Source organism: Anthonomus grandis, chromosome 6, assembly GCF_022605725.1.
Source record: "Anthonomus grandis grandis chromosome 6, icAntGran1.3, whole genome shotgun sequence".
Taxonomy (NCBI): domain Eukaryota; kingdom Metazoa; phylum Arthropoda; class Insecta; order Coleoptera; family Curculionidae; genus Anthonomus; species Anthonomus grandis.
In genome coordinates, this window is record NC_065551.1 from 19,480,378 (window position 1) to 19,585,816 (window position 105,439).

The following is a 105,439-nucleotide window of genomic DNA, read 5'->3' on the forward strand; positions in this document are numbered from 1 at the left end:
TTGGGCTATTTTAGTATTCTTATTTAAGTACTCGGAAGTGCTCTGAAATTACCTACTAATAAAAGGTTAATATCCATTTTAATAAAGATTCTCATTCGTATCCATACTTATATAATCTAATGCACAGTTTTGGTTTTCATCAATATATCTTTGAAGTCTTCGAAGCCACTGGACTTGAAAACTGTCTCGATAATGTATTTTCCAACGTTGATCTAGGGGGCCTTAGATTCGAGATTGTTGATCTCGATATATGTGACCATAAGGGTACGGGTCTGGAATGCACCTCAGTGGGAACAGTTTTCTGGGACTCAGAAAGTGACTATTTGCCTATGATGGAGAGAGGAGGAAAGTTGTTCTTCTCTATGATAGAGGACATTTCTTGGGACTTTCTAAATATCATGTACCTAGATGATAGGTTTTCCAATTTTGTTCACCTGATTTCCACTGCATTTCTGGCTTGTTTTCCGGAAAAGACCTATTCTAAGAGAAAAAGTCAGGCGGGTGTAGTGAGTTGGTTAAATGAAGGTTTAAGAGCAATGCGAGATAATATTCAATTTTTTACTGAAGTTAATAAAATAATAATCTTGAGGCTTCGCATCACTTACAAGAATTCATAAAAACTATTAAACAGTGACTAACAAATTTCTCACTTCCAAAACCCGATAAAAATAGTGTGAATATTAATAATGAGTATAGGGGTATCACAAAAACTTAAACTACTCTTAATATAATACTCGATGAATTTATTCGCTAGTTTTTAAGCATTTCTTCCAAGCTACATAGCCGTACTCCTGCATCCCGCAATGACCCGGTTAACTATGTACTACTTTATGCAGACCAGAGGCTTGAATTCCAACCAGTCTATTTAATGAGGCTAGAGATATTGTCAACTTACTTTGAAATAGAAATTAATAAGAAAAATCCATTTGATCTTACTGTAAGATTGATCAATTAAATAAAAAATATTATAATAAGTCCTCTGACAAAGCTTATAAGACTGTGTAAAGTAGAAGGAGTTTTTCCTGATGTTTTGAAAATTGCGGTGGTCATTCCAGTTTTTAAAACATCAGGAAATAGTATCTAATTATAGACCTACTTCTCTATTACCTATAGTTTCAAAGATATTTGAAAAATCTCTGGCTCGAAAAATTGTAGGCTTCAGTGAGTCTTAACGGCTTTTTGAGGAATCTGAGTATGGCTTCGGAAAGGGACTAAATACTATTCAAGGTATTATGAATCTGGTTACTTATATCCAGGATGCTTTTTAAAACGAGGGATCATAAAACATTTGCGAATTAAGTAGTTTCTACCAGACTGCTGCTAGAGGGTGAGATTTGCAGGTCTTGAATCGGAGCGAGGATGCTTGCGCATAGGAGTTCCCCAGGGCTCGGTGTTGTGCTCTTTACAACTATGTAGAACGGCGCAATTCACTCTCTTTGTTGATGACACTACAGTCTCATCCTGCAGTAAAGATTTAATAAGTTTACTGCAGAGGTTACAGCTTCTTGGATCTCAGTATTGGTCACAAACCATTGATTCCATTCAAGAGGTTGCTTCTTAATGCACCCAAAACGCAGGTACACCCGGTGTGAGTGTGACGCCAATGTGACGTCTTAAGCTTTCAGAAATCGGAAAGTCACCTCGGTGTGTACCCTGCTTTCCGTTCAGAAATAAAATTGTGTGCGCACTGTGTGCACACTCAGACATACAGTAATTAGATGGTGTGATTAGTGTGTTGAAATGTCATTAACATTGTTTGTCAAGAAATGTTTATTTATAACTATTATAAATATTTTTAATTTATTTTGGATTGTTTATGGATTGAATTTCTCGCTGTTTCCTTTAAAAGACCTCTTTCCCTTGCACAAACAAATTAATAAAAGTAAAAAGATAATATTGTGCTAATAAAATTAAAACATAAATATGCTACTTAGCTTATTTATTTTTATTTAAAACTATATTATCTCCAATTACGGGTTTCTCATTTTCGTCAGTTACCAATTCATGACTAGTAATAATCTCTGTTTCTTGCTTAATTCTAATTCCAAACTATTCTGTTATGGAAAATTGTGATTTTTATGAAAAAGGAAACAAAGTAGGTAAATTAAACATGAATCTAGGTATGTTGTGTTTTGTTTTGTCCTTTCTTAGGAGGAGATTAAATCGCTACTCCATACTTCCTTCTTCCTTTGGTGCCATACCAATCGTTCAGAAATAGTAACGTTAGACCGTCACTCAAAGAGCACTGGGTGTCGAATTCCTGAACTCTCTCCAGTACTAAATTTTTCGGTGTTCTGCTGGATCCTGGTTCAGTATGGGATCCAGATGGGATAGTAGAAAAGTTCTCAAGCGACACATTTTTGCTTCGTGGACTTTCATCCTGTATTTCTTGTTTGAGGCCATAGTGGAGGAGCAAAGGACGTTCATCAGATTGCACAGAAGGGCCGTTCGTATTGCAGCAGGTTTGCCATATAGAGCAGATTGCAGAGTGATCTTTAGATCTAAGATAATAACATTATCCTGTCAGTATTTTTATGTCAGCCTTGTTTATGTAAAATACAATATGCACAAATTTCAAACTCATGAAGATATTCATGATATCAACTTATGCTTTAGACTACTTAAGAGAGAATTACCAAATCTTCATACATTGGAGAGATATTTCCAGAAGGAATATATTGTCTCCATCACTGTTCATAATTAATAAGCATCATTATTACCATTAAGCTTTTAAATCGTGGTTCCACTTATTTGCGATTTATTTTAAAATAAATTTTTTGTTGGCAAAAAACTGGACAATAAGGCGATTTGGCAACTATAGTGCTAGACAAAAACGACAGTTGTAATAACAAAATGATAAACAAAAACTGTCAATTTCGTTGATCGTCACTCGTTTTGTACTGTGCACTTTAACGATAATGTCAAGTTAGTATTTAAGTTAATGGCTTATAAAAGTGACTATGTACAATCAATATTGACTTAAAAACTTCACAAATAAAAGTTTAAAGCAAATAAAAAGTGTTTGCTTAGGAGCGTCAAGCCTCTGTCACTTGTAAACTGAGTGCCATCCTTGTTGTCATTGCTTAATATTGCGCTGTTGCTGACATTTTCTGTTCTTTTTTCTATTTATATGCAAAGAAAATCCGGATTTTAATATTAAGACTGTACAATCTGGTTACAATCGTGCTATGGTAATTTAACACTTTTATTTTAACATTATCAAGTCAAGTTACTTTTCTGGAATTATTATTAAGTCACAGTCTTTTGCTGACAATTTTTTTTTAAATTTAATTATTTGCAAAAAAAATGCTGATTTTAAAATAAAGGATTTATAATTTGGCAACGATGGTGACATATGCGGTTGCTATTGTCCCTAGAGACAACTAAATAATTTTTGACTTAAAAATTACAGTTATTAATTACATTAATGTGACGACGACGTTATTTCGAAAAAATGTTAACGTCAGCAATATTCTAAGTTACTGTCAATAATTTTATTATATATTGTCTAAATGACTAATTTTTTAAGAGATGGTTTCTATATCTGCTACTACTGTGTCACCTTGGGAATAATATTTTGACGTAACAATGCCAGTTTGATGAAACAAGATAGTGGACAGATGCCATCTTAAAAAACTGTCAATGTCAGCAATGTTTTTAGTTACTGTCAAGAGTTATGCAATGTTTTTAGTGAATTAAAATACCGGTCTTGTGGTACGTCATTTTAAAGATATTATCGAGTACTTTGTTATTCCAAAAGATAAATCTAGTTAAAAGTATAGGTGAACCACCACTGTACCGAACCGTTTATAGTGTGAGAACAACCAACACCGAAATTTCCTTACCGAAGAGGCTAAAAAATCCCCGTCTGATTTATAGCATGCAAACCTCATTCCTATTAATAATTTATTTGGTGTGTATATTGCTACAACCGCGAATACAAGTCGTAAATGAATTTTAACGGTGCACGATTGGTTTCGAGGGAAGGCAATAACCATTTATAATGTTTCTTTAGGACCGTGTAATATTGATACATTATGTGTTTACGTTTTTATAAATACATGATTTTATTTAAAAACTTAAAAAAAGAACAAATAAAATTAAGACTTCTGATGGTAACCTGCAAATTTCGTATAACCTTCACACAAATTGACCAACACTTGATACATCTCCTCAACATCAATGTGCTGCTCAAAATTTCGTTTCATCTTTGAAGGGTAAAGTTTCTCCATAGATTCTTCTTCTTTGTATCCAAAGGCACTATCACCTTTAATGGGCTTCTTTTTCTTTCTTCTTCTTTTGGTTAGTTCCGAGTTTACCATAGCTGCCATCACCTGGGTGATATTAGGGTTCATATTATAGTAATCTTGTTTTTCTCTGATGGCTGCTATGACAAGGAAGAGTAGGTAGCCACCAAAAGCCAAAAAGGCGAGCGTGATAACAGAGAGTTGGAATATTTTGGTAATACTCTTCTTTTTTTCGTGATATTTTTCTTCTTCTTCATATTGGAGGTAGAAGTTGTCACCTTTTTTTTGAAATCCACTTTGAGCGTTATAAGGGAGAGCTTCTGGAGTACCTAGTAATAGGTAAAAAAAATCGTTTTTCATTAATACATTTTTCAGGACAAATCTTACCTTTAAGTAAAGAGTCAGTTGTTTTACTGTCATTTACTCTTGGGGCATCAGTTGTAATGCTTAAGACATTTTTTTTAATATTCAGTAAGGCATCTAAGGGCAAGGTACTTAGAGAAGCTACATCAACAATTGATGAGAAATTCGAATCACATGACACCTGCAGTACCACAGTGAATAACACGATTACTGGTAAAGAGTACATGTTATTTTACCGTAAATAATAAAGATTACTGACACCATTTGTATCAGTGAACATCCACGGTGCGTTTTAATAATTCACGGCTTGATATAGTCTGCACCAACAATTTTTTTATATCATAAAAAATAATAAATTAAAATTTTTGCAGCGATTTTGTTGTGCAATAAGGTTGTACACAGGATAAAGACTTTCAGAAAATCTTACTTATGCTAAAAACTATTTTGCGGCCAATTTTCCAGTTGTTTGAAGTTTTGGAAATCAGCGATTTTATCAATATTCACATGATCAGCGATTTTGCTGCCTCAACCAAGTTACTGCGAATTCAGCCAACGCCCAACGAAACTTCTGAGTATAATTTTCTTGTGCAACATTCTTGCGTAATTTGTAAAGGAGTTACTTAAAGTCAGCTTCTCATAATTAAGTAAATAAATAAATAAAAATTAATGAAACAATAATCTAGAGATAATAAATGACCTATGTAAATGCTGTTGTACATACAGGTTGCACGACACAATCTTTGAGGTGAGAAATACCATCAAAACGAGTTTGAAATTGATTTTGTTTTATTTTTCTGCACCGTTAATTCTCATTTCAAGGTTTATTCACAGTCCAGGGGTATAAGTTAAAAAAGAAGACGTTTTGAGACTAATTCTTTTTTTTTCAGATTTTTACTTGTGGCAACACCGCTTTAGGCTTGAGTTCTCAATGATCCCATATAGGCATCAGGTGCACAACTCATGTCTGACCGTGCTATCGTTGTTGCCACACGGCGCAAAAACTAAAAACAGTCAAGGAAAGTGCAACGAGCTATTACTCAATTTAACTAATTATTAATTTAAATATTGTTTTTTATTATTTGAATTAATTTATTAAAAAGTGCCTGCTTTTGGTAAAAATTATTATTGTCTTGGAAAATCTAAAAAAAAATTGCTTCAACCATTATACCGTATAGAAGACAATTATTATCGTCTACAGGTGTCGTGCAAGGATTAACAGATCACCGAACCGAATAATTCGTCTTTTTCTTTGCGAGTCTCATTATACATCTGGCTTCACTTTACGATAAACTTCCAAACATGTTAAAAATTAAATTTTATTCACTTTTTTTAATTATTATTAGTAGTTTTATAGCAATCAGTGCAAATAAACCAAACATCCAAGAAAATGATTATATGGCAGTAAAAGGTCATATCAGTGGGGTCACAAATTTAGTCACCGAAGCCCTTCAGAATATGGCAACTGGCCATAACAATGGACACAAACCCAAAATCAGCCCTTTGATTACTGGCTTCCTAAAACTATTGGGGTTTGACCCTAATAACATTGTCACTATTGCTTTAAATGGGGTCATATTTTTAGCGCAAATGGTAAGTAAGTGTCTTATATATTCACTTAAATTTCCTAGGCTATAAATATTGTAGATGGGATCTTTAATATTACGTAAACCAAGCGAAAAGCTACGCATGTCTCATGACACGGAAGAGTCCCCGGATATTAGCATGGAAAACCCTTTTGACTGGATTTGGCAAAATCAGGAAATTGCCAATAGGGTTAGCCTACTTACTAGTAAGGACTTATCGGAAAACGTCTTGAATTATATTAAAGAAAACTCCCAGAATGAGGAAACTGCTTGTGTGCAATTGTTAATTTGTAAAATTTCGCCCTTTATCTGGAAAATGCAAGATGCACTGACCAAGGAAAATTCTTTGGGTGAGGGTTATACTTCTGTGCTGTTTCATTTTATTCCTACGAGGGAAGAACTGAAAAAGCAAAGTGAAATTTGCGAAAAAAGATTTCCATTCTGTAACTAAAAGAAGTAGAAAATAAGAATTTTCCCAATATATGGCAACACCACGTTGCGCTTAAGTTATATTTTTTAATACAGTAGCGGCGTTGGTTAAGCTACGGGTGAAGTCGACACGATTCGTAGATGGCCGTTTTAGCGATGTTGCCATATGATGTGAGAAATAATAATGAGCACCCTTAAATTTCTAATAATATTTACGACTTATTTAGTTTAATTTTTTTTTAAAAATATATATATTTTTTTAAAATTAGATTTTTATCATTTTTCATTACCTCCTCATACTTATTCCATTTATCCATTTATAGCAACAGCGTTTTGCGAAACTATTTTTTTCAATACTAAACGGCAGGCGCTGTTTTAATTAATATGATCGCCTATTAAAAAAAATTATAAATTTCCAATATTATTAACGACTTAATTGAAATATTTTTTTTTTTAAAGAAATGAAGTTATTTGAAAAAATTAAAGAATTTTTTTAAAAGAATTGTGTGCAGTCTCATTAAAACAAAGATAATTAAAATTATTTTTTTATTTATTTTCTTTCTCCAACTCATGACAAAGCTGATGTCTACTCTGCGACTTGGCTGACTTTAAATCACATATTATTTGTGCTTTGCACTGCTTATCGCAGATTGGAGCCTCTATAGAGTTTCTATAATAATTTCTAAAAAATAAATATCATTTTAGAGCATGGTTTCCGCACGAGAAGCTTAAGATTTACCTGTAAAAAATACCGAATAAGTCTTCATCAGTTACCATTGCCTCCAGCAACTTATTCCACTCTGCAGGCCTCAGACTAGACATCTGATAAGTATCTTTAGCAGAATACAATTTGTACCATTCTGGTCTGTTACCAGGCCTATTGGCTTTTTCCAGATCGAAAGTCCAGGTTTCATGGTCCAATACCTCCTGGAAATGCCTATTTTGAATCACTACAAAACAGCTTTCAAGATTGCACTTACCCTAGTGCTTCCATCATAGTCTCCATCAATGTAATAAATGCGATAAGCTGGATTATTGAAAGTGTAGCTAGTGACAGATGGTGCTAAATAAGCAACTGCTATAGCTTCACCTGAAATATTTAAAGTTCCTTAGTTTTTGGTTATTACAGAAAGATTCCAAAGGATACTGAGCCATTATGATACGCTGAACTAATTCTACATCTATACTATGCAGCAATGCTAAAGACAGTTAATAATGAAATCAGCCACTAAAGTTCCATCACCTGTAAATTTCAGTTCGGAAATATGTTTATTCAGCCTCCACCTTATGCGTTTTTGAAACGAGTTTCTCTTACTATACTCCTCAGTTTCATAAAATACTTCAAATTCATCGGCGTGACTATGTCCATAAAACAGTCCCACTATTGTGTCCTTATATCGGTTTATTATGTCATAGAAGTTGCTTGACCATGCCTTCATGCAATCTGAGCTTCCAGGTGCTATATGACCTAAAAATCCAATGGTCAAAAAATTGGTTAAGTAAATTTTACATGCTTACCTATAATCTGGACTTTTTCTTCATTTTCTTCCGCTTGGCTCAACTCGTGTATGAGCCATTTTAACTCACTGGCAGGATCGGTACTATTGACAAAAAGCCACCTAGAAAAATTTTCTTTAGTACCTTTTTAACATGAAATTTTCACTTACCAGCTTAGTGAGTGGCAATAGTTGGTATTCACAGATATCAACCTAAATCCAGGTCGAAGCAATACAGAATAAAAAGCTCCATGGTAGACAGTATCAGAAGCACTATCTGGCAACCACCTTTTCCAACTTTCCGCCATTTCATTGTAGAGCCAAGAGGTAGAATGATTAGGATCTTTCATCCACGGAGGAGCAAAACTGTAAAAATAAAAATAAACGTGACGTGCACAAGTTAGGAAAGGGAAAAACGTACTTTCCAGCTGGACTAGACTCATGGTTACCAATAGCTGGAAATATCGGAGTGTTTGGAAATGCAGAAGACACCAGCTCAATAGTGTCATTAATGGTTTTCAAGTTAAAATCTTTGGTTTGGTTCCATATATCGTGCGGAGGTAAATCGCCTGTCCATAATATATAATCAATATTCTAAAATAGACCTAATTAAATTATAATTCTTAATTTATATAAAACTTCCATTACAGGATGCTGTAATGCGATGTGCTCGAGCATATCCTCCAGTAAAGCTTTGGGTGCATCACATTTTTCATACGAACCCCACCTAAAACATGTTCAAAGCTGGTTAAACTTATTCTTAAAACTTTATAAATTGTCCTTACTTTCCGGCTAATGAAGGTTTTTCTAAAGGCCTTGGGGTACTGTAAGCTCGGCAACAAAGTGGCTCTTTACAGTTGGCTGGAGAACCCTCTGCGTAATCTAAATCATAATGAGTATCTGAGATCTGCAATACTTTAAATACTGGTAAGCCACCCTAAAAAAATGAAATTTAAGTGTTAGGTAACGTTGATTTTCATTAAAGAAGTTAATTTCTCTGAACGCCAAGTGACACAATGTGACATTGAAAGGACATTGTGTCACTTGGTTGTCCCCTATAATCCCCTTTAATTTTTGAATATTATAAAATAATTACGGAAGAAACTTAAATAGAACTAGAAATAACAGTTTCTCAATCAAGATTTTCTAATATAAATATGCATAACATTGTAATGCTTGGTCAAATCCTTCCTCCCCCCTCCCCTTTTTAAAGCGTCACATAGTTTACGTATGATCCCCTCCAACTCTTTCTTAACTGGCTGGACGAAATATATAATATTATTGACTAATTCCAGACAGTTTATAGAGTCATTCATTTTAACCCTTTATTATTCTTTATTCTCTCTGAATTTCCAGGGAAACAAAAAAAAGTTTTTTATCTCCTTCTAGACTTAGTTTTCTATCTTTCTATCTCTCTCAACTGCCTCGAAGAAATAAGTAATTATTGACCAATCTTGAGTAATTGATCGACCCATTATTCTAGTTTAATATTGCTACCGTGACACCATCATAATTGAGCAATAGGAAAGTACATAAGAAATAAAATGTCCTACAGAAATATATAAGGTTATTAATTATTTCCAGGAGTCTTTCAGACTTTCCTGGACTTAGTTTCTCTTTAAAATGCCTGTAATTAACAGAAATATATAATTTTTAGTTTAATTGGAAATCTTTTTTGCTCTCTTTTTCTTTCTATAAAATTAAAAAATTTACATTAAGAAATCTTGTTTCATGTTATCAACTAGCTAATATTAAATAAAAGAGAGAGGGAGTGAGATGCTGCTTAACTAATTCCAGGCAATTTAAAATCTATTTATTTATTACTATATGAGCCGCTCAGAGGAAAAGTGGTATATATCAGTATTTTTTAATTTTTGAGTTATACTATTAATTATGTTTCTACTGGTCTAATATATTTAGTCGAAAACTGTCAAAAGTCAAAATTTTAACTTAGCTAAGATAAGAGCTTCCTAACGTTATTCCTCTCAACATAATGGATTCGTTCGCTGGAATAGTGGTATAAGTCAAGGCACCACGCTGTTCCGATGTCGCGCCAGGTCCTATTAAACTCGCTTTTTCTTGTTTAGACAGGTTTTTTTAGTGTTATGGTACGTAGTGTGTACTTTGTGGTTGACTAGATAGCATCAAAGTTTTATTATTTCTTTAGTTTGTTGAAAAACGTGGTTTTGTTTACGGAACAAATGAGTGATTTAAACGATATTCCTGAAAACCGTATAGATAGTGACGAAAATGGTGTACAAAAGAGGAAAAAACGTGTGCGACATGATAACGATCATAAGAAAACCAAGGCAAAAATATTGAGGAACACCGGCAAGCAGTATGTTACTGGTAAAGGCACGATAATTCCTGCAAAGAGTTTTGAAAACAGCACGTGTGGCTGTGTAAAGCGTTGCCATAACTTCTTTAGCGAGGAGGAAAGAAACGGCATGTTTTCTCGTTTTTGGAGTTTGGGCGATTTTTCTCGACAAAATGCTTATGTTTCTGGACTTGTCCAAAGAGTTCCCGTGAAACAACGCCGTCCTAATAAGCTGGCTAATACATCAAAGGGGCCTAAGTGTGTTACTTACAACTACATTTTAAATAATAAAACAGAAAGTATCGTAGTTTGTAAAAAGTACTTATCGGATACGTTTGTTATCTCAAACGGGAGACTTCAAAAACTTCTAAAAAAAGAAGAAATGGGTAATATACCAGGAGAAGATCTTCCTGGGGAAAAGGAATGTGTGCACAAAACATCTGAAGAAGCACTTAATGTTGTGAGGGAACATATTGGGCTTTTCCCGCGATTTTAAAGTCACTATACCAGGGCTCATAACCCAAACAGGAAATTCTTAAGCCCTGATCTCAACATTCGAAAATTATATAATTTGTATATACAATACTGCGATGAAAAAGGTTTACCTCAGGAGCAAATTATTAAAAAACATATCTATAGGGACGTATTCAATAAGGAATTCAACCTGTCGTTCCATAGCCCTAGGAAGAACACTTATGCAAGGTGTGACAAGTACAAAATTAAAACATCCATTTTACCCGACGGACCTCAGAAGAACGAACTAAAGACTGAGCATCAGCTGCATCTGAGAAAAGCCGAACGGGCAAGAAGTGCCTTAAAAGAAGATACAGAAACGTCAAGAGACTTAGACTCTACTGTTGTTTTGACCTTTGATCTTCAGAAAGCGTTAGCTTTCCCCAAACTTTTTACATCAAATGCATACTATAAGCGTAATATGTACGTTTATAACTTGGGTATTCATCACACTTTAACTGGCCAAGCATTTATGTACATCTGGGATGAAACAGTGGCCTCTAGGGGTTCTCAGGAAATCGGGTCATGCCTCATGAAACACATCGAACTTCACTGTGCCAATATTGACCATATCATTGCCTATAGTGATGGATGCACTGGCCAAAACAGAAACCTAAAGTTGTCACTGATTTGCGATAGTTCAGAGTCCTAATAATAACGTTAGTAAGATTGATCACAAGTTTATGGTATCTGGTCACTCCTATTTACCTAACGATGGAGATTTTGGGTACATCGAAAGGGCAGCCAAGCCGGCCTCAATCTACAGTAAAGATGACTGGATTCGAGTAATTCGCAATGCAAGAAAATCCGTTTCGGGTGTACGAAATGCAACAAAATAATTTTTTTTCGACTAAGAATTTGGAGCAGTCAGTCACGAAAAGAAAAACAAACAATAATAAAGTGCCTTTCAAGTGGTTGTAAGTCCAGTGGCTACAGTTTGACAGCATTCCCTACGAACTCTTGTATAAGGAAATATTGAATAATGACAGTGGAGTTTAGTAGTTTGGATCTAAAAAAATCAGCCAAGGGAAGACCCCGTACTTCCTTTTCTTCTGCAAGCTTGCAACCACTTTATGATACTCCTAGATCAGTTACGGATTCCTTACAGAATCGGATTCCTCCGATTCAGCATCAGTTCTTCCTGGACTTACTGACAAAAGAAGATGCTGTTGACAGTGGATCATTGTCCGATTCTGATGAAAATTAATTTGTTTAATAACTTGTTCTTACTCTCCTTACTGCAAGTTTAGTAAGTAAGATAAGTAGTAGTAATGTTTTGCTCTTCAAGCTCTATATTTTTTGAACACTTTTATCAGTAATAGATATCATAGTAAACATACTACAGCTATTATTTTTCTGTGGTTCATCAGTTTTGTGAAATTTGGTTAACTTTTACGGGGAAAAGTGATATCACTCTCCAAGTTATACCACTTTTCCGCTATGTTTTTGAAAAAAACTTACTGGAAGAATGACATTGGGCGGCAAAAATATAATTAATGGGCGCAATCAGTAAAAATGTTTACCATATGAAATTTTAGTACAGGGTTATTATAAATATGTACAAAAAAGTAAAGAATATGTTACTGTGATTTTTTAATTCATCCAGGTGCAAAATATCAATTTTCTAAATTTTTACTTTAAGGGACTTAGACCACTTTTCCGCTGAACGGCTCATATATAAAAGAGTTTTTATGGTTGCTCACAGAATTACTTTTCTGATTTCTGATCCTCTCAGACATTTGTCACAAAAACCATTTTTCCAAGCTCTTCTGTGATCAGATCGGTTTCTATTTTACCTAACTCGAACAGATAGAAATAACACTAGCACACTTCTCTGATCCTCTCTTAAATTTTACAGGATTTTTTTTGGTTTTTCTGTGTGTCTGGAAGAGATATAAATATTTTACTAATTCCAAGCAAATAATATATATGGAGACACGACACACAAAGATACCATGGTGATAGCAAATAGCTTGGAAGCACTGCAAAGATTAATGGCATGCAGTAAACATTCAACAATATGGTCTTAATATCAATGTAAAGAAAATGAAACAAATGATTAACAGCGAAAGAAATATAAATGGAGATCATCTATATGTGGACGGAATTCGAGTTGAACGTGTTTAACAATATTGCTACCGTGACACCATCATAATTGAACAATTGGAAAGTACATAAGAAATAAAATGTCCTACAGAAATATATAAGGTTATTAATTATTTCCAGGAGTCTTTCAGACTTTCCTGGACTTAGTTTCTCTTTAAAATGCCTGTAATTAACAGAAATATTATATAATTTTTAGTTTAATTTGAAATCTTTTTTGCTCTCTTTTTCTTTCTATAAAATTAAAAAATTTACATTAAGAAATCTTGTTTCATGTTATCAACTAGCTAATATTAAATAAAAGAGAGAGGGAGTGAGATGCTGCTTAACTAATTCCAGGCAATTTAAAATCTATTTATTTATTACTATATGAGCCGCTCAGAGGAAAAGTGGTATATATCAGTATTTTTTAATTTTTGAGTTATACTATTAATTATGTTTCTACTGGTCTAATATATTTAGTCGAAAACTGTCAAAAGTCAAAATTTTAACTTAGCTAAGATAAGAGCTTCCTAACGTTATTCCTCTCAACATAATGGATTCGTTCGCTGGAATAGTGGTATAAGTCAAGGCACCACGCTGTTCCGATGTCGCGCCAGGTCGCGTATTTACATACTATACTACAGCACAGAGCACCATAGAACTCGGCGGCTTTGCACTGCAGTATAATATGTAGTTGAGAAATGTACTTACTTATCACTACATACTATACTACGCTACAGAGCATTAAAAAGAAAAATGTTCTTATGTGATTTGTTTGGTGCTGTAAGATTGGTAGTAACACATTTATTGTGTAATTATTTATGTTTTTATTATTATTGAATTTTGTTTTTTTTGCTGGCTATTTCGATATACAAGTTAAAAAGTGTTTAAATATTTAATGAATATCATGCGACTGAAAAAAGAAATTTTAATAGTGGCTTGTGGGCTTTTAAAGGTACGTAATTACAACATTTAAACACGTACGCGTGTAAAAAGTAATTTCTTTAGTTCATTCCTAAATTTAGTATAATTTTAAAATATAGGTTTTCAGAATGTACAGATTTATATTTTTTATTAATAATCTGTTTCTATGGATAATATAGTGGGGTAAACTTTTCTGAAATAGCGAAAAAATGCCCTTATGTTGGTAAAAATATTTAACGTAGCCACACATTGAACCACAAAATAGTAATAGATATAGAATAGATAGCAAAAGTTGATATATATTATTCTGCAAATCATATAAATTAAAAACTCCTTCAGTGGTTAAGCTTGACGTAAAATAAAAATAAAATGTCTCAGTCTACCAATATGTTTATACATACATTTAGTAAATACAACAAGCATTTATTATAATATAGCTTTATATTATTTTGGTAAAAACAAGCAGCCTTAATTTAATTTTAAAGACAATAAATTATATGTTTTTGAAGACATTTAGGCTCCAAGGTTACTAAATATACTTAAGATCGGTACTATTGAATTTAATCTTTTTGTTATGAGTACTAGGTATCATCTCTTTTATTTCTCTAACTATTAAAATATTGAATGATTTCTTGCAGCTTTTTCTTACTGATTAACAGTGGTGTTCGTATAAACTCCTTAACTTTGGTATTATTGTCTATAGATAGGTAACATGTCCAATCTATGGTAGACAATATTAGGTCGATGAGTAAAATAAAAAGACTATAATGCTTGTATATATGCTTGAATATATGCTTCTAATTCTACCATTTCTGATCCGCAAAGTCAGGTTTTGCTTTCATATTTTAAGTAAAAGTAATTGCTTTATTTTTATTCATTAGGCCCTTTAAATTTCAAATCTAAACTAAATAGGTAGCACCTTATTATCTAATAATTTATATGTACTTACTTAGACACATACTTTGTACTCATATACATAAAAATAAAAAAACCTAACTTAGAAACAAAGCACTATCGAAATTCTTAAACCCAAAATACAACACATCTTCACAACATTGTTTTTAAATTTTAAAGTAGCATTGTATTCATTAAATATTTAAACATGCCTCATCATGTATATTAAAAGCAGCAACAAAAATGAAACAAAAACCAATAATAATAATAATAATAATAATAATAATAATAATAATAATAATAATAATAATAATAATATTAATAACATAAATAATTACACATTTATTCACTCTGTTACTACCAATTTTACAGCACCAAATAAATCACATAAAAACATTTTCTTTCTAATGCTCTGTAGCGTAGTATAGTATGTAGTAATAAATAAGCGCATTTCTCAACTACATATTATACAGTGCAGAGCCGCTGAGTTTTATGTAGCTCTGTGCTGTAGTATAGTATGTAAATACGCCGCCAGGTCCTATTAAACTCGCTTTTTCTTGTTTAGTCAGGTTTTTTTAGTGTTATGGTACGTAGTGTGTACTTGGTGGTTGACTAGGTAGCATCAAAGTTTTATTATTTCTTTAGTTTGTTGAAAAACGTGGTTTTGTTTACGGAACAAATGAGTGATTTAAACGATATTCCTAAAAACCGTATAGATAGTGACGAAAATGGTGTACAAAAGAGGAAAAAACGTGTGCGACGTGATAACGATCATAAGAAAACCAAGGCAAAAATATTGAGGAACACCGGCAAGCAGTATGTTACTGGTAAAGGCAAAAAATTTTGAAAACAGCACGTGTGGCTGTGTAAAGCGTTGCCATAACTTCTTTAGCGAGGAGGAAAGAAACGGCATGTTTTCTCGTTTTTGGAGTTTGGGCGATTTTTCTCGACAAAATGCTTATGTTTCTGGACTTGTCCAAAGAGTTCCCGTGAAACAACGCCGTCCTAATGAGCTGGCTGATACATCAAAGGGGCCTAAGTGTGTTACTTACAACTACATTTTAAATAATAAAACAGAAAGTATCGTAGTTTGTAAAAAGTACTTATTGGATACGTTTGTTATCTCAAACGGGAGCCTTCAAAAACTTCTAAAAAAGGAAGAAATGGGTAATATACCAGGAGAAGATCTTCGTGGGAAAAAGGAATGTGTGCACAAAACATCTGAAGAAGCACTTAATGTTGTGAGGGAACATATTGGGCTTTTCCCGCGATTTTAAAGCCACTATACCAGGGCTCATAACTCAAACAGGAAATTCTTAAGCCCTGATCTCAAATCGAAAATTATATAATTTGTATATACAATACTGCGATGAAAAACGTTTACCTCAGGAGCAAATTATTAAAAAATATATCTATAGGGACGTATTTAATAAGGAATTCAACCTGTCGTTCCATAGCCCTAGGAAGGACTCTACTGTTGTTTTGACCTTCGATCTTCAGAAAGCGTTAGCTTTCCCCAAACTTTCTACATCAAATGCATACTATAAGCGTAATATGTACGTTTATAACTTGGGTATTCATCACACTTTAACGGGCCAAGCATTTATGTACATCTGGGATGAAACAGTGGCCTCTAGGGGTTCTCAGGAAATCGGGTCATGCCTCATGAAACACATCGAACTTCACTGTGCCAATATTGACCATATCATTGCCTATAGTGATGGATGCACTGGTCAAAACAGAAACCTAAAGTTGTCACTGATTTGGAAAGCAATAGTTCAGAGTCCTAATAATAACGTTAGTAAGATTGATCACAAGTTTATGGTGTCTGGTCCAAAAATCCAAGTTTCGGGTGTACGAAATGCAACAAAATAATTTTTTTTCGACTAAGAATTTGGAGCAGTCAGTCACGAAAAGAAAAACAAACAATAATAAAGTGCCTTTCAAGTGGTTGTAAGTCCAGTGGCTACAGTTTGACAGCATTCCCTACGAACTCTTGTATAAGGAAATATTGAATAATGACAGTGGAGTTTAGTAGTTTGGATCTAAAAAATCAGACCCCGTACTTCTTTTTCTTCTGCAAGCTTACAACCACTGTATGATACTCCTAGATCAGTTACTGTAGCTAAGAAAAAAGATATGATAGAACTTCTTCAGTGGATTCCTCCGATTCAGCATCAGTTCTTCCTGGACTTACTGACAAAAGAAGATGCTGTTGACAGTGGTTCATTGTCCGATTCTGATGAAAATTAATTTGTTTAATAACTTGTTCTTACTCTCCTTACTGCAAGCTTAGTAAGTAAGATAAGTAGTAGTAGTATTTTGCTCTTCAAGCTCTATATTTCTTGAACACTTTTATCAGTAATAGATATCATAGTAAACATACTACAGCTATTATTTTTCTTTGGTTCATCAGTTTTGTGAAATTTGGTTAACTTTTACGAGGAAAAGTGATATCACTCTCCAAGTTATACCACTTTTCCGCTATGTTTTTGAAAAAAACTTACTGGAAGAATGACATTGGGCGGCAAAAATATAATTAATGGGCGCAATCAGTAAAAATGTTTACCATATGAAATTTTAGTACAGGGTTATTATAAATATGTACAAAAAAGTAAAGAATATGTTACTGTGATTTTTTAATTCATCCAGATGCAAAATATCAATTTTCTAAATTTCTACTTTAAGGGACTTAGACCACTTTTCCGCTGAACGGCTCATATATAAAAAAGTTTTTATGGTTGCTCACAGAATCACTTTTCTAATTTCTGATCCTCTCAGACATTTGTCACAAAAACCATTTTTCCAAGCTCTTCTGTGATCAGATTGGTTTCTATTTTACCTAACTCGAACAGATAGAAATAACACTAGCACACTTCTCTGATCCTCTCTTAAATTTTACAGGTTTTTTTTTGGTTTTTCTGTGTGTCTGGAAGAGATATAAATATTTTACTAATTCCAAGCAAATAATATATATGGAGACACGACACACAAAGATACCATGGTGATAGCAAATAGCTTGGAAGCACTGCAAAGATTAATGTCATGCAGTAAACATTCAACAATATGGTCTTAATATCAATGTAAAGAAAATGAAACAAATGATTAACAGCAAAAGAAATATAAATGGAGATCATCTATATGTGGACGGAATTCGAGTTGAACGTGTTTAACAATATTGCTACCGTGACACCATCATAATTGAACAATCGGAAAGTACATAAGAAATAAAATGTCCTATAGAAAAAGCAAGGATGGTATTTCATAAAATGTCAGTGACATATAAAGTCACAACATATTTCTTTCAACGAAAGTAAAAGACACTCAAGATATATGGCGTAGAACCCTAGACACTCACAGAAAACCTAAAGCATTTGAGATGTAGCTGTTTAGGAGAATGCTCAGAATATCATGAAGAGCTCACATTACAAACGCAGAAGGGCTACTAAACTCGAGCTAATAATTTTCTGAGAAATAAAGATCGGTACTCCGTACTGGAAACCATAATACAAAGAAAGGGATTGGGTAAGAAAGGGCCCGGAAGAAGAAGATGAAATTTGCAAGGTAAGAAAATGTACAAAAAGGGAAAGAAAATCTTGGATGATTACAGAAATTTTCAGTTTAGTAACATGGGATCGAGTATTGTAAAATAACTTACGAATGCTTGGCAACATTAATATTAGTACAATAGTAAAATGTATGTTAATTTAAGATACCTCTTCTTAAAGCCAAAAATCTTAAATATTATTGGATCTATTCTTATGGAATAAAAAAAATTTCTAATTTAAATTTAGTTCAAGATGTCATTATACAAATATCGGCCATTTTATGAAGTAGTCTTCAAGGCATTGATCTTCAAGATGACCATTTAATTCATAGTTCTTAGATAGTCCTAAAGATTCTATTAATTCATTTCATATACACTTTATAAGATATGAGCATTTTCACTTTAACTTACGGCATCAGTCTCATCATTGACCTTTACGTGAGTTCCATATTACATATACAAAATCATTTTCCTGTTTCACGTTTTGTATTATTTAATAATAATGCCCATACCGATGTTTCCGCAAAACAGCAAATTGAAATGTATACATAACAATTAAATTTCAACAGATCCGACGCTACTGATAATTTTGCATAATAATCCCATTGACCTTCTCTTATATTTGTATGTATTTTGTGTTCGCTCGAATAATGTTTATTCAACATTTCTTAAAAGCCACAAATGGAAAAGTTATGTTTACAGTGGAAAATTGCACTTACTTCCGGTAGTGAGGGTCGAGATGCGATCGACCTTTTTTGAGGTGGGAGATCCAATGACCATTCATGACTATGCACGTCCTCACCAAGACATGTCTCGCCCAGCATCAACTTGCATACCTCAGAAGGGCCTTAAATATACATTTTATACTTTTTGTTAATCATTGCCATATAAAGCATTTTGTACCTATTTGAATAACTTTTAATACGGCTTTAACTTCAGGTCCATAAGTATCAAACACGCCAGAGCACACTTCCTCAGTAGCTATTTGAAAAGTAACACAAATAGAGAGGAATTTGGCTTTAATGTCTTGGTCTGGTGTTCCCTGTTTGACTTCATCATATAGCAGTCTTACACCTAAAATTGCGCGAAAATTATTTACAATCTTATATACAGGGGTTAACAGATAGTTAAATTACCAAAGTTGCACATTACACAGGACACTTTTGTTCTAATAATATCACCAGATATCCTAGCTTCTCTGGTTAAAGGCATATACTTATGAGTATCATTATCTAGTCCTTGAACTTTTAAATCCTAAAATATCACTTACTAGAACGTAAAAAAAATAGCAAGATTTAAAAACTTACTTTAACAAATGAGTAAAATGGCTCGAGAAAGAGGTTTGATGATTTATTTAACATCGGTAGCTTATGAGGCTCTCGCTTGTATTCCCAGTCGTCTTTAAAATTATTAAATTGTTCTTTTGGGCTTAAAGGAACTTGCTCTAAAAATACAAATATCAAAAGAATTTTTTTGTTGTAAAATTATTTGATGGGAAAGGTACATATTGAACATATTTGTTACAAGATAATGGAACAAAGTCGAATTACACGAGTGGATGGTCACGGAACAATGGGAATCAGTGGAACAGGAGGAAAGTGTAATTAGGTGGTTTATAGAAAAAGCATGTACATATCAATTACATACCTTTAATGAATGGTTATATACTTTATTGCTATATTGTGTTCGAAACATTAGATTTTTATTATGAAAAACTTTCAAGATGATGTGGGTAAATAGGAAGAAAATTGTTTAAGATCCAAAGATTGTAATATAATATCTCATTGGAATGTAACTAGACTAAACTATATGTTAGTTAATAGTTAAATGAGGTAGAAATAGAGAAATATGAGAATGTTTAGATATTTTTCTTAAATTCAGATATTGTAGTTTCTCGTCCTAAGCTAAATGATTAGTACTACAGCAGTCATGAGGAATATTCTATGGATGTGAAAAGGTTCAACTTCTTAATGAGTAATAAACCATTTCACTCATACCAAATAACTTAATAAATATGTGAAAGTTAATAATAAATTTGTTTTAATAGATACAATAGAATACTATAGAACAAATCATTTTTATTGCAAATATTAACATAATTGGCATTTATAGTATTATATTGAATTGAAAATTTTATTTATAACGTATTATGGAAAGGACATATTAAAATAATATACAGGGTGGGAACTCTAACTGGAATAAATTCATTGCGCTTTTAAAAAAAATATTTAAAAAAAAAACGCAAAAATAAGTCTACTAAGATTATATGCCGCCCTTAAAAATGTTTTAATCCCTTTAAAAGGGTGAAACCTAACCTTCTTAAAAACCTACATAATTTTTTTAAATAGAAAGATGCCACTTGTGGCACCTTGTTGGAAAACTTTCGTTCTTTTTGAAATATTAATCCTTGATTTTTTATTAAAAAACTGTTTAGATATTAAACAATTAGAACCAAAATATCCCGACGTTAAATGCATATTTTTTTTATCTTGAGAAGGTGGTTAATTGCTATAAAAGGATCTAATTGCCCCAAAATCATGTACATGCGAAGGCATGATGCAATTTTGATTAAAAAACACGCACAGATAAACTAAATAGGTTTTTGAGAGCTAAATAGATTTAAAGAATGGCTAGGTATTACTAGAAAAGTGCTCATTGGTAAAGTATCCAATATATTCATTCGTTAGTATTTAATAACCTCCTGAATAGGAACCTAAATGCTGTACTTAAAAAAAATTAAAAATCGAAATTCTAAAGATAATTGAGTTTGGAAACCGGATGCGGACTTAAATTGAAACTGTAGCGCCATTTCAAGAAAATCATCCTGATTTGTCCCTTTGCGCCTAGTGAGTCAAAGTATTGTGAGTAAAGTAGAGGAGCAATTCAGAACGTATGGACTTATAGAGGTATTCCTAGACAAAAACAATCATCGGTGTTATGAAATATCACCTATCACACCAGCAAGACAAGTAGCTCGGAACTACGATGTATCTCACAAAAATGTTTTAAAAATTCAAAAAGTCAGCAAGAAAAAGAGCCTTTAAAATAAAACCAGCCCAGCAGAATTTTAAGAAACTATGTGATGAATTTGGTTGATTATGGTCAAATATATTTTTAGATTGGGTGTTTTTTCAAGCGAAGCCAGTACTATTAATGATAAATAATGATATTTTAAAGGTAAGCCAAAATTTTTTCATGTGGTTTTTGCAAATATCTATCGCACAGATTTGTCTTTTTAGGTAAACCAGCAAAATTGTCATTATTATGCTTAAAGAAATCTAAAGTGAGTGGTCGATTTTTTCGACGAAGTGTTTTTTTTTGAAAAATATACAAAATTAAATAAAATTAAGTTTACTGACAGGACATTGGTCCTATTTGACAGATATTGTTATACCATTAGTGCTTAAAAATGATGTCGGATATATGGGCGCCACGGCTCGCTCGAATGTGGCATAATCGAGAACTCCAATTTTCAGTCACTTTTTTGAACAACTGGGTCCGTATCTCGGCAATACCACGGCGAATATTGGCTTCCGAATGATGCAACGTCTGTGGTTTATCTGCGAAGACCTGTGACTTTGCATATCCCTAAAGAAAGTAATCCATAGATATGAGGTCACACAAACGTGGAGGCTAGTTCACAGGTCCATTGCCTGAAATTATGTGATCATCAAATGTTTCCCGCGATAAATTGATAGTGTCATGCGCTGTGTGCATGCTGCACCATCCTGTTGAAAGCATAACGTTCTTCATTGACGTTAACATTCTGGCCGGTATCATATTTAACACAAAATGCGTCAATAATTCCACCTGACTATAAACCGCACCAAACAGTGACTTTTTGTGGATGTAAAGGCGTCTCAATAAAGGCTGGTGTTCCCCGCTCCAAATTCGGCAATTTTGCATCCAGCTGAATATTGTTTTCGACCCACAAATGATATGATGCATATGCGGTTTCAATTCTTGCACAACATGGATCTTGTAAGCTCGCATGCCAAGGTCTTTTTGCAAAATTTTCCATAGAGTAGATTGGCACAGCTCTAATTCATTTAGGTCATCTTCAACACGATGACAGCAGCAATGGCTTCTTCTGTGCGCACTGTATGACGTCTTTGAGGGTACCTATTATTAAGTACAGTGTGCGAGGTACGAAAACGATATCCATGGTTTTTCAATTAACTTGCTCGGATGAACGATTATGTCCACTATAAAATGGACGTAGTGCATGGTAAGTTTGGTGAACTGAAACATGATTTTCAAAATAAATTTGTACAATTTGTAAGCATTGTTCTGAAGTGGCATAATATGTGGCACAAAACCTTAGAACATTAAAAAAGTAGAATTAGTAAACAACAATTTTCTTTGAGTTCAGCATGTGCTCAAGGGAAAGGGAGTGTTTTGTTTACAAAAAAAAAATCATCGAAGTTTCATCTTGTCAAATGGCTTTGTGTTTACACTCGACATTTATGAAGTTCTCTGTTTTTTGTTTAGTTTTTTGTTAAAAAAGAAAAAAGTCTCATTTTAGTGTTTTTGTAAACTGGTACTAGATAACTAAACTGGTACTAGAACTATGGTAAAAACTTGCCGTTTATGCCGCACCATAGAATAAGGCGATTAAAGCCGATCTTTTACAAGTAAATACCGATATTGTCATAACATCATATCAAGGGAGAACCGTCATCATAAAAGTAAAAATAGGGGATCATAGAAATGAACCTAAGTAAAAACTTAAATCTATAATAATTATAAAATATTGAATTAATATAAAATGACATTTTATTAGATAGATATGTAAAATGCATAAAAGATTCATAAATGGTAATATTGTTTATATTTAAAGCATAATCCATTATTAATAAATATTTATCACGTAAATATTTTTTGAGGACGTCACTGGTAAATATTCCTTATGTTGATACACTCAACAATGCAATCCAGCGGCGTTGCGATATTGTTGCACTTTTCTCTAATATACGTTATCTTCATTAATTTAAATTTAATTGTTGACTTCTTTATAGAGTTTATACCATATTTTATTTAAAAAATTCTTCGTATTTTATTAAAGGGGAACACTAGTGTTGATTTGTGCCTGTCAAAAATAAGTGATAAATTTGTATGATATTATAAAGTGTTTTTTTATCATTCCTATATAAGCATTTGGCATCGTTGCGTCAGAGATGTTGCAAGGAAATAAACTGCCCATAGTTCCACGACAATACTAATTCTAGGCTTTCAATGTTCTAAGGGCAAACCTCATTGAACACAAATATACCGCCAACTATCAAATTGACAATCGCTAGAAACAGCATTACCAATTTATTAAGCAAACATTTTTTACATTTTTAAAGGCTTCAAAAAGTCTTAGTAAATGAGTTTTTGCGGTTTTCTGAATCATTATACATTCACCCTGTATATTTTGAAGAAACTATGAAGTAGAACTCTAAGAACTTTCTGGTCTAAAGCAAGTATTAGCCTCTAATATTTTAACAATATTTTTTTAATAATCATATCGTAAAATAAAAATATGCCGAGAATCTTGATGGGATATGAACCCTTTTCTGTCATCACTGTATAGGCCCATTGAATATTAAAAAATAGTTAAGAAAAATGCCCCAGTTCAATGCCCGAGTTACATTTCAAAACTCCATATTTTCCTATTATCAGATCTAAATACCCGTCTGAGGTCTTATTATGATAAATTATCGCAATCAAATTATGCTTTTCGTAACTAGTAAGCCCCTTTGCATAAGAAAAACTATATTTCAAAATGATTTAAGCCCTAATACAGAAATTAACTAACCTAAAACAGAGTAGAACCATAATCACATTTCTCATGTGTAATGACTTACGTAAGAATATTCTGATTTCAGGATTATTTCGATATTATAATAGGGAAGTAAAATAAAATAGAATCAATATATTTTTTTATATTCAGACATGATTTTTCATTTCATTTCATCAGACGTAAGAGGATCATAAATGATCGTAATGATATGATAGTTCTGCTTTCGGTTTTCAGAGATGATTTAGACCGAAGGATAATAAAAGATCGTCACTTCAGGCTACGGTGTATTCTACAAAAACCTCCAATTACAAACACAGATTTCAGAGCGCTAGCTCCTCTCTAGCGCTGTCAAGGCCTCGCATCCTCCATCACACCCTCGTGGAAGCTTCTTCCAAAAACAGGGTGGGAGTCAGCTGGATCAAGGGGCATAATCACAACAGGAGAAATCGAACTGCTGATTCCCTTGCCAAGAGAGCCGCCACTTTTCATTTAAACCAACTTCGTGGATCTGATCTTGACTAACTTAAAATGATACTCTCACATGCTTTTTAAACAGCGGTGAGATGATACTCAGGGCAGCAATTTGTTAAAACAGCTTCTCAGCTATCCGGACAAATTCGCAAATTGTCATCAAGCAAGCACCCTTATTGGTCACTGTCAATTAAGCAGCCAGATTTTTAAAATGAAACTTAGCAGGAATCTATTATCTAGGGCATGCAACCATGAAGACAATGGATCACATACTTTGCGGTGGTCAAAGGCTCTCTCGTCAATACGCGGCGCCTACCTTTGTGTGCGATGATTCTATGAAAAGTTACTGATACGATTTTTGTTTTTATTTATTAAAATTAATTTATAATTTTATTAATTTTAATGTGGAAATATCATTATACTATAAATAAAAACCCCTGCTCGATTCATAATTAAAATAATTTATTAGAACTCAAATCAAGAATAAACATTTTCTTAAAGGAATTTAATGTACTAAATTAAAAAAAAAACAGGTTTTTAGCAAGAACAAAAAACAAATCAAAGGTCAACCTCCTCGTATCGTTGAACTCTTTTCATGGATCCTTTATAAGCGTTTTCTAATCCTTAATCATATACCAGAAATCTATAAGTTAGCTTTGAAATAATTAACATATACTTTCTGGGTAAAAGTGTATTATGGTGAGACTCCTTGACGGCCAAGGATTTGGTCAGTCCAGGGCTCGCGAAACAGACAATTTAGCCATGCCCTTATATTGTGAAAAACTTTTACCTTAACCTATATAAAAAAAATCTTGCCTTAAAAAAAATTTTACTTAAATTTATAAAACAGCACAAGACAACAGGGAGAAAAGGACAATAATTATGCAAACATCCGATTAATAGATAAATTTTGGGTGTTTCATTGTTGATCATGCTACATTTTTATAGCAACATAGACGAACGATCATTAAAACGCTGCAGTCCTATATCGCGGAATAATAAGACATTAAATACTCCCCATATGGTGAAAGCCTAAATAAATTCTAGATGATTTTCTAAATACAATGAAATTATACATGTATAGTTAGCATCTCTGAAACATATTTAATAATTTAATACTGAATATATTTAATGTTTTTTGTTGATTAAGATGAGGAGTAATGATATTTCTTTAGAGAATTACTAAAGGCAAATCTCATCCAATTATTTTGCATTTTTTAATAGATTTTTTTTGTTAAGTGGGAAAATGAATTGCTATAAACATCAAACAAGTATGTTCGATAGAGAATATTTTTCTTTAGTTTAGATGTGATACATTTTTTTATTCAAATATATTTTGAAGTCTAAGATATAGGCTAACGACAATTTGTTCTTTATGTAAGGCTCAAACGATATGTCAGAATTATTATTATTATTTGGAACGCCAAATAGCTCGTCAAGGTATTCTCTAATTTTTCCTTAATGACATTTAGTCCTATGGTTGGAAGCTCTGGTGTGACGCTCAAATTACGAGACAGTTTTACCACTAACCAAAACTCTTTATTTTTACTCTCGACACGTGTTTCGCTAACGAAGTTAGCATCTTCTTTCGCTTTTTATCTCGTAATTTAATGATAATTGATTTTCAGGTGCTTAAATCAAAATTATTATCTTTTGGATAGGAAAAAATACGTTCTATATCGGAAGTTATTTTTCATTCGCTTCTCTGATGATGTTTGCTTACCGGGAAGATAAGTTGAGATTCATCGATACATAACAGCGAGAAAACAGATTCTTGAGAAATGTCCCTTTTTAATACTTTAAATGCAGATTTTTGCATTTTAGCTATAACACAGCGATAACAAAAAAAACTCTTAGATAAATCTAGCACTTTATGAAAATACGAACGAAACTTGGCCAAAAGCAGGCCGTGATTAATAGTATCAAACGCTTTGATAAAATCGCCTATACCTGCCTATACTATTTTCTGTTCCTTAAAGCTCTCTAAGATCATTTTAAATGCTTACTAATGTATTTGTTAGTCCATCATTTTTCAAATATGATATCCGTCTATTAATAAATGCAAATTACATAAATTATCAGAAAAAAATGTATTTAGAATTTCCAAATTAATATGCTGACTAATATTTTCATAAAAAAACTGGGATCCAATTATTTCGTTGTACGTCATTGCACACGAAACGTTTACTTTGTTGAAGTACTGTAAGAACTTCCAAAATGGGAATCTCAGATGACCAATAAATAACGCATGTTTTGATGAAAAACTACACCAAAGTTTAAGCATTAAAAATTACTTGCGCTTACACTGTGGCATAAAAGTAAAACAAAAAAAAAATTTCAATTTTTCTTTATTTCAGACTCATATATTATGGACAATAGTAATAAAATCTTTAGTATGATCAGAGTGTATTTTTAACAAAAGAATTATAAAAAAAATTGATTTAATTCAATAACAATAACGTTTATAAATAAACGTCTGCGAAAATTGCCCAAGTCTAATCAATTTTTTTATTCCTTACATTAAATTTTTAACATATTGTTGATAATGTTATTACTACATACTATATAGATAGTTGTAACAATTTGCATGCATGCGACGCAAGTAATCTTTTATTGTTCTGGAATTATAAAAATAGAAATTTATTGCAGTACTCAGATATTAAGATGGGTTACGCGTATATAGGAAGAATTCCATCTATATCTACGGCATTTCAAGATATAGAATATTTATTTTGTTATTTTGTATAATGGATTAATAACGATAATAAAACTAATTTATTAAGTACCAATAACTAGGACATGGGGGGGAAGGTAAAATCAGCGTTGGAGTAGATTTGTATATCTTCGTTCTCTAAGGTTGTTCCAAATTTTACAGTTGCGAATTTAGTTTTTCCTTAGATTGTGACCACATCATTTATATAATAACGCTATTATTTTAACTATAAAAATTAGTACAATATTTATTAGATTTCATAAATGATTTTTTTATCAGATTTATTCAGAAACTCATATTGAAAACCAGCAGATAAAGGATGTATCAACTAGTATAAACGGGCCTATTTTCATACAAAAATATTAAATTAGGTCATATTTAATTAATTTAATTATCTTAAGATTATGTAAATATTTTATTGCAAAAAAATCTTACCATATACTTTCACCACCGCAAGAACCACTAAAATCTTATAAAAACTTTGCAGGACGAACATGGCTTAAAAAAAAAGTTTGGAACGAAAATTAAAGAACTTGGGATTGTTATTAAATGACCGTCTTAAGGCTAATTGAAGAGATAACTTTGATGGTATAACGTATATTTAACATCAGTACAAAACTCAAGGCTGTCCGGTGGTACCCATCGGTGTACCTTGATATATCGACACCGCGAGCGCGAATGATTTTATACGAATAATTTTAGGTAAAATATAAACATTGGGGTTTTGATGACTTCATTAATTTAGACGGCGATGGGATAATATAGCTAAATAAACTGTTACTAATTATTTCTATTTTTCAAAATATACGCGCAAAAGTTTTTAATTTACATAATGATAAAGAAAAATGTATATATGCTTTGGTGTCAAATAATATAATTTTTTCTGCTAGTTTTTAAGATAATATAATAAAAATAAGATGATTTGGTGTAAAGTTGTTTTATGTGATGACAGTATGTGGACGATATATACTAGAAATTATATGACGACGTAAGCCCCCCTACTTAATCAATTTCAAATAAAAATAAATGTAATTACTTAAGACAGGTTTTTGACAGCTACAGTTTAAATGGTAATTAAGATAATTACGACAGTAATTCTTAGAATACACTTTTATTTGTAAGTTGATGTTTGCATCATCCTAAATTTTCGAAATAATTCGATTAGAAACTCATTAATTGATTAGTTTTAATTAAGAAAACAACTAAAATTCTTACAAAAAAACGTTAGTACTATATAATTAACAATTTCAGACTTAACAAAGGTACTGGAAGCATTTTTAATACCGTGTTTTGCCACCTCTATCGTAAATACGCCTGTTCATCCTGTCTATGAGATTGCTGTTGAAAAATATTGCGCCATTCTTCCCTAGCAGCATTAACAAGCTTTAGTATAGTCTATTTATAGTCTTGCATAGAAGTGGGTACCTGCGTGCTGCAACTTCCTTAGAAAGCAAGGCCCAAGCGTGTAGCTAGTGCGTATTAGTCTAAACGATTGATGCCTTCCGATTCCAGATACTCATGAGCATCTCAGGCATTAACATCCATAAAAACGAAAGCCTCACCAACAGGTCCTCGTTATAGTCTGACGTAAGGATTTAGAATCTCCCTCATATATCTGTCCCTAGTGATCGTGCCTTGAGTATAAATTAATACTGTTCCACCCTTAGATATGACACTAGCCCAGAATATAGCACTTCCTGCAAAGGATGATGTGTAGAAGGGAGTGTGAAAAAGGAAGCTGGACAGCTCTTATTGGCTCTCCATATACGTATCCGATAACTATTATGCAGTTGTTTCGTCACACATCTTGTTTCGTCAGACAAAAGCACAGTCGATAAACTTTCTGCTCAGGTTGTATTTAATAGTCAGAATACTCCTTATAGTCAACGACCCCTTAAATCTGTTGCCAGTATTCGCCTACGCAATGTAGAGATCAATACTTGAACTCCCAAAGCATCGCGCATGTCTTTGAAGTGCTGGTATTACCATAGTTGAGTTTCTTCGGATGGCTAAGTAAAAATAACGGCTTTGTTGTTGATTAGTTACACTCTTCAACACCATCTTTCTGTCTATCATGAAGAGAATTATTCTAGAGATAACAAAACCAAGCGCGTGATCAATTTGCTAAACCCCACTGTGACTTCAAGTAAAGCTACTATTCTTTCACGGTCAACCCAACTTATGACTTGTCGAGGCATCTTTTCACGTAAACTCGTAAAATGTAACTGTCTTTAATAATCGAGAGAAAATGAAAACACTAAGTCTCGGTCTCAAAATATTTTTATGTCCCGAAGGTTACATGTTTCGCTTAAAATAAAGCATCATCAGACCTTATAAACTAGTAGTATCTCTCACGACATGACCTGCTTTGTGCTTCATATATAGTATTTTTAATTTGTCTCTACTTACGTTAGTCTCTTTGAGATAATAGACGAGTTCTTTTAATTTAATAATCGAACTTAAAATAGAACAACACAAAATTGTTAACCTTTTTATCGAGCAACAAATATATGAAACAACCCCAACTCGCTAGCAGCCACGAATCTTTGAGAGTGGCCTTCTTTAAGTGCGGATCCTAAAGAATTTCATTGTATAAAATCAAGGTAATGTAAGACTTTTTAATCTAGGTGTATGTTAAATGATACAGTTTATTATTGTTATATATTTATGACTATAAACAGGGTGTTTATTTAATATTGCAATAAAATTCATCGTGTTCTTTGGACGACCTTAAGCAAAAAAATTTCTATGATTATATGTCCTAAACCTCTAAGATTTTACACTACAAGGAGGTAAAGCTGAAAGAAAAAAACTTACTTTTTTCGATAAATTTGATACATGTATTTAACTGTTTTACCGGAAAAAACTTTTTAAAAAAATTATGAAAATAGAGTTATAAAAGTAATACTTGATTCAGATAATCAGATGTAGGCATTACGGCTGTTCACAATAATGGTTTTTATGTTTATGCGAAAACCGTGCATCGGGCGACAAATTACCTAAAGACCAGATATGCCTTAAAAGAAATAAAGAATTCAAAAATATTTTTCATTACGAGAAAAACTAGTAGCGTATCCTTTTCTTTTAAATTAAGTTCAAATCACGCACGAACGCCAATGGCGAATAAATAAATTTAAATAGTGTATAGGAAATATGCGATGGATGCATAGAAACTGCGTACCAATTTTCAGAAAAAAATCAGGGGTATCTAATTTATTGAAAAAGGTAAGTTTTTCCTTTCAACTTTACCATCTTGTACACCAGCTGCGCTCACTTGCGCCATAGGAAATGCGCATCATTTAGTTCGCTCACAAAAACAAAATAGCATACTTACAAAATGTCATAGAAGTCTTTTAGATACAGTGCCACAGATTTTTAATATATGACAAAATGAACTAAAAATTGCTCCTTATAAAAAAATAAAAAATAAATTCAACAATTGGCTGATCGTTAATAATATTGTATTTAATATAAACATATTTATTAATAGTATTATAGTATAACTATTGTATTATAATTATCAATGTGATACATTTTGTAAAAAAAAAATAGGTTATTAAAATTTGTTACATTGTAAAAAATAGATATAAACAGATATAGATATATAAAATATAGATATAAAGTAATTAGATACCCTTATGCTGACACAGAGCTATGCTCCATTATGTATAATATATATTTGGTTGAAGATGTATTATTTTAATGGATAAAGAATGAATAAATAAATAAAGAATAAGAACAACATAATCTTGGGAAAGCGTTTTTGTATAATACTGGGTTACATGAGTGCGACAGAGAAATGAACGTGCGATAGAGACAGAGAGTGCAACAAAGTGAGTAATGGAGAAACGTTCCTGTGCCCCAATTTTCGTCTCGCTGTATACAGAGCTCAGCATAAGCGTTGAACGTCCAGAAATTTTAGAATTCATGAGCATAACCTAGAAAAAATTGTACATAATTATTTATTATCCGGTAAATATGAATCCACATATCATAAAACAAATAGGGAGACCCTATCACCCTTTTATTGGGTGATTCTTTGATAATTTTTTGATTGCGCGTCCGCACCGCATTAATAAGTAGAACCTGAGCTTTATAAAATAACAGATTTTTGATAGTGATGGTTGACCGTCTCCTAACATAAACTACAAAATATTATTTCGCTGCACATACTTAGAAGTAAAGAATAAGCTTTTAAATATTTTTAATATTTGCAAATTGTCAAGTATTACAATTTGTTGCAAATTGTAATACTTGACAATTTGCTTATCAAACTATTTTAATAGACGCTACTTCTTGGCAATGCTTAAATAACTGAATCCATAAAAAGTGATGTTTATTGTATAAAACAATTTAATATTATATTAAAAATTTTACTGGCCCAATTATATAACCACGTTAAAATATATTTATTCCGTTACACATCGGTTTTCTCCTGCATATACCAACACGTGAAACTTGAGCATAAGAATATGACCAATATGACAGATTTTTTCTTATGACAGTTGACAGTTCAGTTAAGTATTAATCTACATTTAGTTTATGGCGAATATACATAACTCGTTAATTCGCCCAAATTCTTTGGATCGAAAATCTGTGACGGATGACAAGGGACGGTCGGTAGACAGCAGTTCTCCCGCTCATTCCGAACGCGATGATTATTCGTGTTGTTGTGTAATTTAAGATAGTTTTTAAGTGCGATTTAGTCATTTAAGGATAATAAATTAAGTTCTTAAACAAGTGTGCCTTATTTGCTGCTACAGCCACGAGTTAATAGCATAACTCCGAAAAGAATTGTACATATTATATATTAATAGTTGCATAGAAGTCCATATTTTGTAGGAGAATGCGTATATAAAGATTACAAATAGGGGAAGTCTTTATCTTCAAGAAAAATGCATGTAGGTCACTTAGGTAAATGTATTATGCATTTCGGCTGTGTAAACAGCCAACATCAGTAACTTAAATAAAATACAGGTAATTCAGGACAATTTTAAAAAAGAGCTTATTCGCTATAATAATATAGATTTAGAACTTACCAGAACATTACAAAAAACATATACGTTCACCAAATAAAACAAAAATTACCCGTTATCTGAAAAAACAACAAATAAAAAAATTAAAATTAAAAACATAGTACAATAAGGACATCTACGATTTACAATATAAAATTTATACTTAGGACGATATAGATTTCTACATATTAAAAGAAGGTACTATAAGAAACTATTGTATATTAGCGTTGCGTTAAAGAATAGATTTTAAATTTTGACTAATACAAATGTTATAAGATGAAAGAGTTAAAAACAATAAGGGTAAAAGTTATTTTCTAGGGCTAATTGAATCAACAAAGCGTAAACTGTCACACTTGGTTTGCTCATTAATGCATGTGCAGTCGGGGAGTTTTTTATTCAGTAAACTTTGTTGTTGGTGATAATAAATTAGAAGTATTAATTGTAATAGACAATATTGAAAACAAATGTAATAGAGAAATAATTAACTATTGAAATACGCTAGCCCTTAACAATCTTTATATTAAAAATAAAAGAAATATTTTACAAGTCACACGAATTACGCAAAATACTAATAAAACACATACAAGACCATGTAATAAGTGATCTTAAATGTAAGGAAAAATGTACAGTTATAGTGGAACTGAATAATCTGATCCTGAAGATTAATTTATTGTGGATGAAGATTATTGGAAAAACATATAAACGGGACAGATATTAACTCATCACAACAGCTCATTAACATAATACATTTTAGTAAATAATAAAATTTAGGTAACAGGGGATATTTCAAATGTAATTAAAGAACGAGATCGACTATATAAGGATATGCGTAAAAATTGTAACCACCTGAATATAGAAAATCAATTTCGAAAACTAAAAAATAGAATTACTAACAAAATTAAAAAACCTAAATTTTTAGAAAAAGATGGGATGACGCAGGTTCCGATACACAAAACAGCGGTCAGTGATAAATAATTTATTAAACAGAAAGAAAACCTAAATAGAAATAAGGAGATAAATGTAAACAAAAATATTATCTCGCATTCCCACGAAATTGCAAAACATGCTACAGTAATATTCGTAACACTTTCAATTTTAATGGAATATTGGTTGTGCAAATAGCTTAATATTTAGAAGTAGTTAACAGTAAGGAAATAATAGATATAGTAAATAGTTTAAAACGCACTTTTGCTCCTGAAGATATTTATATTTGCATTTTGAGTCTTAGTTTCATATAATTCTTACCAAAGTGCTTAGCAATATTTTTACTTCTTGAGTTTCTCCTGATAAGTTAACATTCACTAAAATTATGACTCTCCTTAAGTAAAATTTTTAACACTTCAAAGGTATTACCTTTTCAAAAGTAATAGAACGGGTCTCACAAAAGCGAATGCTTATGAATAAATATGTGCACATAAATAAATTTCAGTAAGGGTTATTAAAAAATAATAACCCGCCTAAGTGCTATGATAGATTTTCTTAACGAACCAAGTAATCAATTAGAAATTTAAAAAAATGGTAGTGGCTGTCTTCATTGACTCAAAAAAAAAACATATGACTTCATTATATGGGATTTAGGGAGATTTTTTTATAATATTCTAAAATCTTCTTTATATAATAGACAGACAACCAGCTGTGACTATTAATCCGTTAACTAGTAGCATTCAGGTGAGCGAGTGTGGAGGTCCACATGATTAAGTTCTTATGCCACTATTGTATTCACTTTATGTGCTCAGTCGTAACAGTGGTTTGACTGGCTGTTATTTTGCATTTGCAGAAGACACAGTTTTAGTGTATATTGATAGTGAGCTTGAAAGCTTGGAGCGTGGTGTTTATTCAAATGGTTACTATGGAATGTTAATAAAATTATTATTTTAAAAATACATTTCTTATTTTTCAAACAAAAAAAATTCTGGAGATCCATTCATGAAAATAAATAATATTTTAATTGAAAAAGTAATACACACTAAATATTTGGAGGTTACTACAGATGAAAACTTGAATTGGAAGAAACAGATGACGCATGTAACTAATAAAATTATTCAATGCTAGGCGCTATATATAGAGTTCAAGACTTTAACATTTAAGAGCAAGATGTAGGTTTACACTTCCTTTTTCCTGTAACATTTCAGACACCTTCTTCTTTTCTGGGATTCATATAGTCAGGTAGATTTTAATAAAATTCAGATATTTGAATGGGTAAATGTAGGCTTGAAGTGATAAATAAAATCCGAAAATCTAATATAAGAGTCGTCTTTTCTGAAAATATTCATAACATTATACTAGGACTCAACATGACTGACTAATAAATAATATTATTAGGACATATACGTCGTACATTACGTATACGTAATCCTGCTCAATGCTGCTCACTGCTGCGAAGTCTTATGCTTTTGCATGAGATCTCATGCTTTTAATGCAAATCTTATGTTATCATGTTTTACCTTCTAAATCTCATGCATTTTGAAATTTACATATAGAATAATTTTCCCTTCGTAATAATTACTTCGGGTAATTGACTCCAAGCAAGTCCACAAAACAAGAGAAAACTGCGTATTGTATACAGGAATCTGTATTGAACTTAAATCAAAGGTCCCTACTTAAAAAATGCTTGTCTATGCTGACATATATTATATAAAAGTTGAACTATTGGAAGACATCTTGTCTGTGATTCCCGTGATTTCCCACACAAATCGCTTAACCTTTTATTAGAAAGTTCTTTTTATTTTATGATTAAATTAGACGTTATTCAAATGGAACTTGTAGACGTTATTAAATGGAACGAGTAGTGATAGTGCAACAGATAGAGATGTTCCTGGTCCTACGCAAGTGGAAAATATTCTTTTAGATGCATTTTATGCAAGTGTGATATAGTTATAAGTTCTTAAAAACTACATCTTTCTAAACACTCTGAAAAAGCACACAAAAAATATATCAGTCTTCTAGCAGTTCCAGCAAAATAACAGAACCGCAGGTTTTTTAGCAGACCACAATATTTCCATTAACTTAACAGATCCTTGCTAACTTGCATAACTTAAATGCTGTGTGCAAGCACTCAGGAGTTAAAAAAAAATTAAAGGCAAAAGAACCGAAATTACTAGAGTAATAAAAAAAGTTACAGGAGCAACACAAGAAAGCAATTTAATTCATATATAAAATAATTAAGAAATAATAAGAAATATGAAAAAGAACAAGTTTTGCATTATTGTCGATGAATCCACATTTAGTTTTGAGAATGTGTGTTTGACCTTTTACAAAAGATATTTTTTTAGTCTAAATACCTGTTCCTGTTAAAACTATTGGAACTGCCCTGTATGAAATAATAAGCTTTTTCATGAAACACGAAATGCCATATAAAACAAATATTATTGGCTGCGTCGGATGGGGCTAGTAATATAGTTGGTATAAGAAATTCATTGGTTAGTAGGTTACAAGAAAATATACTAAATATATTTATGATTAAATAAAACAGATAAATAAATTTATTTATAATTTGTGTCCATTTATTATCGTCTAAAAAATTACTAGATGTTTGTTCTGTTTCATAATTAGAGCCTTGAAAAAGACGTAAATAAACGTCAAAACGTCAGAACCTTTTTAAAAAAGGAAGTTTTGGATTTCTTGGTCCTAAACCTGCAAACTCCATTATATTCAAAATTAATATTTTGTAAAAGTACAGTAGTGTAGGCATTAGAGCCTAAAGCAGACATCTATTAATCTATTGCTTATCCAGTTAATCAACACATTTTTATGAGTTGAATAGAAGTCCTTATTTTGTAGGAATGCGTATATAAAGATTACAAATAGGGGAAGTCGTTATCTCCAAGAAAAATGCATGTAGGACACTTAGGTAAATGTATTATGCATTTCGGCTGTGTAAACAGCCATCATCAGATACTAAAATAAAATAAAATACAGGTAATTCAAGACAATTTTAAAAAAAAGCTTATTCGCTGAATTAATGCAGAACCTATAACACTGAGGTTCTGCATGTTTGTGAGAAAGGGTTACAATTGGACTTGTTGGAAGCATTTGAAATAAATACGGCCATAAACTCCGCAGACTGCACATGCATTAATGAGCAAACCAAGTTTGACAGTTTACGCTTTTTTGATTCAATTAGCCCTAGAAAATAACTTTTACCTTTATTGTTTCTAACTCTTTCATCTTATCTTATAATATTTGTATTAGTAAAAATTTAAAATATTTTCTTTAACGCAACGCTAATATACAATAGTTCCTTATAGTACCTTCTTTTAATATGTAGAAATCTGTATCGTCCTTAGTATAAATTTTATATTTTAAATCGTAGATGTCCTTATTGTACTATGTTTTTAATTTTAATTCTTTTATTTATTGTTGTTTTTTCCCGATAACGGGTAATTTTTTGGTTTATTTGTGAACGTATATGTTTTTTGTAATGTTCTGGTAAGTTCTAAATCTATATTGTTATAGCGAATAAGCTCTTTTTTAAAATTGTCCTGAATTACCTGTATTTTATTTTATTTTAGTATCTGATGATGGCTGTTTACACAGCCGAAATGCATAATACATTTACCTAAGTGTCCTACATTCATTTTTCTTGGAGATAACGACTTCCTCTATTTGTAATCTTTACATTTTTATGAACACATTTCATGTTTTTAATTTTCCTGACCTGGCAACACTGATTTAGCTTATCAAGCAGCAGCAGCATATAATAGAATAGGTAGATATTAGTTTTCGTTGCTTGTGTAATTTGTAAATCTCTAAATGTATTTATTTAAATTGTGCGATGTAAATATTTCTTTTACTTTATATATTATAATACGTTTTAATTTGGCTAAGATTACATACTGTGAATTATATATATCGTTGGTACCAGCGAATTTGCACTCTTTTAAGGATTATAACTATTATAAATAAAACGTTATCTATAGATATATTATTGTTATTTCCCTATTAGTTTGTTGGGTCGTCCTTTGATAATTGTTCGTTTGCGCATCCTTACAATTAGTGGAATCCGAGCCTAACAATAAAAAACAGATTTTTGACAATGACAGTTTATAGTTCATTTTGCAACATAACCTACAAAACATTCAAACAAAATATTACTTCTTATAACACATTTATTAAAATTTTTTTAAATAGTTAAACTAAATCCTGTATTTGCACAAGTGTTTTCTCGTTTTTATTGTTACAATGGCTGAAGGTAAGTACAAACCTAAACACTGTCAATCTTACCATAAATTCTGATGACCCATTGTTTTAATAAACTAAAATCAATATTTTTTAGCCCTTCAAGACGTGTCTCCCACCTGCCCCAAATCCGAAGACGAAGACTCCGATGGCTGGGACGAGATGGAACTCGGGGGCGAGCAAACCACTTGTCTCTTTTGTAATTTGCAATTTCATACCATCGCTGTGGCTTTGGATCATTGTCGGACAGCTCACAATTTTGATTTACTAGCACTCAAGAATAAGCATAACATGGACTGTTACTCTTATATAAAAATGATAAATTATATCAGGCTTCAGAAGCCAGAGCCGAAAATGATTCAAGAGGCTTCTGTTGCACTTTGGGATGATGACTGTTATTTAAAACCAGGAGAGATGGAACCATGGTTGATGTATGGTGAGTATCTCCTCTTTTCAATATTTCTTACCTTTGATTTTATAGAATCATGATGTTCTATTAAAACAACATTTATAAGACATTAAAAAAATAGTTTTATTGATTTATTACTTATAACACTTACAGGAAATATCTTAAAACTTGTGTTCTATTCATTTAAACTCACTTTTTATAGTTAGGCTTATTCTTTGGGTACATTAACATTTCCATTGTCCAGCTTATGATCATAATTATAAAAGCTCCAGTTAACATATTTAGAACCCATACATCACTGTTTGTTAAGGATTTTATATAACCTAAAACAACATGAGAATATTAATTAATGAACCAATTTGTTATCAATCTATTATCTTATACTCACTCATAAGAGGCCCAAAAATTAAAGTAATTGCACCATTCACTACCATATAGACACAGTAAGCGGATTCAAAAGTGTCAGGGTAATCATCAGATATTACTATAGATTGTGGTGATTGTATAAAACATCTTAAATATCCCATAGCTGCCATTACTATTATCTTGTACATCAGGTTGTTGTTAAGCAAAAAAGCTAAAAATAATCACATAATTTTGTAAAAAATAAAATGCTTTCAAAAAGGTTACCTATTCTAAAAACTGAACTTAAAATAGAGGAACCAAGAACTAGCATTCTGCTATTAACTGGATAAAAAGCTGACCATACAGAGAGTGTTATCCTGGCAGCAAGGTCAGCCCCAAAAAATGTGCTAATCATTAAAGCAATTTCTGAAGAATTAAATCCCATAGAGGCCATAACTGGGGAAATTATTGGGATAAATGCTACATCAGCAGTGAACGATAATGACAGACCTATAGCCATATTCATGTAACTGGCATTTGTGAAAAGATCCAGGTCTATTGAGTCTAGTAGAGATTTCCTAGAACATTATTATTCAGTGATAAATGATATATTTTTTTGAACATACATTACCAAAATGATTTATTATTTCCCCTGCTTCTTCTTTTTGGCTTTGAAGAGGGAGGTCTGTCTCCAACTACCACTGAACTCTTTCTTCTTCTATATAAAACATCACCCTCATGTAGTTCCATAGTGGATTTTTCTTCACTAAGAAATGGATCATGTGGTGAACTATTCTTTGGTTCTACTGGGACTAAATTAAGTATCAAAATTGTATATATTTTGTACCTTTTAATGCTTACCACAAAACTGTATGTCATCATTTTCAATTTTTTCTTTCTTTAAATACCATTTTACAGGTTGAAAGGTCAAACTGGCAGGAAAGCAAAATCCAGTGAATCCAGCTAGTAGCAATATGGTGCCCCTATATCCATATTGTTCCAAAGTCCAGTTGGCCACATAAGGCATTACAATATATCCCATTACCAGTAAGGTTTGCGAAAGACTCATCATAAATGCCATTTTTTTGTCAAAATAGGTGTTAATTGCTGAGTAAGCGGCGGGAAGTAGGAGCCCAAAACCTACACCTAAAGTGGAATAAGAAAAACGACAAGTTTCAACAACAAAAGTCTAAAAATAATATTATTATTAAGGTTGAGAATAGGTTACATGTGTTTCACCCCCATCATCAGACCTAAATAAAAATAATAGTACTACAAACTATTTAAATTCACATACAGTAGTGGCAGAAAGTAGAGCAACTTCTTTATTTTAAACACATCTATTTTATTTAGTAAGAAAATACAATCATATTGGAAATATAATACCAATAAGATCTAAGCATTATAAATCTATCAACAACTTAACTTAATATTCTTTGTTTATATTTTTTATGTACAAAAATTAATTCTGGGGCGGAAAAAAGTAGAGCAACTTTTTAAGAATTGATGTTTTTCTTTTAGTAAAAACTGAAATACAATTACAATTTTAGTATTTTGTAAAATATCCATCATTTTTGATAACTTCCTCACAACGGTGGCGCATAGATTGCAGTAACCTAGAAATTATTACTGGGTCCATATTAATCCAAGCTTCGTGTAATGCATTGAACAATTCATCCTTATTTTTGTAAGTTCTCCCCCTTATTTTCCTATCCAAAATTTCCCATAGGTTCTCGATGGGATTTAAATCTGGTGATTGACTTGGCCAGTCCATTACTTGAGTATATTGCTGTCTAAACCAAGCCTTTATATATTTAGAAGAATGCTTTGGATCATTGTCAAATGTGCCTAAGGGGCATTTTCTCATCTGCATATGGAACCATTTCATTTTCCAGAATATCTTTGTACATAAATCTGTCCATTATCCCATCAATTTTATGAAGTGGCCCCATTCTGAAACCGGAAAAGCAGCCCCACACCATAACTGATCCACCACTATGTTTTACTGTTGGACAAGTGTATCTGGGATTTAACCTTTGGTTTGCAGGACGTCGAACATATGCTATTTCATCACTTTGAAACAAATTAAACTTTGATTCGTCACTGAATATTATCTTTTTCCAGTCATTAATTGTCCAGTGCAAATGAGATCGAGCAAAAGGAAGACGGGATCGTCTGTTTTTTGCAGATAATAAGGGCTTTTTTGCTGGACGTCTTGCAAATAATTTGGCCTCGCATAATCTACTTCTTATTGTCCTTGAAGATACCTGAACGCCTAATTCTTCTGATAAACGCTGCTTTATTTTACTTGAACCCAAAAATGGATCACTCTGTGAGATATTTTCAAAATTTGTTTATCTTGATATTTATCTTATCTATTAACTTTGGTTTTAATGCAACCGGTAAACAGCTGGAATTAAACTAATATTATTTGATTTGTAAGTTCTAAGAAAAATGTTGCTCTACTGTATGTGATAAAAAGTACCTGATCAACAGATTCCTACAGATAGATTTCAGATACTAAGGCATTCTATCATAATCTAAACAAAAAACCAAACAAGTAAAATAAAAAACAAGAAAGTCAAAATAATTAGCCAGACCCGGGACTGAACCTACAACCTGGAAAATCAGTGCGAATCGGTTGGGAAGTGTACACTCCCTCAAATGGAACATGCTGTAGAAATTAAAACATACATATGGAAAATTTGCCTTATTTAATCATGTAGATTTTATCAATGTAGATTAAATCCACCTCAAAATTGAAAAAGTCTTTTCCATAGACCAAGACAGGGCTGCTGTTTGTCCTAGTGATCTCTAACACCAAAAGAAACAGTTTAACACCTTTTTTACACCAGAGCAATAACGTTGTTAGTAAAAGCAGATTAGGTGTCAGTAATTACGGAGTCTCTAAAATTCCCCACCAAGCTTATATACTCGTATATATATATTATATCTTTTATTTAGTCAAAAAACTAATACAAGTTATACAACAAGGTTAATAATAATTACTATATTATATTTTTAAAAAAGAATTGAATAACTAACAAATACTATACAAACGACACAAACCAGACAATACATGAAAATTTTTTTAGAAATAGGTGGTTTATTATACTAAATTTATGATTAAATGATCAAGCCGTTTTAAAAAACTTTATACTTTCAATTGTTTTGATTTCTATTGGCAACATATTGTATTTGTTTAGACCATTAAAAAATAATGAATTTTGAGCATGTTCTTGAGAAACTCTAGGTATATAAAAATTATTTCTCGATTGCATGTTATGATCATGTATTTTGGCAGAGAATGTGACTTTTCTCAAGGGATACTGTGGAGCATGTTCAATTTTAATCTTATGGACAAATGGACAAATGTCAGCGTATTGAGTAGAAGATGCTCTCTGACTGGTAACCATTCTAAGGCCTGTAACATATCTTTTATTTGGGTCAATCTTGGTTTAGCTAGTATTATAAGCATGGTCTATTGTGTGTACTTTTGCTTTCATAAAAAACATTTTATCAGATTGATCCATATAAAGTTTTGTCCTTTACCCTAAGAATGCTTTTCCTTAGAGTGCTGGTTGTTTTGAAAAAAATTGTTAAATTGATATTTAAAAAAAATGTAGCCTTTGATATACCTTGAAAGAAATACATCTAAAATTCCTAGTCTCTTTTTGTGCCGTGTATTGCATGAGAATCTGTATTTATTGCCAAATTTATTATAAATATTATTTAAGGTAAAACCAATGTATTTAATTGTGTTAAAGTCTTTAAAAAATCTAGTTTCTGATACAGGTAAATTGAACAGCTTGTAAAATAGGGAATTGAAGGCTGAACATTTATGGGAATAGCGGAGGTTGGAAGAGAACTCTATAATATTGACAGTGGCTGAAGACTATGGATTTGAAATTCAAGTTTGTACAAAACTTTTTGCCAACAAAAACTAGTTTTATAAGAAGGTATAAAAATCCAACTGAATACATTGAAAATAATCCTCCAAACAAAATAAATTATTCCGTTGTGCATACTTAGAGGTTTGCGTAGAAACAAACTATTTAAATAGACACTATTTCTTGACAAGAATGCCTATACCATGTTTTCTTCAAAAATCTGACTTAAAGTTTAATGATAATTCTATTTTATTAATGTGTGGTGAATTTAACTGCTCTACTACAAAATTGGTTAAAGTAATAAAATATGTATTTGAATCCTTATAACATAAATCAGGCATATTCCAGTTTGCTTTTAAATTTATCATATCATAATTTGATGCAATTTATTACTGTATTTAATTGCGACAATAAACCTTTTGATCTAGTTTTCTATAACAAATTAAATGTGTCAAATATTTCTCAAGGTCAGTAGATCAGAACTAATGGCATTTAACAAATATTTGACAAAAAGTCATTGACAATCATTTTTTGCCAATAAGAGTTGTTAAAGAAAAAATAAAATTCATAAAAAGTGGAGTACATACAAAAACAAAAATGACTATATGTAAATTATTACAGGCATAGTCAAAAAAATTATTTTGAGTTTGCTTTTAAAATTTATGTTATGTCTGTGAAGGGAGTTTTGCCTCTATCAAATAATGAAGTGTGGATGAAATTGATGAAATTTTTATGAAATCTTTTGAGAGTATAGAGAAAATATAGAGGTGAAAAAGGGGGCTGTTGGCATTTCACTCATATTTTTTTGAAGAACATTGCAAGTTTATTTACTGAACCCTGAACTTCTATCTAAATATAATTATTCTTTACATTTTTAAGAGTTTCTTATACAAAAAATGAAAAATGCTATGGTTGTCTCAATACCCAAGGGGAGAACAAAAAGGGATGTCATTAACTATAGACCAATTAGAATTTTTTTTAAAGTAGCAAAACTTTTTGAAAAGTTTGGGTCTATGAATGTTTTTTTAATTTGTGAAAAAATAACCAATAATAACCAATAAAACAATAAGTTATACACCATATAATACAGTGGTGGCCAAAAGTATGGAAACTTTTTTAATTTATATTTTTTTTTAAGAAACCAGGAACTATAATAAAGTTACCCATATTGTGATAAAGTATATATAATATATTACCTAACTTAACATATTAATTTGAAATTAAACGTATTATAAAAAGAAAATGAAATAAAATTAATATTTTCTTGGCCAAAAGTTTGGAAACTGAAGAAAGTTATTTATATAAATTACATCTAAATCAAAATCTGCTAATATTTTGTGGCATATCGCTCCGAATTTATTACTTATCTACATCTTCGTGGCATAGAATCGACAAGTCTTGCACAGTCTTCACTGGAAATGGCAGCCCACTCAGTTTGCAGTATTTCCCACAGTTGAGCCTTCTTTGAATCTTCCTGTCCAAATGATCCCATAAATTCTCTATGGGATTCATATCTAGGCACTGTGAAGGCCAATCCATTAAAGCAATGCTCTGTTCATTTAACCAGTTTTTCACAAATTGGGACTTGTGTTTAGGGTCGTTGTCTTGCTGAAACAACCATCTCAATGGCATTCCCTCCTCAGCATAAGGCAACGTGTTGTTCTCCAATATGTCTTTGTATAGAAAACGGTCCATTATTCCATCAATTTTAACCAGGGGGCCAACACCTGATCGGTAGAAACAACCCCACACCATTACGCTTCCACCACCATGTTTTACCGTAGGCATTTGGTATTTGTGGCTGTACCTTGTACCTTTTGGTCGCCGGGCATAACGTCTCCCGTCACTCCTAAATAATTGAAACTTACTTTCGTCACTAAACAATACAGTATTCCAATTTTGGTGAGACCAGGTAAGATGATCTCGTGCAAATTTTAAGTGATCCTTTCTATTTTTCTTTGATATTAGTGGTTTTTTTACAGCAACTCTTCCAAAAAGCCCCACTTCATTTAGCCTTCTTCTCACCGTGCGAGCAGACACAGAAATCCTGATTTCACTCATTTCTCCAGAAATATCTATAGAAGTTTTCTTTGGGTCGTTCATCAATATTCTTTTCATTACCTTCATAGCCCTTTTGGACAACTTTCTTGGTCTTCCTTGCTTGTGGGCTACCGAAACATTTCCTCTCTCTTCAAATTTTGTAATTATTTTTGAAACAGTGCCTTTTAATATGTTTAAATTTTTACTTATTTCAATTTGTTTATAACCCTTCTGGTATAGTTCAACTATTTTACTTTTTAAATCACTAGATAAGTATTTACACTTAGGCATGATGCCTGTCTTCACTCAAACAAAATCGTACCGTTAAACAGCTTGTAGTAAATATTATGATTTTATTAAAGGTTTCCATACATTTGGCCACAGAGAAATAACTCCTCTTTCATCAAACAACAACATTAATAATAAACAACAATCCCAATAATACTAATAAACAACATTCTTTTGCTTTATCTCCATTGGAATTTCTTTATTTGCTGATAAGCTGTTTATTTATATTTTTGAGAGTTTTCGCATTGCGATATTTTCTGCATTTTTTGAAAAAGTTTAAAGTTTCCATCCTTTTGGCCACCACTGTAAGTATAAAGCAAGCTTATAGAAACACACCTACCAGATTGACCCACATAAATTGCTGGACAGTCACTACAATTAAGAGAATAAGGTGTATTCCAATTAGTTAAAATATCCTTTTTGTCCTTTAGCCTAACAATGATTTTCTTTAGTGTTGGTTGTCTTGAAAAAAATGGTTAAATCGATATTGAAAAAAAAGTAGACCTTGACATATATCTCCAAAGTAAGAAATACATCTAAAATTTTTAGTCTTTTGGGAGGTGTATAATATTGTATGAGAATTTGTATTTGTTGGTAAATTCATTTTACAATTTAATTGTGTTAAACTCTTTAAAGAAGAAAGTAGTTTCTGATACAGGTTAATTTAACATCCTGTGAAATAAAGAATTGAAGGATGAACATTTATGGGAATGAGGAGAGTAGAAAACCATAATATTGTCAGTGGTTGAAACCTTTCTGTAAGATAAAAATGTTCTTTTTGTCAAATTTAAGTTTGTCATCCTTATGTGTCAATAATAGTTCAAGAAAAGGCAACTTACCAGTATTCTTTCTTTCCAATGTACTTTATGGCAGGGTGTAAAGTGTTACTTAATTTTATTATAAGAAATCAGACAATTGCTCGTCATTCCCTGTTTGTATTATAAACATGTCGTGTACATATTTCTTATTGGTTTGTAAGAAGGTTAGAAAAGCCATTTGACTATTCGTTATTTTAAATTGCTCACTAAAAATTGGTGGCAAACATGAACCCATAATCAACCCAATGTTTTGTCTGTAAATTGAATTATTGAATTATTGGTCTAATGCTAAAGTCATTAGGTTAAAGCAACCAAGTCTAGGGTCTAGGGTTTTTTTCATTCTTGTAAAAAACGAGTTGATAGGGTCCGTGTTGACCATTTGAAAGACATGGGAGTCCAACAAACCATCAACCCTTATTGTAGTCCAATCTCCTAATTATCACAAGGAACCCTTGTCCGCTTTGATAGTGATTAAGTAGTTGTCATTCAGGTTCTTTTTTAAGCATTTCAGATCGATTGGATTTTAATTAGACTTTTTATTTCTCGAAATAAAAACTATTCAAAAACGTTATTGTTTGTGCTTTTAAGATATTTTTATTAGCTATGTCTGTGGTCTCTATAATAGTTAAAGCTTCTCCCCACAATAATTATTGTAGGGAGACTGGCAACCTCGTGTAACCTTTATAGTTCCACCCTTCTGCTAAGTATGGACTTCTACACAACTGTATAATAAAGTTATATTTAATAAAGTTATATTTTAGGTTTAAATTTAGTAACTTTTCTTCTTGTGGCGTTAATGTTAAAAACGGTTAGATTTAAGAAATGTGCCGTGAATTTGACGTTGCACCTGCTCAAAGAACACTGATAGTCGCATTTATTATAGGATCTAAGGGAATTTAACTGTACTGATTTAATTTTAGTCGATTTATCACAGAGTGTCTTAAATTTGGTCTTACCAAATAATACATCTCGTAAGTGTAAGATTAAAAAATTTTAAAGTGGTATATTTTATGAAATAAAATAAAGGTAAAAAGTCTCAATCAAATCTTAACTCTTACCTTGTAATACTCCATAAGTGAATATTAACTGGTTAAGGCTAGTAGCAAATATGGTACCAATGGCACCAATAAAATTAATTACAGAACCCAACATGGAGACAGCCCTTAAGCTATATCTGTTAAGGAGAACACTGGCAATTATTCCTACAAACTTGCATTTAAATTTAGTTTTATCATAAATCAATAATTTATTTACCCATGAAAAAACTGATTGTATTGTAAACACTTGATACAAGAGTAATGCCACTTGTGGCATCTTCCCCAGTTTCTATAAAGAAATTGTTGAAAATGGTGCCAAATACTCCTAGAGGAACAATGGTGGCAATCTGGAAGGAAAATGTGTGAAATTGTAATTAAATAATGTCGCATTATATACTTACTAAAAAAATTATATTTGCCATAAATTATTGAACACACCGGTTATTTAGTATGAACTTACTTGGATGATAGTTGCCGATATTACGATTACATGACCCCACCCTCCATCGGGGGGTGAGTATTTGTAGCATGTTTTAATAGGATTTACGGACATGTTTGATTTTTCATGAGTTTTCTCATCCAATCTTACCTATATTTTCATTATCAGTTCTAAAATGTCAATTGTCCTAATTTAAATATATACCTAAAATAAACCAATTAAGATTAGTCTACATTATATTGCATAACTGATTTTTTTATGTCTCAAGGATTTATTTTCAGTTACAAGTCTTGTTAAGGTCATATTAGGCTGTACAGATAACCATTTTAATATTTTTTAAAGGGATTTTTCCTTAATTATCTTAATTATCTTTTCCTCATGAGTTCCTTTAATTATCTTTTCTCTCATGAGTTCAAATGTTTTAACTGGAGACTGGATAAAACCTATTTTTTAACCTAAAAATAACACATTTTACTTACCTATTTTTTTTTTGAACCCGTATAATGTACATCTAATAATATTTTGCCATAACTTGAAAATGTGAAAGTTAATACTGATTTCTAAGGTAAATTACTAAAAGCCAACTGTGGGGTACTTTAGATAAGATTTTTCTCATATCCGACTAATTATTATTATCCGATATTACAAACTTTTCTTAGCAAATAATTAAGGTGTATAATGATTGGCATTTTATTGAATCATTTTAGGCGCTTATGTTTATGAAATTTTATCAGTATGTCTATAGTAAAAATTGATAAAAAAACATTTCTATTGCCAAACAATTTATAAAATTATAATTTTTGTTTAGATTTCGATGATTTGGGAAGCGCACCGTCGACACCACACTATGCTATTGACGGGAAAACTCCCATTAGTAATCTAAATTTTGGAGAGTTACAAAGACATATACATGATCTTAATTTACAAGTTAGTATTTTGGGTATACGAAACTATAAAGAATACTTTTTTGAGACTCTGGACAACATTATGTATATATTTTTTCGTATCTTTTAGTTAAAACAACGCGACATGTTAATAGAAAGCTTCCAAAAAGACATGGAAAAAATGAAACAAGTGACAAGAACACTCGTTGTTGACTCGGGGGGCGATTCTATAACCAAAATGAGCCCATCAGACTCTTCTTTAGGGGACAGCGATGGTTACTTTGGTTCTTATTCCCATTTTGGAATTCACCATGAAATGTTAAATGTGGGTTTATATATTTCACATAGACACGTCTCAAAACCGATTTTTTTTAGGATAAGGTTAGAACTGAAAGTTATAGGGATGCAATTCTGAATAACTCCGATAGTTTTAAAGATAAATTCGTGTTGGATGTTGGTTGTGGTACCGGGATTCTATCAATGTTTTGTGCCAAAGCTGGTGCTAGAACTGTAATAGGAGTGGATCAGTCTGAAGTTGTGTATAAAGCTATGGATATTGTAAGGTAATAAGGTAGTAATATTGTGATAATTTGTAGGTGATAAATTCGGTTTTAGGGAGAATTCTTTACAAGACACCATTCAATTGATAAAGGGACAGCTGGAAAAGACAAGTTTGCCAGTGGAAAAGGTGGATATAATAGTTTCAGAGTGGATGGGTTATTTTTTACTTTTTGAAGGCATGTTAGACAGTGTGATTTATGCAAGAGATAAATATTTAAATGAAGGTGGGTTACTATTACCCAACAGATGTACCATTAGTCTTGTAGGGGTTTGTGATGAAGGTAAGTAATTTTCTTCTTAATAAACATAAAGCAGTGAAAGTTCTTATTTTAGATAGGTATAAGAACTTAATAGACTTTTGGGATAACGTTTATGGTTTTTCAATGAAATGCATGAAACCAGAAATATTATTAGAAGCAAATGTGGAAACGGTGCCAAATGATAAACTGATCACAGACTCAGTGGTGGTCTCTGAGATCGATATAATGACTTGTACAACAAATGCATGTAATTTTAAGAAAGATTTTACTTTTACCGCTAGAAAAGAGGGTAAACTGACTGCTATTGCCGGATATTTTGACACTTTCTTTGATTTAACTCAGAAAGTTGAATTTTCAACTGGACCTCAAGTTGATAGAACGCACTGGCAACAAACCGTTTTTTATTTGGGAAAGACGGTGGAACTACAAGAAGGTCAGTATTATGTCAATATTGGAAAATATTTGTATTTTGTCGAGTGATCTTTGTCCATATTCTGGGGTTTTGTTTATAAGGCGGAGGTAAAAAAAGGTTTTATTTCTCCATAAAATTCCTATGTTTTTTTGTGACGACCGGTTTCGCGATTACAAAACTTGTCGCATAATCAAGTCTAAAAATCAAAAAGGGCGGGTAAATGCATTAGGTCCTAATAAGCACGCTCACTTATTATTATAAGAGAACTAAGTTATCTACATAAGTTAAAACGAAAATTGTCACATAAGGTAATTGGGGGGAAGATGCCAAAGGGGGAAAGATGCCTAATCTAAGTATTTTGGACAAAACTCAACAGATCGCGCCACATACACGGCCACGTTGTTATTATGCTTATTATTTCCGAACTTCTTGGTTTTCGAATGGTTTCAGTGCACGCAACAGGTGATTTTGTGTTTTTTTATGCCGGTAAGTTTTCTACGATAGAAATTATTTATGTGATATACAGTGTTAAATGTTTTTGATTTGTGCTAATATGTAGGTTTTTGGCATTCATTAGAATACTTCTGTGATATTTTAAAAGAAAAAAAAGGATTTTACTATTGTGATTTGGGGCTTTGGCATCTTACACCTAAGGGTTGGGGTAAAATGCCAAGATCCGTGTGGGGTAAGATGCCTTGTCTACAATGCTCTGTAAATTTTATAAGACTTGTTTTTTCTCATGTTTGTGTCTATTATGGTTATTGATTTCCTTTCAGTAGGTCTAATTAAATAGTTTCTTAGTTTATCTTGTTTATTTTAAGTAAAATGCCACGAACTTACGTCAGAAAATCAACTAGAGGCGAATGGACTGAAGAAGATCTTAGAGCAGCTGCAAATGCTTTACGTCAGCAGCCAACCCAGAGTGCAAATGCGATTGCTAAAGAATATAGAATCCCTCTACGAACCTTGATGAGACGTATAAAGAATAAAAATCTTGAAAAAGGAAGTCTTGGACCAACCGCGTCGTTAGGTATTGAAAATGAACTTAAACTGGTTTCTTATATAAAACGTTTAGAACAAATTGGCTATGCTCCAACTTCAAGAGACGTAAGACACCTTGCTTTTACCTTTGCTCAAAGGAATGGGTTAAAATGTCGATTTAACCAAGAAAAATAATTAGCAGACTACGATTGGTTTAAACTTTTTTAAAACGACACCCAACCCTAACCATGAGAGTAGCTCAAGGTCGTTCAATTGCACGTTCACTTGGTATGTCTGCCGCAGAAGTAGATCTATACTTCCAAATATTAAACGATACATTTACGACGCTCAATTTGTTTGATAAACCGGCACAAATTTTCAATATGGACGAAAGTGGCTTGCAATTATGCAATAAACCTACCAAAGTCGTGGCCACAAAAGGAGCTAGAGATGTACAATAGGTCACAAGCTCAGAAAAAGGAGAAACAGTTAGCGTCATCGCTTGTTGTAACGCAGAAGGTAGCTTTTTGCCTCCCTACGTAATATTTAAAGGCAAAAACAAAAAAAAGGAGTTTGAAGATAACATGCCCCCTGGGTCGGTAGTAGTGAGGTCTCCAGAGTTCGCCTATGTAAAAACCAGTATCTTCTCATCATGGATTAAAGACCATTTTTTGCCTCGTAAGGGACCAGACCCTGCAGTACTGATATTAGATGGCCATGCTTCGCATTGTAATAACGTGGATCTTTTGGACCTTTGGGCTGAAAATTAAATTGCTGTAGTTTGTTTACCAAGTCACACGACTCACTGGCTTCAGCCTCTAGACCGTTCATTTTTCAAACCTTTAAAGACCTACTAGAATAGCGCATGTAATCAGTGGATAAAAAATCATCCAGGACGTCGAATGACCAGGTAATTTGGTTTAAGTAAATAAGTCTGAAAGAGATTTCTTTGTTTCTTGTCCTTTACAGTTATTAGTTTGGAGAACTATTAAACCAAGCGTGGTCTCAAGCCGCAACGGTTCAGAATGGTGTTTCTGGATTTCGGGCTTGTGGAATTTATCCATGCTCCAAAGATGCAATTCCGCACTATGCATATGCTTTAGCTGAACACCAAACTGGAAATCCACAGAAAGAAGTGGTACATGTCGATGCAGAAAACTCTGACGAAGATAGCGGCGTCGTAGCTGTTGTAAATTTTGATGATATTGCTCCAATTCCATCCATAGCTGGTCCTAGTAGATCAAACGTTAGAAAACAACACGCAGAAGTCCTTACTTCTCCTGACTACCGCCAAAAAAAACGCCAAAAAATTGAAGGATGACAAAAGAAGCAACAAGGGAAGGCAAGTAAATTAGAGAAAAAACTTTATAAAAAAGGTAACAAAGAAAAGAAGAAAGTACTACACAACAGCAGTAGTGAAGAAATCAGTGGAGATGAAAATATTGTCTCAGACCATAGCTCTGGTGAACCTGACAGTGACAGCGATGACTTTTGTGCAATTTGCGATGGATTTTACTTTGACATAAAGGGTCCCAAAGTTGATTGGATTTGCTGTGTGCTATGCAACAATTGGCTACATGAAACCTGCGCTTCGGGGCCGAATATGTGCGATCCTTGCGCAAAAATCAGTAAATAAAACAATAAAAACGTTAACCTTGGTGTAAGATGGCATTTTAGCTGGGGTATGATGGCCAATACAATGTATTCTACCTATGGCATCATATCCCCAAATTTGTCATCTTACCCCAAGTCTATCGGCATCTTACCCCTTAGTTAGGGGTAAGTTGCCAAAATGACAGCTGTCAATGTTTTTCTAACTTTTACGTTTACTTTTAAAAAAATAAACACTTTTTGGTGTTTCATCATTTGTTTATTGTATTTGTAATAGAATACTCAGTTTTTGTAACTTTTGAATAAAGTAATTTTTTTTTGTATTTTTAAAAAAATATTACGCGTTTTCCCCCCAATTACCTTATATTGATTTATTTATTTACATCACTCAACAGAGAAACTCCAATAATAGAGTGGAAACGATATGTATAAACATGAAATCATTTTATCAAAATAAAATTAATATTATAGATATGATAAATTATTAATAAATATATATAAAAAAAAAACAAAATTATCTAAACTAAGTGAATTCTTTTAATTTCGGCTAGGCTACAGTTAAATATATCACATTGAGTTTTATGTATTGCGAGCTCTACGTATAGGCGAAAATTTTGTAATGTTGGTTCGAGGTATGGAGAGGTAAAAAGTTTGAGAACTGCGAGCTGATAGCCGAGGAGTGTGTAAATTTAGAAGTTGCAAGATCTCTGGCGAGTCAATTACGCCATTAATTAATTTATGTAAGAACTGTAAATCTGCCGAATCCCTTCTTTCCTGTAAGGATTTTACCTGAAATCTTTCAAGGAAACGATCATGTGAGAAGCCGATTTCGGGGTACACTCTTTTGCATTTAAACCAAAGGAATTTAAGAAATTTTCGCTGTATATTTTCAAGTTCTTGAATATGGTTCTAATAGTATGGCGACCAAACTTGGGAAGAATATTCCAAAATTGAACGAACATAGGTAAAGTACAAGAGTTTAATCCCAGAGATATTCTCAAAGAATGGAGAGTTCCTGACAACTAAACCCAGCAATTTATAACTTTTTTTATGGTAGCTTCGATATGAAAACTAAATGAAAGTGAGCTATCAAAAATGACTCCCAAGTCTTTGAAGTGGGTTCATCTTGGTAGTCTCACATTATCCATTTTGTATTGGTAAGTAACAGCATTTAGAGGCAAGTTGTTATTCTTGCACCATTCCTTCACTGAGTTAATGGCTGCTTGAAGTTTAATACAGTCCTCAATAGTATCAATTCTACAGTATAATCTCTTATCATCACAGTATAATATGCTGTTTACTTCTAGGTGCTTAGAAATAGTATTAATAAATGAGTCGAAAAGTAGAGGTCCCAATATGGAGCCTTGTGGTACGCCTAAAGGAGCGACTATTTCCGTTGAGCTGTGTCCAAAGAATTCAACAATTGTTGAGGACGTTTAGTAAGATAAGAAGAGATAAGAAAAGTTAAATGAGATGAAAACCCAAATTGGTCAGAAAGATGTGATATAAGAATGGAATGGTCAAGACGGTCGAAAGCTTTCGAGAAATCTGTATAGACTACATCACCTTGAGAATTATTATTTATAGATTCTGATATAAATTCCGTGATCGTAATAAGATTAGTGGTAGTGGATCTGCCCTTCATGAAGCCATGCAGTCTAGTGTCTATATGATGTTTTATAGGAAAGTATAATGCTGAATGAAGGACCCGCTCAAAAACTTTAGAAAAGTTGTAATAAGTGTAACTGGCCGATAGTTATCGATAATATTTTTATAATTTGTTTTATGAACGGGAATAATTTTAAATTTTTTTCAGAGCAGAGAAAATTCTCCAGTTCCGAGGGCAATATTAAACAATATTGTTAGCGGTTTACAAAAAGCATACGCACAGTCAAATATATTTTATCGGGACCAACTATAGCTTTGGGCTTAACTGATTTTAAAGCACTTAGTACTTCATTTTCTGTGAAACATGTAATGTTAATAGTATCACAATGTGAGTAGTTGATTTCAGTTATCTTCTGTTAAGTTATGTTCTGTCTTAAGATGTGCTAGTGTATAAGTTATAAAAGAAAATGAGCAAAGGATTCTGCTATTTTTTGGAGAGAACCAGTTTGATCATATATTACATGACATAGAACTGTTTTTTTGTGAACTTAAAATCAACTTCCAAAAGTTGTTTGGTTGTATTGAAAGATTTTGCTCAAGTTTAGAGCAGTAGGATTTATATGAGTGATCAATGTCTGCTTTTATTTGTATGCGCAAGTTGCCAAAGTTACTTAAGTCCTGTTGATTGGCAGAATGCTTATATTTTTTCCAGGCTCTATGTTTTTGCTTAGTTAGTCTTAATATTTGTGGTAAAACCATGTAAACCATGGCTGATATGTGCGCTTTCTTTTTGAGGTTTTAGGAACGTATCTATCTAGATAAGAATAAATTTTCTGATAAAAAAGTTCGACAACTGTATTGACATTATTAACAGAGTAGCGCATATCCCAATTTATTTCCAGGAAACTAGTATATAGTATTCTAAGATCAGCTCTTTTAAAATTATAGAAGACATTTTCTACTTTAAGATGATTGTGAAATTGTTTATTAGAAGTGGTTTTAAATTTAATAAGAAGTGATGGATGAAAAATATCCTCTTTTAACAAAAAATCGTGGCATTTTTCAACGGGACAAAACTCAGGAGTTGGCGAAATAACGAAATCTAGTAACCGCTCTTGAAAATTATATATCGAATTCAGCTGCTGTATTCTAAACGGGAGAGGTCCGTGAGGGAACTCTAACTCGATAGAATTTTTTTTTTATTATAGAAAAAATGTCTAAGCCCTACTCTCGATCTCGACTCCTTTAAATCGGATAGAGTTCGGGTTGCCGTGGGCAGCTTTCGGAATAGAAATATAGAAAGAGGTTCTATGGTCTTGACTTTCGTCTCTTTTTAGTTCATTGAAAAAAAGATATACTTATCTTTCTTGTTGGGATGGAACGTTTTTGTATGATTGAAAATCAACAAATTCTCTTATTCTTTCGATTTGGAAATAAATCATTAAATGAATTAGCGTTCTCTTCGTATGGTCTAACACGATCTCCATAAACTTTATTAATGTAATTTTTTCTCTTTCATTTAATTGAGCCATTTCGGACAATATTGTACTTAGCGAAGACGTTAAACCTATTAATCAAAGTCAAAGTGTCCCACCTTCCACCTGTGACACAAAAAAGTACCGAAAGAATAATTTAGATTTGAAAGCCTTTGATTTTCATTTGTTGATATTTCAAAAAACAGTTCAAGATTGATATAGGGTGTTATACATGAAATATGTTTAGAATTTATCATAGAATCCAAAAATTCATTAATAAAAGGGGTGTTCTATTTTAAATAATAAATTTCTGAAAAATATATAATATTTTTCAGAAATCTGAAAACATGCGAAAAAATGAAAGAGAATTGACATGTCAGAACGTTTTTCAACCAGGTAATTCGTTTACCTATAAAAGGTACTCTTCCAGACTTTGTGGACACATTATATACTCTTACACGAATTGTAAAACATCTTTGAGTTTAAATTTCTATGGTTTCTAATATATCATATAACTTTCAAGATAAAGATATCTTATAACTTTTAAGATAATGGTATACAAAGACTTTAAGTTTGGTATCTTGGGCAAGAAGACATACTTCCTATAATTTGTTAAAAGAAACTCCATTTGTTTTTTAAATTAAATATAAACAGGACATGTAGCTTATTTTTACCAATTTAGTCTAAAAAGAAAGTATTAACAACACTTTCCTAAAAAAGAATTAAGAATATGATATACCGTATATTTTATTCTATAAAGGTGTGTGGTATAAGCTTCTTGAAAATAGAAGTTATTACACCATTTTTGAGTTCAGTATATGTAAATAAGTTTGACTTACGAGAACAATTAGAATATTATTATTATTTTAACCCCTCGTATCTCGTTGACGAAGTATTTATATTCATAGTATAATAAGTGATTTCATTACCTTACTTTATTCTTTAGGTTTCTTGGACTTAGATGAGCTCTGGTCCACTCCATTACCAAACCTTGTAGAAGTCGGTGTAAATAGAATACACCTGAAAGCCCTTTTCCGAGGCTCTCAACAGACCAGATTAATACACCACCAAATTTGGTTAAGCATTACATTTAAAAACTTTCGCTTTTTCTACTTTTAAGGAATTAAAATGCCGCTCATGTTGATTTTCTATACATTAAATTAATGTTTGTATGTATTTCTTGCCCATTACATGTTGCCTTCCTTTTAGTCTTAAAAACTGTTATGAAAAAATTGATTTCTGTAATTTGTAATACCTTCACATTTCATTTTCTATTGATGTTGGTGTTACAGCTGGTAATGAACGTTGAAAACATTATGTTTCTGTGGTAAAAATTAAATTGAATATTTATATATTTGATATGGCAATTAAGTATCACAGATTCGTTATAATAATTGCCACCATTTAAGATTTCAAAAATATCATAATGTAACTTCATAGTATTAATTCATAAATTAATTCGAAATTGCTTGCATTCGTATAAGAAAATTTAACGTGTTAAAAAGTTATTTACCTTCTAAGATTAGATTTTATTTACGCAATACACTAAGTTTTTTTTTTGTAATTTTCAGGTCAAACACTAAATTGCTCAATTTCATGTTCCAGACTGAAGAAAAATGCTCGCGGATTATCAGTTACATTAACAGTAGATAAGTCTAAATATGATTATATTGTAGATTAAGCAAGTGACATTATTAGCAGCCACGACTTGGGTCTTATTATTGACTGATAGGCAGCAGAAAACGTTGTTCTCTTTTTTTGCATTGTTAATTAAGATTTTCTTTCTTATAAAGACAAGTGATGTTTCTATTAAAAATTCCACTTCCTACAACTCAAGAATAAGGTCCAAGAAAACTTTTGTTTTGTTTGTACTTAGAATAGCGTTGATGATTCATAGGTTGTGACCGAATACCTGCTACTGCCATAATAACTTTAGAGGTTAAAAAATGTGTTTTTTTACTATTTAAAAAATATACAAACGCTTAATCTAAAAAATAATTTATTACAATAAAGCTATTTTAAAAATCGTTATTTCGTATTCTAAACACTTGATTAAAGGCAGTCCTCGGTGTGCTATAGTAGGAAACTCTTCTGTCGTAGTCCGCTTGTACGTCTGCCCTCAATATTACTACACCTGGAAATATTTTTTTGTTATATCTTTTTTTTATTTAATAATTCTACTGTATTACTAGATATATAAAAGAACATTCAATCAATGTTAATAAATGTTATTTTACTTGTACTGACCTGAGGGATTTACTTTGACTTTAATCTTAGTTTGCGGGGATAGGACGCCGTAGTCAACGTCTTCATAAAGGTCCTAAAAAATATAATATATTTAACATTTATTTAATAGTAACAACCACAGTTTTACAGTATGCATTTTATATTATACAGGGTGTTCATTTGAAAATTTTCCCAACACGGATTTATCGAAAACCACTGTTTAAAAAAAAACGCCGAAATATGTCAAAAGGTTTGTCAAGGGGGACAACTTTCTAACCTAAAATTACTTAACCTCCTTTCACCCTCTGCCCCCCAGGGTCATCCCCTTAACAATTTTAAATGGCAAGGGATATCGAGTAATAGCTTATTTAAAAGGTCTTTCGAAGTCTTTTATTTTGACGTTTGTTTTTTTTAAATCGGTCGATTCGTTTTCGAGAAAATTAGAAAAATCTTTGTTTATCTTAATTTGTTCAGATAGAAAACAAAAACATGAAAATATCAGTTTTATTTCAATAAGTGTTTAAAATGTTGCCCGTTTCTGGCCAAACAATGATAAAGGCGATGTTCAAATTCCTTACGGACATTTTCAAAAACATGTTGTGGGATATCATGGCAGCTGTCGATGATGCGTCGACGAAGTTCATCCAAACTTTCAGGTTGGGGAGTAAATACAATAGATTTCAAATGACCCCATAGAAAAAAGTCTAACGGCGTTATATCAGGAGGAGCAGGCCATTCTATAGGGCCCCTTCGCCCTATCCATTTATCTGGAAACTCATCGTCTAGCCATTGCCGAACGGGAAGGACATAGTGAGGAGGAGCGCTGTCTTGCTGGAAATATATTTCAGCCTCGTCAAGTATAAGGTTTCCATCATCATTGATTTGGTTTTCAATGGATTCAGTGGTAAGCGGATTGATGGTATTTTTCAACATATCCAAATAAATGTCTTCATTTAAATTTCCGTTAATAAATAATGGCCCAATCGCTTTATTTCCTAAAATGCCTGCCCATACATTAATTTTTTGAGGGTACTGGGTATGCCCTTCTACAAATGCATGGGGATTTTCATTGCTCCAATATCTACAGTTATGCTTATTAACAAATCCATTTAGATAAAATGTGCATTCATCGCTGAAGCAGATATTCTTTACATGAATAGTATTATCATTAACCGCTTTAGTCATTTTTTCACAAAACTCAACTCGCCTGTCGAAATCGTCTTCGGTTAACTCTTACAATATTTTCATTTTGAATGGATGAAATTTATGAGGTTTGGTAACTGTGTGAACAGATCCTAATGAAATACCAGTGGCAGCAACATTTTTGCGTAATGAAGTATTAGGATTTATTCCAAAATGACCCAAAACTTCAACTTGAGCGGCTTCATCCAAAATTCGCCGATGATCACGTTTTTTATTTGCAACAGATCCAGTTTCAGTAAACTTAGTAACAAGGTCCAAAAAATACCTATGCGAAGTTATCTTCTCCGGATGTCTGGCGTTAAACTTGACGGCAGTTTGCCGAGCACATTGATTTTGGGCACCATAAATTAAAATAATTTCCACTCTTTCGGTTCAGTGTGTAAACCATTTTGGAAGGAAAATCTTCAATTCAACAAATGAATTTACACTATTCCAAGACTGTCACAAATGTAACTGACGGCAAAATAACTTCTTTGTTTTCCTTGGCAACTATAAATAACTAAGCAGGTATAACAATAAATACAGTTCGTCCAGGATATCTGTGTTGATGAAAAGAATGCGGAAAAAAATTCAGGTTGTTATTTAGTTTTTTCCACGTCTTATCTTCGGAATTACTGTTTATGTTGGTAGTTTCCGTTTTAAATTATAAACGAATTGTGGATTTGGCAAACCCTAACGGCAACATTTTGAACACTTATTGAAAAACTGATATTTTCATGTTTTTGTTTTCTTTCTGAACAAATTAAGATCAACAAAGATTTTTCCACTTTTCTCAAAAACGAATCGACCGATTTAAAAAAATCAAACGTCAAAATAAAAGGCATCGAAAGTCCTTTAAAAACAAGCAATTACTCGATACCCTATTTAAAATTTTTAAGGGGATGACCCTGGGGGGCAGAGGGCGAAAGGGGGTGAAGTAATTTTAGGTTAGAAAGTTGTTCCCCTGGACAAACCTTTTGACGTATTTCGACGTTTTTTTTTTAAACAGTGGTCTTCAATGAATCCGTGGTGGGAAGTTTTTAAATGAACACCCTGTATATCCGATATAACATATTAGTTTTTCAGCCTAATTTTCATAGTGCAGGACAGGTATACCGTTGATTGAATAATAGTTTTCAACTATTATGTACTATTATTCAATCAACGGGTATACTATTTTAATATGCCTCAGGAAGCAGCTCTATTTTAATGGAATCATTAATTCAGGTTGAATTAAATAATTCTTACCTTCCACGAATAAATTACTTTGCTCAACAAGATGCTGCAGAACAAGATTTCTATTTAAGATTTATCAAAATATGAATCTGGAATGCAAAGCCAAAAACCTCCTTAAGTGCTGTTCATAGTTTGTGATAAACTTAAAAATATTTGTTGTGCACTTGGTATTATATTGAAAAAGGGCTCTGTGAACTTTAAGTGTCAAATTCACTTAAATAGGAAAATGTAGCTTGGGTAATTCTGTAAAAAAAATAGTCCTCACAGGCACAATCTGCCATTTCTTCTGCCCCTAATTCTTCACTGCAAGTTAAATCTTGCAGTTAAGCTCCATAAACCTTACCAGCAGTATTTTATTATCTGTCAAAAGCATTCGACTGTATGTATTATAAAGTACTACTGGCAAATCTTAAATACTCAGTCCCTTCTTGTTGGTTATTATGATAATCAGACAAGGAAGCGATCACTGATCAGCAGTTGACTACTATGGTTATATCAGGTGAAATGATGCCATCAGCATATAGGCAGACATCAGGCATGTAGACTTAATTAACTGGAATATACATCATATAGTCCAAATTTCTGCAATGTTATGCTAAAACTTCTATCTCGATAAACCTTGCCAGCAGTATTTTTTGGGATTTGTCAAGTACCTTCGACTGTGTTTACTAGAGAGTTCTGCCGGCAAATCTAAAATACTCAGTCCCTACTTGGAACAGTTAACTACTATTGGTTTTATCTGACATGAGGTCATTAACATTCAGGAAGGCATCGGGGGTGGGTTCTTAAAACTTTATTGCTCAGAATTTAATGGAGTATATGACAATATTATAAGTCCAAGCTTCTTCACTGCTAAGTTAAATCCAAATCTTACCAGTAGTATTTTTTGATCCGTCAAAGGCGTTCAACGGTATTCACCATAGAGCACTACTGGAAAATCTTAAATACTCAGTCTCTACTTGATTTAACAGTTGACTGCTATTAGTTGTATCAGCTGGCATGAGGTCATCAGCATTCATCATCAGGAGTGGGTTCTCAAACCTTTATTGCTGGGAATTTAATGGAATATGTACTGATATTATAAGTCCAAGCTTCTTTACTGTTACGTTAAAGCTTCTACCTTTATAAATCTTATCAGCAGTATTTTTGATCTGTCAAAAGCCCTCGACTGTGTTCATCACAGAATACTATCGATGAACCTTAAAAATTATAGGTTCCACGTTACGGTTCAGACTATAGACATTTAAATAAAAATAGACATTTAAATGACAACTCCCGGTATTTCTCTTTAGGTCAAATTTTTACAACTTTGGATCTCGCTAATGGTTTACCAAATCGAGATGGATCCAGATGACATCCCTAAAATCGCATTTTCGACAGAATCTGGTCATTATAAGTTTTGCAGCAAAGAGGTTAATTCTGCATAAGTCTGCATGGCATCATTATTTTCCAACGTTCAGTTAATTAGTCAAGAAGTTCTGGTACTTATGATCATTTACATGGTTTAATTTGCTAGTGGAGAGGGCTTGTATTCAGTAAAATCTTTTCGCATTCCGATCTAATCACGATGATTTATATATAGAATTAATTTAAGAGCTACAGGCGTCGTAAGGTCGAAAAACACATTCTTTCAGGTTAACATTCACTATGGAAATCATTAGAATACCGCTTATAACAACATGAGAATCGCGCTTGCTATGTACAAAACAAGATTGTACACTTACATATTCCCGCCCAAAATCACCACCAATACACAGGCACACACACTCCTTTGTTACACTGGTTTCTTCCGAACTAGCTGTTATTGCTCTTGCCGGTCTTCTCAGTTGCAACTGCGTGCTATGGTACTTTGAGCTCCTATACTACTTTTCTCTGTAGCATCTGGGTGCTAAGGTTGGATTTAAGGATTTTTAACCTATTTCAGGATAGGAAAGAGTAATTAGGCTTCGCGGAAAGGTTGCCAGTTATCTTTGGGCGGAGCCAGAGCCCGAGCCCCACTCCTCGCAGAGAAAACAAAGCCTGAGTGAGTCGGGCTAAACTAAAAGAACTGTTTTAGTCAGTATATTTGAATTTGGCGACTAATATCACATTACGCCTTTCCATGGCCGGTTCTCTTGGTCTCAGGAGAAATTCTCCTATTAGGGAGTTGTCCACACTTCTGACTTTTTCCTTGAACTTGGAATGTTTTTTTTAACTATGTATTCTTGTATTGTATCAGGTTTGCAGTCAGAGTGCAGATCAACATTCCTTACGAAGAAGGGTGCATTTGTGAACATCCTCAAACACTTATTCTGAAACACCTGAAGCTTCCTGATGTTCTTCTTCGTGGTATTCCAGAAAATGTTTGAGGCGTAAAGTAGTTAAGGACGTAGAACCTGTTTATAGACCATTAATTTATTAGTCAAATAGAGCTTACTGCTCCTGCAGAGAAAGGAGTAGAGCGCATAAATGGTTCCGTTGCATGAATTAATTTGCTTTATAACGTGCGTTTTGAAGTTATTCTTTTTGTCGAAATATACTCCTAGGTACTTTATCTCACCTTTCAACCAAATTTGGGATGTTGCTGTCATACTTTTTTGTTATTAGAATGGCCTCTGTTTTCTTACTATTTATTTTGATTTCCCAGTTGTTTGCCCACTCTATATAATTTTATCTAGATGACTCTGCATGTACGCTGATATCTGGACTAAATTTTTACAGCTCGCAAAGACACGAGTGTCGTCCGCGAATAATGCGACTCGCGAATAGCGTGTGCTTTTTGGAATATCCGCTTGGTATATGTTGAATAAAATTGGTGCGAGCGGTGGCACACACACTCATCACAATAATGTACATACATATACATTAATACCACATTATTAAACGTCAGTAAAACGGACCACACACGGTACAATTTATCGTACATGTTGTACAATTCAAGTCGATTAGACCGTTGGAACGACTGTTGGATCATTAGTGGGGTTGTAGTTCGACGTGCTGTTCGACTAGATCGTGTTGTATGGAAGTATAGCTTGGCTAAAAATCTGTCGTACAACGCGGCAGTACATGCGACAAATCTGACCATTTGTGTGCTCGGTTCCAACAATCGCAACAATTTCATTTTTGTTTAATTGTTTGGGCACGTTTTACGTATTGCCTAGTTAAATTGGTAGATAAATATGAATAATGAAAGATTTTGGGCGGAATTTATTGAAATATATTAACTTGTATTCAAACTGGTTGTACGGCAGATCGTATCCATATGTGGCCAAAAATAGCATCAATCTATTGTTCAATTTCGTAGTACGACTTGTCCTACGTGTAGTATCGTGTGTGGCCCGTTAAAGACTTACAATGAACATGAAATGTGTCAAAATACACAAAGACGTATGCTATAGCGTGTCATTTGATCTTATATTTAAGCACATGACATTTATGCGTGGTGCGAGTTTGTGTTGGTGATGATTTTGTTGTATAGGAGTCACATATTCATTAATCAAAATTCATTATTCATATTATTATTCATCAATTCAACTCTATTGATTCTATTCTATCTGCTTCTATTGATTTATATAGTCCACTAGTTCGCTCTCAAATAACGTGTCTATTTTGACTTTTCGGCGCCTGTACGTAGCTCTCAAACAAAGTCCCGAATCACCTAAAGTACCTTCATCCCTGTTCTAGTTCTAATAATTACATTTAGAACTTTATCTCTAGTGTTATTCCCACCATAGACCTCTTCATGACTCGCTGACTCACTCTAATTTTTTCAGAACTCTCTTTAGTGAGTGTTGAAGTTTCTACAGCATACTTTTCTTTTTAAACATCGGTATATTGTTTTCAAATACTACCTTTATCGGTTATGCCTCACTTAATTTCACAGGTTTGGTTATCTCGGTTTATTCCCAGTTCGTGGCCTAAATATTTTTATAAGATGTTACATTCTCAATTTGTAGTCGACTCTGCAATCAGTTAGTGCATCAAATATTTTGTTTTGGTTCACTGAATTGAACGCTTTCTCGCATTTCATAAATATTAAAACCAATGGTTTGTTGTACCCTAATGTTTTTTTTTATGAGAGTTTTAATAACTAGTAAGTGGTCGTTTGTACCATAACCAGATCTTAAACCTGCTTGTTCTCTAGGTTGGGAGAAATCTAATTTCGGAGTTAATCGCCTTGTTACTATATTCATAAATAACTTGTACATGTGGGAGAGGAAACTGATTGGACGGTAATTTTTGAAGCGGGTCTTATGCATGATTATGATTATGGCATTGTTCCATGAAGTTGGGATTTGTCTGGTCTCTAAACATCTGTTAAATAGGACTTTGGGAGCATTTATTAATTTTTCCTCTACTGCATTAATATTTTATTAAATTTTTTTTGGATAACAATGCCTTCTTATGGTGGTATGTTGTTCTTTAGTACCTAGGTATTATAGATATACCCTGTGGTGCGTCGCCGAGCGGAGCATATTTCCCTTACGAAATCCCATGTAAATTTTAAGGGGGTCAATTATATTAAAATGTACAGGGAAGCCAATAATTGAGCCCCTCAAAATTTACATGGGATTTCCTATGTTCCGCTCGGCGACGCACCACCCGGTATGGATAGGCATTGTGCTGTATATTTTCATTTCTTTTCAGCTACTGTTTTAATCCCTTCCCAGGAATCACTATTACAGCAAAGTCAACATATTTCAACAGTTGAAATATGTAGTTGGATTATAGTACCATCGGCATACATAAATTAAAACTGAATATTTACAGTATTATACATTTTTAATGATTACATATTTCCTCTAAAAGGGCATCGCTAGACGAGCACGTCATGTCATAACAATAACAAAGACTTGTCACCTGTAACCCACAAAAAATTCACAAGTCTTGGTCAGTATATCTTTGGGAAAATGGATAATTTCTTTGATATATGTTAAGTTTGTTTTTGTATATTTAATATTAAAAGTGTGCTTACCTCCACTCTATATCCAGTAGGTGCTGTAAGCCCCAATTCCTTCAATGTGACCGCAACATCGGACGGTGTGCCATCTGTCCGTCGATTTACAAAAGCAATCGCATAAGAGAAGTAGTTTTGGAACAGTGGGGTTATTGGTCTTGACCATATTTCAATACCTTTATGCTAGAACAAAAAGAAAACTTAAAATATTGAACTTTAATTTGGAATCTTTAATTCTACCTTGTATATGCGCCGCCCTTGTATCCCCAAAGGATCCTGATCCACGGCAATTATTTTCCTATTTTGCAGTATGGCTTTGTACTCTGGCCTGATCGTTCTTAAGTCCACGGACATCAATAAAGGTGCGGCTAATATAGCCCATATGGCCATTTGGGTTTTGCTTTGCTCATAGCTCAGACCGAAATTTCCAATAATCAACTGCAAAAAATTAACATATCAGTTTACATTTGTATAATTATGCATTATTCAGGGCATTGTCATTTAACTTGGGTAGTAATTATGTTTTTTTTTATATTAGTCAGTCCCTATGAATATCTACACACGTTACTCAGGAATGCATAAAATTATAAAAATATTCTCTACTGAATATTTAATGGCGTTCCTAGAAACTGCTTAAAGGCCAAAAAGATAAAAAATTAATTATTAACCTATGTTCCTAAAACGTCTAGCGAGATTAAGAATGTTGACCTCTTTGTTTAATAGGAGCTATAAAAAATCTGCTGATGTTAGGTGTTGATTGTCACGGTCATGTTAACGCGGATGTAAATAATAATAAATTTGTGGAAGCACGTGTATGGAGCTTTAATATTGCTTAAAATGAAATATTTAATTAGATGAGCGATTTAGAAAATAGGACAGTTTTAATTAACAAAAAGTGTGTTTGTGGTCCTAAAATAGAGTTCAGAGGTTAATTTATCCTCCGCAAACATCACATAGCAACTTATGTAAAGTTTGACCTGAAAACGAAATTTTAAATGTCGGTTGGTTTCCTAAAAATTGATTTTAAGTGTTATATTTCATAATTATATCAGTATTCTTAGGAATCAGCAGTAAAAGTTTGATCTATAAACTACAATTTAAAAGTTGTGTGTCTGATTTAAAAATTTGTTTTAAAAGTGTTTTTTTTTTGGGATGAAGTCAGTTAAAAGTTTTAATATATTAAAAAATAAATCAATATGATAAAAATTATTCTAAAAAAATTAATCTCTGAAAAATGCCTGAAATAAAATAAGAAATTATTTCAGGTGCGTGAAAAACTTTAAAAAATTAATATCAGTGGCGCGATATACATGTAGGAAATGACATGAAGGAAATTTATGAAAAAATATTATCAAATTCCGGAAGTAAAATGAAATTCTTCTTTTTAATAAAATAAAAATAAGAATAAAAGTGACCAAGACATTTAAGAACAATCAATGCCTGGATAGACATAGGAAAAGACGTGGATTTATTGAAAAAATCATATCATTTGTCGGGAGTACCACTGCTGAAAATTCATTTCCAATGCCCTAAAGATAAAATTATTTATTTAGTTATTTACAGTTTACAAATACTATCAGTTAATTACATTTAAAGATACTAACAACAAAAGAGAAATATCCCCATACCAAACATAAAAAAATAAAATAAACAGAGTAGTTCTTTAAAATCTTATTTTTAAAACCAGTAAAAGACTCTTAGATGAACCAGTCAGAATTACCTAAGTGCACGTTATACAATTTAACTAGTTGGCCTGTTACTCCTCTAAACCCACAATTCGGCCCAGAGCTTCCGTTCATGAAAGAGAATTCTTTGTCGTGTAGCTCTAGTTGGGATTCTCAATAAAACCCTACGAAAAACAAAGGAGCTATGGATTTCACCATTTAACAATTTAAAGAGAAAAATGATGCATTGTTTCTTTGTCTTTGTAATGTTTGCAGACCGATTAACTGACGTCTAATATAAGTAAGTGACTGTTTTATACAGGAACCTAAATAGGTTTATAAAGTTTCAAAATTTTCACAATTTTTTTTTACAAGTTTCAAAAAATTTGCAGAACTTATCCTCAACTTTTTCCACACGGTCAATGTGTATATTATAAATGAAAGACTAGGTACAATTGTTTCTTAAAAAGTGCGAGCCAACCTAGTATATAATCATTTGACGGCCCTAATGTAACTTTACAATGCCTTCTAATAAAATCTAGCATAACTTACTTACTAAGCATACTCACCAATTTTATAAAAAATCTTCTTTGTATTCTAGGCACTTTTTAATTTGTTACCTACAGAAGTAAAATTGGCAAAATCACTAGTAAATTTTAAAACTAAAGTTAAAACACTGCTCTTCGGCGATGTTTTTTATAAGGTTGGAGAATTTTAAACCTTCCTAAATGTTATGAGTGTATACTGCATACCAAATATATGTTAACTTGTGTAATTTTATCAGTGTTAGAACTTTTTAATATTTATTGTTTTATATGTTATTTTATTTTCATTATAAGTATGTTCATATATTTTGATAAATTCCTAATAAGGAATACTTATACATTTACCATATGTATTGCTTTGTATAGCAATCGTGACGTGTCTATGCTATATTTCTAGTATTTAAAACAATAAATGATTTTTGACTTTTTACTTTTGACATTTCAAAACCTTTTATTGTAATGTTATCTGTATAGGCCTTAAAAGTCAATTGCTGGTCAAAAATTCCACTTAGATAATTCACTGTAGCAACATATTTTAAGGCACACTTGCTTAATACATTGTTATATTTATTATTATAACTTACTTATGACGAAATGCGATAACTTTATATTTAGAAAGTTTTCGTTGTACCATTTATTAAAATTCTCAATGCCCTGTTGTACTAAGGAACAGTCTTTATCACACTCAACTAAATAGTCTTAAAAAAAGAATTATACATCGTCAGCAGATAAAAGACACAATATTTAAATACAGATTCATTCACTTACAGAAACCAGCTGATTCTTCGTCATTCCAAAACTATACAGGTGGCATATCGCACGACGTCTCGAAAGTTGGCGAAAAATTTCTGGAACAGCGTTCTGCCGTGTATATAAGGAGCCGCATCGCCGATAGTTATCAGTTCAGTGAAGTAAAGTTCGAAATATTGCGGGATTTGTTGAGATTTGTTGCTTGTAAAGTCTGTAAGCGAAGTTATTAGAAAATTCTACCAACCTGGAAGCCAAATCGTTGGAAAATTCTACAAAGATGAAAGAAGGTTTAAAAAAGAATTGCCAGAAAATTCTGCCATAGTAAGAGAGGATTATGCCATTTTGGAAGAAAAGATTTTGCACAACAATTTCAATTTGAAAATGAAATTAAAAGAAGGAATCTGGAATAATCTTCGTTACTGATAAAGCAGATTCTCTCATGGGTGGAGGGCAAGGAAGAAGTTACAAATGTCTGGAGGAATAGCTGAAGTTATCCGTAGAAAGTTTGGAAACACTCAAGAGTTGCCTCGGTCTAACCCCAAAGTCGGGAAAGTAGTCAAGATAACCGATGAAGAGACTGTTAAAAATATCTTCTACCTGGTTACCAAAGAGGTGTCATACCAGAAGCCAACCTGTAAGGACCTAGTGGGACGCTTTGTGTTCTCTAAAGGAGGAGTTGCTTGCCGAGGATCTGAGAAGCGAAGCAATTCCCAAACTCGCATGCGGATTTGATAAACTGGACTGGATAATTGTTCGCAGCATGTCGCAGAAGTGGTCTTCAGGTCTACAGGTATGCAGATTCTGGTGTGCTCTTATACTCCCCAATGTCGTTCTCTGGACAAATCGATGATTGTTACTTCTACAAGAGGTCCAATTGCAAGACGGGAACCTTCTGCCGTTATCGACATCTACCTTTGGACTTTCTTTGGAATCATTTCAGGACGAAATGAGCTTAGGGAGGGGGCAGTGTCACGATATTGTAAACACCGAGAAACTAGCTAATTCCTTCCGTCGTTCTAAGGTTGGCGAAAATCTTTCGGAACAGCGTTCTGCCGAGTATATAAGGTGCCGTATCGCCGATAGTTATCAGTTCAGTGAATTAAAGTTCGGAATATTGGCGTGAGATTTAAATAGTTGTAAATAAATACAGTAAAAATTAATATTTCTAGTAGTTGTGAGTGATCATAGTGCAAGTGTGTAAATAAATGAGTTGACTTTTTTCGATTAATTTAATTTACACCTAACAAACCGGAAAAACGCTAAAATATAAAAGGAATAAAACTCGCCCAAGCTGCTGCGATCGCTCAAATTTCTCTTGAATTTCAATTCTTGGCAAAGAAATGATCTAAGTCTAAAGGTTTAAATTCTTGTCAATAATAATAAAAAAAGTTTTTAAAATATACTTAAATATTAATTTCAAATTTTTATACTCGTCAACAAACTCAGTACACACCAAAGGATTTAATATAAAGTTGTACATATATATTGAATTTTATTAGGCTTAAATGCTGAAATGATAAGTTTTATAATTAATACTTCAAATAAAGTTTTTTTAATAGTAATTAATTTAATCAAACTATATTTTATTAGTTTGTTTCAAGATTAGGTATAAAAAAAATAAGTGTAAAAGTCAGTATTTTATATTCGTATTTTATTAACATCTAATATTCGCTGTCAGCATTGTTAGAGATATTTGGTAGCTGTACAGCATAGCTAAACATCCAAACCGTATCAATTGAATTGTATAAGATTAACAAGTTGTACATATTCAGCTTTGTGGACTGACGATTGCACAACATTCGATTCGTCGGGAATATCCAAATCAAAATATTGATATATGATCCCGACAGTATCATGAAGCGTATGCTTGCTACTTTTTGTTTCCACGAACCGATCGAAATTATCGTAAGCAACACTAGTGCAGAGATGTGGAGATTTTTTTATTGTTTCAGTGCACACATTTTATTTTTCAAGTGAAGTGTACGTAGGTTCTGTTTCTAGATAGGTTAGACTGCTGGTCAAGCTTTTTAAAACTACTCCTAGAATAATATGTGTCAACATTTTAACCTTTCCATTATGTACACTGGATATTTTCAGACACTGCTGTTTCTCCTGTTAGTAAATCTTTTGCTAATATTCTTTTAGGTAATTTCTTTTTCAATTTGCATAATTCATTTTCTTAACAGTAAAGCAGCTTTTAATAAAATGTTTTCATCTTTTATATGTTTAACTAATTCTTCATCAATGCTTAGTACACTTTTTGGATTTAGTATTTTTTTATTTTGCAGGGACAGAAAATTTGTTTCTTTACCGAATTCTTTAACTATTTTCATTTCTATTACATTTGGTGTAAAATTCTCTGTCTTTCCTGCTGCATATTCATCATCATCTTTTTCAAGCAACTGCATATAATACTTATGAAGATTGAAAAATAGTTTTACGTTGTTTAGAAGAAATCTAAAGATATTAAAAATATCATCAATCAAGATTGACTCCAGAATTTTGAAAAAAATGGAAAGAAAGGAGACCCCTATAGTTTTCAATATCCGTTGAGCTATCAGTGAGCTGAAGAGGTCTAACCAACACAGTAGAACAACTCTTATTAAATAAAGTTGAAACTCCACCAAACCCTGAACCTTTATTTACATCTAATGAGTTTCAGGAGTCCTACTTATTCTTTTATATTCCACTGACTTTGTTATGCCTTTAACCTTGCGTAGACCGTTATCGTAAGTCCAAAATTATTTTATATTTTCGGGTATTACTTGCTCCGTTTGTGACAAACATTAGGTACCATAAATCTATAAGGTACTTCGTCTCTAGCCTAACAGCAGAATAATCATTGTAGTCATCTTGTAGACCAAATTTTTTATATTATTGATGAACCATATTTAATTCCAATCTTGTTTTTGAGTTCCCAACTGTATCTTGCTGGATGCTTCTTATTCGGCATGTATTCAGCATTCTCTGCTACTTATTTGGCACAAACTTACTAATCACAAGGGATATTTGCTAATAAAATCTGTCACCAATATATCCTGACGTAAAACCTAGTCCCAATCAAAGGATGCAAAATATTTATTAATCGCTTTGCAATTTGCACGTTCAAATAGATAAATTGTAGTATCAGGCATATTTCTATAAATTGTGGCAACACAACAGTGTCAAATAAGTTTAAAACCCTCAAGATTTAATTTACTCGCTGCCCAATAATAATTTTAATTCTCTAAATTTTTATAATAAAATTTAAATAACTAAAAACTTAGGAGGATCACAGAAAATTTTAATATGACATAAGGATACATAAAAGAAAAACTGAAAAAATCAGTATTTTACTCAATTTTTTGCTAATATTCGCTTCTCCGTTTAAGTCTTTAAGTCAAATTGTCACAAATAGGGATAATTTCGTCTGATTTTTTATAAACTCAAATATATATAAATACTCTTCTTTATTCGAAAGTCCATGCGTCGCCGTTGGCAAAAATCCCATGACCGCTTATCCAGTAAATCGATCAAATTTAAAAAATTGCCTTTTTGACCCAAAAGTAAATTAATGTAAAAATAAATTGAATTTAAAATTTGGTTATATTGGAAGGAGTCATAAAAAAAAACATAAAACTCTTTCATACTTATACGAACGTTTCTTCAGGTCCTTGATTATGTCCCTTGAATGTTCTTCAACAATTCCAAAGATGTCTCACAGTAATAAAGGCGAAAAAATTTAATAAGGAAATTTGGTAAATAAACAACTTGTTAGTTTGCATCAGTATTGTTTAAATCCAACATAATTTCTTAAAGAAATAACCGAAAAAGGTCTCGTTACGGTCATACAAGGAAGTTGGAGAAAGAAAATCGTTAATATAGAATACCTTAAGGCGGGCACAAGTGTTGAAACAAGATTACCTTGTAACAAATAAATGGCGCTTTTATTCAAGAAAAGGAACGTTTATTTAACTGAAATGAATCGGGTTTTTGTAACGTACAATCCTTTATAAGAGCGATCCAACTTACTAATGGTGAAAACCAACCGCTTCGGCGAGTTAACTAATGTACTGTGTAATCGTGAATATTTTTACGAATTCCGCATCTTTGTACTTATATGGTTAAGAATTCGCTTTTCTTTTTTAAGTCGTTTTTCTTTAGCTTATAGACCAGTTTTTGATATATGCTGTCACATGTGTTGACTTATAGCTTTTCACTTTATAATCGTTTTTTTAACAAGCAATTGATCTGTTATAGATTTCTAAAATAATAATAAATTTTAATAAAATATCCCATCAACGTTCTAGGAAGGTTTGAATAGTGTGGTGTATGTTTTGAGAATGTTTCAGTTAATATTTATGTTTTATTGGTGACATATTTGATTGTGATTTATTATATTAATATATACTTATTAAATAATAGTATGTTAATTAAATTTTATGTTTTTTTTTTCTTAAGGGTTATTAATAAAGGATCTGTTTTAGTAAGTGAATTAATTAAAACTACAATCGTAAAATTCGGACAAAGAGTAGAAAGGGTAGTATGACAACATAGACTTTAAAGCTCTTTTAAATACTGGCAATGTTTAATAGTTCCAACATTTCCAGGCAATTCATTATAAATGTATGGAAACGTATCGAAAGGTCCATCCCGTATAGGCGACAGTCTGGCAAAAAGAATATAACATTTTATTTGCATTTCTAGTACTATATTCTAGAAGTTCAACTAAATGTTATATTCTAGTACTAATTATGTTACAAGATTACGAGAGCTTATAAAAACTTCACAAGGTTGGAATATTTTCTTTTTTAAACGTATCACGATAAGACGTCCTAAATGGAAGTCTAAACGTCGACCGAATAATGCGTTTTTGACATGTTAGTGCTCTCTTAAGTAAGAATTCTCCCAAGCAGTCAAACCATGGGAAAGGATTAAATGAACTGCAGCATAGTAAAATGTTTTTGAGATGAAGAAATCACTAGAATCTCTCAACTTCAAAATGGCAAAATGGCTTCGAAAGAACCTGCTGCACACTGACTACCTGGTGATACCAAGACAAATGGCTGTCAAGAATAATTTCTATAAATTATGAAGTTGGACTGGATTAAGTTGTAAGAACTATCTCTCAGAAGTTAGCTCCTATCCCTAGTGGCTCGAATTGTGGTGAAGCAAAGACCATTTTTCTGACACCAGGATGAAATTTGAGCTATGCATTTGCTGGCCAGTGAATAGACTTTTTCATAGTCTTGACTAGCCACTATGGCTGAGGGGTCGTTTGCAAAAAGGCTTACATAGCAGTCTTCAACAAAAAGAGGCAAATCATTTATGAATAGTAGGAAGAGGATGGGTCCCAGAACACTGCCCAATCAGAGAGAGCAGTCTGACCGCCATCCTTCAGCTTCACTGTCCGAATCCTACCAGACAAATATGTTTTCAGCCATTCCAACAGTGCCTCTGACACCATAATGAGCCACTCTATTTAATAGCACTGTGTGGTATTTATTGTGTCAAAAGCTTTGGTAGAGTCAAAAAAGATTTCAACAGACTTCACTTTGGACTCAAGACTTAAAATTCTGGTGATTAGGGATAATATGGCATCTGATGTAAAAAGACCGACTCTGAATCCATAGTAGTGATAAAGCAAAATATTAGAAGCATCCAGAAAGGCTACAAGCCGTTTTTTAAATGACTTTTTAAAACCTTTAAAAAATACAGATAACAAAGCAATAGGTCTGTAATTTTTAACAAGAGAGGCCTCGCTCTTCTTATAAAGCGGTATTATGATAGTTTTTTTGGAAAATACCTATATTGAAATGATAAGTTAATAAGATAGTTTAAAGCAGAAAGGATACCAGCAATACACTTTGACAATAAAGAACAAGCAATGTTAACACCACAAGACTTTTTGATGGAGGCAGATTTGATAATGTCAAGCACTTCGTTATCAGTAAGACTGACTGTCTAGCATGTCATACGTGTGTTTTTAGGGACCTGAAAACGGGAGATTAGGGGAAGTTTTCTGTTAGTTTGATTACTGAGTTCACAAAGAAATTTTTAAAGTCGTTTGCGATGTTCGTATTTCAAGTTGTAGTAACCTTTTCAGGAATACCCCTTCTCTTCCAAGTGTAGAAATTGCTTGTTGATTGTTTATGATATTCCATGAGTAATTCCATAACATATAATTTAGAAAACTGCCATTGTACAACCTCTTCCTAAGGCAGCTAATATTTCATCATTGCATAAACTTAGACCTATAAGTATTTTGCTAGTTCTTGAAAAATTTACGAAATTCTTGTTTTTGAGATGATTCTCGAGTGCATGGGGCCTAAACATATGCTATCACATGTTCAGTCATGCTTTAGGATAGGCCATGGCATTGCAACAGCTCTCAGTAAAGTCAGTTCTGACATAAGTAGAATCATGGTTTCCTGTCTTGTTCTCCTCGACTAAAGTAAAACTGTTGACCTAGTAAATCGTGACCTGCTGATTGCCAAATTGCACAACTTTGGTTTCTCCTCTGAAGCAAGTGGCAAGCAGGATATTTGGCAGGGAGAAGGCATATTGTCGATAGGGATGGAACTAGAGCCAATTCTTATAATATTCTAAATTATGTACAACATGGAAGTATTCTTGGATTTCTTCTATTTGTATTATATACCTCTGATCTCCCTTCTCAGGTATGCTCTTGCTCTGTTCATCTCTACGCTGATGATACTTAATTTCTACCTTATTAATGATGATTTGGAGAGAATTTCTTTATGGTTTGGAACACATGATGTTTTGTCAAATGCATATTTGATCATTGGATCAGACTAGGGAAACATTTTACTCATTTTATTTTATTATTCTGAATATTAATAATGCTGAGTCGGTTTTAAATTGATTTTTTATTTTGATATGTCCCATATACAGGGTGGCCATTTGAAAACGAAACAGAGCCTATTTTGGGTCCCTCAGAACATTTGCGAAAAAATCCTTGGACCCGTCAATTTTTGATTCAAGGGGGAAACATTTTTTTGCTAGTTTCGCCCCCCTGAGGGCAAAGCCCTGGCGGGGGTGACAAGGGCCCCCAAAATTTTAAATGGAACGGGGGGTCGAGTGATACCTTATTTTGAAGGTATTTTTATGTGGATTATAACCCTAAAGTTTTAAATCGTTACTATTTGCCTAGTCGATACAGGGGCTAATAAAAGTTACAAAAAAATGTTAAAAAGTATAATTTTAAATAAAGGGCTTAAAGATAAAATCAATCAAGTAAATGTCCAAAATATTGGCCTTCGACCTCCATACAATAATACAGGTTTTGTTCAAACCTTTCCCGTACATTTTGCAAAATTTCTGGGGTGATTTGACGACATTCATCAATTATTCTTTGTCGCAAATGGTCTAGCGATGTTGGCTGACTACCATAAATTTTAGTTTTTAAATGGCCCCTTAAAAAAAATTTAACTGGCTTAAGTCCGGGGAACGAGGAGGCCATTCAATAGCTCCTCTTCTTCCAATCCATTGTCCTGGAAACGTTTGGTCCAAATATTGACGAACCCTTGCAGCATAGTGGGCTGGCGCCCCATCTTGCTGAAATACTAGACGATTTTCCAAGTACTCGTTGTTATTTCTCCTATCTCTTATCTCCACTAATGCTGGATGAACTGTATTTTCTAATAACTCCAGGTACATCTTTCCTGTTAAATTGCCAGGTAAAAAAAAGGGGCCTACGATATGTTTATCAAAAATGCCAGCCCAAACATTTAATTTTTCAGGATGTTGTGTATGCACCTCACGAAATATTCTGGGATTTGAATCAGCCCTATAGCGACAGTTGTGACGATTCACAGTACCGTTTAGGAAAAAGGAGCATTCGTCAGAAAAACATACATTAAATAGAAAGTTTGGATCATTGGCGGCTTGTTCAGATATAGTTTCACAAAATTGTACTCGCCTATCAAAATCGTCTTCGTTTAGTTGTTGTACGAGATGCATTTTGTACGGATGAAACTTGTTTTTTTTTAATATCTTCTGAATGCTGCTTCTCTTAATACCAGACACGGTTGATAACTACCTTGTGCTCAGTGTAGGATCCTGCACAATATGGCCTAAAATAGCTACTTCTGAAGCTTCATTCACCACTGGATTATCCATTTCGCGATTTTTATTAGCCACAGACCCAGTTTCCCTAAATTTTTGAACCAATTCAAAAATGTATTTGCGATGGACCTATCGATTAGGGTGTTGTAGTGTGTTAAAGAGCTGGGCAGTTCTATTAGCATTTTCATTGTTCGCAAAGAAAAGAGAATTTATTTCAACTCTTTCAGCAAGTAAATAAACCATTATCACACTCAATGTTGTAACTAACTAACTTTAAAGAGCTATTTGTTTGACACACTATGATCTGACAGCAGTAATTGACAACCACTATTAAACTTCAAAATGTTGCTATAATAACAGTCTCAACAATAACCAAGAGTTCGCTTGCAGAATTGGCATAGATACCTACGGGTATTAAAAAAAAACAACAGAAAGTACGGTTCACAATGTAGGAGAACAAAATTTTTTGTATTTATTTAACTGCTAAATTTACAAGCATTTTTTTTCATAAAAAATGTTGACATGTTTTTGTAACTTTTATTAGCCCCTGTATCGACTAGGCAAATAGTAACGATTTAAAACTTTAGGGTTATAATCCAAATAAAAATACCTTCAAAATAAGGTATCACTCGACCCCCCGTTCCATTTAAAATTTTGGGGGCCCTTATCACTCCCGCTAGGGCTTTGCCCTCAGGGGGGCGAAACTAGCAAAAAAATGGTTTCCCCTTGAATCAAAAATTGACGGGTCCGAGCATTTTGTCGCAAATGTTCTGAGGGACCCAAAATAGGCTCTGTTTTGTTTTCAAATGGCCACCCTATATTGTATGCTGTGTTTTTGATACCTGGCATATTGTATTTTCATGTGTTTATAGTAATTGTTAGTGTTACAAATTGTAGAATATGGTATAAAATAGTATATTTTGTTTGTTGCGGTGAGGTTTAATGGAAAAAGCACCCTGCGAATAACACCTGTTGTATGTACACATATGTACACTTTATGATATTTGCAATAAATATTTTTCTTCTCTCTTTCTCTCCTATTCATTGTTTCGTTTGGGGGCATTGCGTACACTAGGTTGAACGAAACAGCGAAGGCCATTCAAATAAAAACTTCGAATGTCGAAAACATTCAAATTCCAGGACATGATCTCTTATATAACGAAAGTACCATAAACAAATATGATGTCTTCTTTCTATATGTTAAGAATAATATACTTAGGGAATGTAAAATAATTACTGTAAGAAATGCAATATTTGTTAGAGCCATAATAAAAATAGCAAAAATGTAGGGTTAATAGGGCACTATCGGCATGCGTAATTAGATAAAAATAACTTTATATCTCAGTTAGGTGACCTATTTGTAAAATGCATCACAAAGTTTTTTTATATTGAAATTTCTTTAGGAGATATAAACATTAATATAATCCAAACAAATAAAATTGAAGTAGTACAATATTTAAATGTGTTAAATGGAGTTGGGTAAATAAATCTGTGTTATAAATAAACCTACAAGAGCACAAAATGGCCAACAACCGTCATGCATTGACCACTATAAGACATGCAGAGAACACTGCTGTATGTACAGTGGCTCGAGAGTTGTGTACAGTGGAATTTCTGGCCATTTTCCTATCCTATTAAATATTAATTTAAAATCGTCAGACTTACCTAACAATCATGTTACCAAAAGGTTAAACTATAAAAAAAACTTAGCTTGTTTATTAAAGAGGAAAATTGATTGGATGTTTTGCAATGTATAGATGTGGATCATTATGCTAATCTTTTAGTGAATAAAATTAAAAACAACATTCACTTTGCGACAGAAGAAAAATATATTAAGAGTAAGAAAAGATAATTAAAACCATAAATAAGACAGGGACTTTTGACTTCTATTAGGCAACACGATAAACTAAAGAAAATAAACACAATTCAAAAAACAGAGGAAGCATTTAAAAACTTCAAAATATACAGAGGTCGGCTTAGTAACCTAATGAAACTAACAAAAATAATTATTATTCTGGAAAAATTGAATTATCAAAGGAAAACATTAAACAAACACGGAAAATCATAAATGAGGCAACCAATGAAAAGGAAAAAAACCTTCAAAACAGCTACAAGCTGATTGATAACGAGGGCAGAACTTTAATAGTAAAGAGGTGGCAGATGCTTGTAATTATTATTTTAGTAATGTAGGTAAAAATATGGCCAAAGAAATAAAAAATACAAAACAAATTAAATTTAAATGAAATAAAAACAATATGAAAAAATCTATGTACCTCAAATCTATCAAGAAAAATGAATTTATACTTCAAATAAAATCGCTAAAAAATAGGGCAGCTCCAGGTAATGATGGTATACTCCTATACATAAGTCAGGAATGAAAGAGGTCTTAAATAACTATCGACCTATAGTACTAACTAGCAGCCTCTCAAAAGTGATAGAAGTGCATTAAACTTAGGCTGAATGAATATCTAAATGTAAATAGAATAATATTAGACCAACAATTTGGGCTTAAACAGAATTTTAGCAGTGAGGATGCGGTTGCATGTAAAATTAATTATTTAACAAATTATATAAACCAAAATTTTGTGTAGGGAGGTAAATGTATTGGAGCATTTCTTGATCTAGGGAAACCGTTTGACACTGTGACACACCATATTCTTCTTGAAAAATTAGAGCAAATTGGTGTACATGGAATTGTACTGAAACTTTTTCAGTCTTACCTAGGAAATAGAACTCAAAGCGTTAAAATCAACAATTCAATGAGCATATACAAGTAGGTCGAATAGGGTGTGCCACATTGGACAATGCTTGGCCCTGTACTATTTACAATTTATATAAATGGGTTATTTGGGATAATTAAAGAGGAATAGAGACAGTTAGTGTATTTTGCTGATGACACAGCACTGATTGTTACAGGCAAGACTTGGCTTGAAGCAAAAATAAAGGCCGAAGCTGCACTTAAACATATAAAAGGCTGGTTTAATCAGTACTGTCTAATACTAAATGCCAGAAAGTCAGTCTTCCTGAACTTCAACTGGCAAGACAAGTTCATCCCAAGTCACAAAGTTAAAAATTCATCAGTATGAATGCCAAGATACTGGTCAGTGCCCATGTCAACTTGAAATTGTTTCTGTTGATGAATCCAAGTACCTTGGAGTGATACTGGACTTTAATGGCAGGCACATGTTCAGTATACATCAAACAAAATAAAAAAAATTAATGTACAAGTTTTATTAGTTGCGCAAGTTTATGAAGTTAAAAATTCTACAAATGGTGTATTCTACTGCTGTTTAGTATATACTGAACTATTGCATTTTGGCATGGGGGGCTTGTTGTCAATATGTGTTAGAGCTATTAATTATTACTTAAAAATACTTACTAAGGATCATTCATAATAAAAATAAGAATGATCCTTAGTAAGTATTTTTAAGTAATAACTAAGATGTACTCTTCAATCTTATTTAAAAATGCAGAAGTGTTGACAGTAAAGCATATTTATATTAAGTCTATAGTTAGGTTTATCTCAAAAACAAGAATATACCTAAACTTAAATTATGGACTCTTAACACGGCAAGTAAACATGGCAGTAGTCCCAAATGCAAGACTTACAAAATGTCAAAGAAGCCTTTAATATACAGTGCCAAAGATTTTTAATATATTGCCAAATGAACTAAAAATTGCTCCTTATAAAAAAATTTAAAAAAAATTAAACATATTGGTTGATCGTTATTAATATTGTATGTAATATATAAACATATTTATTGATTGTTCTATTGTATTATAATCATCAAAATAACACATTTTGTGAAAAAAATAGGTTATTAAAATTTGTTATATTGTAAAAATCATATATATATTAAAGTAATTAGATATTATTATACACACACAGATCTATGCTCCTTTGTGTATAATATACATTTGATTTATAGCTTATAGATGTATTATTTTAATGAATGAATAAAGAAATTAAAAAAAAAGAAATACTCATCGTACCACTGACACATTAGCCATTGGCTAAAAATCCACCATATGGCAAATACTTTTAAATACAAATTTCTGATTCTCTATTATACAATACCCATGAACAAAAAAACGGTTTAGTCAATTTTTAATTAAAAATCCATCCGGTCTAATCGAAAACAACAAAAAGCTTTTCATCAGGCATTGATTCACGCTATTTCCTTCCTTTATTAAGTAAAAGTTTTCTGACGCAGTAATGCGGGTGAAATGTAACCAAATTACCTCTTATATGCACTTAAAGCTTTTGAACGATAAAAACTCATAAACATGTCCATGAGATTACACAAAATTGCCTTTTTTGGTAAACAGCTGAAGAAAAGAAACCTGACCTACCTAATTTTTATAGATAATCATGTTGATAAGAGAGGAAGTGATGGTAAATAAAGCAAAAATAAATATGGTTTAATATTTAAATTTTATGTAATAAAACTGGTATAAAAGATATAACTTTCTACTAACATCTTGCATGTTCGTACACCATAAAGTGGGTGTGTTCCTCATTGGGTACTTATTGAATGCCATATTTATATATGTAAATAATTTCCTATTGATCCGCCAATATGGGTGATTTGCGATATTTTTTAAAACAATATAAAAATGATACTTCCAAATTATTTAGAGCAGCATTGTTGTCCAAATTTTAAAAATTTGTCATAGTAAATTAGACATATTCTATACGAAAGGCAGTTTTCACCGCCATTGTTACTTTAATCGTATAATATTGAGCATAACGTACATAATATGGAAATTTGTACGTTCAATGCCATACAGATGATTATCTTTACGCTTATGAATTTCCATTTTTTAAATTGTGCGACCCATTTTTAAAAAATGTTACATGTCGTGACTGGAAACAATTATTTATCTCCTTATTATTGATTACTTTATAAACTATAAAATCAACACTATTTAAATAAATAATTAGGATAATTTCATCTTAAAGTTATGTAAAACTAGCACCTTCATACACAAAGCAAACACCTTATTAAAAATATATTATAAAATTGGCTTGTGGCATGAAACAAGATCGACAGATTATACACGAAACAATGGCAGATATAATTAATTGTTTCTTAATCGTAATTATGATTAACAGTGGGTGAAATCATATGCATTAATATTCTTATGTAAGAGATTTAAGTAGGTGGAGAAGCTGGTGAGGTTCAGCGAATTGAAAATTGCGGAAATGTTATTAACTTCTTGGACAAGGTTGGCCAGCTTGGACTAAATGTGCTTTTAAGTACTCAGTTTTGGTGAAAAAATAGGATTATTAAAAGTTTTTCTTAAACTAACATTTTTGATGCTAAAGGAACCATTGTTATAGTCATTCAGATATGAATTTCTGTAATGCTCGGTTAGGCACCATTTTTATGGTAACTTTAATCATTCATCTTCGGATGGATTCTAATGGTTTGAGTGATAGTAAATAGTTATTTTAATGCCCTAAGGATGGTATTATATCGTGGTATCGATTATTATTTTTTCTATATTATTGGTTAACATTTTATTTTGTTGTGGAAAATGCAATGTTTTATGGGAATTAAACGGTTTTTTCCAAAAAAAAAATTTTTGGTTTATAAATAAACATGTTATTTAGTTGTGAATAAGACAATTTTAAGGAAGTATTCAAAGTAATTTATTAGTATTAGCAAACAAAAGAAACTATTTAAATTTAAATCAGCTAATCACTAAAATCATTTTTGTGTGTGTGTATAATGTGACCGTAAAGCATGTCCTGTTTGTTGTCGATTTTTAAGGCCTGATGATGCTTTTAATATGAGCGAAACACGTGTAACCTATTGTTAGAATTAATAAATACTTTTGAGTCTGAGACTTTGTGTCCCTTTAGATTACTAAATCTAGGTCTCTTTGAAAAAATGGACGACTTCTTTCAATTTAATCACTTTCAGTTCCCTTGCAATTATTTTTTTCATTTTTTTAGGTTTTCTTAAATTTCCATAAAATATATTGTATAAAATAGTTTGTATTCTATTCCAATTGATGAAGGAGCTTCTTTAAATAGGGAATTCAAAACGTCATACTTTTCTTTTGATATTGTTAAGACAGACGCATATAAAGACTTGAGTTCTACTGAGTACCCTTGCTTCTTGCTCATTTTATACAATCAAGGCTTTTAAATTTTTAATAAATAAAACAAAGTACTTGTATTCAGCGTATAATAAATTAAAAAATTGCTGCCTAGCGCTTTCGGCCGTAGGCGATCATCAGGGCTTAAGACATAGTCAAAGCAATTTTTTACATAGTGTCGTTGCTTTGACAATGTCTTAATCCCTGATGATCATCAGGGCTTAAGACGGCTGAAAGCGCTAGGCAGCAAATTTTTAATTTATTATAAGCTAAATGTAAGTAGTGTGTTTATTTTATTAACCACACACAGCATTCAACTGATACACTCAATTTAAACTCTTCATCCTTGAATGAGTCTTTAAACTTTATAACGAATATATTTTCTTTAGAAAAGTAAAGCCAACAGATTTTTTTGCTAGCTTACTGATTCACCCTTTAAGTTCTCTTTGCGAATGGTCATGTTACTATCCACGTATGATATTTAATCTATGTCTAATATAGCATTTTCTTCTTGCACTACGAGCAATTGTCTTCCAGTCCGCTGTCCAATTTCGCACTCGTTGCTGCTGTGTTGTTATTGCTGAACACATAGAATCACATTCCATTTCACTATGACCGACAACCATAAACTTTACATCAATGATATGCAAATTAGATAAATCTTGTACTGCAGTTAACCAAATTTATTTAGATTTTGACTGCCACAACTAAAGCACGAAATATGCGAAATTTCTGCAGGAAGAGACTGGAAACATCTGTATAAACATGTTGTAATTTTACAATTTCCTCTTTTGCCGTCAATAACATTAAAGGACTTAAAATGCTGTTTACAAAATAGGGCATTATTTGTCGGATCAGTTTGAGCTAATAAAACTTGCTGAAGATCATAATTACAGCTTACAAAATGTTGACCTGCTACTGCGTCCTGGGCGCCTTGCTTATCGTTTCTTTTCTCCTGTCGTGCTTGACTTTTTGCTAGCAGATGACTTTGCTGCTTTTCTTCCAATTGATTTTTACTTACACAGGTTTTGTACGACATAGACCTTTTTTTGGGTCCTAATCCTAATAATGGTAAAATCCTAAATTTCATTCTTCGTTAAAAATCTTCGGATATGTAGGTGATTTAGCCAGTTCCAAGTTCTGTTCCAATACTAATACCTTACTATACATTTCGTATAATACATTTTTGTTAAAGGAGGGATCCAGATACTTCTTTTTTGAGTCTGAATAATAATAATTTTCTAAAGTTTTAACTGTCTGGAATAGTCACTTGAGTTCCAATTAAGTAAAGTCAACTTTCCAGGCATTTGAGGTAATTTTGAAGTAATTGAAGTAATTTTTTCGTCTATCCAGGCAGTTAAAACTATTGACAGTTATTTCTTGGCACTTTCATGCAGTTGGTAGCATCAACTTTTTCCAGGACATTGTTTACTCAACGTTTCCAAAACTAAAATGTTGTCCTATAAAAATACCTTGCAATTTTTTGTACTTGGTAACGCAACAATTGACGAAGTTGATTCTGTAAAGTTTTTTGGGCTAACTGTTGACAACTCGTTAAAATGGGACACACATATTGACTCTTTATCAAGAAAATTAAGTTCCGCTTGTTTTGCGTTAAGATCAATTTCTAAGGCCTGTCTACTTCTAGAACAGTTTATTTTGCCCTTTTTGAATCGCACCTTTGATACGCCCTTCCATTCTGGGGTACAGGTAGTGCAACTCAATTTGACCGTATTTTTAGACTACAAAAGAAAGCTTTACGTTATACACTGAGACTTAAATACAAAAGTCATTGCCAGCATTCAAAAAATTTCAAATATTAACTCTTCCATCTTTATTCATATTTGAGTCCGTTTGTCTAATACGCAAACACGGTTCAGCATCTGACAGGCCTTCCCATAGTTATCCACTTAGAAACATGGAACATGATCTATACCTGCCTACCCCACATTTAGAGTTGGTCAAAAGTTCCATATTATATAATGCAAAAAAAATGCACAATCATCTGTCATTGGAAATTAAATCCATCGCATCTTTCTTTGCATTTCGTAAAGCATTAAAAGCATTCTTACTGGAGAGAGCTTTTTACACACTTAACGATTTTTTTTTTGTAATCATTGATTTAAAATTTCGCACTAGCTGATTATGTATTTTTACTATCTGTACATGTTTAGGTATACTGCTTTGTGTAGCTATTTTAGGATTTTTTATAATTTTTTACTTTTTTAAACATTTTTTACATTTTTTTTTAACATAGAGAGATTTTTTAATGATTTTTTTTTGACATTGTATACATTAAATTGTATATTTTATAATAATATTTTTGACTACTTACAATTTTTAAATTGTATTAATCTGTATATATTGTAGATATTCTATTCTATTCTATTTATTTATTTATTTTTTTTTTAAATTTTGTTTTGTTTTTCTTTTCTTTAATTGTATTTTGTTTGTATTTTTGTGTCTTTTTTGTTTTACAGCTTTGTCTACAAATTGTAGCCATTTCTTTACAATAAAGCATTGATTGATTGATTGATTAAATGAAATTTAAAAAACAGGATCGTTGATGAACTTAAAACACATATTAGGCAAAAAATTAAATCAATACATCAATCTTAAAAGCTACAAGACGCGTGCAGTATGCTCAGAAATGTATTGAACAAGATGGCGATGTTTTTGCTAATTGATTGTAAATTAAGTAGGTTTGCTTGATGTTATTTTTATATTTCAAAGCCAACTTGCCTAAATTTGGTAAAATTATTAATATCACTTTGTTATTTTTAGGGTAAATAAACTTTTTTATTAGGAAAATTATTAGTTTTTGATTAATGTAAAAATATAGAGTGGATTCCGTTTAACAAAAGTAAATTTTCAATGTTAATTTTTTTCTTGTTTTCCCCGACCCTGTATCTTAAATATTAACAAATATACCAACAGTGCTTAATCGAGGGCACCCTGTATTTAACGGGAGTACTTTTCATTTAAATAAATAAATTGCTTAAAACTAAAATGTGGCTAAAATAATAGAGAAACCGATATTTCACCAGTTATTTTTAAAACCAACAAAACTACCAAAAGTCACCCATTTTCTTGCTGTACGACCTTGTATGTCTAGACAAAACTGAAAAAAATTGATTCACTCGACTATTCTTTAATAAAATTTCAATTTAATTATGCACGATTGCTTTTTATTGGTATAGGTCATTTTATATTATACACTGTATCATAAAAATGCATGCATCAAGATTCACATTTTAATATTTTGCCCAATATTACCCCATAAATACCTGTTACCTCTAGCTTTAAACAAAGATATATGCTAATAAATTAATAAAAAAAAATAATATTCTTGTATTACGGATAGATTGTCTAATAATGAAGAATTAGGAATTAAAAAATAATAGGAATTATCAATACAATCTGGGTATTAATTTGCAGCTAATTCATGGGATAAAGGCAACGAGAAATCCGCAAAAAAATGTTTTTGTCAAGATGGTTAAGTCAAAATATAAAGTCATTTTTTAAATTATTTAAGAAAAGGTTTTGTGTAAATATGTGACAAAAATAGAGAACTGTTTTACTAAAAAAGATATACTTAATAGGATTATATGATAAAAACAGTGATTTATCGGCACATACAAACTACATGTATCAATCATTATTTTTCATACCCTGCCCAATATTGCCAAATAAATACGTACTGGTTCTAGCAATAAACGTTATACAACATCCTGTCCAACCCATAAAAAGATTTAATTTACTATTATGATGTAATCACATAATATAATAAAACCAATTTGTCTATGGTCATAATAAATGTCAACAATACAGTTTTTATTCAGGTTAGATTTAGTTCATTCATCTCTTGCTTGGATATTAATAAACTTACCATATCTGGATCATTCCAATGTCCTGGTCCAGCATTTGGTACTATCACATCTTGATTATTACCGTAGTAATCAATAATACTTTCGACACTGGCCCACGAATCCTGAATATCGTCGAAGTTTCTCCAAACGTTACAGTGTTGAATGATTGAGGTAAAGTTTGGTGCCATACCTGAAATTAATAATAAAGTTTTATGGTTTTGACCTGCATTTTTAGTTAACTATAACAAATTAATTATATATATACTAGGACAGAACGCTTAAAACCAGTACCAATGACACAACGCCAGATGAATTTACATAATTCTTTATGATCCATATAAATGCCAGGTCGACCTTGTTTCAATTACCCAAACAAAAAATGCGCACATTGCACTATAATGTATGTATTAATATGTTACAATTAATCTTATATGGAAATTTGCACTAGTAATATATGAACAGGTTTTATTAATTTTTGATTATTTCGAATATCTTTTACAACTGATTAAATTTTCGTTGGAAAATTCGTGATTTAGGTAATTTCAAGGGGCTCATAAAGATATTTTAAGGACGTCTTAGAATATTTCCCTATTCAGTACAAAATTCCTTATTTTTTTCGAAATATTTTCCGTTTAAGGCGCTACAGGGTAAAAAAAAATGATACCCATTTTTTGAAAATCTGGAGCCAAAATATTCCATATCTTATATATTCCCATTCATCTCATTTAAATTTCAAATACTCTACCTGAATAAATCTGATAGACAGGCCAGCTACAGCTATAAATCATCGGTCGTCCAGTTCGGTTCAGATAATAGCCAAACTCTGGATAGCCTTGGTCCATTTCGCTTGGATGAGCGTAGCACCCATCCAGTTTCACGTAATCTACATCCCACGAGGCGAAAGTTTCCGCATCTTGCCTTAGAGAACCAATAACACCTGGATAACCCGCGCACGTGTAATTCCCGAAGTCTTCGTAGATGCCGAACTTCAGTCCTTTGGCATGAATCTGAAAAGAAAAATGTTTTGTAAGGTTTGGAATATACAAAATAAGGGTGGTTTTAGAAATCTAAAATGTGTATATTTTTTGCTATACTATGTAATTTTCGTGAGAGTAATATCTTTAAATGGAAAAGTTGACTTATGATCAACTGAAGACTTTATTCAGAGAAAAAAATCTTAGATACACGTTTTCTGGATCTGTTACTAAAAGAATGTTATATTGGAAAAACTTAATGCTTCCAGTAGTTCCAGGATGCATAGACGAGATAAAGTGTATGAAAATATTTAAAAATGTATGTCTCGATACTATTGATGGGTACTACTAACACTTATTAATAAGAATCTGATACCTGAATGTATATTTTTAAATAACTTTCTTATAATTTTGTCATTAATATTTTATTAATTTAGTCCCTTTGGAGATTCAATGTCAGTATTAAAATAATTGCAAGTTATCGATCTCAATGTCTTTGGTTCTTTTAAGGTACTTGGATCTGATAAGGGTTAAACAGAACAGAATGAAAGTTGAGAAAAATATAGATTTTTTTAACATCAAGTTTTTGGTGGCTGCTAATCTAAAAGTTTACATACAAGTTAAGTACCTGGTCACAAGACACTTATTATTATATTTACGTGCGATACAGAAGTGAGTGAATATGGTTGTTTCTTGAGATCAAATTTCCGAAAGTTGGCCCTCTGATGTAATTTGTGATGCGGTAAAATAGAATATAAGGTGGTTAGATCAGACCCTTAGTCCAGGGGCGGAGGAGGCCTTCTTTACATATGTAATCCAATGATTAAATTTTCAATTATTAACGATATGAATAGGGACTTCTCCAAGCAACTTTATATTGAATTTGAAATTGGTGCTATAAAGGTTATATTAAAGTCTTTTACAGGGCACCAGGATTTGCAACTACTCAATTTCTAAATGAATTTGAGTTAAATATCTCTAGTCTTTTAGTTTCATGTGATTGTTTGGTATGCCTTGGAGATTTCAACGTAGATCTCCTAAAACTCGATTCCACTTTTGCTGAAAGGTTTAACTTGCTATTGCATGATTTACATCAAACTATAAATGAACCTACAAAACAAGCAGTTTTGGACGTTGTTATTGGTTCTAACTTGGATATTTTAACAAATAGTGCAGTCGACCCTTCGATTGTGATTGCCGATCATTCTCTGATTTGATGCCAGCACAAGTAATTTATTGGAAAGCTAAAAGCATTTTCTGTATCCTATAGAGATTTCGTAAGCTATGACAATAATATATTCTAATAAACTCTTCTGAATACTCCATGTGACGACATTATTTATTTACCTTCTGTTGATGAAAAGGTGAATATGTTTAACATGGTTATTATTAATTTTTTAAATCTGCACGCACCTCTTACGCCGAATCTTAAATACGTAATGAAATTCCGTGATAAGGCATGTCAAATTATAAAAGTAAAAACTCGGTGCTATTGCAAGTGAAAAAAGGGTCTATCTCTAGAATAGTTTTGTTAACAAAGACTTGTTAACAAAGAGAATTTTTGAGGGACCTAAATGTTCTTACAGGTGCTAATAAAAATACTCCTAAACAGCTTAGTAACGTAAAAGTTATCAATGACTATTTTGTTAAGTCAGTAACTCGTCTCACACCCAACTCTGATGCTTTAGACTTCTATACGTACCATAAAAAGGCTGATATTACTGATTTCGAGTTCCAGCTAGCAACTATTGATAATATACGCGCTGCACTTCTGTCAATTAAATCCGATGCTGTTTAGCCATATATGACACACATTATTAATTAAAGCATTGAAACACTCACATTTGCTGAGCCCTGGAAGCAATCATTCCAGCTTCCTCTGCCTAAGGTAGCTTGTACGGAAAACTTGAGTCATCTACGGCCTGTCAGCATCCTGCCGACCCTGTCAAAGGTTTTTGAGAGGGTTTTAGAGGGACAAATAAATCTGCATGTACAGGAAAACGGCCTGGGTTTAGAAAGGATCACAGTTGCAAGACTGTGATATTATTGAAGCATTCGACCACGGAAAACTTGGGTTGAAAACTGCTTGGGTCCTCCTGGATTACTCGAAGGCCTTCGACAGGATAAGCCACGGGTTGGTGCTGGCTATTTTGTCATATCTTGGTTTCAGTAGCTGTGCCTATCGGCTTATTGGTAATTATCTGGCTGTTAGATGGCAGTCGGTTAAGGTAAATGGTACCCAGTCCGAATAGTTAAATATTAAAAGTCATGTGCCACAGGGATCCATTTTAGGTCCCCTATTCTTTTGTCTGTACACAGCCCAACTAACTTCAAAGCTTAAGTTTGTCATAAAATAACTACTGATCTCCAATTACTATTTAAGTTCTTTAAATTATTTTACAGTCTTACAGGAATTAAATCCAAAGAAATGTCAGGCCTTAATCTTCTTAACTTGTAGATAAATAGCGAAATTTTAATGTGCCGTGATATCTATAAAAATTGGGGTTATTGACTGATACCGATCTTAGATTCTCTGAGCATATAAATCATTGAATAACAAACCGACAGAGGAGTAACTGAAAACGAAAAGAGATAAGCTGGATGAATATGTGAAAGAAGGTTACTTCATAGTTTAAATCTGTATCACAAAATAACATTCAAGAAACTTCCTTTATATTTTGTATAAAAAAGTCCGATTTAGATATGACACATAGAACTTAGGCACAACATTTTTATTTTTCCCACCTATACACCGGACTACTCTATTCGACCGCTCATTTTCTTACGAGATTTCTAAATATCATAACAAAGTTCCAGCCGAACTTAAACTTTACGTGGCCTCTCTTTCAGAGCTTAAATTAAGAGAATAATTCAATCAATAATCTAACTTTCTTGCATTTTTATTGTGTTTTCATTTAGTTTACCACCGAATCCAATGTCCGATAGCAGATTTTTAATGTATGTACTGTTGAACTGTATTTTTTTAGCCGAATTTTTGTATGTTCATTTGGTAGTTATCATAAAGTGCTAGTGCTATATATACAGGGTATTGCAAAATTCGGTGTAAATATTTTAAGAGCGTATTGTTGGAGTCAAAATAGGATTTTTTTTCATATCAACAGGTAGCCTGAAATGCACGCAAGTTGGTTAAAGAAAATCGATTTTTTAGAACACTGACTACAATTATGCGTCAAATCTTTTAATTTCCAAATTTCCGTTTTTCTGGCCCCTCTTGATATTTTCCGTCCCAAAAATGGTGTAAATCTAATTTTAGGAAAGGATTCAGAGAGGCTCACCCTTATGATATATTTGTCCCTATTGAAGATGTTGCTAGATTTTTAAATTTTTTATCGGAGACATAAAATAGAAGTAATCAGAAGGGTAAGCTTCCCTGAATCTTCCCCAAAATTGGATTTACACCATTTTTGTGACGGAAAATGAAAAGTGCACCTAAAAAATGAAGACTTGCATTTTTTCACAAGATTTGACGAATAACTATAATGACGGTTCTAAATAATGGATTTTTTCTAGCTCTGAAAGGGAGAATATTAGGACACAAGTTTATAGAAAAAAAAACTTATTTTGACTCCAACAATACGCTCTTAAAATATTTGCACCGAATTTTGTAACACCCTGTATAAATACATTGCATACATTTGTATTCTAAGGTTAAGATAGGAGGAATTATTATTATTATTATTATACACACTATATAAATTTTTATGCTATGAATTCTTCCAAAAGGAACTAAAAGTAATTTTTTGTCTTGCCAATTAAGCAACCTTGGTACAATTTAGAGATGACAAGATCAAACGCCAATGGATATAGATAATCATTTAATTAAATAAACTTCAGAGATCTGTAGTATTACCATATCAACCCTTTTCTCTTAAATTAATCGAATTGTTTTGGTCAACGCACATATCACAAACCTTAATAAATATAAAAAACTACTCATTATTAGAAAATTGCAAATCTCAATAGCAGAACGCAATAATAAGAACCATTAGTATAACAAATAAATACAAATCAATAAACACCCATTATCAATACCTTATGCCCCTTTGTGATCACATAATATTTAATAAAAATCAGATATCAAAAAAACGTTATACAATATAGCCGCGCATTAAGCTCAGGCAATACAGGGCATCCCAAAAGCTATGTCTAAATTCATTTAAAATTCAGGGGTGTGTTCGAAAAAAAACGCTCGGACCCGTCGATTTTTATTTCAAGTTTGTATATACAGGGTTGCTCAAAAATAAATTACGACCATCAACTTAATTTTTTCAAATGAAAGCACCGTTTTTAATTTCATTTTTGAATTTCGCGTGGAATTCTACGTATGTTTCATGCATCATGTCCTATATCTAAAGTCAACAGTTATCGAAAAAAATGACGACCAAACATTATTATTGAAGTTCACCTTACGAGTCACCTTATCTCTGAGAATTTTCATACAGAGAAAAAATTCCATTCATTCGTGTTTTTTTATTGTTGGCTGGTGACCGTGTATTTTCATAGAAACTGTATGACAGTTGTACGCCAAACAGATATTGTCAAGTGTGAAGTGTACGAGCAAAGTTGCGGTTTTCACAATGGTAAAGGAACAAGAAAAAATAGAAATTCTGTGCATGGTTGGGTTTGGTGATAGAACACGTACTCAAAGCGAAGCTGCTCAATTATTCAATGAAATCCATCCTGATCGTCCTTCGATATGTCAAAAGGTGGTGGTAGAATAGAGGTTAAATTTATAGAATTCGGTCATGTTAGAGATCTGCCAAAATCTGGTCGTCCTGCTTGAGATGAAAATGAACAACTTGACGTTTTGCTTTCTTTGGAAGAAAATCCATGCACTCCTCTGTCGCAGATTGGGGCAAATTTACACATGGCAAAATCGATAGTTCACTGAATAGTTAAAAAGCACAAATATCACCCCTACAAAGTTATTCCTGTGCAAGAGTTATTTGATGACGATTTCGATAAGTGAAATGAGTTTTGTGAACGCTTACAAAACATGTGCAATCTAAATAATAATTTAGTAACAAATATTATTTTTTCCGATAAAGCCACGTTCTGTTTGAATGGTAGTGTGAACAGACAAAATTGTCGATACTGGGCAACAGAAAATCCGCATTGGATGATAGAGGTAAACAACCAGTACCCTCAAAAACTAAATGTGTGGTGTGGAATAGTGCGCGGAAGAGTAATAGGTCCCTTTTTCTTTGAACAGACTTTAACGGGACCAGTGTATCTCGATTTTGTCCAATTTGAATTAATTCCAGAATTACTAGCTTTATTTCCAAATCCATTGGATCCAGACTATCCTGACGAAGAACTAATTTTCCAGCAAGATGGCGCTCCTCCGCACTATGCTGCCACTGTTTGTACATTTTTGGATGAAACCTTTCCCAATCGGTAGATAGGAAGAAGAGGACCCATTGAATGGCCTGCTAGGTCGCCTGACCTAACACCAATGGACTTTTTTTGTGGGGATACCTCAAGTCGAAGGTATTTGTTAATAGGCCAAATAATCTAGACGACTTAAAAGAGAGAATTCGCAGAGAAGTGCGCGCCATAACTCCGGAAATGATTGAAAATGTGCAACGAGACTTTATTGTTGGCCTTGGATATTGTCAAGCCGTGAATGGCAACCATTTTGAACATTTAACTTAATTTTTGTTCTTTTTTTATTTGTTACATGAATCGTCTTTTTTTCGATAACTGTTGATTTAAGGTATAGGATATGATGCATGAAACATACGTAGAATTCCACGCGAAATTCAAAGATGAAATAAAAAAAGGTGCTTTCATTAGAAAAAATGAAGTTGATGGTCGTAATTTATTTTTGAGCAACCCTGTATATACAAACTTGAAATAAAAATCGACGGGTCCGAGCGTTTTTTTTCGAACATACCCTGAGTTTTAAATGAATTTAGACATAACTTTTGGGATGCACTATAATTCAATTAAAATTAATTAAATATAAAGTTTCTCAGTAATTAGTTAATACAATAAATATTCATTTTTCTTTTTGTGAGACTTGGTAAAATAATTTTGGAAGTCTGAGGTATCACAAACTAGGATTTTCTGGAATACAGGAATCCCTGCAGAACTTCAAAAGTACGTTTTGTTTGAAGTTCGCAATCATAATACTACCCTTCATGTATGGATAAAACAGCCCCGAAAGCCTTTTATTATACACCCCCTGAATTTTAAATGAATTTAGACATTACTTTTGGGATGCACTATAATTTAATTAAAATTAATTAAATAAAAAGTTTCTCAATAATTAGTTAATACAATAAATATTCATTTTTCTTTTTGTGTGAAACTTGGTAAAATAATTTTGGAAGTCTGAGGTATCACAAACTAGGGTTTTCTGGAATACAGGAATCCCTGCAGAACTTCAAAAGTACGTTTTGTTTGAAGTTCGCAATCATAATACTACCCTTCATGTATGGATAAAACAGCCCCGAAAGCCTTTTATTACGTCTGTTTTGTAAGCACGTCCCCAAAACGTCCCCACGCTGCTTAATCTAGTGTGGACTTTAACACTACGATATCAAATCCTATGGCCTCCAAAAATTATTTTAAAAGGGATCTCTTTTTAACTCAATAATTTTTCTTAAAAGTTCTTTTAGAGATTTAGCATGAAGAAAAGTAATTTTTAGCCTCAAAATAGCCTAGTTATCTAGCAAAGATCGATCAGTGAACATCAAGGAATTTCTGTAACCGAAATCACTTAATGTGCTATTTTTTTTTTAATTTATCCCAAGATCATGAAAACATAAATTCGACGTTTAAACTCCAAGAAATACAGCCAGCTATATCGAAGATTAGCAATTTTATTCTGTCATTAAGCAAGCGAAAAGCCTTCGCAGCACGTTTTTTGCAGAAATTTTTTAAACGGAAGGCCCAAAAAACGTTAACAAATTCTCGATGTATACATACAGAGTGTATAACTTAGATTTTATTGGATTTTAAGTAAATATTTTATCATTAATAGTGTATAATAATTATCTATTTTTTCTTTGTTTTATTGAATTTATATCAAATAAATCATTACATAGAAAATGTAAATGTGAAGTGGTTTTAATTAGTACCTAACCATTACTTAGTTATTAAATAATGCTCGAAATTATAGGACATTTTAAGTTTTAAACCCGTTATATACCTTCTATCCATTATTCTTAGTACTGTAATTCATCCTGTCAAAGACTTGCCTACACCTGATGAGGAGGTGGATTATCCAGGCAAATAAAAAATATCTGTACTAAACAACTAGTATCTATCTATCTCTTAGGAACATCCACCTTTACCTTCGCAACTTATCTCTGAAAACGGATTAAAAACGAAGAGGCATCAATCTACACCAGTAGCTAATCAGCCTCTCATTTTATTTCTCCACATCGGAACAATCTTCTCCGCAACGGCAAGCTCAATAAAGTTAGTGATGATTTAATAAATAGTCTACAGCCTCAGAAATCAGGAAAAATTATCTTTCAATTCGTCTTGAAGAGGATTGACAGAAACTCTTTTCTGATATAGATATGCAGATTCTAAGTTAAACCCTGGAAAACGATTATCTACTCCAAAAAGTTGAGGCATTAATGCACTCTTTCTTTTTTCTTCTATTTCTTAATGGTAGTAAGTCCTTTAACTGAATGTAGCAAAATAACCAGTGACCAAGTCGATTTGCCACTAGTTCAATGAAAAATTAACTTGTTGTCTTCTACTTCCTGAATCCTCTTCAAATTGTGACTAAGCCGATTCCATTGAACCTCTAAGTTCATAATTGCTTTGCTTAATTATAAAATATGCCCTAATTAAAAACTGGTTTTCTAATAGTATGCCTAACCATTTCCTTTACTGATTAATTTCTTTTGTAGTATTTGATTGATTTTTAACTAATTGGTGGTTCCTGCCATTATGATTAAATTTCTCACGGTGCGAAAAGATTCACGTTCTTTAAGTGAGTGCTTTAGTAGTTTTACGAGAAGAAAAACAGCTTTTTTGTTTTTTTTTTGTGTTGTTTTCTTTAATTTTTAAAGGTAACAGAGCAATTTTTCTGTGGAACCTTGAGACATTTACGTATTCAGCCTTCAGGTATAAATGTTATTTATTAAAAGTAACGTGGGACGTTTTAGTAAATTACGTAACTGTAACGTAACGTCAAAAGTAATTTTTGTTAAATTAGTTATGCAAATTTAATTAGGTATCTGAGGAATATGGTAATATGTTTTGGCAAAATAAAATTTAAATTTTAGCTGATTTTGAGAAAAAAATATTGCATTTTAACGGATTTAGAAGCCATTTAACCCAATATAATTTTTAATCCTACATATTGATTAAATAAATTACCATTTAGCGCCCTCATATACTATTCTCGGCATACAATTTTATAATTATTAACACCTCACCTATCTTAAATCCTTAAGTAAAGTTTCTTTAGTTTAAAAAAATCCCACACGCTTACTCTAGCAGATAAACGGTGGTTCCGTTACTTTAAACGTTATCTGATCGTACCGTGAAAACCCGTAATCAACTGGTTGTCATCAATAAGACTTAAATAGTTCTGATACTTACATAATCGGCAAGAGATTTCATTCCTCTGGGAAATCTTTGTCTATCAGGTACTAATTCACCAAATTGGCTTCTTTCTTTTTCCAGCCAGCAGTCGTCTACGTTGATGTACTCGTAGCCCACATCGGCGTAACCTTCACTCGATACAATGTCTGCCATTGTACGGAATAAATGTTCGCTGAAATAATTTTCTTTTTTCAATTTAAATTGCCACAAAGTAGTACCAAAGAGTTTCTAAGGCAGTTTCTTTATATGATTATAAAGAATTAATTTTAAAGGGAATCATTAATTTGTATTTCATAATATAGATATAACAACAATTCTAACTTGCAGTGATGTATTTTTTCAATCAAAGAGAATTATAAGTCAGAAACCAATAAATTATCAGATCAACGAATTTCAATTTTTCGCAGGAATCTCTTAGAAGAAAATCAGTAATTATGGTCTGGAACGGAGGCAGTAAGGGTTGTTTTTTGTAAACTTAACTGTGAAATTTATTAACTTCTGAGAATTAAATTAGCAAACAAGAAAGAGATAGAAAAGCACTTACAATATTAGAAAAAGTGAATCAGCAAACCATAAGAGAATGAATTAAAAGTCTATGTGAAGCATCAGCAGATCCAGAAATGATAGGATGCATATTTTTTGTCTGTGTCAAAAAACAATTTGAGGAATTAATCAAAATTATTGAGTTATTAGGTCTGAAAATGAAGAGTTGTCCTCTTCTAAGTGTGTAGATGAGAATGAAATATACAATCCAATTTTGTAGTAATAAAGAATATTTGTTCTAATATTAGGGTTTTGGTATGGATAGAAGAAGTGCTTGTTCAAAGGTTTGCTACAAAAAATAGACGTAAGATTCAGAGATGATTTTTCTTACCAGACCAAAGAAGAATATTACAAAATCAATACAGAAATTATTAAATCTGAAAACAAGGCAAACAGTTTTAGTAATTATGTCATCATTATATTAGTGGAAGCGAGATAATTCTAATTGGATTTAGAAGTAGTGAGGAAAATATTGTGGCTTTAGTATGGCTAGAAGAAGAAGAAGTCTATATGCAAAGGCATAGTACTAAGAAAAAGATACAATAAATGTAAGATTTTTTTGATCTTATTAACTTAAATGATTACATATTAAAATTAATGTAACAAGGTTGTTTGTTCTGAATTAAGTATGCTCTAATTTTTTTAAAAGTAAAATAGAGTAAAAGGGTGTAAAATAGATACAAGAGGGGAGACAATTATGGTATATTATTAGAAAAAAAAAGAGTGACAAGAGGTAACTCAGAAGAACAAACCATAGATCAATAAATAATTTGACTTTAAAGTGGGTAGAACTAAAACTGAGTGTTTATGGAAATAAGACAGATATATACAATAAAAATAATTTGAAGAGAAGCCATATCATAGATGTATAAAAGACACAAGATATGAGTGAATGAATCAGGAATATTTAAAGAGATGCATTTATTCACTTTATTCATAAAAAAAAACTAAAATTATAAATTTACATGGATATACATTTTCTTTTAATCTTTCTTTAAATGACGTAAATAGCTTACAAATGTTATGGCAAATATTTATATTTAACGATAAATATGGCCTATAAACAGCAGTTTTGCTATAAACTATGATAATTACTAGAAAATGCTTTTAAACAATTTTGTTTATTGTAATAACTCAGTTAAGTTTAATTATAACTTAAATCGTGCAATAACCTATAGAAAAATAATTAAAATCGCGCATAGAAAACGAACTAATTACAGATAATATCTTCAATTATGTAAGTTTACGGGTTTCTTAAATATCAATAGTAATTTATACGAAAAAAAAAATGTTTTTCCTTATTAGATGTCTTTTTACAATAAGAAATTTTTTTATAACCTTTATTCTAGGATATTATAGGACATGGTGGATAAAAGAACTAGTTTGTAAATATACTCTATATATTAAGTCATTGTATTACGCTTACGGTTTCTCTCCTGATTGTGATGAATAAATCGGTATGTGTAATTATCACTACGTCCATTTTATATTCCAAATTGCAAAGTAAAGTGATGAATTATTATTTATTCAACCTAAATAATATTTTGGTGATTTTATATAAAATATCATCTTGACCATGATAAACATGTACGAATTATCATATGCTAAGAACATGCTAATCCAAAATCCGGTTCCACAAAAGTTATTGGCATCTAAATAATAGGATTGGCCATTCTTTTATTAAAAACCGATTAAATAAATCGACGATATTAACAACTGTTCATTTTACTACCAAATGAAGTCTAAGGTTATTACGATTAGATACTTTTGACACTAATTTTATTCATTTGAGTTGAACAATGTATAGATTAAAAGCATTTTGACCTTTAGAAGAGAATCATCTATAAATAAATAATAATAGGTCTGCTTTTATTGGTAATTATCGTTTTGCATGTCTGCTAAAGTGACACGATATAGCAAATAGAAATATTTCGGATGAATTATCATGTTGCATTCACTGATGGCATTCACCATTATATGTATTCACAATTTAAAGAAAAAAAAGATGTCCTTTAAAAGAATTTATTTTTTGCATAATCCTCATAAACAGAAATTTTTAATTTTTTAGTGGCGTAGATTATAGAGGGGATATTTGTGACGATTGATACACGTGCTTATTCTTTACAGGTGCTACAACTTTTTTGTTTCTTAAAAATAGCACGAAAAGGTCTTATTAATAAAAATCAATTTTTCCTAAAAAAGGTACTATTTCAAAAAATATCTTAAGCTTCACGTTTTAAAGCAAAGAGTGTTTAAAGAAAATCTGTCCTGCGTATGAAACTCTAATAGTTTCAGTCATGGCAAATAAGTTTGCCATGGAATCTGAAAATATTTGTCCTATCTCATCAAAACGCATTTAGTTTAAATTAAAAAGTTACTCTAATAACATGTTTAATTTAAATTAACTTTATTTTACAATTTTTGAATTTACTAATAGTAAATATTCTGTATGGTTTACAATAATGGCTTGAGCGCATATGTATCAAAGCAAATATTCAAAATGACTGCCACCTTTGTCTCTATACTTATTCGCACGTCTTCTAAGATACCTTCTTACTTTTTCGCAAAAACCTGATATGTTGATTGAATTGATTTTCAATTCGCCCCCGAAGATAATTCATATCATCGAAAGATGAAGAGTAAACAATTTATTTTAAATGACCCCACAAATGAAAGTGCAACGGATTTAAGTCGGGAGATCTAGCGGGCCAGGGTATTGGACCTCTTCAACCTAACAGTCGCTGACAGTTCTTAATCAAAATCAGCGCGCTAAAATATGCAGGTGCACGATCGTGTATTATTCATATTAGCTGCCTCGCCATCAGTCGAACATTTTGAAGTAATATGGGTGAAGTTGTTTCTTAAAAAATATCTAAATGCTACTCCTGTCAACGTCTGAGGAAAAAAATCGGACAAATGTGTCGATTAAATAATGGCATGTGAATTCTCAACTTGCCATTAAAGCAAGTCGTGTAAGTTCATTATTGTGTAAATCACTTCATGGTTCATCATGCATGGTTTTAATTTTCTATCCACTTCTGCAATAGACAATTATAAAATGGAGCGTAATCCCCAGGAAGCAAACCTTAAACTCTTTGGTAATCATAGGGATAAAATTGATATGCCTTTAAAACTCTCCAGATTTCTGATTGATGTGATTGACTTCTTCCGCTAAAGCAATTTGCCTAGTACTAATACTAGGTTCTTCTCAAGCATAGTACACACTCAGTTTCCATGCCGTACTTTTTTCTGATAGAATCTCATGAATGACAATTTTTTTTTTATAGATCTTTGATCGTAAGTTTAAGCGACTTTTTGAGTACCATTTTCAATAAAAAAATGTTGCTTTCTATGAGTTAGGCCTTTCTGTGCCAAATTGTTAAATAACAAAAAAAGTTGTAGCAAAAAAAAGCACGTGTGCTCTCTACAAATTTTTGTTTATGAAGATTATGTCTAAAGTAATTCTTATTCAAAAATCTAAGCAAAAAATGACTTTACTAGCTACCTCTTTAAATGATCGTTTTTTGCTTAGGAGGCGGCTTAGGAAAAAATATATATTTAAACTTTTATCTAAAAAAACGTGTATTTACGCCCCTGAAACAGCAAACTGAACAGGGCCGGATGTGACACATTACACTATAAAACAGGTAGTCATATTTTCTTTATGACGTTACCCTAATACCGTTTTTGTTTTTCTCCTATTAACATAATGTTTAGGTCATATTTATATAGATTTTAATTTTAAAGTAGAAAAGAAAGCAAGTATTTCAATCCGGAATATGTGCAGCCAAGGTTAGTGTTAAGATGCGTGTAAGGTGTCCCAAATTCGAGGGTGACCAGTGGGATCTCGGAAACCGTAAGAGTTACGGGGTCGGTTAAATAGAGGCCAAGTTGCGCAATGTGGAGCTTAAAAAAATGACGATAAAATTTAAAATTCCGGATACTTCCGGAGATATTAAAAAAAAACGAAATTTGTCAAAATCGTTTTTACCTTTTACCGACTTTATTTAAAGAAAGAAAGAAAGAAAGAAAGAAAGAAAGAAAGAAAGAAAGAAAGAAAGAAAAAAAGAAAGAAAGAAAGAAAGAAAGAAAGAAAGAAAGAAAGAAAATGTGCTATATTACGTAAGACAAAACAAAATCTCGTGCACAAGCATCCTAAAAACTAAAAAATTCCAAATTCACTTTAAATTTCAAATTTCAAACCAACATAACATCTAAAACACTTTACTATAAAATTTACACACATTACCAAAATTAATTATAACAAAACAGATTAAAAAAATTTAAAAAAAGCATCTTTTTGATAAATTTGATTAAAAAATAAGTAAAGCTGTCAAAACAGAATTTAGAGGAAGTAAATTAAAATATTTAATAGGAAACAAAACTAAAACACTAAAGTCATGTCAGAGCACAGGTCAAAAGGTATCATTAAAAAAATCGTCAAGGCTTACCCTGGACAATAAAAGTGATTTCAATTTCTTTTTGAATTTCTAAACTTTTAAAATTTGTCTGATATATAGAGGAACAGGTTGTACATTTTTTTGCTAAGGTATATAAGTGAGTTCTTGGTGAGGGAGGATGTAGGGAAAGGGAAAATCGTTAACCTGGCGAGTCATATGACCAGTGTTAGAGGGAGGTTTAAGACATTAATGAATTAGAGTAGCTGTTTCTAAGATAAAAAGAGAAAAAAGAGTTAGGATTTGTTAGGAGATATAAAGAGAGGTTTACAAGAATCTCTTAACCCAGCGGAATATAGGTATCTAACTGCCTTTTTTTTAATCACAAAAATTATGTTTAATAATCTCTTGTTGCTTAATCCCCAAAAAGGCAAGCAATAACGAAGATGGGACTCAATGAGAAGTACACTGAACGTGCAACTACCCCTCCTAGCTCATGCCCCGCCATTCTTACTGCAAAGCATCCAGAGGATAATTTTGATGCAAGATTTAGGATATGATCTTCGAAGTAAAGGAGACCATCAATGGTAATACCAAGGAACTTACAGCGTTTTTTGTATTGCAAGAGGGAGTTTTCACTAAACATAAGGCCCTGAACGTCACACTTAAATCCCATAATAAAGGTTTTGCCCACATTAAATATAAGCTTGTTTGCAGCACACCACTCCGATAAAATCTTAAGATCCTTAAAAACCTGGGCTCTAACATTATCAGAATCTCTATGATTCCATAAAATGGTGGTATTATCAGCAAACTGAACCACTTTACCCTACAGTTTTAGTGAACCCAAATCATTTATATAGAGCAAAAATAATAGTGGTCCTAACACTGAACCCTGAGGTACTCCAGTTTTAAGGGATCTGGAATCGGATAAACATCCAGATACTGTAACTCTTTGGGTACGATTAGACAGATAGGATTCCAGCCATTGCAATGCCACACCTCTAAAGCCATAATTATTAAGCTTAGATATTAGCAGTATTCCATGATTTACACAATCAAATGCCTTGGATAAATCGCAAAACACTGCCGCCGCGGACTCTCCAGAATTTAAGGACACATAGAAATTACAAGGCTCACTCAAATCTTCACCCTTATAAAGAGGGATAACCACTGCCTCTTTCAAACTAGAGAGATATCGAAAAACTAAAAACAAATTTTTAGAATTCAGAAATTTCAGAATTTCAGAAATTTCATTCCCACTTTTTAGAGCATTCACACGATCTAGTCGAACTGCACGTCAAACTACAACCCCACTAATGATCCAACGGTCGTTCCAATGGTCTAATCGACTTGAATTGTACCATGTTGTATGATAAATCGTACCGTGTGTGGCCCGTTTTATAGCTACATTCGGCCAACCGCCTCGGACGGCAACAAAAGAAAACACCTCAATCATCAAATAACCAACAATCATATTTAATTTATACCATAGGTTGCAAGTGATTCTACAAAATGTTAACTAAAAAATAGTGTAAAGAACATAATATATCTCGGTGCGTAAATATAAAGAGCATGTTACTATAAAACTAAATGTTTCGGCGTTATTGACAACTCTCGTACGACTGACACAGAGTGTCGAGTGTCGTTTCTTATATAGTGACAGAATGTCAGTGAGTTAATATAATAATAATATAATAAATGTCTTTTATTATTCAAATTCGTTACAAACTTCTTACAAAAAAAATAAACAAAGTACCTGAACCTTGCGCAGTCTATCTTTATATAGCTACTCCACTGAACCAGATCAGGGTGTATTCGAAGTATATAAACCAACATTATAACAACATGTTATATGTAAAGAAAGATTCCCAATTATAATATAAAACAAAAAAAGTTTTGTTCTTTTATAAAAAACAGCAAATTTGATACATATTAAACAGTAAGAGAATTGTTTTGAATATTCATAAGAACAATTTTATATTTCCTCCTAAATTTGTCTGCACGAATGTCAACAAATTCTGCAGGTATTTTATTGTAGCACTGAACAGCATTGTAAGAAAACGATCGCTGAAACATAGCACTCCTATGGATGGTAGGCATGCTTAACTTATTTCTAGCTCTAACATTTACCCCATGTACATTTGCTCTAAATAACAATCTATTTTTTATAGTTGCAGGTGCCTTTGGGCTGCTAATGATTTTTATCAAAAAAGTGGAAAAGTGAAGAATTCTACGATTGTCCATTTTAAGCCAGTTAATTGTTTTAAAATATTGCGAATTATGATCATACTTACGTAAGCCATAAACCAATCTGATACAGGCATTTTGAATTTTTTGTATGCGTATTTTACAATCATTATCTAAGCAAAAATCGTAAACATAATCACAGTAGTTAAAATTAGAGAGCACCATGGCCTCACATAGGCTGCGTTTAAGACTTAGATTAAGAATATCTCAATTACTATATAAGAGTTTTAAAGCTGCAAAGGATTTTTGAACAATTTTTTTAACATACTCCCTGAATCTCAACTTACTGTCCATCACAATGCCCAAATTTTTGGCAGTTTCAACAACCGAAAGCTTAGAGCCCTCCACATAAACATTTATTACACTTTTAATATTTGTAGTTTTATTGATATTTCCAAAAAACATTAAACAAGACTCTGAGGAATTTAATTTTAAATTATGTTTTCTAGATAATTGATTTATTATATTTAAGTCATTGTTTATACCAATCTCCGCTTCTTTAAAATTATCAGGTTTGAAAGTTGTATATATCTGCGTATCATCAGCAAACGCTTGCACCTTACAAACTTTTAAGGACTTAGGAAGAATGTCTACTGTATATACAAGGAAAAGCATAGGTCCCAGGACAGAATTCTGGGGCACTTCAGACAAAATGTGAGCCTGATTAGAATAAAATTATTTGTAAATATTGTCTGAAATCTATTATTCAAATAAGACTCAATTAACTGTATAGACTCCATTGAAAAGCCATAATATTTAAGCTTAGCTAGTAAAAGAGCATGATTTATTATATCAAACGCCTTAGAGAAATCTAAAAGCACCAGAGCAGCAATCTGTTGCTTATCACTAGCGTCCATTATATCATCCAGTACGTTTAGTAGAGCTACAGAGGTACCAAAGTTCTCCCTAAAGCCACATTGCGTAGCCGGAATAATGTCATTATCAAAAAAATAACGAACCATCTGATGGTAATTTCAAATATTTTTGAAAATACTGGAAGTATACTTATAACGCGCAAGTCGTTATAATTTTCTGGGCTAGCAACTTTTGATAAGGGTTTACCAATCGAAATTTTCCATTGATCGGGGAAATAGTGAGCTTCTATACAACAATTTATTATGTGGCATATGTACTTATCAATTAAGGGGTTAAAATACCTTAACATTTTTGGTGAAATCTGATCCACACCAGTCGCATTAGACTTAATACTATTTAAAATTCTACTTACATCTTCAACAGTTGCAAGATTAAGTGTGAAATGCAGGCTATTATCAAATACACCATTATTATAACGCTGAACGCACGAAGAATTTTGAAGAAATTGGGAAAAAAAGATGTTAATTTGATTTGGATCAGACAGGTGTTCCGGAATATTGGTATTGTTTTTATCTCTACAAAGATAAACTTTTTTAATGGCGACCAAAGCTGACGTTTATTTTTTTCGTTACACAACAGATTTAGGTGCTTCTATTTTTTCTCTTCTAATTGTAGCCAGAGTATGATTTCTCAGAAATTTATAATTCTCCCAATCTTATATATCCTTTGTTGCCTTGAATTTCCTTATTACCTCATTGCGTTGTTTTTGGAAAAGAAGTACCTCAGATGTTACCCAAGGAGCTTTACGTTTAGTAATTCTTGCTTTTTTAAAAGGAGCATGTTTCTTAAAAAGTGTTTGAATTAAATTATTAAAAATTACTAGTTTACTATCGATATTATTTTGATATAAAATGTTATCCCATGGTAGTACTCAATGTACCCACCTGTACTCAATTAGTTTAGGAACTATGGGTACCCTGTATAAATTTAGCGCACAGAAAACCAAGTTGTGATCTGAGTTGTTGTCTGCCCAAAAGACCCCTTTATTATGTATCAGAGACACATTAGACACAAATATGGCATCAAGAAGAGTGCTGCAAGTAGCCTGAGATTCTGGTTGGCTCTTCAATTATTTGAGTGAGATTATAATTTTCAAATAATGATGTAAGGGCATTACTTAAATTTAAAAGATTAATATTAAAATCTCCTAATCACAAAACTTCGTCAACACATATATGTATAAAAAAAATATTTTATTAAAATCAGAACTTTAAAATTAAGAGTAGGGGGCTTATAAAAAGCACTTAAAGCATAATTTTTATTTTTGATTTTTATTTTTAAGAAAAGAAGTTCCAATTGAGCATTAATATTAAAGTCAAATAAAATAATTTTAACTTTATAATTGTCTCTTACATAAGCCGCCATGCCCCAGCCTCTACCCTGATTCTTTTTAAAAAATTGGTATCCCGGAATTTGAAACAACAATGAGTCATCGCTATTGGAGAGCCATGGTTCAGATAAAAAGATGTCTACATTTTGATATTCTACTAGAAATCTAAATTCATTGAACCTTGTATGCAATGATATTACGTTTAAATGTGCAACTCTCATTTACCTATAAAATATAGTTACATATAACACCCCACTATAACAGACACTATAATATACCTTTTTATGACAAAAAGAGAAAAATTAATATTAGGATTGGAACGTTGTCGCGTGTTAATCAATCATCGAATTTGAGTTTTACGTTAATAAGGTATAACATACAGTATATTATATATGTTACGGTTTTAAGAAATAAATAAAATGATGTGAAAAAATTAAAAGAGTTTTTATTAAATTTTTGTGTTTGTTTCGTAACTTTTTTTTTTCTTTTGAACTTACTTAAAGGTTATCTACTCATTATTTTTATAACTTTTTGTAAATTTCAATTTTTTTTTAATCAATTTATTTATTTCATCATATTCTAAATATTACTTAGTATTTTTTGCTTAGATTTGCCATGGAACTTTTGCAAAATTTTTTAGGTTTAAATTAGTTTTAAGAAAGATTTTTTCAACATTTTTGAAGTTCTTCTTTAAATATTTGAAAATTCAATTTTTTTGATTCACCAAATTGCATCTCTCCAATACTTCATCGTGACTTAGGCAAACAAAATTAGGCTTGGTATTTATGACTTTCCGTAAAATTTTCAATAAAAGTAGCTAAAAATATAACCTTAATATGGAACACACCATGCAAAATTAACCTTAATATAACACTTAAAACATAGCCTTACCTTATGCAGTTGTCAGGGTCATTTTTGCAATCCGTGTTGCACCTAAATCGTTCCCACGCCAGCCAGCCCATGGGCGGCGTCCTCGCCAACCCATTTTCCAACGCCACCACGCAACTAATTATGACAGCTAATAACGCTCCAACCCCCCTCCATTCTTTAAACATCTCACTTTTTAATTTCACCTGGAACAACCAAAGCATTTATGAGCGTTTTCAAAAATTACGTCAAGATCAAGACACATTATTCTTCAATTTGAACTTGGGGCACATAGCATGGAAATGTTAAAGGAACCTTCGCTTTCGAAGGAAATTTTTTCATTAAAAATATATGATACAGGTAAAATTTTCATTTATAATACCATTTTCGCATAATTTTCATTAAAAGC

General features: G+C 32.1%; 6 protein-coding genes across 10 annotated transcripts; 2 read left to right on the top strand and 4 right to left on the bottom strand.

Moving 5' to 3' along the window:
* The first annotated feature begins 3,672 nt into the window (after window positions 1–3,672).
* Window positions 3,673–6,892, top strand: LOC126737595 (uncharacterized). Its single transcript, XM_050442575.1, has 3 exons — window positions 3,673–3,913; window positions 5,498–6,200; window positions 6,255–6,892. Exons 2-3 carry the CDS (start codon window positions 5,910–5,912, stop codon window positions 6,642–6,644), a joined length of 681 nt encoding a protein of 226 aa, XP_050298532.1. The 5' UTR covers window positions 3,673–3,913; window positions 5,498–5,909; the 3' UTR covers window positions 6,645–6,892.
* On the bottom strand, window positions 3,812–4,837 carry LOC126737596 (uncharacterized). The gene is made up of 2 exons (XM_050442576.1): window positions 4,635–4,837; window positions 3,812–4,576 (listed from the first exon to the last, which is right to left on the bottom strand). The coding sequence occupies exons 1-2, from the start codon at window positions 4,834–4,836 to the stop codon at window positions 4,101–4,103; spliced, it is 678 nt and encodes a 225-aa protein (XP_050298533.1). The 5' UTR covers window position 4,837; the 3' UTR covers window positions 3,812–4,100.
* Window positions 6,893–7,154: 262 nt separating the features above from the next.
* On the bottom strand, window positions 7,155–28,145 carry LOC126737705 (sphingomyelin phosphodiesterase-like). 2 transcript variants are annotated; one of them, XM_050442704.1, is made up of 14 exons: window positions 27,803–28,145; window positions 19,706–19,842; window positions 19,535–19,652; window positions 19,302–19,472; window positions 19,118–19,245; window positions 8,904–9,055; window positions 8,767–8,845; window positions 8,540–8,712; window positions 8,290–8,484; window positions 8,141–8,241; window positions 7,938–8,090; window positions 7,603–7,712; window positions 7,362–7,549; window positions 7,155–7,304 (listed from the first exon to the last, which is right to left on the bottom strand). In XM_050442704.1, the coding sequence occupies exons 1-14, from the start codon at window positions 27,861–27,863 to the stop codon at window positions 7,169–7,171; spliced, it is 1,902 nt and encodes a 633-aa protein (XP_050298661.1). In that variant the 5' UTR covers window positions 27,864–28,145; the 3' UTR covers window positions 7,155–7,168. The 2 variants fall into 2 exon arrangements, with proteins under 2 accessions (XP_050298661.1, XP_050298660.1); XM_050442703.1 differs by having other exon boundaries at window positions 7,866–8,090; window positions 27,803–28,144.
* Window positions 28,146–37,416: 9,271 nt separating this feature from the next.
* On the top strand, window positions 37,417–56,864 carry LOC126736997 (protein arginine N-methyltransferase 1). Its single transcript, XM_050441657.1, has 8 exons — window positions 37,417–37,573; window positions 37,658–37,996; window positions 47,635–47,753; window positions 47,841–48,035; window positions 48,086–48,273; window positions 48,326–48,552; window positions 48,605–48,964; window positions 56,190–56,864. The coding sequence occupies exons 1-8, from the start codon at window positions 37,564–37,566 to the stop codon at window positions 56,297–56,299; spliced, it is 1,548 nt and encodes a 515-aa protein (XP_050297614.1). The 5' UTR covers window positions 37,417–37,563; the 3' UTR covers window positions 56,300–56,864.
* LOC126736998 (monocarboxylate transporter 1-like) lies at window positions 38,059–47,457 on the bottom strand. 4 transcript variants are annotated; one of them, XM_050441659.1, is made up of 9 exons: window positions 47,310–47,457; window positions 46,848–47,033; window positions 46,605–46,734; window positions 46,409–46,552; window positions 39,176–39,460; window positions 38,946–39,126; window positions 38,600–38,892; window positions 38,358–38,546; window positions 38,059–38,292 (listed from the first exon to the last, which is right to left on the bottom strand). In XM_050441659.1, the coding sequence occupies exons 2-9, from the start codon at window positions 46,938–46,940 to the stop codon at window positions 38,159–38,161; spliced, it is 1,449 nt and encodes a 482-aa protein (XP_050297616.1). In that variant the 5' UTR covers window positions 46,941–47,033; window positions 47,310–47,457; the 3' UTR covers window positions 38,059–38,158. The 4 variants fall into 4 exon arrangements, with proteins under 4 accessions (XP_050297616.1, XP_050297618.1, XP_050297617.1 ...); XM_050441661.1 differs by having other exon boundaries at window positions 38,946–39,117; window positions 46,848–47,030; window positions 47,306–47,452; XM_050441660.1 differs by having other exon boundaries at window positions 38,946–39,120; window positions 46,848–47,030; window positions 47,306–47,452.
* LOC126737000 (alpha-N-acetylgalactosaminidase) lies at window positions 56,601–105,218 on the bottom strand. Its single transcript, XM_050441662.1, has 8 exons — window positions 105,055–105,218; window positions 94,765–94,939; window positions 85,947–86,208; window positions 85,222–85,391; window positions 64,439–64,636; window positions 64,217–64,381; window positions 56,866–56,938; window positions 56,601–56,752 (listed from the first exon to the last, which is right to left on the bottom strand). Exons 1-8 carry the CDS (start codon window positions 105,216–105,218, stop codon window positions 56,637–56,639), a joined length of 1,323 nt encoding a protein of 440 aa, XP_050297619.1. The 3' UTR covers window positions 56,601–56,636.
* Between the last annotated feature and the right edge of the window lie 221 nt (window positions 105,219–105,439).

Coding starts and splice junctions, on each gene's coding strand:
- LOC126737596 (XM_050442576.1), bottom strand. CDS start 4,836: ATGTACTCTTTACCAGTAATCGTGTTATTCACTGTGGTACTGCAGGTG. Junction 4,577..4,634: donor AACTGACTCTTTACTTAAAG/GTAAGATTTGTC, acceptor ACCTATTACTAG/GTACTCCAGAAGCTCTCCCT.
- LOC126737595 (XM_050442575.1), top strand. CDS start 5,910: ATGTTAAAAATTAAATTTTATTCACTTTTTTTAATTATTATTAGTAGT. Junction 6,201..6,254: donor TCATATTTTTAGCGCAAATG/GTAAGTAAGTGT, acceptor TAAATATTGTAG/ATGGGATCTTTAATATTACG.
- LOC126737705 (XM_050442703.1), bottom strand. CDS start 27,863: ATGTTCGTCCTGCAAAGTTTTTATAAGATTTTAGTGGTTCTTGCGGTG. Junction 8,485..8,539: donor GAGTCTAGTCCAGCTGGAAA/GTACGTTTTTCC, acceptor TTATTTTTACAG/TTTTGCTCCTCCGTGGATGA. Junction 7,713..7,865: donor TTCCGAACTGAAATTTACAG/GTGATGGAACTT, acceptor TAAATATTTCAG/GTGAAGCTATAGCAGTTGCT.
- LOC126736997 (XM_050441657.1), top strand. Junction 37,997..47,634: donor GGAACCATGGTTGATGTATG/GTGAGTATCTCC, acceptor ATTTTTGTTTAG/ATTTCGATGATTTGGGAAGC. Junction 48,036..48,085: donor TTCACCATGAAATGTTAAAT/GTGGGTTTATAT, acceptor GATTTTTTTTAG/GATAAGGTTAGAACTGAAAG.
- LOC126736998 (XM_050441659.1), bottom strand. CDS start 46,940: ATGTCCGTAAATCCTATTAAAACATGCTACAAATACTCACCCCCCGAT. Junction 46,553..46,604: donor TACAATCAGTTTTTTCATGG/GTAAATAAATTA, acceptor GCAAGTTTGTAG/GAATAATTGCCAGTGTTCTC. Junction 39,461..46,408: donor CACTTATGGAGTATTACAAG/GTAAGAGTTAAG, acceptor ATTCCACTTTAG/GTGTAGGTTTTGGGCTCCTA.
- LOC126737000 (XM_050441662.1), bottom strand. CDS start 105,218: ATGTTTAAAGAATGGAGGGGGGTTGGAGCGTTATTAGCTGTCATAATT. Junction 64,637..85,221: donor ATTGGAATGATCCAGATATG/GTAAGTTTATTA, acceptor AATTTTTTGCAG/TTGATTATTGGAAATTTCGG. Junction 56,753..56,865: donor AGTCAAAGTAAATCCCTCAG/GTCAGTACAAGT, acceptor AAATATTTCCAG/GTGTAGTAATATTGAGGGCA.